General features: G+C 40.7%; 7 protein-coding genes across 17 annotated transcripts in view; 3 read left to right on the plus strand and 4 right to left on the minus strand.

The window, feature by feature from the left end:
- Nucleotides 1-670: 670 nt before the first annotated feature.
- Nucleotides 671-29,794, minus strand: anapc7 (anaphase promoting complex subunit 7). 3 transcript variants are annotated; one of them, XM_068005826.1, is made up of 12 exons: nt 29,633-29,794; nt 24,017-24,203; nt 16,620-16,652; nt 15,679-15,798; nt 14,739-14,850; nt 13,317-13,470; nt 11,579-11,721; nt 11,091-11,208; nt 8,422-8,618; nt 6,787-7,011; nt 3,903-4,053; nt 671-1,985 (listed from the first exon to the last, which is right to left on the minus strand). In XM_068005826.1, exons 1-12 carry the CDS (start codon nt 29,731-29,733, stop codon nt 1,796-1,798), a joined length of 1,731 nt encoding a protein of 576 aa, XP_067861927.1. In that variant the 5' UTR covers nt 29,734-29,794; the 3' UTR covers nt 671-1,795. The 3 variants fall into 3 exon arrangements, with proteins under 3 accessions (XP_067861927.1, XP_067861929.1, XP_067861928.1); XM_068005828.1 differs by lacking the exon at nt 29,633-29,794 and adding an exon at nt 26,341-26,435; XM_068005827.1 differs by lacking the exon at nt 16,620-16,652.
- Nucleotides 29,795-30,109: 315 nt separating this feature from the next.
- ube2g1b (ubiquitin-conjugating enzyme E2G 1b (UBC7 homolog, yeast)) lies at nt 30,110-53,475 on the plus strand. Of its 2 annotated transcripts, none has more exons than XM_068005831.1 (6): nt 30,110-30,190; nt 32,823-32,925; nt 44,299-44,396; nt 45,201-45,379; nt 49,148-49,254; nt 52,288-53,475. In XM_068005831.1, exons 1-5 carry the CDS (start codon nt 30,139-30,141, stop codon nt 49,232-49,234), a joined length of 519 nt encoding a protein of 172 aa, XP_067861932.1. In that variant the 5' UTR covers nt 30,110-30,138; the 3' UTR covers nt 49,235-49,254; nt 52,288-53,475. The 2 variants fall into 2 exon arrangements, with proteins under 2 accessions (XP_067861932.1, XP_067861933.1); XM_068005832.1 differs by having other exon boundaries at nt 30,120-30,362.
- Nucleotides 53,476-57,443: 3,968 nt separating this feature from the next.
- arpc3 (actin related protein 2/3 complex, subunit 3) lies at nt 57,444-66,224 on the minus strand. Its single transcript, XM_068005830.1, has 7 exons — nt 66,116-66,224; nt 65,580-65,679; nt 64,143-64,219; nt 63,317-63,385; nt 62,741-62,867; nt 61,806-61,900; nt 57,444-58,725 (listed from the first exon to the last, which is right to left on the minus strand). Exons 1-7 carry the CDS (start codon nt 66,119-66,121, stop codon nt 58,663-58,665), a joined length of 537 nt encoding a protein of 178 aa, XP_067861931.1. The 5' UTR covers nt 66,122-66,224; the 3' UTR covers nt 57,444-58,662.
- Nucleotides 66,225-70,649: 4,425 nt separating this feature from the next.
- Nucleotides 70,650-86,208, minus strand: gpn3 (GPN-loop GTPase 3). The gene is made up of 8 exons (XM_068005833.1): nt 86,087-86,208; nt 83,291-83,399; nt 79,503-79,670; nt 78,413-78,537; nt 77,634-77,749; nt 75,419-75,515; nt 73,428-73,556; nt 70,650-72,607 (listed from the first exon to the last, which is right to left on the minus strand). The coding sequence occupies exons 1-8, from the start codon at nt 86,132-86,134 to the stop codon at nt 72,539-72,541; spliced, it is 861 nt and encodes a 286-aa protein (XP_067861934.1). The 5' UTR covers nt 86,135-86,208; the 3' UTR covers nt 70,650-72,538.
- A 5,496-nt stretch (nt 86,209-91,704) lies between these two features.
- On the plus strand, nt 91,705-119,090 carry LOC137342140 (protein FAM216A). 7 transcript variants are annotated; one of them, XM_068005835.1, is made up of 8 exons: nt 91,705-91,911; nt 95,646-95,686; nt 97,070-97,192; nt 104,497-104,639; nt 114,307-114,433; nt 115,067-115,253; nt 116,928-117,009; nt 118,400-118,521. In XM_068005835.1, exons 1-8 carry the CDS (start codon nt 91,823-91,825, stop codon nt 118,436-118,438), a joined length of 831 nt encoding a protein of 276 aa, XP_067861936.1. In that variant the 5' UTR covers nt 91,705-91,822; the 3' UTR covers nt 118,439-118,521. The 7 variants fall into 7 exon arrangements, with proteins under 7 accessions (XP_067861936.1, XP_067861937.1, XP_067861935.1 ...); XM_068005836.1 differs by having other exon boundaries at nt 118,411-118,497; XM_068005834.1 differs by lacking the exon at nt 116,928-117,009 and having other exon boundaries at nt 118,400-119,090.
- Nucleotides 119,091-121,871: 2,781 nt separating this feature from the next.
- vps29 (VPS29 retromer complex component) lies at nt 121,872-137,583 on the minus strand. Of its 2 annotated transcripts, none has more exons than XM_068005843.1 (4): nt 137,477-137,583; nt 125,964-126,155; nt 123,901-124,136; nt 121,872-122,420 (listed from the first exon to the last, which is right to left on the minus strand). In XM_068005843.1, exons 1-4 carry the CDS (start codon nt 137,477-137,479, stop codon nt 122,303-122,305), a joined length of 549 nt encoding a protein of 182 aa, XP_067861944.1. In that variant the 5' UTR covers nt 137,480-137,583; the 3' UTR covers nt 121,872-122,302. The 2 variants fall into 2 exon arrangements, with proteins under 2 accessions (XP_067861944.1, XP_067861943.1); XM_068005842.1 differs by lacking the exon at nt 137,477-137,583 and adding an exon at nt 137,078-137,119.
- A 5,971-nt stretch (nt 137,584-143,554) lies between these two features.
- rad9b (RAD9 checkpoint clamp component B) overlaps nt 143,555-144,179 on the plus strand; it is a 7,130-nt gene continuing 6,505 nt past the window's right edge. The window contains exon 1 of the mRNA XM_068006253.1: nt 143,555-143,588. Coding sequence (XP_067862354.1) covers nt 143,555-143,588 — 34 coding nt within the window. The remainder of the gene's footprint in view (nt 143,589-144,179) is intronic.

Below are 144,179 nucleotides of genomic sequence, written 5' to 3' on the forward strand. Positions count from 1 at the left end.
CAAGGTGGTTAAGAAGACATATGGGATACTTTTCTTTATTAGCTGAGGTATAGAATATAAGAGCAGGGAGGTTATGCTAGAGCTGTATAAAACACTAGTTAGGCTACAGCTAGAGTACTGCATACAGTTCTGGTCATCACATTACAGAAAACGTGTGACTGCACTAGAGAGGGTACAGAGGAGATTTACGAGGAATGTTGTCAGAACTGGAGAATTTTAGCTATAAAAGGAAAGATTAGATAGGCTGGAATTGTTTTCATTGGAACAGAGGAGGCTGAGGGGTGATTTAATTGAGGTGTATAAAATCATGAGGGGCCTAGATAGAATGGATAGGAAGGGCACATTTCCCTTAGCAGAAGGGTCAGTGTGTGGGGGTGGGCTGCAGAAAATTGAGCAACGTGACCAGCTGGCTAGCTTTGTGAGTTGAAGTGTGATTGGTAGGAAAAATTACCAGTCTATATTTGAGAATCAGCAGTTGACAACAGATAATTATTCAAATAAGTTGTCAAACGCTTTGAAATGTGATGTACACCCAAAGCAAAACATGATTATATACTTTGGCACACAAATACCATTGAACTCTTGACAGGATTAAAGTGAAGAGTTACTTCAAACACCATGTAATTCACTTTGAACTAAAACGATGAGAAGCTACCAACAATGAAGGACATTATTTTTTATTTAAAGGAAAAAATACGTGCATTTCATATACAATGATGCTCACAACTGGTGTATACATTGTATACATTTTAATTAGTACAGCAAAATTTTATTCCACCTTCACATACTTTACAAAATACACAATACAGTTATCAAAACATTATGTTCTTGCAAGAACCAGCTGGTGAAAGTACACACGCAGAACATCACAGCTATCAAAAAGATTTAATACAGATAATAAGTTATAATGAAGTTGGATGCAGCTGTGTGCAGAATTTAATTCTTGCGTGCTGCAAAAAGAGCTAGTTAATAACAAATACTACAGAGCAAATGTTAAAGTAAATCCTGGTGTTAACGTAAAAGAAAAGTCTGACAGGTAATGGATCTGAGAGTTTAATAGTTCAAAATATATTCTGCTGGATGTGGCAAGTTGAAAAAATAATGGCGTCAATGGGAAAGTGCATTGAAAGAGGGAGAACGATTCAAGATAAAACTGAAGGTACAGTCAACATTTTAAATCTCTGAACTCAACTTTAATAAGAGATCCATCGCTTGCTATTTAAAATTTAGCTTCAGGATTCACAATGTTTTTTTTATATATCCCTGTCCTTGGCCATCCTTGGTTAGATTTTAAAGCTTTCATGAATGAAAATATTATCAAATTAGTATAATATTTCAGTATCCAGAGTTTAGTTTGGCTTGAATTTAAGTAATCCCTTCACCCAAAACATTAGGCTCATGGTGCAGCTTTCATCAATTGGAAAAATGAATACTCAAAACTGAAATATGTAAATTATAAGAAACACTTAACATTAAGAATATTTCACACAAGCCCAGTCTGATGGCACAGCATCAGTTAACTGATCTAAATAAACATTATGGGGAGAGGAACGGTACTTTTGTAAAGCAATAAACATAAATTTGTACAAAGATGTACAGTTACAGTAGAAATACAACTTGTGAAATAAAAGTTAAGATTCCTGACCATGTATTTTCCTCTGTATTATGAAGCAATGATTATAATTAGTTATAAAATCCAACCCATCTGGGTAACAGAAGGGGCATGGACTCCAAACATGTCAGTTCATTTGAAAAGGCCCACAAGTCATTATGTGTGAGGATTTCAATGCTTTTCTCACTGCATGCCAAACCACTGTTCTTGGTCTGCCCACTGCGCAGTCTCACTGTCACTCCCCTCCAGGTCTCCCTCTTCTCCACTACCTTCCATGTCATCCACGTCCTCCTCTTGCGCTGCCTCAGTCTGACTTTCTTCCTTCTCCATCTTCTGCATTCCCTCTAAAGACTTCTGATCATTGGGATCCATGCTGCAAAATGGAAAACAAGTTACTAAACAATTACTTCTGGAATTACTACTTTCTGGTATAGAGTATGCTCTAATCCTACTGGTATTGCCATAAGATGCAGATCTCAGCACAGAAGTTTGGAGGAAAAAGAGAGAAAACCAAGTTGAAGGCTTTAAATATCTGTTGTCAGAGATAGCGTCAGAAACTACAAAGCAATAAAAAGTAATAATGACCAAAAGCAACAAATTCAGTGTTATTTCGAATAATGTGGACAGTTACTCTTTTGTACAGGATTTAAGCACACATCAAAAGGGCAATGTATGGATCATGAGCCAGTTGCAAAATTTGTAGTTCGGGTGTCAGAATACAAACACCACTGATCAGAACAATGCAAATTCCTTAAATATGTGGGTTTAGTAAACCCCATTTGCATTAGCATCTAACTCCCTTCCCCTCACATTTGATTTCCCCCCCCCCACTTATCCTTCCTCTCCTCAAGATGGCAACCTTTGTTGAGGTATGGCTGCATGGGTGGCAATAACTTTCTGGTACCTTGGACCAAGCTTCACATTAGAGCCCAGGAAATGAAAGTCAGTGGGCTATTCAGCTGTGGGAGTAATTATAGCCAAGCCCAACATTGTCCTCACTTGGCATCCACACAAATTTGTTGCAGCAAGGACCACAAGACAGTGATCAAGACGACAATACGCTGGCTAATATTCCCTACCTTAGCCTGTGGGCACTAAGGCCAAATGTGGCACCTCACAGTTACCTTAGTTGATACCAAGTAATTGAGCACAAACCAGGAAATGAACCTGAATCTCCCTGGTACATATGGCTCAGCACCATACCACATGGCGTATTTAGAACATACCTAGAAAAATCTCAATTTTCTGACAACAGGAAGGAAATTACAAAATTGAAGAGATCTAGATTCCTGAAATCTTGATTACTGAATATATGTGTAAAAATAAACTCAAAATGCTGGGAAAGCTCAGCAAGCTCGTCAGAATGGTCTGACAAAAGGTCTTCGACCTGAAACGTTAACTCTGGTCCTTTCTCCGCAGATGCTGCCCACTTGCTGAGTTTTTTCAGCATTTTCTGTTTTTATTTCAGATTTCCAGCACCTGCTGTAAAAATAAACTGCTGTTATGGTACGTCCCAATGGACTGTGCCCCTCCGTTGTTAAAACATGGGTTACGCCTGTGATCATTCTCATACTGAGTTCCCCACTATCAGCGTATCACTGCAGAGAGGTATATAGCACAAGCCAGACACAATCCCACGGGAGGTGGGATAATTCCAGGCAGTTCAAAGCAGCAGAGCAGACACCTTCAAGAATGTCATGAGAATCTAGCTCTTAGCAAGAAACAAATCAATTTGAGGTTATAAGTAGTATTACTGAACAAAATGACCTGTTCCCCAAAAAAATCCTACTTTACTCAAATATGAGCATTCACTCCTCCACTTTTACAAAGTGACATTTGATTGCAATCACTTCTGTACAAAAACAGCAATTTTATTATCTTGCATAACATTAAGGGATTTTGAATCAGCTGGGAGGATGGGAAAGCGGGTCCTCAAAAGCTTGTCAAGTTTCACCTTGGAATTGACTGACAAGTGCTGTATTCCTACAGTTTTCCCAGATTCGCTCCCCCTTGCACTATATTGCTGCTTAATGACTAAGAACTGTCACACCTCTCTAACAATGGCAGATGAGCACAAATGTCAATTGAAACAGATTTAAACTAATTTGATTGTGATTTCTGTTGGATAGAACACACAAGCATCTGGTGCTTGAACTATACTAATTTCAGAACCGGGTCAGTTCATTTGTGCTCAACTGCAGTTTCTAAAAACCAATAAGACAACCATTAAAAAGAAAAGCAAGTATGGTTTAATCACAGGCAATAATATAAATATACTTGCTTTATGTACCTTAATGCAATGCTGTATTGGTCCATTGCTTCCTGGTAATCACTTACAGCTACGAGAAAATCTCCAAGCATCCGATGTAGAACACAAACACTCTGATTTGCCAGCGCATTTCTCAAAAGAGCTATACCTTCTTCATACTTCTGTTCTCGACCTAGAGTAAGTTAATGAGATTTTGGAAACCATGGCAGTCGTCTTCAAATATTAAAAGTACAGAATATAAAGTTATTTTAGTTACAGTAGGTTCTTCATACCATCACTTCAATTACCCCTGATACTGGGCGAGTCACCGGTTTTCAAACTGACCACTAGGAGGTGTAGTGTTTCATTTGCCCTAATTTTCCTCTCCCATCTATGGAGAAGCATTTTGCTTTTGCTCCAGCTCTCCCAGATGGATCAACTGAAATTAAAAATCAACCCCTTTGTAAATATTTTCTTTTTATTTGATAACCAGAGTACTAAACCTCCCACCTAACTTTAAAAATACACTAAAATTTAGTCTATGAAACACTGATAGTCTATAAACAGAATGCTAAATATTACCAGAATTGGGCAAATAAATCATGCAATATTTCTAAATATATTTATATATATTCCAGAGGTGTTTAAGCACAGAAGAAAAAAAATCAGATTCCATTCTGGTAAATATTTGTTTGTTTTATTTATTGAATACTTTTTATGTCTTCATCTACTGGTCATGTACCTTATCACAAAACTTCAGGAGTACAGGTTAAATTATGACAATTTAATTTTCTAAAAATTTGATATAAAGCAACACAAAGCTAGTTTGGAAATTTTTCCATTAGCACTCGTAAATCAACTTCTTAGAATGCCTTGTAAACACCTTTCCATTAGATGATAGTACCGAACTGTAAAGCCTGAAAGTGGTCACAAAGTAGTTTCTTTTAAAGAAAATGGAAACAAATTCTGGGCAGCTGTTTCAAGCAAAAATGGAAATTGCATGCAAGGTTTCCTTCACACTCTCCTAAAATCTTGAGACAAGATAAACAATGAAAATTTAAAAGACGGTGCAGCTTGCAGGTTTGACAAAACTTATTTTAATACAATTCTCCAAGCTCTCCCTCATTTGTCAAAATTTGTTGTTAGACAAGCTGTGGAAATTTTCGAACAGTTTTTTTTTAAAAAAAGTGTGCAGAAATGCAAGTTACATTCTAAATGGACAAAAGATAAATTATATTAGATCTCACACACATTTGCAAGCACTACCTGTCAATATTTTCCGCTATAATTCCTATTCCTACATTTATAATGGAAACTACCCATGTGAAGCTTGTCAGGCTGCAATTATAGCCCCCGCACCCGGATACAGTGCTGCAGCACAATCACCTGCAGGAGAGTGTTATTACAGCATGGCAAGCTTCACATAAGCAGTTTCCATTATAAATGTAAATATAGGAATTTATAATGGAAATAAAGAAAAAGAAATTCTGACTTTAAAATGGGAACTGAATTTCAGCTGTATGCCCTGATCCAATTACCTCTCATCCATAACTCCATTTCACCTGAGGACCACATTTGCTCGCAACTCTCCATGTGCAATATCATGAGATTGATTAGTATATATAAAACATTAGAATCTTATACATCGTACATGTATACGCACAGACAAATGCAAGTTTTTCTTCGTAACTTAAAAGACACATAGGATCATAGAATTCACAGTACAAAAAGACAATTAGTCCATAACATCAGTTAGCTCTTCAATGGGAGCCATTTACTCTAAATCTCATTTCTCTCCCCTTCTCCCATATCTTAATATATTTTTCCTGTACCAATACTTATCCAATTCATATTTAAATATTATTGCAGTAAAGCATTTCTTGTTCCAAAAACCCTCTATGTGAAAGAATTTCTTCTAACTTCTTTTGCTCTTGGGTCAGCCTTGGCTTCGTGGTAGGACTCCTGCCTCTGAGTCAGAAGCTCATGGGTTTAAGCCCCACCATAGGACTTGAGCACATGATCTAGGCCAACATTGCAGTGCAGTATGGAGAGTGCGCTGCATTGCTGGAGGTACCATCTTCTCTATAAGGTGTTAAACCGAGGGCATGTCTGCCACCTCAGGTGGATGAAAAAGATCTCTTGACACTATTCAAAGAAGAATGGTGGCGTTCTCCCAGTGTCCTGGCCAACATTTATCCCTCAATCAACACCAACAAAATCAGGTTAACTGGTCATTCATCTCACCACTAAATGTGGTGTTTGTTGTTGGTTGCCCCATTTGCCTAGAAAGCAAATCACTACACTTCAAAAGTAATTTATTAGCTGTGAAGCTTTGGTGCATTGAGGTCCTGAAAGGCACTATATAAATGCAACTTCTTTCTTTCCATTGACAATCCTGAATCTATGCCTGCTTGCTACCGATTTGCCAACTACCAGAAACAATTTTTCAAAACCTTTGACTCTCCCTTAACCTTCTATGTGTGTGATAAAAACCTCAATTTTTCAAACTTTAAAAAAAACTATAACCTTTCATTCTTGATTCTTTTGTATTGAATCTTTGTGGTACCCTTTCCATGGTTCTAATATCCTTCCTATAATGGGGTGCTCAGAAATACATGCTACATTCTGTTGTGGCCTAACTAATGTCTTGTACATAGTCCGCATCACTTCCTTATTTTCATAATAAGTTTCCTTATGAAAAAAATATTTATGTGAATGAGGGCACAAATTGATGTCCATAGATGGAGCACAAAATACATCTATTTTCTACTCTCCCCTAAATTCTATCTCAAAAGGGGATTAAAGCTATACTTGAAATTATAGTACCTTTTCAAACAAAAGTCTATAAAAATCCCAGAAAATTAAATTTTAGTGCATTATTATTGCTTATTAACAACACAATTTCATTAAGTCAAATATAACTTACTCAAAAGTTCTGCTTTTTTGACCACTGCTTTCAGGTAATCAGATTTCTGTGCCAGAGCTTTATCCAGCAGTGTTCTTGCTTTCTCTTGTGTCATTGGGTCTTCCAAGCATACAGTGGCAAAAAGGGTCAAGGTTTGGGCATTTGGACCCAGTGTTTTGAAGACATTATTCGCCATCACCATTGCTTCACGTATGCTGTTTGAAGCCAAATAACATTCAACTAGACCTGTAGATACAAAGTGCAATGATGGCGTAGCTAAGACTTTGGGGAAAAATAGTTAATAGTTAAAATGTCAAGCTACTTAAGAAAGTGTTAAAGAAAATGTTTAACTTTGTAAAACTACATGATAGAATACAAAAGAGTTATTAATGTTTTGAAGATACAATAGGTTATGTATTGAAACTGGGACAAAGGCTCCCTGATGAGACATTTGAAAAACTAGGGCTGTATTCACTAGAACAGAGAAGGTTAAAAGAAGGGAAGGATCTACCAGGCGTTCAAAATTATGAAAGGGTTCGAGAAGGTAAATACTGATCAGTGAAATCAAAAACAAGGTGCTTAAACTTTGGATTCGTACTAGAAGCATAAAGGGAAGGTTAGAACTTTTTTCCAGGCAGGTGGATATTAAGAATATGCAATGTATTATTACATATGACTATTGAAGTCAAGTGAAGAAGAATTAAATAAATATTGAAGAGGTGCAGGGAAAGAACAAGGATTTAGGATCAGAGCTGTTAGCTCTAATGTGGAGATAGCATGGGCAAAATGGGCTAAATAACCTCTCTTCTGTTCTGAAATTCCTGTTTCTTTATAATAGCAACAATCCTGCTATTGTCAATTAATCATCATGTGCTCAACAGCCTGCTATTGTCAATTAGTCATCATGTTGTATTTCCTGAAGCCTAATAAACAATTTGTCTGTTGTTTTTTCACGAGTAATTAAAAGAACTTTATTATATACTAGTCTGTGGTGTTGAACATTAGAAGCCGAGACCAAGTGGAATCGTCAGGTAAGGCAGGGTTAGAAGGTTGGGCATAACGAGACCAAGCTATCTCTGATCACTTCCTTGCATCCCTCACCACTCACATACCTTGTTGTGGGGGGGAGTAGGACGTATCAGAGCTGGGAAAAGTCCTGAAAATTTTGCTCTGTTGCCACCCAAAGGCCAGTGCTTGAAATTGCATACAGGTGTAAAGCAGCTCTTAAAATATTTCAGCATCACTGGCACACTAATTGGAAAATTTTATTTAAAAAAGCTACAAGCATCATAAGAAAAGGGTTACATGCAAATGTTAACAGGTATCTGTGGACAAATTTAAAATGGGAAATCCCCAATAAGGAGCTTTCATTAGAAGATGCAACCATATATATTATATATAGTTATATATATTTAAAGTGGCAACATTGGTTCTTAATCTGCTCAGGGCCATTGAACTTCTGATCTCACTGTGCAAGGGTGCAACATTAAATAATACTGAGCAGTTTATGGATTAAAACAGAATTCTAAGCTATTCTGCTTTGCCACTGTTTATACGTTGATTTTATATAACTCCATTACATCCTTAGTATACAACTGCTATAGAATTTAGGAAATTCATTATGCTGCCATTAGGATATGTTAATAAGTAACTTGCCTTCATAGCAATCCATTCTGCAGGGGGCAAGACGCATTGCTTCTCGGAAGTGTATGATAGCTTCCTGGATTCTGCCCAGGGCTCGCAAAGCAGCACCTTTTAATAGTAAGGCTTGCACGCTGTTACTATTTAACTGAATTGCTTTTGCTCCCAGATACAGCGCACGTGAATATCGTTTGCTGTACAAACACTGATACCTGCAGAGACAACAAGGCAAAGAAACGAATGATAGATAACACTTCTAATATACTAAAATATATCCAATTGTGAGTGGCACTAATAAATTCTTACAATTTTTTAATGCTTACTGCAGGAAGTATAGGGCGTGGGCTGCATGATACTTTGCGACAGTTATAGTCTGGTTGTTTGGTTAGGTCACATCAGCTTCACAGTACAATTACATTCAAATGTGCACTTGCTACAATGTGAGCTGGGCTGCACAGTGGCACATGGGAATTGCAGTGCCACAGTTTGGCTTAAAATTTTAGGTCTTAGCTGGGTGGACTGGGCCATGAAGTTTTAGAGATCAGGAATGCTCATGAGGTCCTGTGGATGCGTTGGTCTCTTGTGTATTGGCATGGGGAGAAGGGGAGTTATTGGAGTGATTGAAAGATTGAATGGGCATGCTTATGGGTAAGATTGCAATTTTTTTCTTAATGTTGAATCTTGTGTTTATTCTGTTATATAAATTTTCTGCCCCTGCAATATTACCTCTGGAGTCAGTCAAGGATCTATCCTTGGCACCCACCTCTTCCTCATCTACATGACATCCCTTGGTGACGTCATCTGCAGCTTTAGGATCATTGCGTCCACATGCATACTGACTGCACCCATCTTTACCTTTTCATCACCCCTTCGACCCCTCCATTGTCTGTGTTGTCAGACTGCTTGCCTGAGATCCAGTCTTGGATGAGCAGCAATTTCCTCCAGATAAACATTGGTAGAACTGAAGCCATGGTCTGCGGCCCACACGATGATTTCATTCCTCTCCATAGCCATTGTCTCAGGCTGAACCAGACTGTTCACAGGCTTGGAGTTCTATTCAACCCTGAGTTTCCAACCCCGTATCTGCTGTATTACAAAGACTGACTACTTCCAGCTCCATAATATTGCCCATCTCCGTCCCTACCATCTGTTGCTGAAACCATCATTGATGTCTTTAACACCTCCAGTGCTTTCCTAGCCGGCCTACCATCCACAAACCAGTTCATCCAAGACCATATCCTATCCCGCACCAAGTCCTGCTTACCATCACCCTTATCCTCATTGACCTACATTGGCTCATAGTGGCTCAATTCCCATCCTCATGTCTAAATCCTTTCATAGCCTCACCCCTCCCCATCTCTGTAACCTTGTTCAACCCTTCAATTCCACATCCTCCACCAACTTATCCATTCATCGGACTCTAGCCTCTTGTGCATCCCCCCTTCTCTTCGCCCCACCATTTACAGCTATGCTTTCAGCCGCCTAGGCCCCATGCTTTGGAATTCCCTCCTTAGGCTACTCGGCCTCTCCACCTCCCACTTTGCCTTTAAGAGCCTTCTTAAAACCCACCTCTTCCACCAAGCTTATGGTCACTTCTCCTAATATCACTTTTAGTCTCAGGATTCGTTTATTCCTTATGCCTCTGAAGCGCCTTAGGGCGTTCTTTCTATGTTAAAGGTGCTATATAAATGCAAATGGTGGTCGTTATTAAATCACTGCTATTTCCAGCTTCAATCACAAGGGACCATTTGTTCATTTATGATTTACCATTTGTATTTAGTCAAGCCACAATCACTATCTGCAAAACTTCCAGGTTTTGCTTATTTTTCCCACATTCATTTTATTTTTTTTAATAAATTTTAAATTTGTGATCAAGAAAAAAGGTGAACTAATTAAACTAGCCCAGTGCTCAGAATTGCAGCACTATAATTAAAGTGCTTTGTCACACCACTTATATTAGATTTTATCCCGTTGGATGGTCACACTAAGACTCGAAAAATGATGAGTCCCAACTAGGTCCCTGAATGAGGTGACCCAATTTATAATCTCTAGCCACCTCTATGAGCAGAGTGATACCACAGAATTGGCAAAGTCTGAATAATCCTTCAGCTGCCCAAAGCACAAATATCTATACAGCATTCTCATTCACTATACCTTGCTACTTGTAGCACTGTAGAACTGATGTGTGTGTAAATGTTTTACAGCACAATGTACAAAACACACACACACACACACACACACACACAGTATTTGGGAAGCCAGTCAGATTCATCTATTTAACATCTCATTTTGGGAGTGCAGCTGTGAACAAGTAGTATAGGTCTCCTGTATAAGTGATTGACATCCTCCTTTGTATACATGCATCACCCTGCTGTACAAATAGTGTACAGCTTCTGCATGATACACAGCACAGTGTGTGCTGTTCAAATCTCGATAAAAATAGAATCTTGATACAATTGCAGGGCCATAACCTTCCAGTTGGCAGTGTTTTACTGTTCAGTTATACAGAGCTGCTTTGTGAACAACACCAGTTTCTCATGGTCTTCAAATCTATATTGCTCCAGATACTTCTCATTTATGACAGTTCCTCCCTCCTCCCTTTCAGAAATCCTCACAGTTTAAAAAAAAGAATTCAGTTAATTTGGAAGATTGTTTTGTTTCTTCCTAAAAAATTCAATACCTACCCTGAGACAACCCATGGTTCTGCATGTTGATCAGAGATGTTGAATAAACGTCCACCTAAATTTTCTACATCCTCTAGTCGACCCTCACCTGCCAAAAGGTAGCCATACACATCCATTCCTAAAGAGGGGGGGGGGGGGGGGGGGGAGTTTGAAAACAGAATTTACATCTGATAGTTTATTGTAACGTCATATATGTTCCACATTTAATTCTAGATCTGCAAATTTTGTACTGAAACTTGTAAATATCAAGTAAACTATTAACACGTCAATATTTTTATTTCTGCGTAAACATTGTTTATGTTTAAGAAATGTATGCTGTTGAGCGAGTCAATTTAACTCTCATCATGGCTTCAAATACATTGAGCAGCCAAAACCTTCAGGTGTCTTTTTAAAGTATATCTATAATTATTGAGTGAACAGATAAGTTGGCGATATCTCAAACAATCGGGAATTGCAAATTTATTGGCATCTATTTGTATGATACCTACCCTTAATTATATACGGATCCAGCATCTGAGCCTGCTCAAACTTTAAGATGGCATTTTTGTTGTCACCCACTCTGAAATACAAGTCTGCCAGGCTTCCCATTAAATCCACATTATCCCGCAATAATGACTTCTTCTCCAGGGAGCTGTGAACATAAAACAGCTGTAATAATGTACTGACTATTAATTATAGTGCAGGGATTGGAAAGCTACCACTTCAAAACAAAAAAAATTCTCGCCAATTTTCTCCCCTCCAGAAGGACGTTGACTCCTTTCTGAGATGTGGTTCAATGGGTGCATTGCTCATGTGGCCATCCTTCATGTGAGTGCAAACAGGCAAACTGACTGCAGAGGGCTTCAGAGTCATGCTTAATGCTGTTCTGATCTCGATCGATCTCTCTCACACACACACAAGCAATCACTAACAGAAACAATGGTCAATTTTCTCCATCCTAACCAAGGGATACCAAGGCTAATTGTAGCATTCCTAGTGAGCTACATGCTGATCCATCAGGGGTGAAATGCTAACATTCTTAAATTATAAGGCAGGAAATAGCACTTTTCACTGAAATCTCCTTATTATACAATCGGTTTAAATTCTCCCAAAATCTTGAAAGATATATACGATTAAAAACAATAGAACACAGTCAGGCTTCATATCAGAATATGGCCTCGGTATTACAACTATACTTGTGCTTAAATGGGCCTGGAGCACAAAATTAAATGGAACAAAATGGGACTGTATTTCTCTAAAACCTTACACCTTCAAAATGAAACTTCTTTGTTGTTTTTCATCCACTCCAGGAACTGATCTTAATTACTCCCTCTCAAATTACAAATAAAAACTGAAAGACCATGAAGCTTTAACCTCAGCTGATGTGCTATATTGAGTATCTAATAATGATCACATCCATATCTGTATTCAGGAGTGAGGAGGATGCCAGTTAGCTCTCTCACGTAAGCAGATTGTCTGTTTTTCAGTTTACAAGTTGACACCAAGTCTCCAGATAGGGTTGCTAACCCTCCAGGAATTAAAGATTAATCTCCAGGACACCGCTACAAGCAATCCAGGAGAAAAATCATAGGGACATTGGGCCAGAAATTGCTCGGAGTGGCGAGGCATCAGTCACCGCCGCTCCTGATAATAAAATTAACTAAATTACTTATCGTGGGCTCCGTGGTGTCGAATTGCTTGAATGTGAACTTTTTAAAAATTGTGCGCTATCAACCCAGCCTCTGAGCAGCGTGAGTTGCCGTGGCTGGAAAAGTCTGTGAGGAGAAGACATGCCCACCAAATCTGTCAGGAAAAGAAGTCACGCCCACAGATTCAGCCTGCATTGCTCAAACAGGCCAGCAGACTTCATTCATTGAAAGTTAATTTCTGGATGTAATTGTAAATAAAAAATTTAAATTTTTTTTGGACGTGTTGTGTCGCATGACCAAAAGCGAGAGCGTGGGGGTGGGGTGGTTGGAGGCAGGATTGTGTGAGATGAAACCTCTAGGAATACGTCCAGAGTTTGGCAACCCTATCTCCAGAAGCTGTGCAGTTGGGAAGAAAAAAAAATGGACAGTACTTTTTTTTTTAAAGTGGATACTGGACATTTAAAATCATTTTCCAGTACAGCAAAGTCCCCCTTAAGTAGAAGCATACATAAAAAGTTTCTCTTCTGGTTGATGTTTCAACACACAAACACAGGAACCCTCAATCACCCCTCCCGCACAGTACATAACATCTCCTTACCAGATGGTATTGATTGCTCTGGTGTTATCACCAGTGTGAACAAAAGCATATGCTTTGATCCAAACAGATAGCCAGTCCAGATTAGGAATACTCTGAATCACATTCATAGTCAGAGATGCTACCTCTGCACCCTTAACTGAAAGAGACAGCAGACCTGGAGAAAAGAACAGGGAAGGACATGAATAGTTGACTTATGGTTTGAAAAATTACAAACCACTTGGCTAGGATATTCTTGCATAATCATTTGAAAACAGCACTCCTTGGTTTTCAACTGTTTTGCATACTTTAATATTTACATGCACGTTGGAGGATTTTTCTACACTGATCTTCTTAGAAGATCCTATATCTCTTCACTGATCGCAAGATGAAATATAGTCTTTCATTAATACTGGTGTTTGTTAAATTTAAATCTTATTTGGCTTCCTCTTTAGGAGAAAAATATTCACCTGGATCTAAATTGAGTATTTGTGCATCTTCAATGCAACAAGTCATATTTTACAGTTAAGTTACAGTCCAGGTTTTGAGTTACTTCTTTAATGTGGTTCAGTTGGGAGAGGAACTTGGACTTCAAGTTAACCTTAAAGACCTGAAGGCTCCCTAAACTAATGCTAATGGAATGACCTACTTTCCAGACCACATAGAAATCATAAGGAAGAGAATGTGGTTCTCATCAGTTAGATGTTAGCTTTTTGTCTAGGTATTTTGGGACAAACAAGTAACAGAAGTCACTGGGAAACTGGGTAGATTAATGGGTATGAGAAGAAAGCTCAACTTTACTTAAAACAACAATTCTACAAAACCTTTATCTGCCCGGTGATGGAACAGTCTAGACCAAGCTGCAGAGAAAACCCTTATTAATGGGATCCATATATTCTAAGGTCATGCAGACCAATGAAGTGGACTAGGATGCCCTACTTCATCCCAGAGTACATCCCGTAAAACAGAGTTAAGATTTGGGCCAGCTGTCAATCATCTATAAGATGAGAAACTGATCAATGCCATAAGATCTACAGTGCCCAAGACATACTTCCATGCTTATGTGAGAAACACAAGAGCTGCTACAGCTGCACATGAGCATTCAGTATTAGTGAGAATAAAAGAGAATTATCTAACTAAGTTTCCTTGCAGCAAAAAGATCAGCATTACAATCTTGGAAGAGCCAACTGAAAACTCCAATATCCAAAAAGACAGACTGCCATGGCAACAATATATGAAGCTCATGTGAACCTCATCATTATAGTGCACGTGCACTTCCCTCACTACTCCACGCATCATTCCATCTCCATCACACTGGGTTCCTTCCTAATCTACACTTCTCCCACTAGGTCTCTGCCTCCAATTCTCCCTAGCTTGTCATTTGTACCAATAAATAAACAACTACAGCTTGTTTGGTGTATGGGGTTTTTAAAAAAAAAATCCTACCTAGTATTGCATCCAAAGCCAGAGGACACTGTCGTAATACTTCCTTATAGCTGGTTACTGCTGACCTTTCCTGCCCCGCTTTCTTATACAGATTTGCCAACATCATATTAATCTATATTATAGAAAAGAAAAGCAGTCAGTAACACAAAAAAACTCAGTAATGAATTTACGGTCCTAGAATATTTCCAGCTAAAGACAACAAAGGAGGCATAGTGGCACATTGCCACAGAGTGGTGGGATAAGAGTTAAATCCTGTGGTCCACCACGCTGCTGAGCTACCATAGACTGTGCAGACAGACTGAGTGGAGGCCAGAAGCATAACCACAAGAAAAGAGGATAACTGGCAGGACAGTTGTCACAAGGTTGCTCATATGCTCCTAGAATATACCATAAATTGCTGGCAAGTCCTTTGTCTGTGCTCTCAGCCACAGTTGGTGTGTTGCTTGTGGAGATTTGAGCAAGGGGAATGGAAGAAAACAAATGAAAAAGGAAAAATGTATTTACCCTTCAGAGAAATGGAGACTCTCTTCAAACGATGGCAGAAGAACACAAATGTTGTGAGAATTCAGTACATGATAAATGAGTAACAAATTCACATTAAAATCTATATCAGGATGTCAAAACAACCCAGCTTCTGAGCTTTAAGATTTTTTTTAAAAATGAAACCAAAATAAAAATATACAAACGTTTTAAAATGTAAAATTTGTTTACATACCAACAGTGACACTTCAGAACTAATTTATTATTTAAAGCTCTTTGAAATGTTGCAACATAAGGCTATAACATAAGGTTATATAAAAAGTATATCGGACAAAAATTTAAGGTAGGTCAACAGCAAGTGGTAAAGAAGGAAGAATGTTATGTGCTTAAACAAATCCTGCTCATAACATTTTACTCAATTTGCACAAAGCACTTAAAAGAAAAAGGTGATCAACATTACCTTTGGAGTGCGCTGCCTGGTGGGTATAGTGTCCAGTATTGCAACTGCATCTCTCTCTTGACGCAGCATTGTATAGCATTCAGCCATTTTATATTTGACTTCAATCTCTGATGGCAGACACTAGAATAAACATAAGAAAGTGTTACACACAGTTCACCCTGAATTTTACAATTTACATGGTCATTTGCTATTACATAGCGCAAGTCTCACAAGAAATCACTCTGCTGCAGCTCTGAACGTACAGTGCCATAGAAAAGCCTCTTTCCTTTCATGGTGCTGCATACATTGCCTCGTCTACAATTTTCTCAATTAATAATTTGGGAGCAGTAGAAAACATTGTAGCCGCATTCAAAATAAGTTCTCAAATCGACAAATATTTTACAAATTTAGCGCAGTATACATTATTGTTAGAACATGTTTCTGCATTTATTCCTATCCTGACAACTTTGTAGCTGTATATTTATAAAAAAGATTGTGGCCATGGTTTTCTATTTCTGCACTTGCCAGCTTGCAACTTTCTGCCCATTAAAGTTAATAGATGGGAAATTGAGAGCTGATGAGCGAGGGCAAAAGTGGGAAACCCAGGCATCTGTACAATAAACACATATCAAAATATAATCTCCAGTTTACAGAGTACAGCAACAGCATGCCCTTCTGGAGACCTTAGTACTCTACCAACTCCATGATGGCAATTGTGTGAAGAAGTTTAAAGAGGACTAGCTATTCTTTGTGAGGACAGCCTATACCGGTAAATGGTTCCTTCACATCTACTAAAACTAACGTGCGCACACACGTAAAAGAAGAAATTAATAAATCAGACTGTACTAAGTTACATGCTCATAGAAAAGGTGGAAGATATAAAATGAAATGTGGAACAAGCTACTGAACTGATGTGCAAATAATAAGTCAAAGTGAAATGTTTGGAAAAAAAAACTACCAACTTCTGAAACTTTTCTGGCTCTCTGTTGACATCCCTACAAAGTAAACAGAACAGACCCATTAGGATATGTCGCAAGAAGTTTATAAAGACACACAATAATCTAAATGTGACAACTGGGCCTTTGAATCTTGCCAGCAATATCTATGAATAAATGACAATTCTACCAAAACATTCTGTACGTCATACAATTAATCATAACTACTATTTTCTTTGCCTGTCCAACTGCATCCAAGTAGTACAGTCTGATTTCACACTGCACTTCAAAAGCAGTGATCTGGATGAAACAGTTCTATTTAACAGTGATTCATCTCCTTCACTGCTTCAGTGGATAAAGGCAACACGTGGTGTATGACTAAACTATACAGACTGGAAAGTATCAGGTTGGGTTATCCAATCTTAGCTGGGCTAACAACTGAGGTGCTACAATTAGCCTCAGAACATCTGAACTAAGGAGGGAAAACTCCTGATAGCTATCCAGTGACCCCTGGTGGAAAGTTTGTGTATATCACTGTGTATGGATGTCAGGGTAGCAGATCAAAATTGGGGGAAAAACCAAAAGAATGAACAGGTTCTCTCATTACTGAATAGCAAAGGACTCTATAATAACACAAAGCAAGTGGCCATCCACTGGGCAATATATTGATGGAAACTCTCCTTTAAAATTAATGCACTATAAGTGACTCAGTATGTTACTGCACTAATGCACAGGAATGACAGTGTAGTGGTTTATGGTACTGTACTGGAAACCCACCAAATTCAATAAATCTGGCAATTTGTGAGCTGCCACCAAAAACAGAAAATGTCCATGAAAGATGTCAGATTCGTCCAAAAACCCAACTGGTTCACTTGTGTGCTTCAGGGAAAGGAGTCTGCCACTCCTATTGGTCTGGCCTGCATGGTACTAGTCCCACACTATGTGATTGACTCAATGTCATCTGAGGAGGCAGTCCATGACCACCTTGTCAGAGCAACTAGGGATGGACATAAATGCAGAATTACCCACATCTAAAAATGTTAAAACTGCACTGTACCATGGAACAGAATGTTGGGGTTTTGCACCTACAGTTCCCACACAACAATTTACAGATTTCAGTCAGCAAGGAAGAAGAGATCAAATCATCCTAGCCCACTCAAGCACTTCCTAGATTAGAGAGAATCACTTCCCAATGTCTTGGTCAGGGTGTATTGTGATGTAACCTAACAAGGAAGATTTTTTTTCTTCCAAAGCTATCAAAAAATGCACACTTCTAAAAGTTTATTTCTGGAGTTTTCCCCCCCAGATCAATATTACTTACAAATATTCATAAAAAAGATCACATGTAGTCTACCAAATAGTATCCTCTAGATCAGCATTGTGGAACATAAACCTTCAAGTGTGTGAATCAGATACATAGATTTATGTTTTCAGAATGCAGATATGAACTTTTAATTAAGAATCCCAAAAAATAAACTTAGTTCTCCAAAGCTACTGCTTCGATCAACTGAATTTAGTTTTCAGAGCAGTAATTAATGTCCAATTCTGACAAGATAATGCAAATAAAAAGATGCACTAAACTTTTAATAAGCAATACTATAAAACTGTTAACAAATAAGAAGACCTTCCAAGAATCTTTGATAAAAATCTCATAGGATTGTTTTCTCTTATGGATTAAGAGGACAGCTTGGTTGGCTTGATTGTTCAGCTGGTTAAAGCAATGAGGAGCTGAGCCAACCAGATCAACAAGGTACCAGATTCGATCCCCGGTCTAGGATGAACTAGCTTATGTCAGCTAGAGTAGTAGTAGGGACATTACAATTGGCCTCAGCACCCCTGAACTGGGCAGAGAATGGGGGGGGGGGGGGCAAGGGAGGAGTCTGGGACTGGGAGGGAAGGAAGGGTGAAAAGAGTTAGTGTCCCTGCTCCTGATCACTATCCAGCAACCTCTTCTGGAAATCTATCTGTGTGGATGTGATGTGAGAAGATAGGCCTCGATTTTGATGCAGCCTGCTGTCGAGTGGCGTGCTGACAATCACTATCTAGGCTGACATGGGAACAAAGGGTACTTGGGCTACTTCATGGAGATATCAGGAGAGTGGGAGGTTGGGAGAAAAGAGTGGAAATTCGCCTTTATGCTACACAGCCATATGGTCCATATACCTGGGATCTAAACTCAAGCAGAATATAGCAAAAATCTCCAGTCTCTGTAAATGCTCCACTATAAACTATGCTAAAGGATGATTGCAAATATGGAATAGCATATGAATGTTGGGATTCATTTACCTGTATCTACAAAATTAAGTCAGTAAATATTATGTTTACTGAATACCAAGAGACTCAAAAGAACCATGAAGATGAGCTACTGAAATTTCTGCCAGGAAGTTGATGTTATCTTACAAATGAGGCTGGGTCATCCTTAATGGTTTTAAAAATACTTTGGTCTCCTCACACCATGCGCTATCCCTGGCAATAAGTTGGTACCAGTGTTCTGAAACCAGACAATAGAAGGCACCGGAGTGGCCTATAGTGACTCCCTCCAATTTTCCCTCCTCACTCTTGGAGAAACACCAAACCTCCATCTTGCCTTCCCAACAGGAGTTTAGCTGAAAGTGGAAGCTCACATGTAGAATTATGGGCAAGCACTCATACAATATCACCTCATATGGCCTCAGCCTGCTGCACCAACATGCTACCTCCCTGGCAATGCTGTTCGTATTTCGCATTTAAACATTTTGTCCAGTATGAAGAAACCTATTTGATGCATTGGATCCATAGCAATTTTCAGCTTCAACCAAGCAAAACGTAGCTCCTTCCAGTACATATACACTATCAGACAATGGCAATGCCACCAATATAGTGTTTTTAAGCATTTAAAACAAAATAATTATTGACTGGACATCTGTGGCACAGTTTGTCTTACTCTTATGGTTGGGTTTTATTATTCTCAATAGGTTATTATGCAGCAGGTCTCACCTAACCTAATGGATATCTGATGCCAGGATATTCAGAGGTCCACCTTATGGCTGTATAACCATGCACTTTTTTTTCTCCCCATTTTGCTCCCTTGTAGTCTACTTGCCACTCACTGTATTCCTTTCTCAGCTGCAAGAGTAGAAGGATCTGATTTTTTCATGACCATCAATGCCACATTTTATCACCCAGACGGCACAGTTCAAGCAGAACCAGTTAGCATTTGACAAGGGTTTCCAACAAGTGCATGGAGCTCATGGAGTTCTTTGCCACTAAGACTGAAACCAACTCCCCAGCTGCCTCTGCTGCTTCCAAACCTTCCCTTCCCCAAGATAAACCTCCCCCAGGTCCCTGCCATAGTTGTGAAACAGTGTCTTTCTCTAGATTCTCTCCCATCTCCCCATATGCTCTCTCTGAACTCATCTTGTCCAGGAGCAGGTATCCTAACTCTTTTCACCCTTGCTTCCTTTCCAGCCCCAGTCTCCTTACCACCCTTGCTTCCCTTCCAGCCCCAGTCTCCTTACCACCCTTGCTTCCCTTCCAGTCCCAGTCTCCTTACCACCCTTGCTTCCCTTCCAGTCCCAGTCTCCTTACCACCCTTGCTTCCCTTCCAGTCCCAGTCTCCTTACCACCCTTGCTTCCCTTCCAGTCCCAGTCTCCTTACCACCACCACCCCCCCCCCCAGTTCAGGAGTGCTGAGGCCAATTGTAATGAGCTCCTGCTCCTTTGTTCCCATTCCCACTAAACTGCTAACCGCTCAACTTCCCTTCTTTGTCCCTATGCTAGCTGACATTATTGATTCCCTCTCTATGTACTCTCCCCCTCCCTTTCAAAACAGCCTTCATCACCCCTTCAACTTTTCTGTCCTTGCGACAAGCACCCCATCACAAACCTCCCTCTCCTTGCCAAAGTTCTTGAATGTGTTGTGTTGTTAGCTTCCAAATCTGTGCACATCTTTCCCACAACACCATGTTTGAATCTCTCCAATCAGGTTGCCGGCCCTGCCACAGCACTTAAACAGTCTTAACCGAAGTCACAAATGATAATGACACTGTGAATACACTGGGATGTTTTTCTACATTATAGGCGCTATATAAATGTAAGTTGTTGCTGCAAAGGTGCAGTCCCACCTTTCTGCTACTAGATGTCCTCAATGAGCTATACAATTAACAGGGCTCCTTCTGGTATTGAACAATACCATTGCAACATTTTTATTTGTTATGAACATTTCAAAAGTTATATCACCCCCCCAATAAAGTCCCAGATGTCAGATTTATGGAACGTCCCACATGGTTCATTATTATCTTTCATTATTAAATTAATTTTGTCCATTAGGACAAATAATATCGGATACTAGGATGTTCTTTTCAGTCAAAGCAGAAAGAAGCAGTACCCACATAGCCTACAATGTATACTAATGGGCAGAAGATTATATAACTAGTAAAGCAACTGTTATCACACCTCTAAACTATGCTGTTGCTTTAACCTTCAAAATCATTCAACAATGGTTAGCCAACATTAACCCCCCCGAAATCTGTAGCAACTATATCCTGTAGCAAGTTATATTGGCAAAACAATAGCCCCATAACCAGTAAACAGTGGTACATTCTTAAAATCCAGTAAGAGGCTACTCTAACGAATTAGCACAATTGATCATAAACTCTGGTAGCATTAACATTCAAACTACAACGTATTAAACTGTGCAGTAAGACTAAGTACAGAATTCATCCCACAAGTGAGCAGTTATAAATAACCCAAATGTCACAAGTGTAATCTAGTTGTGCAAATCATAGGTGTGAACATATTGTTTTTAATTTTATTTCAATAAGTACTCCACATTATAATTTACTGATCAATTTCATATGCCAGGGCTGGTATAAAATCTGCACTTTAATACTGCCCACATCTATGTAAGGTGGCTTTTCTGATGTTGAAATTCCAGAAACTGGATTCAAAGTTAGTAGTTATGGACAGGTCCAATAGAATATTTGGTCACTGAGCTCACTGACTATTCCAATTCTACATCACTGACAGTCCACGTATTACAACAGCATGAATAAACCGCTTTTTACAATGAAAGATGCAGGTTCAATTCCGCTGTGCTATTGTGGGACCAGGCACCTTCCCACCCAGAAGAGAGAAACAAAGAAAGCCTTCATGCCTCTGCTGATGGCTAGCTCAGAAGAGCATTTTAGCAGACCCAGGGAAATAGTTTCCTGCTGTGCCAAACACATAGTGTGAATCCCAAGAAAAAAATAATGGGATTCCAACCTGAAATGAGTTTGGATAGTCTAAACTGAGTTTCCTAATGGGTCCAGGTCCACAGCACAAAGCAACCCATAATTCAGTTATCCCAGTCAAAAAGATAATGGGACAGCTGTTATGAGGAATAGAAAAATCACACTGGGACAGTAGGGAGTGATCTTTTAATGTTGGCATTAATCCATATTGGTGGACTAAAGTATAGGGTGCTCTGTGTCAAGCTATGCTTGAAGTCAAAATTGGATGCAAAAAGTGGAAGTGTTCTATTCTCCACTACTGATACCCCTTAACTCACGAGAACACGCTCTCACCAAACTAAACAAATTTAGAGGAAACTAAAAAAGTGTACTTAGCACATTTTACAGACAGACACAGATGGTTTGTACCTCAATATGAAGGAAGCTTCTCGCATTGCAGCACAGTACATGAGGACTGGAACATAGACACAGACCCACTGACTTAGTCATACTACCATTACTGCAGGGCAGTTTACAACAATAGTTAACTACAATTCTGTACAAAATTGCAAATCCAGCTTTTGAAAGTGTAACTTTTAGTCTGAGTTAGTTTGTTTACAGGGATGCTTTTCATTCTTTGAGTCACAGTCCCAAACAACACATTGATTAAGCTACACTCTCAGGAATGTTTGAACGCCCTGCATCATAGAAGACTTACGCTTCCCACTGCTGTTAAACTCCAGATCTCAAATGTGCATCAAAGACAGTTGTCAAATGATTAGTGATTTGTGGGACAGCCCATTTAGTATAACTATTGAGAATTGGAAAACCACTCGACTTTGGATTTCTAGATGCGTGCAATCTTTCTCTTCTTTTCCTACTGGACCCAGGAAAGCAAGGGTTTTGCTGCTTCATTGTTCTGTAATCCTCACTTTAGGCTGCAGGGGGGAATAGACAAGTATAATCCTGGGCTCTTGTATAACTTATGGTGTATAGTAGCAATTTAATTTGGACTCCTTTACCCAACCACATATCCAGTGAAGCTTGCTGAAGCAGGCTAACTGCAAATCTAGACAAAAGTACTTTCAGACGAATAAGTATTCCTGATTGGTAAAGTGATTCCAGTATGGCATGTGGTTTCCTATCCTGGTCAATAGCCTGCTTTCTGTGTCTCAATAAACTACTTTTATTTTATCAAATATTCCCTAAAAAGGGGTGTCCCGACCATGCCCTGAGGGAGATTAGCTGCTTCAGTGAGTCTTTCCTTTGCCCTCCACCCCCACCATGGGCTACATTTCCACAAAACAACCCATAAGAGTTGTCACTAGCCATTTCTTTTAAATGGATATCGACTGTCAATTTTAACTGGCAAAACAGTGGCCACTGTATTTTCCCTGCCTGCAGGTTCATGGCCTTAGTTTTTGATGTTTCTTTATGTTGCCTGGCCTATATATGGATATCACAATAGGGGTTGTTTAAAAATTTCACACTATTGCTGATTATGTTATATCACTTGCCTTGTTTTCCATACACCCAAGTGTATAATTTATTTTTATAATTTGCAGATAGGGAGGGCCACTTGCATTAATGTTGACCTTAATACCCTAAAGTCACTAGAGGTTATTTATACGTGTTTTTTTCAATAGTTTTTGTCAAGGACCACAGTATCAAATAATATGTTGCTTGAAGGACACTCTCAAAATTGCTGCCACACACTGAACCAGAGTGACGGGGGTTTGGATCTGTGTTTGCAATTCGCACACAGTAACCAATCTCAAACTAGACAGTTGTTTGTGGGGAGGGAATTAGTTTGCTCTATCTTTTAGAGCACAGAGTTTTGTTGTTGCCAAAGCAGCCCTCACAACTCCCCAGCGTCACAGGGCACTATTAGGTTGGCTGTGACTAGGTGACTACAATTTATTGGCCTCCAACAGGTTCAACAAAGCTTCAACTGGTCACCAGCAATTCTCATGGATCATCAGCACCAATGTCTTCCAGTTTAGCCCTCTTGGGTCACACCTCCCCTTATTTGCCTTGTGAATAGTTACCCATCTAAAAGTACTATAAATAGACTTATCCTTTAGATGAGCTTTATTTATTTATATACAAAATCATGCTGTTAGAGGGTGTTTGTGGTGGGGGGGGAATAATTCAATTACCTTTCTGTCAGCAATAAGCTACATGCCACTGAACAGCCTTGAAGGGGTGAGTAAAAACCCTCATGCTCCTTACCTGTGTTTGTGGGGTTGAGGGGGTGCTCCCACCAGCTGGCCTCACTTTCGTGGTCTTACTCAGGGCCTTCTTCTGCTGTAAAGCGACTTTGTATTTAGATTCAGCATTACGATATTCTTTATCATGAAAGAGAGAATCTGCATGGTAGACAAGTAGCTGATACTTCTGCACCGGGGAGAATAATTCTCTAAAAGTAAAGAACAAACAAAGTATAATTAGTGCATCTGTGAAACTACCTGCAATCTTTACATGGTAAATTTTGAGGTTTTTTTGCATGGAGGGAAGAAGGTTGGTCACCAAGATCACAACTATGTATATCACATGAATTTTCCAAGATAATCTTACTTTATCATAATCCCAATGTCAACTTTCCTTTTCATTTCCCTTTAGAATTTAGCCAAATTTAGAATTGTACACATTCCTTCCAAATGCTGCCCCAATGGTGCACAGAGTTATAAGGCAGGTCCCCCAGAAAATGTTGAATTTTTACAATAATAGTGCATTCTGATTCATTTTAAAACACATGTTTCACAATTGATAGATTTTATAGGCTTCTGGGGCAACAGGTAGAGCAAGGCAGGGGATGCCGAACAAGTTACAAGAGTAGAAGAACTGTGTAGTGCTGTTTTCATGGGGATTTTAATTATTTGTTAGTTAAGTGGTCTGATACCAGGAGGGTAAGTTCAGGGGGAGACAAGACTAAATTATTTGTTGATACTGCCAATGTTTGCTTCCTTATTCAATATGTTAGGGAGAGTACTAGAGAGAACATTTATCAGAGTATTAGATTTATTACTTAGCAGTGATCCTGAGATGATAGCCATCTGGGCAACAGTGCCCATTCTGTTGTTAAACTGATAATTTAATGTCATACCCAAGTGCTAAATTTTCACTAATGAAGTTGCATTTATATAGTGCCTTTCACGACACCCCAAAGCACTTCACAGATAAATGAATTACCTTTGAAGTGTAGTCACTGCTATTATGTAGGCAAACCCAGCAGCCAATTTGTACACAGTAAAGTCCCACAAACAGCAGTGAGATAATGATCAGAAATTCTGTTTTAGTGATGTTGATTGGGCGATAAATATTGGCCAGGACACCAAGAGGACCCCCTGGTGTTCTAAAGTACTATGTCCACCTGAATAGGTAGCCTTGATTTAACATCCCATCCAATAGACAGCATTTCTGACAATGGTGCTCTTCCTCAGTACTACATGAAGTATCAGCATAGATTGATGTGCTCAAGTCCTAGAGTGGGGTTTGAACCCAACACCTTCAAGATTCATTGAAGTTACATTAGGGTATGCTGTCAGAATGAGAATGACAGCCCTACAGAAGACAAATTTAATTTATTTAAATATGTGCTGATAGACAAGGAGGTTTCATAGTAACTGAGAATAACTCAAGTATTTTTTTGTGTTCAACACTGTTGAAGTTGCATTTATTGCTAGTTGTCCTAAGTGCATTGTCAACCATAGAGTGTGGACTGGAGTCATGTGTAGGAATGGCAGGTTATTTTCTCTAAAGGACATTAGTGAATCGGTCAGGTTTATCTGGCAGCTTTCATGGTAATTTATCTGGTACTAGCCTACAAATTACCAGATTTACTGAATTCAATTTCCCAACTTGCCATGGTGGCACAAATTGCCTGCTGTGTTTGCCCACATAAAAAGTGAGTGCACTTCAAAAGTAATCCACTGATTGGAAAGCGCTTTGGGACATCATATGTAATACGGTTATATAAATTCAAGTACCAGTTTCCTTTCTGTTAGAAGTCAGAAAACAATTAAAGGCAGCAATGGTGCTTTGAGGGCTTATCAGGATGGGTTAGATATGAAGATAAAAATCTGCTGTGAGTTGAATAGATAGCTTGCATCAGTTTTCACTTCTCAATGCAATGCCACAGTCCCAGTAACACAAGATGGGTGTGCAGCTAAAAACTGCTTCAAGAGAAATAATTGCAGAAATGGTTTTAGCTAAGATTAATAAACTCAAAAGCAGTTAGTGCTGCTAGACTCAATTCTGTTTACCCTAAAGTGTTATAACAAGCGAATGATAGTGTATTTGAGCCACTGCCTCATATATTCAATTGGTCATTGAGGTCCAGGCTTGTTCCATGGATCAGAGGGAAGCTCAGGAGGTCTCATGACTTAAGGGGATGAAATCTGACCTTGGAAACTATAAGTCTGTGATTGCGGTGATAGCTGTAGGGAAGCTGTTGTATAGGATTATACGGAATGTTTTTATAATTATTTGGAGAGTTTGGCTGTTATTAGGGATTTCCCATCATGGCATCAGAACATAGGTCCTACTTCACTAACCTGATTTTAGGAGGTGACCAGGATGGTGGATGGTGGTAGTCTTGTGGATACTGTATATCTTGATTTCCAAAAAGTGTTCCGATAAAGTACCACACAGACAGCTATTGGAAAGAATTAAACCATATGGGATGATAGGACACATACTATGCTAGATAGGTAACTGATTGAAATCTTGTAAACAGAGGGCTATTAAGTAATAGAACCAAATGGTTTGTGATCAAGAGTGAAGTTATACAAAGCACTGTGCTGGGACCATTGCCATTTATTATTTTCAATAATGGCTTAGATGAGGTCTTTAATGGAACTACTCCAAAACTTGCAGATGACATAAAAATGTTAGTAATTTAGACCAAATCAAAAGTTGCAGGTTGCTTTGGACAAGCTAAAGTATTGGACCCATGCGTAGCAGATGTCCTTTAATGTGGACAAATGCAGTGTCATGCATTTGGGGTCGGAAAACTCAAGGCATGTTTAAACCATGCAAGCGTACCTGTTAAAGGTAACAGATCAAGAAAGGGACCTGGAGGTAATAGCTGAACACTCATTAAAGGTGCACAAAAAGTTTGAGGTGGCTATGGGGAAGGAAATAGTATTTTAAGTTATATTGGTAGAACCGTTGAGTTTAAATTAAAGAGTACTATATTTAGGTTATATAAGGCTTTGGTAAACCCATTCTTGGAGTAGTGTCCAGTTTTGATTCCTGCATATGGTGAAGGATACAGAGAATCTGGAGAAGGTGCAGGGGAGCACAACCAAAACAATATCTATCTCTAGGGCTTGTAAGTTATGAGGATAGGTTTCAAGAACTAGGGCTGTTTACTTTGGGGAAACAGAGTGGTTTATGATCGTTCATTTTAAAAAGCTCAGATTGGACTCACGATCAACGAGTTATTTGAGATAGATAGGCATAGGAGCAATACAGGCATGTATATAAAATCCATAGGCAAAGAGTAGGTTAAACGGCAGGAAATTTTTATTTCAGTCATCACCCTCGAAGGCTACTGAAACATGTGAAACATGAGTTTTACTAGAATCTTTTAAAATGGAACTTGACAAGTTCTCAAGAGAAAAGGACATTTACAATTTTGGACTTAAGTTGTTAGTTGCAATTATGGGTTCCCATGGTCTCCTGGAGCTTTACTTGATTGCCTTAGAATTAGAGAGGAACTTCCCAAACTTATTCCTGAATTTTCCACAGGATTTTTTGCAACTCCTAGCGGATTGCATGGTAGGGGGTGAGTCAATGATGTATGTGGTTGCATCTCTGTCTGGATGAGGTAAGCTTGATAGACCTGATGGTGTTTTCTCACATCTCTTTTTGTATGTTTTTTACGTAGGAAAAGTGAGTGACATTTGCGTTAACCCATATTCAGCATACTAGCCTGATCATCACTTTTCTACCTCAACAATGACTTTCTTCCCCCTCACAGGGGTACCCCCTTTCTCTAATCCTCCACCTCCCCAGTTCACAAAGGCATGTTCCCTCCCATATCTTCTCACTGCAGCTCCCATCGGATGCTGCTACTTCAGTCCAGGAGCTGATTCTGCTGCAGACAGGAATTCCCGATCTATTTCAATACCAGGAATTCCCACTTACTCCCTACAAGATGGACTCCACTGCTGAAGAAAACCAGCGTCAGGTAACAGCTGCAGGAGGCTGCGAGAACAACCTCAGAAGCAAAGCAACAATGATCCCACCCACATCCCTTGGGGCACCAAATCAACTGTGGCAGCAGAGCTTGTGCCACAACATCTGATTTCCCATCTCGGGATAAAAGGAGACACCATGCATATACCTGGGAATACTAATTTCCGGTGTGATAATAGTTAGGATAATCTTCAGAACTTAATCTGAAAAGAAAAAAATGACACTAACAATACGATCAATGTAAATGTCATTGGTAAAACTTACATTTATTTGGCACCTTATCACATCTCTCAGAACTTCTTAAAGCACTTCATATACAATGACAAAAAGAGTTGCACTTGTGCCTTTTCTTTACAGATGCTTACTGATCTTTGCAAATTTCTAGCATTTTCTGCTTGTTTCAGAATTCCAGCATTTGCAGTTTTTTTTCTTTTCACATACAATGAATTACTTTGAAGTGGTGCAACTGTACTCAAGCAAATACAGTAGCCAGTTTGCAGAAATCAAGATCCCAGAAACAATAAGATGAATGTTTAGCTTTTTGGTACTGCTGGTTGATGAAGGCATGTTGGCCAGAACACCAGAATCCTTTGTTCTTTGATAAAAATCCTATGAAAGGATATCCTAACAACCATGGCATGAAATGGCAGATGGGACCTAGGTTTAACATTTCATCTGAAGAACAATCCCTCCAATAATGCACACTCCATTAGTACTAAAGTGTCAATAAACTTGCATTTAGAAAGTGCCTTTAACATTGAAAGCATTATAAGGTGCTATAGATAGGGCAGGGAGAGAAAATAAAATAAATAGACACCAAGTCACAGTGAGAGAATTAAAAGAGGTGACTGAAAGCTTGGTCAAAAAACAGGTTTTCAGAAGGGATTCAAAAGGGAGAGGGGAAGTGAACAGGCACAGGCGTTCAGAGAGGGAATTCAAGCATGGGGTCAAGATAGCTGAAAGCTCTGCCACCAATGGCGAGGCAAAGCGAGGGTAGAATGCGCAAAAGGCCAGAATCAGAGGACCAAAGAATGCTGGAAAAAGTTGCAGAGATGGGAGGGATTTGAAGATGGCAAGCTTAAATTCAATGAGTTGGGGGCAGAGCGCCAATGTAGATCAATGAAGCAAAACCTAGATTACATGCTTATTTCTTGGAGGCCATTTCACCATCATGCCTATGTCACTGTGAGCTCCACATCAAAGCTAGCAAGTTCTGGTCTTTCTTCATAATCTTCAATATTTATAGAATCACAGAAACCTGAACCATTCTAATTCAGAGGTGACAAATACTATAACCATGGTCCTGAACACTTAAAGATAATACAATCAAAGACTTATATTGTGACATCCCCAATTCAGAGCTCAGGCAGCTACTGAGTGATGCTAACAGCTCTTGTAAATGTGAACCGCTTTCATCTTCCCACTAGGGAACTAGTTAAACTACAACTATAACAAAAGTAAATTTAACCCTGAATACCAACCTTTAATAGGGTTAGAATAGTCGGGGATGTAAGAGGAAAGGGGGGGGGGGTCACATTAAAAAGAAACACGATGCACTTTAAAACCAGACCGTGTTAGTACTGAGGAAAACTCGGATACACAAAACCAACCGGGAAACGAGGAAACTCGCCAGCGACCACTTACGGGTTGTTGTCGCTCATGGTCAGTAACAAGCTGCTGAGTAGTCTCACATTAGAGTACAAGCCAGCGGCCACCATATCCCGGACGTGGTCGATAACGTTCATCTTCCTCTGCCAGAGAAGTTCTCTGTGTAAACCCCAAACCAAACTAGCACATCAAAAATGGCGCCGCGGGCCTCCCACAACCGGAGCTGTCCAATTAATGACTGAATAGTAATAATATAATAATCCAAGCAATGACCACCCGACTTCATTTATTTATTGCAAAAATATAAAAATAGAACTTAAAAAATTAAACTGAAGGAGATGGCTTGTAACTTAGTTGAAAGACAAAATAAATCTTATCGCGATAACTATATAACATACAAAATTTTAGTGACATATTTTAAAATTAAAATGTATAGCTAAGTTTTTTTTTCAAGTTACGAGATTAGAAATGGTCGTTGAAGCAAAGCGGCACATCACGGGCAGCCCTGCTGTTGCCAGGCGGAAGGCGCATGTGCGGCTTAGATGCCGGAGCAGGAGCCGGGAACGGAGGCGCCTTACAGGCCGCAGCCTGAAGGTGGGGGTAGCGAGGGCAGCGAGGGCCCGCTGGACTTGGAGCGGGTGTTTATGACGATCTATCTCGCCCATTTACTTTACATTTATTACTTGTTTTTCATATTTTACTTGTGTTGATTTGATCTTAGTAATGACAGACCAGTCCGCTCTGCTCCTTAGGAAACAGCTGGCAGGTACGCGCCGCCCTTGGGATCTCACTAAACTTTGCTGCAGATGTGAGCGCCGGGAGGATTGTTGCTGCTGAGCCTCGACCCACGTTCGGTCCCATTCCTTCTACCTAGTTTTATTTTCCCCCCGGTGACTGTTAATGTTTATTCCAATTTTTAATTTTTAGGCGTTGTTTTTCTTATATAATCGGGCGGTTGACTTTTTTTTAAAGTCATTGTTTCGTAACTTTTTTCCGCTGAGATTTTTCTTCCCTTCCCCCCCCCCCCCCCCCAGCTCCGCATTATCATTGTGACAGACTGACCGTGGCAAGTGTCTGCCTAAAATATGTACGTTACGGGACCACAGTCGTGTTTTAAACATTGGTAGTTTCTATAACTGGCGTCAAAGTTATATAAAATACCGATGTTGTCAGTCTGACGTGATTGTAAAAGAGAAAACAAATGATTGAATGGCGCTTCATAAACGCGAACTGTCAGGTTATGATGACTGTGGATTTTTTTGTGTTTTTATTTTTGGCCAGAGGACAGATTTTTATTTGTTTCCACGGTCCACGGTACAACCGGCTGCGGTCAGTCCCCCGAATAGCTGAATTATTAAAATTTCCTTCGGTATTCTTTTCACACCCTACTGTCAGAAGTTGGCGTACAATATAGTCATCCTCTTGGAGCGAGAGTTGATGGTAAGCATTTGGTCGGCATTAAAATGCTGCAATGTACGTCAAGGCATGTTTTTTTTTACGATCCCAACTATTACCATGAACTGCAGTGGGTAACATGCTGGAATGGTAAGTAGGAGAGGAAAAGTCATGTGTTTACATTTTAATATAAGAACATGTTATGTACAATGCTTGGTTCATCAAGAAAAGCAAATGGCTTGTGAGATAGCAGATCCTTATCTGATTATTTTACATTTGTCTAATAACTAAAGCAAAGATGAGGTTGCAATCCAGTTGAATAATTGAATTATAGTTTTTAAAGTTGATCCTAGGAGAGAAGTAATTTTGCCCCAGATGATGATTGGTACTTTTCTTTTTCATCTAGCCAAGTAAGATTTTTCATTAACTTGTATTCTTCTAGCTAAACAACTATATAGGATTGACGCTGTGATAGGCACCTTAAAGTTAATGTAGTTCCATGCAGAATTTTTTTTTTACGAGACAGAGAAATTAAATAAGACCATCACTCTCAAACTTTTGCTGGCATGCCTTTAGTATAAAGGGTTGACCAGCAACCAGAGCAAGTAGTTTATTGAGCGTTTACTTCTGGAAGGCAAAACTATTAAGTTGGTATAAAAAAATTGGACAGTTTGGACTGTAATTTATGATTATTATGTAAATCAGTAGTGTGTAACTCATCCTGTTTTCCAGATGATTGAATTGCAGGCTGTTTGCATCAGAATGTTCTCCTTCCATTGTGGAGGTCCGATTACACTTGCAAAAGTCATCCTGCTCTGGGCAAGATGCTTTTTCTTGCCATCTTGCACTCCCATTGTTTGTCATTGAGAGTGCATGCCAAGATGTATGATTAACAATTTGCATTTGTTTCTTTGAATATGCCAAACAAAAATGTGTATTATTGACCAGTATTTTTTCTACTTTTTCAGTTTAACAAAGTATTTGGGCTGTGGCCTAGTAGCTCAAATGGCAGAGCACTTGATTATCTGGATATTGATTGAGATTCAAGAACCAGTGCTCCTTGTTACTTGGGGCCATTTGCATTTTGTAGGATACTTTTAGTCTGTTCTCAGCCAAATGTTAGGAAGAGCTGAATAGAAATTATTTTCTTTCCATCCCTGATAAGTGGAAAAGATTATGGTAATAAACTGGTCTCTTTGACGTACAAATAATGATTGTACCTGCTGTGAATTTGTAAAAATATTCAGTGAATCGTCACTTTTTTCTGTTCAGGGAGGAGAATATTCTTGAAGGGGAGTACTTTCAATTTAAAGTACTCCCCTTTCTCATAATCACTATTTTCAAACAATTGCTTATAACTTCTCATACCTGAGAGGAGATATTTTTGAAATATGAACAAACTCTGTTGCAGACTTGCAATGTTGTGCCAACTAACCAGAAAAAAAATCCCTTCAGGTAACAAGTTCAACAGTCTATCTTTAACCAGATCTCATCATGCCAAATAGGGATCAGTGTCCTTCCCACTCTAACCCAATTAAAAAGTTTGATCCAGTCATAGCAAATACTAAACATTTTAATTGGATTGGAACACCAAGATCAGCATCCAGAAGCAGAAAGGAGGTTAATTTCCCTTCAACATAGTAAGAGTTGCGGAAAGACTGCTTCATATGTTTTTTTTCTCAGATTCAGTGACCCAACTTACTGGACTATAGTAAGTTTGAGAAATTGTTGTAGCAACTCTTACCAACTTAATTATACAAGAATGTGGTTTCTGGATTAATGTGTAACTGTCTCTCACATTATTTCATTGTTGTGTTTGTTTTTTCTCAAGAACTAAATAAGAATCCAGTGGATGGATTTTCTGCTGGATTAATAGATGATGATGACATATACAGATGGGAAGTTGTCATCATTGGCCCGCCAGATACTCTTTTGTAAGTACATAACACTAAAACCAGTGCTAATAGAAACTGCCTGTTAACATTGGTGTTTTATTTTCAGAATAGTGACAGGAGAATAGTTGATAATGATATCTGAAATGCAAAAGTTGTCTTCTAAATATAACATTAGTGTCTTTCATATTTTTCTTGCTAGGATTTTGGAAGTAACACCTGTAAAGGTCAATATGGTCACAAACATTGCTCTGCTAAGAGAGTATCAGGAGCTAGGCACTAAATTTAAAAAGCAGGACTTCGAGGGTGGTAATCTGTGGATCACTACCCTAACCACGTGCTAATTGGCATAGGGATAAATTGATCAGTAAAGTGAAGGAGGGGTTCCATTTCATGGGATACTAACACCAGTACTGGGACAGGAAGGAACTATACTGCTGGAATGGGCTGCAACTGAAATAGGCTGTGACCAAAACCTAGCGGAAAGGATAAATAGGACTGTACCAGTAACTGACCAATAACTGGAGGGGGAGGGGCGGCAGGGTCCCAGTGGAAATAATAGTTGCCTAATGATAAGAAAAAGAGCAAAGATCAGAGAACAATAAGTTATAAGATAATATAAATACTTTGGGAACAGAAAAGGTTATAGCAAGCAATGACAAAATACCTGTTAAATATAAGCCAGACGTGAAGCAAAATAAGAACATAGTAATTAACTACATAGTAATCAATATACAGAGCAACAGCAACAAAAAGTGTGATAAGTAAAAACATGTGAGAAATAAACTATTGGGGCATGTGGGCAGGGTGCACATAGCATAAGAAATAAAACAAATGAGTTAGAAGCACAAATTCATCTTAAAGAGTGTGATGTAGTACCCTTTACAGAGACCTGGCTATAAGCTGGGCATGACTAGGAGCTAAATATTCTAGCTTATAGGATTTTTAGAAAGGACAGAGAATTTGGGAAAGAAGGAGCAGTAACAATCTTGATAAAAGACACAATTACAGCAGTAGAAATAAAGACTTTCAGTAAGGGTGATTGGGCAGTGGAAACACTGGGTAGAACAAAGGAACAGCAAATGATGTAAGACTCTGGTGGGAGTTGTCTACAGACCTCCTGACAGTAGTGATGTAGTAGGAAGATGTATAAATACAGAGATCAGGGAAGCATATAGCAGAAACAATGTGGTTATAATGGGAGATTTTAATTTCTACATAGATTGGAAGAAGCAGCTTTAGTAGTAAAGGGAACAAATTTCTAGAATGTATTCGGGACAGTTTTCTGGAACAATATGTTTTAGAACCGACAAGGGAACAGTCCTTACTAGATTTAATGATAAGTAGAAGAGTCATAGAAGTTTACAACATGGAAACAGGCCCTTCGGCCCAACATGTCCATGTCGCCCAGTTTATATCACTAAGCTAGTCCCAATTGCCTGCACTTGGCCCATATCCCTCTATACCCATCTTACCCATGTAACTGTCCAAATGCTTTTTAAAAGACAAAATTGTACCCGCCTCTACTACTGCCTCTGGCAGCTCGTTCCAGACACTCACCACCCTTTGAGTGAAAAAATTGCCCCTCTGGACCCTTTTGTATCTCTCCCCTCTCACCTTAAATCTATGTCCCCTCATTATAGACTCCCCTACCTTTGGGAAAAGATTTTGACTATCTACCTTATCTATGCCCCTCATTATTTTATAGACTTCTATAAGATCACCCCTTAACCTCCTACTCTCCAGGGAAAAAAGTCCCAGTCTATCTAACCTCTCCCTATAAGTCAAACCATCAAGTCCCGGTAGCATCCTAGTAAATCTTTTCTGCACACTTTCTAGTTTAATAATATCCTTTCTGTAATAGGGTGACCAGAACTGTACACAGTATTCCAAGTGTGGCCCTACCAATGTCCTGTACAACTTCAACAAGATATCCCAACTCCTGTATTCAATGTTCTGACCAATGAAACCAAGCATGCCGAATGCCTTCTTCACCACCCTATCCACCTGTGACTCCACTTTCAAGGAGCTATGAACCTGTACTCCTAGATCTCTTTGTTCTATAACTCTCCCCAACGCCCTACCATTAACGGAGTAGGTCCTGGCCCGATTCGATCTAGCAAAATGCATCACCTCACATTTATCTAAATTAAACTCCATCTGCCATTCATCGGCCCACTGGCCCAATTTATCAAGATCCCGTTGCAATCCTAGATAACCTTCTTCACTGTCCACAATGCCACCAATCTTGGTGTCATCTGTAAACTTACTAACCATGCCTCCTAAATTCTCATCCAAATCATTAATATAAATAACAAATAACAGAGGACCCAGCACCGATCCCTGAGGCACACCGCTGGTCACAGGCCTCCAGTTTGAAAAACAACCCTCTACAACTACCCTCTGTCTTCTGTCGTCAAGCCAATTTTGTATCCAATTGGCTACCTCACCTTGGATCCCGTGAGATTTAACCTTATGTAACAACCTACCATGCGGTACCTTGTCAAAGGCTTTGCTAAAGTCCATGTAGACCACGTCTACTGCACAGCCCTCATCTATCTTCTTGGTTACCCCTTCAAAAAACTCAATCAAATTCGTGAGACATGATTTTCCTCTCACAAAACCATGCTGACTGTTCCTAATCAGTCCCTGCCTCTCCAAATTCCTGTAGACCCTGTCTCTCAGAATACCCTCGAACAACTTACCCACTACAGATGTCAGGCTGTAGTTCCCAGGCTTTTCCCTGCCGCCCTTCTTAAACAAAGGCACAACATTTGCTACCCTCCAATCTTCAGGCACCTCACCTGTAGCTGTCGATGATTCAAAAATCTCTGCTAGGGGACCCGCAATTTCCTCCCTAACCTCCCATAACGTCCTGGGATACATTTCATCAGGTCCCGGAGATTTATCTACCTTGATGCGCGTTAAGACGTCCAGTACCTCCCTCTCTGTAATATGTACACTCCTCAAGACATCACTATTTATTTCCCCAAGTTCCCTAACATCCATGCCTTTCTCAACCGTAAATACCGATGTGAAATATTCATTCAGGATCTCACCCATCTCTTGTGGTTCCGCACATAGATGACCTTGTTGATCCTTAAGAGGCCCTACTCTTTCCCTAGTTACTCTTTTGCCCTTTATGTATTTGTAGAAGCTCTTTGGATTCTCCTTTGCCTTATCTGCCAAAGCAATCTCATGTCCCCTTTTTGCCCTCCTGATTTCTCTCTTAACTCTACTCCGGCAATCTCTATACTCTTCAAGGGATCCACTTGATCCCAGCTGTCTATGCATGTCATATGCCTCCTTTTTTGCCTAGGCCTCAATCTCCTGAGTCATCCAAGGTTTCCTACTTCTACCAGCCTTGCCCTTCACTTTATAAGGAATGTGCTTACCCTGAACCCTGGTTAACACACTTTTGAAAGCCTCCCACTTACCAGACGTCCCTTTGCCTGCCAACAGACTCTCCCAATCAACTTCTGAAAGTTCCTGTCTAATACCATCAAAATTGGCCTTTCCCCAATTTAGAATTTTAACTTTTGGGCCAGACCTATCATTCTCCATAGCTATCTTAAAACTAATGGAATTATGATCACTGGTCCCAAAGTGATCCCTCACTAACACTTCTGTCACCTGCCCTTCCTTATTTCCCAAGAGGAGGTCAAGTTTTGCCCCCTCTCTAGTCGGGCCATCCACATACTGAATGAGAAATTCCTCCTGAATACACTCAACAAATTTCTCTCCATCCAAACCCCTAATGCTATGGCTGTCCCAGTCAATGTTGGGAAAGTTAAAGTCCCCTACTATTACCACCCTATTTTTCTTGAAGCTGTCTGTAATCTCCTTACATATTTGCTCCTCAATTTCCCGTTGACTATTTGGGGGTCTGTAGTACAATCCTATCAAAGTGATCTCTCCCTTCTTATTTTTCAGTTCTACCCATATAGACTCAGTGGGCGAACCCTCGGATATATCCCCTCTCACTACTGCCGTGATGTTCTCCCTAATCAAGAACGCAACTCCCCCTCCTCTCTTACCACCTGCTCTATCTTTCCTATAGCATCTGTACCCTGGAACATTGAGCTGCTAGTCCTGCCCCTCCCTTAGCCATGTTTCAGTAATAGCTATAACATCCCAGTCCCATGTACCCATCCATGCCCTGAGTTCATCTGCCTTGCCCATCAGACTTCTTGCATTGAAATAAATGCAGTTTAATCTAGACTTCCATTGTACTTTGCCCTGCTTTCTCAGACCATCTGTCCGGTCATGTTTTGTACACTCTCCCTTACTGCCTTTTGTTTCTGTCACCACTTTACTTCCCACTGACTTCCTGCATCGGTTCCCATCCCCCTGCCACATTAGTTTAAACCCTCCCCAACAGCACTAGCAAACACTCCCTCTAGGACATTGGTTCCAGTCCTGCCCAGATGCAGATCGTCCAATTTGTACTGGTCCCACCTCCCCCAGAACCGGTTCCAATGGCCCAGGAATTTGAATCCCTCCCTCTTGCACCATTTCTCAAGCCACGTATTCATCCTAGCTATCCTGTCATTCCTACTCTGACTAGCCCGTGGCACTGGTAGCAATCCTGAGATTACTACCTTTGAGGTCCTACTTTTTAGTTTCACTTTAATTACTTTGTCATCACTTTAATTACAAAACTGAAGTCATCTATCATTTTAATCCTCTTCTAATTTCTTTTATGGATTGGGAGCAGGAACACGGTCTCTGAATTAATTCATTCGCTACTAACTCCCTCCACAACCACTGCAGAATGTTCAGACCTCTTTAAGGTCCTATCTCCTCCTTTCTCCTACCAAGAATGTGAGCAGACGAGCTGCTCACACGGGCATCTGCCCTTCCAGAACCAGCAGCTTATGGACGGAGAATGAGCTTGCTTTATCCCCCAAGGGAAGAGCTGCACTTCTATGCTGGGTCTGTCTGGGAAAATACCAGTAGAAAATTAAACAAACCAGAATTAGTCGGTAATCTGACGGTAAGGGAATATCTTGCAAATAGTGACCATAATATGATTAATTTATTAGGTTTGAGAGGGAGAATCATTAAACCAAGGTTTTAAATTTAAGTAAGGCAAAGTTTGAAGGGATGAGAAATAAATTGACCACAGTAAACTGGGCTGAACTATTAATGGGTAAACCTACAGACCAACAGTGGGAAGTATTCAAAGAAGTATTTGTTACAATACAAAACTAGTACATACCACTAAATGCAAAAACTCCACTTATGCAGTTAAGCAACCATGGTCAACAAATGAAGTAAGAGACAGTATCAAGCTAAAAGAAAATGCTTACACAAATGCAAGGAAAAATGGAAATCCAGGATACTGGGAGAGCTATAAAAAGCAACAAAGTGACACAAAAAAGTAATGAGGTACAAAATTGCAAAGGATATTAAAGCTAATAGTAAAAGTTTTTATAAATATATTAAGAGAGAGTGGTAAAGAGGAATGTTGGCCCATCAAAGACAGATACAAGTGAGACTATAATGGACAATAAGGAAATGGCAAACTTGTTAAATGAATACTTTGTATCCATTTTCACAGTAGAAAAAGAGGACAGAATAGCAGCAGTACAAGGGAACCTAAAAATAAGTCGAGAGGAACTTAACTGGATTTAATATAAGTTAAAGAATGGTAATGAAGAAAATAATGGTACTTAAGATAGACAAATCTCCAGGACCTGATGGTTTCCACCCCAGGGTATTTTTTTTTTTATTCGTTCATGGGATGCGGGCATCGCTGGTGAGGCCAGCATTTATTGCCCATCCCAAATTGCCGTTGAGAAGGTGGTGGTGAGCCGCCTTCTTGAACCGCTGCAGTCTGTGTGGTGAAAGTTCTCCCACAATGCTGTTAGGTAGGGAGTGCCAGGATTTTGATCCAGCGACGATGAAGGAACGGTGATATATTTCCAAGTCGGAATGGTGTGTAACTTGGAAGGGAACGTGCAAGTGGTGGTGTTCCCATGTGCCTACTGCCCTTGTCCTTCTGGGTGGTAGAGGCCGTGGGTTTGGGAGGTGCTGTCGAAGGAGCCTTGGCGAGTTGCTGCAGTGCATCCTGTGGATGGTACACACTGCGTCGGTGGTGAAGGGAGTGAATGTTTAGGGTGGTGGATGGGGTGCCAATCAAGCGGGCTGCTTTGTCCTGGATGGTGTCGAGCTTCTTGAGTGTTGTTGGAGCTGCACTCATCCAAGCAAGTGGAGAGTATTCCATCACACTCCTGACTTGTGCCTTGTAGATGATGGAAAAGCTTTGGGGAGTCAGGAGGTGAGTCACTCGTCGCAGAATACCCAGCCTCTGATCTTTTTTTTAATTCATTCATGGGATGTGGGTGTCACTGGCGAGGCCGGCATTTATTGCCCATCCCTAATTGCCCTTGAGAAGGTGGTGGTGAGCTGCCTTCTTGAACTGCTGCAGTCCGTGTGGTGATGGTTTTCCCACAGTGCTGTTAGGAAGGGAGTTCCAGGATTTTGACCCAGCGACGATGAAGGAACGGCGATATATTTCCAAGTCGGGATGGTGTGTGACTTGGAGGGGAACATGCAGGTGGTGGTGTTCCCATGTGCCTGCTGCTCTTGTCCTTCTAGGTGGTAGAGGTCTGCTCTTGTAGCCACAGTATTTATGTGGCTGGTCCAGTTAAGTTTCTGGTTAATGGTGACCCCCAGGATGTTGATTGTGGGCGATTCAGAGATGATAATGCCATTGATTGTCAAGGGGAGGTAGTTAGACTCTGTCTTGTTGGAGATGGTCATTGCCTGGCACTTGTCTGGCGCGAATGTTACTTGCCACTTATCAGCCCAAGCCTGGATGTTGTCCAGGTCTTGCTGCATGCGAGGGGTTGCAAATGGAATTGAACACTGTGCAATCATCAGCGAACATCCCCATTTCTGACCTTATGATGGAAGGAAGGTCATTGATGACGCAGCTGAAGATGGTTGGGCCTAGGATACTGCCCTGAGGAATTCCTGCAGCAATGTCCTGGGGCTGAGATGATTGGCGTCCAACAACTACCATCTTCCTTTGTTCTAGGTATGACTCCAGCCACTGGAGAGTTTTCTCCCTGATTCCGATTGACTTCAATTTTACTAGGGCTCCTTGGTGCCACACTCGGTCAAATGCTGCCTTGATGTCAAGGGCAGTCACTCTCACCTCGCCTCTGGAATTCAGCTCTTTTGTCCATGTTTGGACCAAGGCTGTAATGAGGTCTGGAGCCGAGTGGTCCTGGTGGAACCCAAACTGAGCATCGATGAGCAGGTTATTGGTAAGAGCCGCTTTATAGCATCGTCGATGACACTTCCCATCACTTTGCTGATGATTGAGAGTAGACAGATGGGGCGGTAATTGGCCGGATTGGATTTTTCCTGCTTTTTGTGGACAGGACATACCTGGACAATTTTCCACATTGTCGGGTAGATGCCAGTGTTGTAGCTGTACTGGAACAGTTTGGCTAGAGGCGCGGCTATTTCTGGAGCACAAGTCTTCAGCACTACAGCCGGGATGTTGTCAGGGCCCATAGGCTTTGCTGTATCCAGTGCATTCAGCCGTTTCTTGATATCACGTGGAGTGAATCGAATTGGCTGAAGACTGGCTTCTGTGATGGTGGGGATATCGGGAGGAGGCCGAGATGGATCATCCACTCGGCACTTCTGGCTGAAGATGGTTGCAAACGCTTCAGCCTTGTTTTTTGCACTCACGTGCTGGACTCCGCCATCATTGAGGATGGGGATGTTTACAGAGCCCCCTCCTCCCGTTAGTTGTTTAATTGTCCACCACCATTCACGACTGGATGTGGCAGGACTGCAGAGCTTTGATCTGATCCGTTGGTTGTGGAATCGCTTAGCTCTGTCTATATCGTGATGATTCCGCTGTTTAGCATGTATGTAGTCCTGAGTTGTAGCCTTAGCAGGTTGGCACCTCATTTTTAGGTACGCCTGGTGCTGCTCCTGGCATGCTCTTCTACACTCCTCACATTGAACCAGGGTTGATCCCCTGGCTTGTTAGTAATCGTAGAGTGAGGAATATGCCAGGCCATGAGGTTACAAATTGTGCTGGAATACAATTCTGCTTCTGCTGTTGGCCCTCAGCGCCTCATGGATGCCCAGTTTTGAGCTTCTCGATCTGTTCTGAATCTATCCCATTTAGTACAGTGATAATACGTTGGATGGTGTCCTCAGTGTGAAGATGGGACTTCGTCTCCACAAGGATTGTGTGGTGGTCACTCCTACCAATGCTGTCATGGACAGATGCATCTGCGACAGGTAGATTAGTGAGGACGAGGTCAAGTAAGTTTTTCCCTCGTGTTGGTTCGCTCACCACCTGCCACAGGCCCAGTCTGGCAGCTGTGTCCGTCAGGACTCGGCCAGCTCGGCCATTAAAAGAAACAGATGAGGAAATTGGAGATGCATTACTCATAATTTTCCAAAGCTCTAAATTCAGGAATTGTACCTTTTGGATTGGACAATTGCAAATGTCACTCCATTATTTAAGAAGGGACAGAGGGATAAACTAGGAAGCCATGGACCTGTCAGTTTAACATCAGTTGTGGGGAAGTTACTGGAATCTATCATGTGGAACAGAGTGACTGAGCAGTTGGACAAGTGTGAGCTGATCAAAGAGAGTCAGCATGGATTTGTGAAGGGTAGGTCATGTCTGACTAATCTTAGTGGCCCAATCTTAAAATTAGAGCTAGGCCGTTCAGGAGTGAAATCAGAAAGCACTTCCACAAAGGGTAGCGGAAATCTGGAATTCTCCCAAAGGCTGTGGATGTTTGATCAGTTGAAATTTTCAAGACGACAGTTGATAGATTTTTTTGTTGGGAAGGATATCAAAGTTCAAAGGCAGGTAAGTGGAGTTGAGGTACAGATCAGCCATGATGTGATTGAATGGTGGAACAGGCTCGAGGGGTTGAATGGCCTACCCCTGTTCCTATGTTCTCTGTAGTTCTTCACAGGTATGTGCAGTCTTCACTACAAACAAAAGGAAAGAGACATTGTTAGAGTAGTATATTCACAAAGTGTAGAATTGGGCAGTATGGTCAGTCCAGGCATTGAGAACAGACCAGTTCTTTACAGAAAGGGAAAGTATATGGGAAATAGATCAGTTCCATTACTTTTAAAATTATTTGAAATAATAGTGAAGTGAATTAGCCTGAGGAAAGCAGGAAGAAATGGTGGAAAAGGGGGGAAAGAAGCTCTTGTTAACAGTACAGAAGCTTTAGTTTGCCTACATAACAATAGAGACTACACTTCAAAAGTAATTAATTGGCTGTGAAGCACTTTGGGGTTTCCTAAGGACATGAAAATCGCTATATAAATGCAAGTTCTTCATCAGTAGAAATGATTATAGTCTGCTGTTAACCGTAACAGTTTTTAAGCCGTGACTTTTTAAATCAAAAACAGCCACTTTAGATCTGAGTCACAATCAGAGTCTCCGCAACATGCTTCCCACCACTTCTACTGTTGAGTAGACTTGGTTCACTGGTGAAACTTTGTACAATAACAGACGAGTGGTAAATATCTTCTTGAGTACTTCTACATACTTGTGACCAGCCAGTTATTGTCCAGAGTCCTTGGCACAGGAAATTTTTTAAGATAACTGTTAATAAACAGAACTTGTAAAATGGCAAGATTTTAGTTTTTGTATGTATACTTCCAGTATTCTCTATCTCTTCCCCTCCTCCCACAAAGAAAGCATTTAAACAGTAATGATTAAGGAAGAAATCACAAGTGAGTGACAAAGTAAGATGGCAGTTGAAGTGGTTTCAAAGTCCCTTTTTTAATGGTACAGTTTAGTACCTTCAGATATTAGATGCCGCCTTTGCTCAAACTCGGTAGGTACAGGAACAGATATTGGCACAAATAATCCCTTTGAATGTGGTCATGGATTTCCTGTGTCCCACTGTTCTCGACCTTACAAAGTGCCTGTGTACCTATAAATAATTGATAACCAGGTGTGAATTACAAGGTTGTAATACTTAATCAAGGGGTTCAAGTGATTGTGTAAACCATGAATGCAAAGATTTGGTATTTTATTAAAATAATCCAAACACAAAGATTGCAGTCTTTTGCTTAGTTCTTGGTATCTGTTGTTGTGTAATATATAGTGGTCTGGAATGTCTTCATTAAAAGGTTGTGTGAAGATGACAGTTTTTCTTGCTATTTTCAGGGACATTCTGTATTTGGTGTATTATCAATGGATATTAAAGGTCACTGTAGTCCCTTGTGATATCCTAACTGCAAGATCACTGGAAAATAAACTTGTGCTAGGTTACAAGGACATTGTTCACATACACAAACCACATTTTCCAACTCTTAGTCCAGTGAGGCAGATCACAACAACAGCAACAACAACTTGCATTTACGTAGCACCTTTAACGTAGCAAAACATCCCAAGGCGCTTCACTGGAGCGTTTTCAAACAAAATTTGACACCGAGCCACATAAGCAGATATTAGGACAGGTGAGAGGTAGGTTTCAAGGAGCATCCTAAAGGAGGAGAGAGGCGGAAAGGTTTAGGGAGGGAATTCCAGAGCTTAGGGCCTAGGCAGCTGAAGGCACAGCCGCCAATGGTGGAGCAATTAAAATCGGGGATGCGCAAGAGGCAAGAATTGGAGGAGCACAGAGATCTTGGAGGTTTGTAGGGCTGTAGGGGGTTACAGAGATAGGGAGGAGCAAGGCCATGGAGAGATTTGAAAACAAGGATGAGAATTTTAAAATTGAGGCGTTCCCGAACCGGGAGCCAATGTAGGTCAGGGAGCATAGGGGTGATGGGTGAACGGGACTTGGTGCGAGTTAGGATATGGGCAGTCGATTTTTGGATGGACTTAAGTTTATGGAGGGTGGAAGATGGGAGGCCAACCAGGAGAGCATTGGAATAGTCGAGTCTAGAGGTAACAAAGACATGGATGAGGGTTTCAGGAGCAGGAGAGCTGAGGTAGGGGCGGAGACGGGTGATGTTGCGGAGGTGGAAGTAGGCGGTCTGGGTGATAGAGTGGATATGTGGTCGGAAGCTCATCTCAGGGTCAAATAGGACGCCAAGTTTGCAAACTGTCTGGTTCAGCCTCAGACAGTGGCCAGGGAGAGGGATGGAGTCGATGGCAAGGGAACGGAGTTTGTGGCAGGGACCAAAGACAATGGCTTTGGTCTTCCCAATATTTAGTTGGAGGAAATTTTTGCTGGATGTCGGACAAGCAATGTGACAAATGAGAGATCTGGCACTAAACCTTGATAATGCCATGTTGTTAGTATCTGAAAAGCTGATCAGGAAAATGTTGTATTCTCATGTGCTCTTGGTCAATCACATTAGAGTTAAGTTTTTATAACTTTAGTCACAATATCTTGTATATTACTGGTCAGCAGGGAAACAGTTGTCATTCATCACAATTCATTTTTTTTTCCCTAGTGAGGGTGGATTCTTCAAAGCTCATCTGACTTTTCCTAATGATTACCCTTTGCGGCCTCCAAAGATGAATTTCATCACAGAAATCTGGCACCCAAACGGTAAAATGTATATAAATGGTATTGATTTATTAAATCATGATTAAATTATCAGCTTTAAAACCTTATTTGGGGGTGGAGGGGGGGTGGGGGAGAGAGATGAAATTTGTGTCTCATTTTATCGTGTAACCATTTGAATCCTCTGCGAAGTGGTGGCATAGTGTGAGCTACAGTCTCTTCTGTAGCCTCAATGGCTGCTGTAAATTTCCCCAAAGTAGATATCTATATGAGATAACATTTACCAGATGGGTTAGGTGCTCCTACAAACTTTTCTTCCAACTCCACTTGCTCCTCTGGGCCACAAAGTGGCAAAACTTTTCATCAAGGATATCTGACTTAAATTGTCAGTTAAGGTTTGGGATGTGAACTGTAGGCCTCGATATTTATTTAAGGGGAGATTTATGTACATGGCATATTTTGTTTAGCTGTCAAAAAAAATGCAGTACAGATATAAGCTCTGATTTTGGAATGTGAACCCCTGATACCTGTGAACTGATACTTTGTAGGAAAATTTCTGAGGATATATTTTACAATGCCAGTAGCTTTTTAAGTAAGCTTACACACACTACTAGAAGTAGCATAAGGCACAGGGCATATGCAGCCTTTCCTAAATGACGAGGCATTGTTGATGGTTTTATTAGAGCTGCAGTACTTCATACAAAGTTTGTGTCACTCTCTATGAAATGTAACTTGATTAACTGTTAATTTGAGTAGATTTACCTGTGACAATTTTGTGGAACTCCTACTGCCCATTTCATTAATAAACTATTTGGGAAAATGATCAAAACTGTTGCTTTTTTGATACAGTTGCCAAGAATGGTGATGTGTGCATTTCAATTCTGCATGAGCCCGGTGAGGATAAATTTGGTTACGAGAAACCTGAGGAGCGTTGGCTGCCCATTCACACTGTAGAGACCATTCTCATCAGTGTCATCTCTATGCTAGCTGATCCCAACAGTGACTCTCCTGCGAATGTTGATGCTGCAGTAAGTATTTTTTTAGAATTTGAGCTAGGGTTTATTTTTCACCGGGTAAAGTGATCAGCAGCTCCAATAAAGAAATGCTCCTGATTGGGGGAAAAAAACATACTTGTGAACCTACTTCTGGTAACTGGCGTTTCCAAAGCCCCGTTCCATTCATAAATTGTCTAATTTTTAATCCTCGATCAACTATCCCATATGTGAGATGATTACAGTCATACCAGGGTTTCTGCACTTATTTTCAGAGTATCATGATACCAAAAATGGTGTGCAGTGACAAAGTGCTGTATGCTGAGTCCACACTCCCTAACCAAGTGCTAATGCCATTCTCCTAGGACTTTGGCCCTCCCGTATTGTTGTAATTGGCATTTTAGTAATGTGACCACAAGAACTTAGTGAATGCTACATTCATCCAATTACACACAACATCCTTTAGAGGATGAAGAATTAAATTCATAGAATTTTACAGCATAGAAAGAGGCCAGTCAGTCCATTGGGGGGAATTTTAACCCCAAGAATGAGTGGATTGGGGGCAGGTGGGAAGTTAAAGTAGTAGAAATTTGAAGCGCAACCACAACCGGGCTCCAACGTGCCCACTCCGGGTTTGACGGAGGCGCATTTGGCTGCGTGCGAGTAACCTACTCGCCGGAGACGGGTCGGTAATTAATACAGGTGGGTTGGTAATTATCAGAGCAAATTAGATGATTAGCAGATGCTAATGAGGCGATTTTAAATTGAATTCAACAGGCATTAAAATTTAATGCCTCCAGCACAGGTTTCCCGAGCCGCAGGTAAAAGGGAGGTGAGGAGGGCCGGATCCATGAGGTAAGTGCCTTTATTGCACTGCTTGTGGGCCAGGAGGAGCAGGAGTGCTTCCCCTCTGCCCAACAAGTTTACCTATTAAACACACCACGATGTCCAAAGCATCCCAACCATTTTTGTCCCATTTTCCTGCCCTTTCCCCATGCCCATTTAATTTTTTCTTTTTCAAATATGTATCCACTTTTTAAAAGCATATAATGGACTCTGCTTCCACATTGTTTCTGGTAGAACATTCTATGTTCCAACAACCCTCTGACTAAAAAAAACTTCTCCCCTTTTTCTTCATTCTTTTGGGGATAATCTTAAATTTATGCCCTCTAGTTACTGACCAGCGGAAATAGTTTTTCCTCATTGATTGTAAAGCACTTTGGGACATCCTGTGGGTGTGAAAAGTGCTAAATAGGTATTTTTCATTTTGGAATGCTGCAAAAAGATGCATTACTAGTATAAAATAACAGAAAACAGTCAAGAGCTAACGGTATTTTTATAAGCATAGGAGTACATTACAGTTTTGAAGAACTGAAACAAAGAGTCCTGACATGAAACGTATCTATTCTACCATTTCTATTTATCCTCTGGATATAATCAGTTATACGAATTTTACATCATTTGAGTAATTGTTTTGTTGCTTAGTGTAATCATGTTACATAGTCATGTAGACAACAGAGCACAGCAGGTGTAGGATTACTACAAGTACAGTTGGAAGGATCACATTGTAACAGGCACTGCTATTAAAGTAGCTTACATTTTAAGGAAATGCAGTGTTGGGGAAAGTATGGGGAAGGTTTTTGTAAAAAGAAAGCAAAAAACTGCAAATGCTGGAAATCAAACAAAAATGGAAAATGCTGGTAATACACAGCAGATCATTCAGCATTTGCAAACAGAAAAGACAAGTTAATATTTTGGGTGTAAACCTTTGTCAGAACTGAAAATTAAAAGATACGCTAGCATTTTAGTAAAGTTGGGATAGTAAAGCTCAGTGAAGCAGTGGAAAAGCATTAAAAGAACAAAAGAATACACAAATAATCAAAATAGTGAAAAAATCTGGGGGAGAAAATTGCTGGAAATGTACGGTAGGCCCATCAGCCCTGTAAAGAGAACTATCAGGCAAACCCTGGGTGCAGACCGTCTGCCAAAACTCTTCTGACGAAATGTCAACACCTAAAATGTCAACCTGCTTTCCCTCCCTCCAGACATTGACAGAGCCACCCCTCAACACCAGTACTTCCAGATGTAAAGAAAATGAGGGATATAGCTAAGATTGCTGGTCCACTCACCCCACCCATCACTGCCCTCTTGGACACTGATATCAGATCTACAATCGCTGTCTCCTTCGCATTTCCCTCCAGAATGTTTGTTGGCCCCTGCATTCACAGTCTTATTGTAAATGATTGCATTGACATCCTGGCTTTGATTGAAACTTGGCTCGTGGATGGCGACGTCTTGTCCTTTACTGAAGCCTCCCCACCTGCCTATACTTGCCACCAGCTGCCCTGTCCAGCTGCTGTGGTGGTGGTGTGACCCTTTTTACCAAGTTGCTCCTTGGTTTCCCCCTACTCCTCTGGTACTTTCTCCTTTGAGTATTTCATCTTGTTTAAACCCAACTCGCCTCTGCTTTAAAATCCTCATATTCTACCTCCCCCTTTAAGCCACACCCCTGAATTCCTCGCTTACCTATCCTCTCTCCTTTGCTCCCTCAGTCTTTACACTGAGCGATGACTCATCCTCAATGATTTCAGTTTCTATCTTGGCTCCCCCAGCCCTCTTTCCTCTGAATTCACTGCCCTGCCTAAATCTCTCTCTCCATATAAACTCTTCTACCCCTCTTCACCGGCCACCCCTCAACCATGCCATCTCCAGTGGCCCTCTGCTCCCATGGTCTCAGTCACTGACAAGGCCATCTTTGATCACTTCCTTGTATCCTTACCACCCATATCCCCCTACTCCATTCCAACCCCACTTCCTTCTGCATTCGCCCCAGAAAAATACTCTGCCAAGTCAATTACAACTGCGCTTTCAAATTCCCAACTGCTTCTGACCCCACATGTTCTCCATCACCTAATTCCATTTCCCTAATATTGCCAGCCTCTGCCCAACTTCAGCCCCATGTCAACTACAGCTGCACTTTCAAACTCTCAACTGCTTCCGATCACATTCTTCTCTACCGCCTACAGCCACTTCTGTGTTATTGCCCACCTCCACCCATCAGAGCTTCTGAAAGTCACAGAGGGCATCAGAAGAGTCACAAGTGGTTAGAGAAGTGGTCAGATAGTGGAAATTAATTCGATGGGACTGGAGAAAGCTGAAACGATCAGTATACTGGGACAGTCCTGTTTGTATATCTTGGAGAGGAGGTAGAAACTGGTAGTGTTAGGAGGAACAATGAGCAGGTTGGAGGCACTGGGAATAATATCTTTGGAAGAGTTAGTATTAGCAACACTCTGGGAAATGATGGTTCGGTAGTGGGATCATGGTCCAAAGGAGGTAGGAAGATTTACCAGATAGTTGGTGTTCAGCCTCAGCCAGGTAGAGGTGCTTTCACCACTATACAACAACAACACCGCACTTTGTCAACAGGTTTGGTGATGTTTGAGTTAGAACAGTGAATGGAGAGCTGTAAGTTAAGGGGATCATAGATTAGAATATTATGGGGAGTAGGGAAACTGAGATGACCAATATCATAGCAGCAGTACTCAATGAAAAGCCAGGAGGATCCAGAAGGCTGGAATGAAAGGAAGGGATCAGATTCACAGAGGGAGGAAGGTTCTTGGCCATAAAGGTATATAGGTGGGTGGAAAAAGAGCTCAACATTGTGCTGAGCTTGGAGCTTGAGAGATGGAGAGGCAAAATTAAATACGACCTCAGTTGAAGAAAATGGTGTCTGTTGAGCCAATTTTTCACCGTAATAGTTGAGTGGACATCTTTTACCACAATTATTATCCTTTCATTTAGAAAGAATGGCGAGATGATCCTAATGGCGAATTCAAGAGGAAAGTTGCTCGGTGCGTAAGAAAAAGCCAAGAAATGGCATTTGAGTAATCTCTTCCTGAAACTTTGTGGTAAGTGTTTGTTAAAACTGCTGAGTTTTTAAATGGGCTATTTAAATTCATACTGTGGCAGAAAAGAATTGTCGTGAATTCTATTTAAATTTACGGGCTGGTAGTTCTTCAGTTTAGTTTTCATTTAACAATAGCTATTTAGTCTTAATGTGGCCCAACACACTCCTGCACTTCTTGTAGGGAAGCCACACGGACCCCACTAAGCATGTTTCCCAGAGGACGTGTCCAAGATTGGGAACCAATTGCATGTAGAATTTTTTTGCACCCATATTCTATTACTCTGTGGCATAGATGTTGAAACAGTGACTCCTCAAACTGCTTAGTTAAGAGGAATTTACCACTAACATTCAGCTAACTATAATGGTTGCAACAATTTAATTTCAGTTACTGTTTATTTAACAGAAGTGTTGACTATTACATGGGATGCAGAAAAACCTATTTAAAAACATTCATATATGATTTTCATTTCTGACCTGGCATTAATTTAACTTTTATTATGAAATTAAGATCAACTATAGTCAATTTTGTAATAACTAAGCTACCAATGCTTTATATCAAATCCAGTTATCTATCTTGTATTCCGTATAATTTCTTCCAAAATTGTAAACTTGCTGTGAGGAATCGATCATCTCTATATGTCTCTTCATTGTACATCAGAATATTGTGTATGATGTGTATGATTATAAAGAGGTCCAAACATCAAATAAGATGTTTGAACTAAGATTTTATAGTTAAAATATAGAAAATGTTTTGGTTATGTTCTGATTTAAAACATTACCCGTCATTTATAAGCAACAAATATTATAGAATTTTTATCCCTTTGGAAAACGCAATGAAAAATATCCAGAAGATGTAAAACTGTATTCAGGAGTACAGAGTATACTTTTTTTCGTATTAATTTCAATTGACTTAACTACAACAGATTTTATAAAAACTGAATGCTGCTGTAGACTAAACAAACTTTGAAGATCCAAATTGTGTGGGATGAACGATCAAATACTTCAAAGTGAATACCTGATTGAGTAGGATATTTAGGAGTGTTTTAATGCAAAGGAGCTTTGAAAGTACAAATCTATCTCCGTACTCACTGATGTGTACCTGGCTCATTCATTTTAATCCTGTAAGATGGTTATGACATAAGGTCATCATTCTTCTGGTGTCGTTAAGGCACATCAGGCAGTAAGTCTTGGGCTTTTGCCTCAAGCTCACGTAGTTGCAAGTGCGCTTCAGCTGCATCCGTTTTTGTGTTGCGTAGAGTTTCTCTTGGTCGACATCTAGCTCTTTCCCCTCATGGCTTCCATTTCCATGTTTGCTTAGGAATGCTTTTGTCAGTTATTAACAAACTGTGACCAATATAGGTCCATCTTCTCTTCCGGACTTTTATTCAGTAGTGGTATGTGTGCTCGCTGAAGTACATTTTATTTGTTATGTTGTCACAGGCATCCACCCTGGAAGCTGTTGAGCTTCTTTTAGATGAATATACATGACATAAGATAGACGATGCATATTTGACAATTGAGCTAACCTGTTTATGCAGTCTTCCTCAAACAGAAAAGTGCCCCTTTGTGGACATTTTTGAGCAATAATCTAATTTTAATGTTGCAACAGGTAAAACTAATTAGCAAACTAAGTAATTGAAATGATCCCAAACTGCTGTACAGCTTTGTTTATAAATGCATTTATCAGGCCTGTATAATCCATACTGGCCCACCCAGAAGTTTACTTTTATCTATTTAGAGATATATGTCCAGGTCATGTGAAAGTAGAATGTTCTGTAAATTTGATAACTAAAGTGATGAGGAGGTTTATTTTTGTGGGTTTTTAAAATTTGATTTCCTCTGGCTGTAAGTGTCCTGAATGATAAGATTTTGGGCATTCTCAGGTTATGAGGGTATTGGATGTAGATCCACAGCACAAATTGGAAATAAATTGTTCGGCCTGGAAATTCTACAGGGGTTCACCCAATCTCGTGCCATTGGAACCCCAAGAGAAGCGGCATCAAAGTCCGTTTTCAGCCATTTATGTAATTTCTCTGGGGGTTCCACTGATCTCCCACTGAAGTTACAGATAGAGATCGTGAGAAACCCCGCAGAATTTTAGGGCCTTAATCTCAAGACTGATCTTAAGAATGTCTGGTGCGGGAAATATAAAATTGCAGTAGGAGATGCTGTCGTGAAGTTTAGATTAAAGCATGTTATTGGGCCAGATTTGAGACTCCATATCTGGTCTGTGCTATACCTGACTTGGGAGTACTAGGTGCCAGATGTTTCATTGATGTTCCTCACCTTGGTGAGCACAGGAACATTTTTAAGATACTGGCTTGCTTAAGATCCAGTTCACACTTAAATTGAGTTCCTCACAAGTAGTATCGTTAATACAATAGTGTATTTTTTCCTACAATACATTGTTATAGATTACTTCTTCCGCTTTATTAAATGTCGTGCTTTGCAACATTTCTCAGCTAAGATGGTGAGCAGCTGGCCACTTTCCAGAATGATGCACGAGAGGAGTGTGGGTTAACTTTCCCGAGACAGGGGCTTTTAATACTTGGTTCTCCAAAGACTTGATTGAGAGTGGTGATTTATCATGTTGGAAAAGGAAGAGTCTGCATCCTGCTGTATTCAGCACATTGACTGAATGCATGTCTCAACCTCTTGTATAGTCCTTTTAAAATAACTTTTTTTTGTCAGTTTATGCATTTATTAGAACCAGTTGCACCAAATTCCACAAGCCAGCATTAGCACTGCTCAATAATGGATACACCATGAAGCAATATATGGTGTTCCTTTTACAGTTGGTCAAAGCGAAAATAATACAATCTTCAGCTATCAAATCACGATTCAAATTATGCAAGTTAAGAGGCTCCTGGTATCCATTCTTGGTACCAAAAATCCACTCCTTTAAGTTAGTGAAATAATATTCTGCTGGAGTTGTTAGAAGCCAGAAAAGGATTGGTGGACTTTTTAAAAAGTTCTTGTGAAAAGTGTGACAATTTATTTTGTTTTCTGATTTGAAATATTTCTTTATTTTTAGGGGTAACTGAAAACAGAACTTCGCCTTTACCTGTTCTTACTGGTCTATGGCCATAGCATCGTGTTACCTGCCTGCTCACTAAGAATTCCATGCTGATAAGCTTGGATACATAAGAATCCCTCTGCCAGAGAGATGCTCATTGATGTTAAGAACTGTTGAAAGAAATGTGGCCCTCCGTTTGATAGCAACAAAAAAAAAGTTTAAAATACCTTAAGTTTCATCTCAGTTATTTTCAAATTCTGCCGTGAATTATGTTTATTTATTTGAAAGCAAATCAGAGTGCTTGTGAAAGTGTTATGTTAAACAAGGCTTACCTTTTGTATCTTAAGATTGCTGCTATCTCTGCCTAAAGCAAATGTAATCCATATACTTTGGGAATGGTTTGTGACAAACCAGTTCACTGAATCATTTACAGTTATGTAGCATTTAAACCTACCTTCATTTGGAATATTATAGTTTTTCACAATTTTACAGAAAAATAATTCAGGTACAGTAATGGTGTAGAGGCAGTTCAAGGCTTGTGGTGGGGGGGTAGGGGAGTGATAGATTGAAATGCCCTCTCTGATTTCCTTTTTAAACCAGTTTTGGTGCTGTATCAGTTTGGGGAAATACAAAGACAGTTCTGGTTACTGCATTTGCCTTTGTATCTCTTAAGGTTGCTGCTGTCTCTGCCTAAAGCAAATGTAATCCATATACTTTGGGAATGGTTTATGACAGACCAGTTCACTGAATCATTTACAGTTAGGTAGCATTTAATCCTACCTTCATTTGGATTTTGTTTTAGTTTTTCCACAATTTTACAGAAAAAGAATTCAGGTACAGTAATGGTGTAGAGGCAGTTCAAGGCTTGGGGGGGAGGGGAAGGGAAGTGATAGGTTGAAATGCCCTCACTGATTTATTTCCCTCTTAAAACAGTTTTGGTGATGCACCAATTTCAGGAAATACAAAGACAACTTCTGGTTACTGTATTTGCCATCCATTTGGAAATTGTATGATTCAATGCAAAACTTATTTTTGAATAACTATACATTTAGAATATATTATAAGGAGCAGCTAAGCGGTAGGGGTGTTATAAGCTGTTTTCCTTCTTGCTGGAAAGTATGAAGATTGTAAAAGTATTCAGCTTTAACTTTATTTATAAATTATTTCTACATTTGATCTGAGCCTATTAAACATACTATAATAGAATCTGGTTGGTTGTGTAACTAATGGTTCTGTCAGTCATGTTACATCAGAGTAGTTTTATGACAGACAAAACAAATGACATATATGTAGTTATACAAACTACATAATGGAGTTCTAAATTAAGTATTTTTCTTCTAAAATTCAATCAAACTAATTTTGGTCTTAATTGAAAAACTGATATCTCTTCAAAACACTGTCTCTTATTTTCTTCCAGAAACTTGGACTAAAAATTATTTACTTATTTCTTAAAAATTGAGTGCTGCTGTAACTAGACTATCAGCTAGAGCTGCACTGATAGTTTTCTGCAGTGTGTCAGTTTGATAACACTCACCTCCAAAGCAGAAGGCTGTGGATTCAAGCCCGATGCCAGGCTATCGTTTCAGTGCACTACTGAGGATGCTATATTGCCAAAGGGACTGTCCTTTAGATGTAACGTTGAACAGCAAACCCATTTATCTATTTCACTGATTCAGCTGGACGTTTAAGACGCCACGTCATTAATGAAGAGCAGAGTGTTCGGATGGGCTGGCCAACACTCCTCTCTGAACCAACACCACTGCAGTAGATTGACCAACTATTCCATCTTGTTGCCATTTGAGACCCCGCTGTGTGCAAAATAATTGCCATATTTGCCTTCATAATAGTAACTGTATTTCAAAGCAATTTATTGTAATGTGAAGTGTTTTGGGACATGGCAAGGCACTATCAATACAAGCTTACTCTTTGCCCTCTTGGGCACTGACAATTTTGTTTCTTTCAATTCTTAAACATAGTTTTGACCTTTGCTTATCTAACCATCAGTTCCATTATTTGTCCTTTGTCTATTGATATTCTTATTCTCATATTATCTCTTCTAACTTCAGACAGAATTCTCATAGCTCCTCCATTACCAAATATTTATTTTACCCTTGACAACACTTAAGCCAAGGATTGACTACTACTTCTACCATCTCTCATGCTTCTAGCCAGGATAGCATCTAGTATTGCTCTGTTGTAGAATTTTTTTCTTTTTCTATTTTGTTGATACTATGATCAGTACAACTCCAAACTTCTCACACTTGTTCCTTTTCAGCTGCAAATATTTAAGATTCCCCTGCTTTACTAAATAGCTATGTAGAATCATTACTAATAAATCACAGCAGGAGACTTCAGAATGTGAACTAGTAGCTAGAATCTGTGGGACAAGATGAACTTGAGAAAGAACAAGCAGCTGAATTGTGACAAAAGCAAACTGAATTCTAGAAATCCAAAAGAACAGAAAATGCTAGAATTACACAGCAAGTGAAAAGATAGAAGTCAGTTTACCGTTTCCATAGAAGTTTATAGCACAGAATGAGGCCATTCAGTCCATCATGTCTGTGCTGGAGTAATCCAAAACTAATTCCAGTGTCCCACTCTATCCTTAGAGCTCTATCTTCCTGTTTCAAATGTCCTATTTTCCTTTAAAAGTTGCAATAGTCTCTGCCTCAAATACTCCGTTACAAAACATTCCATGCTCTAAACAACTCACTGCATAAAGAAATTACTCCTAATCTCTCCTCACTGATTATTTTAAATTTATGACCCCACTTGCTGACCCCCAAGCAGAGGAAATAGTTTACCTGTATTCAGAAGATCAAAATCCTTCATAATTTTAAAAACTTCTTAAATCTCTTTGCTCTAGAGGAATTAGTCTCAATATCTCAAGTCTCTACTCATAACTATACTTTCCCATCACTGCCATAATCCTGGTGAATCTACATTGTTTATGCTCTATGGCTTTAATATTTTCTATAATGGGGCACCCAAAACTGCATTCGGTACTGTAAGTGTGGCCTGACCAATGTTTTGTACAGATTAATTACTTCTTTCCTCTTGTATTCTTTGCCCCATCATAAAATCCAAAATGCTGTTGGCCTATTTTATGGCTATATCTATCTAGACTCGCATTTTCAGATTGTCTAATTGGAACCTTAGATATCTCTGCTCATCCACACCCTTTCCACTGAATGTGAACTCCCATTCTTTGTTTTATTTCCCAAAATGTATTACCTCACACTTATCCACATTAAATTGCATCTGGCACGTGTCAGCCATCCTGAAGTCTTTTATAGTCCTTTTTTCCAAACCCTCTACTTTTGTGTCAACAACAAATTGAGTGTTTTTCCTATGCCCAAGTCTAAATCATCCATATATACTATAGAGCAAATGCCTACCCAGCAATGATCCCTGGAATCCAAGCAACACTCATTTAACCTAACTGTGTTTTCTGCCCAATATCTGTTCTATGCTGCTACATTTTCTCATGCTCGATGTCTGAATTTTTCATCAAGTCTCTTGTCAGACACCTCAAACACTTTCTGAAAATCCATATACACTACATCTACTGCATTTCCTTTATCCAGTCACCTCTTCAAAAAAAAAATTGGTCAAACATGACTTACCTTTACCAAATCTATGCTGTCTGTCCTTGATTAACTCATGCATTTCTAAATGCTCCTTAATTTGATCTTGAATTATGATTTCTAAGAGTTTACCCACAACTGACATTAGACTGTCTATAGTTACTTGGTTTATCCTTCTTGAACAAACATTAGCCACTCTTCAGTCTTATGGCACTATTTGCATATTTACAGATTGAATAATTGTGGCCAGAGCTTCCCATTAGGGCCCAGTGACTTTTCCACCTGGATTTTGCTCTTTTTACAACCAATTTCTTTAGTAGTTATCTGTAACAATTGTTCCATCTCCTTCTCTAGTATACCTATATTCTCAGTTCTACCACCATTTGTAAAAACTGATGCAAAATGTTTAACATCTATCTCTACCATATCTTCATTCTACACAATTACTCACTCCTTCATCCCTGAGCCTTTTCATGTGGAGATTTTATCAAAACTGGAAACATGCATCCCCTTAAAAGAACTGACCAAACTAGAGGGGAAGGGTAACAACGGGTAAGAGTCAAGATGTATTAGAGTACTACTGTTAATTAAAATCAGCTGATTAGTGATATAAAAGATCTCAGGATATGAAAAGGTGAGTAAGACAGCTTCAAAGTAGAATAGGTAAACTACTGTAATTTTGTGTACATAAAACACACTAATACTGAGTGTATTGGTATCACCAGGCAAACTAAACCATTACAGGTCAGAAAGACTAGACATTACCTTCTTAAAAAGCACCTGCCAAATTATAGTGATGGTTTCTATCTAATCATGATTTTATTCATTTCTTGGCATCCAGCTTTTTAAAAAATGCACAAACTTACAGGAAAATGTAGGTCCCATGGGGAATTACTCCCAGATCATACTGGAAACTTGTCTGGGAGAATTGCAGGCTCAAAACCAAGTCATACCAATCTGAGGCATATTAGATTTGATCATCAACAATTTCAGTGAACTCTTGTGCATCCCTTCTCCCCCCCCCCCCCCTCCCCCCCACTGTTGGCAACAGTGCCTTTAGCTACGTAGGTCCCGCTGTCTGGAATTCCCCCCTTAAGCCCCTCCACCTCCTCCGTTAAGAGCCTCAAAGTCCACCTCTTTGACCAAGCTTTTGGTCACCTCTCCTTTGTCTTGTTTTCCTTACACCAAAGGAAGCACCTTGGCACATTTTCTACATCAAAAGTGCTACATAAATGCAAGTTGTTCGTTTTAATCCTTTACCTAGTAGAAGGAATAAGATATTTTCTGACCTCCTGGCTAGTTATGCTTACTGTGTTACTCTAATACAGAGTGTACATTTAGTTCTTAAGTCTTAAAGTAAAAATTACAAAACCAGCACCTTTTTCTATTTTTTTTTAAAAACAGAACATTTACATGCAGCAAACCTATTGACAATTATCAAGTGTAAGTGACTAAAGTGACTATTATTCTGAACACTCATGTACATGTAACCTTATGAAATTTCTCATAATGGATTTCTGGATAATGAGAAATAAAGCTTTTGTTGCAATGACTGCTGTACATGTAAACATTTACTGTGCCAGACTCTTCAGTATACACGTGTACTTTTATTATTCTGTTGGGCAGCTTCTTTCCAACTTAAAGTTTGGGACCCTATGAATGGTTTAATAGATACTAAAGATAGCTGCTATATCCTACATATGAAAATGCATGGTTCAAACGAGGCATGCACAGCATTCTAACAGCGGAAAAACCTGAGCTGAAACAAATATAGATTCAGCAAATGTAATTTCTGGGACTGAGCATTATAACATCTTCAACATATTGTATTCTCACAACTTCATTTTTCTGGTTAACTGATCAATAGAGTCTTACAAAACTTTGGCAACGTTCTATAGCATACAGCTGTTTATAATGCAATATTACTGTAGCACAGCAGTTAAGACTTATTAATATGAATGTATTCAATTCTTTATACCACTAATTAAATCAGGGATTTAGAGTTGTTAATGTTATTTACATTTTGAAGTATTAAAATGATGCTTATTTGAAAATTCTGGAAGTCTGTCAGCAACTGCCATTTCATGAATGATTTCGAATCAGGCTCATTTGATTTCCAATATTTTTATTTGTGCTTTTTCTTAAGGAAAAGAATGGAGATCAGTTTTTACCAAAATACATAATGCTGGCTAAATCCCTGTTAAAGCCTTGGTAATCAAAAATCAATTAACTATTTTGGTTCCATACAGTTTAGAAAATGTGTTATAAACAGCAGAAAAATGAATCTTGTTATATAAACTACAATTACTTACATGTGGTAGTATTCAGATACCAGTTACAGAAAAGAAATACCAACACTTTTTTTTAAAACATACTAATACGGTTGTGCAAGCAACATCAGATGATTATGTATCTTTTATTTGACCCATAACATGCAATGTGATGAGAGAGTAGTAACAGAGTCGGAGTTTAGCTTTGAAATATCATGACCAGCAGGCTTACTTTGTGTAACTTCTGTACTGAACACCATTTAGGCACCACCAAATAGTGAACATATTTATAAGCACCAGCCAATAAACAATTGCATAAGTAGAAGCTTTCAAGTAAATGATACTGTACCAAGCATTGTTAATTTTCTTCACTTTAAAAAAAAACTCTTCAGAATGGCTCTGTACTTTTATTATATCCAAACCCAGTATAAAATCATACAAACAAGGCTAAAACTTTGTACATCTTGCTGCACAACATGTCTGTATGATGTTTCTCATTTGTTGCACATATCATTTGTAATATTTCTGTGATGATATTAATGTCCTGGTGCTGACAGGCTCTTGTTCATGAACTGCTTCTTTATAAAGCATGTCCACCACTAGAAAGAAAAAACAGTATATTATGAAGAAGCTTTGAAGTGCTGCTCTGTCTAGTTTAAATCATAGCACCTGCAACCATGGACAATATATCTTGGGCCCAAGGTGGGGGGGTGCAGGGAGAGAATATTTTCTCTCCTTGCAAGACCTTTTTTTTAAAGCTAGAAATCTAGGCCACACATTCTTCCAAAGAGGATAGTTTAAGCCACAGACATCTTCATTATTGCATTAATGACCTTCTTAAAATTGGAAAGAGAGATATAACGAACGAGAAGATGGACTAGGTCAATTTTCTCACCTGAGATGAAACATCTATTATGTAACAGCCCAGCTGAGAAGAAATTATTTCTTACAGTACATTGCAATTATTTTTGATTCTTCACCTTAAATTAACACTTGTCCCTAAATTGGTCCTTCAGTTGGGAGAAGAAAACAATCCATCAGCTCCTTATCCACTAAGATCCATACTTAAATGAAGTAGGAAGAGATTCCCTGCTCTCTGGCAGGATTTATATCCCTCAGCCAACCCAGTCAAGAGCAGCAAACTTCAACCCACAGAAAAGCTGGAAGATGAATGTGGCAAAACTGATTTGAATTCCAGTCTCATTGTGAGCTCGCTATTCCACTTTTGATCAATACAAAGCTAATTTAAAAAAAATATTTGCACAAGTCTTTAAAAAGTTTCAATATTATGATTTGCAGCAAAATTCAGAAACATTTTAGGCAATCTTCATTAATAAGCATGGTTACTGCTTCAACATTTAGACTGTATAACATCAATCACCACTAGAAGGTCCCAGGTTCAATCCTTGGTGCTCTGTTTTGCTGATCTCAGTACTGTAATTAGCTTTGGTTGGGATAGAGGCAGGGAAGGAAAAAAAAGACATCTGCTTGAAGAATGTGCAGACATTAGAAAGGGTAAGAGCAAGCTTCGGATGACACCCTCAAATAACCTACTGACATTCACCGTCAAGGCTCACACCGAAGTAATGGACCCTTTGGAGAGATAGAAGTAACTACTATGTGGAACTGTACCAACAGCAAGGTATGCCTTTATAAGGTGATGGCAGAAAATTGACAAACTTGAAAACGTGGACTGGATAGTACAGTAGATATTGGAATATTGCAGACAACTAACTTTCCTTGAATAAATATATATAAAATATAAATAAAGTGACTATGTTTAAAAATGTTGCAAGACAGTAGCAACGGGACTGAGTGGCAATCAGTTAACACACTTCCCTTTAACCCAAGTGATCCTCCAGCCAAGGATTATAAAATGAAAGTATATCATTTGTAAGGGTATTACATGAAATGGAATAAGTTTGGCAAGTCTCAACCAATTTCCGACACATGCGTGTCCACAGAATGAAAAGGCCAATCTCATTTTTTTCAAAAATCCATAAGACAGCTGGAAATAGAAAAATTCAGTGATGCAGTAGGTGTTGCTCTTTTGAGGTTTAAGGTTAAGTCCCATTGATAATGGCAGAATAGAAAGCACCCTGCATCTTATTAGCCATGTTATTCCCAAAAATGGTATAACATGATCAGCACAAAATACACCAAATAAATCTTATAAATATTAGGACCACTAACAAAATATTTCTGAATGATATACTGAAGGTGTCAAACTTTCCAAACAAAATCATTTAACATTAGAGACAGAAATAGAACACTTTCAAAAATCTCAAACAGTTCATAATCATATCATAGTAGGTACAGCACAGGAGGAGGCCATTCAGCCCATCATGCCTGTGCCAGCTCTTTGCTCGAGCGATCCAATTAGTCCCAATCCCCTGCTCTTTCCCCATAGCCCTGTAAATTTTTTTCCCTTCAAATATTTATCCAATTCTCTTTTGAAAGTTACTATTGAATCTGCTTCCACCACCCTTTCAGACAGTGCATTCCAGATGTTTCCTCACGTCGCCTCTGGCTCTTTTGCCGATCACCTTAAATCTGTGTCCTCTGGTTACCGACCCTTCTGCCCCTGGAAACAGTTTCTCCTTATTTACTCTATCAAAACCTTTCATGACTTTGAACACCTCTATCAAATCTCCCCTTAACCTTCTCTGTTCTAAGGAGAACAACCTCAGCTAAGATATACTTAGTAATATCTTAAAGTAATATAAAAACAAATTATTTGCCCCAAATTTCCCAATGGTTCTTTTGAAACACTTCACTGCATGGTTAACATTTTTGACTGACACAACCACTTTCAGAAAGAACAGCCTTCAGCTTAGTTTGAGTACTGCATGTATTTAGGAAGCAGATGTCTCCTGTTAAAAATAAGTCACCAAATCACCAGAGAAATCATTTACCATAACATCACACAGTAGCTATACAAAAAAAATTCAAAGCAAATCGACAAATGCCTTTCAAATAAAAGCTGGAACAGACATAGGTTGTTCAACTTAATGAACAGCTGCTGAGAGGGCAAGTGGAGCTATATCATGTACAGAGTTTGGTAGTTATTTTTCTATGGTTATGTCTTCTATATTATTCATAGAGGCATATTTGAAAGAAGTAGGTGCTTATAAACTAGTCTGAATTTGAGAAGCACAGCAATATTATTGGATGACACATTCCTACACTATGATCCAGTCTAAAACTATCTTGCCCTGATATTAAATTGCTTTCCGCCATCGGTGGGCATCACAGGACGTGGTTTGTCTCAACAATGAGAATGAAATCACTATATAATACTCGTATGCACTTTTAGTTGATTGGACCACCTGTTTTATTTTAGTGGTGCCCTCCTCCCAGGAGAGCATGTAGAGATTTTTGTCCCGAGTCACTCCACTGGCCCAAACAAAATAGAGCTCTATTATATTAACATAGTAATGTCCAGGCAGGAAAAAACCATTAGTCCATCTAGCCTACTCTTACAAATCTCCCATCAGTTTTCTTCTGGATTCTGGAACTCAGTCCTGTATCCCTTTCCCAATAGGATTCCATCCAGTCCTTTTTTTAAAAAAAAACAGCATCTGTGGTTAAACTTTGTGTGAGCGTTAATTTACTGTTTTAATCTTTTTGTGAGAAGCAACTTTAAACGACAGTCCTATTTTAAAGTCACACTGCTTACCTTGCTGGGTTTGTCAGTCTGTTGATCAAACACCTTATCACAGAGTCTCAGTCCAGTCTCTTGCCTGATCTGCTGCAAATAACCCCTCATCATCTCTGAAAAGGTAACCAGAATTTATAGGATTATGAACAATCAATTCTTGGTACATACATTATAAATGATATCCTGCTGCCAAATCTCAATTTGCAATTTGATAATTAGACATCTCACCTTCGTTCAAGCCAAAGCAATTAAAATTCATGAGTCCTCCACAGTTAGAAGCAAAGGGTTTGTTTTATGCAAAATTCAGTTACATGCAAGGACATACATTAAATTCACAAAATATATGCTCAGAATTATATTTAGTGGAAAAAGAGTGGCATCGCATACTAGACCACCAGCGTACGCACCATGAAATGGCGAGGCATAGGTTTAATTCCCCCCACCCCACCAATAACACTGAGCTCCCAATCTCAAGTCACACAATTGCATGGTGATAGTGAGCAGAGATAAAATGTCCCCAAAGGACAGAATGAAAAATTACAGCAAGAGTTGTTACAAGCCCCACTCCGACATCCCAGCAGCCAGTTTCAGATCATCTCCGGCAGAGGCCTAAATGCAGATAGGGCACTTTTTTCTCAACCAGAGATAGTGCACGACATCAAGTGACCAACGTGAAGAGGAGAAAGAGAGAAATTAAAGAAACAATCTTACTCTCAAACAAAAATCTAATTTTGAATTTGAATGTCTTGAATATTTGGGAATCATAATGTAGAACTAAACTATAATTAGCATAAAATGTTACTTGTGACAGAGGCATAATATATTCATTCCGCAAATTCGTTTTTTTAAAAATAAAAATACCTCAAGACGTTAAAGTACTCTGACTAAACATATTATATACGTTTAAAAAATATTGCAACTTTAATCATTTTAAAAATGCTGCTTCTTCATACCATCTTCCTGCTTGTGTCCAGGCTTTGCATACATGGCATTGAGAGGAAAGCCTGGCTCTCCAGGAATTGGAAAGTTAGTTATTCCCAAGGTGTACATTTCCTTCTCACCTTGATTTTTGGAGTTGCACTATGTAAAATAAAAAAAATAAAAAATGTAAAAAAAAGATCACTTGCATCCTAAAATAATCCAGAAGCAATTAAGGGATGAAGTACATCACACAATTTTACTAAACATAGAAAACTGTCCAGTAGCTTCACAACTCACTATGTGAGAAACAGCAGTAATAACCTTATTGGCAAAGAGCTCCTGGGTTTCTTCTATTTTTCTGCTACATTTGTAATAGTTTTTTGAGCAAACACCGAATGGAACAGCAATATTCTAACCACCATTCTGCCTGACTGAAACCACTTCCTGACTCCAACTATGAGGCAGTACTCGGATCACACACACATCTGCAAAGTGGAACCATCTCAAGTGGCACGGCAGAATCCTGGAGCTAGACTGCCTGCTAACCCCTACAGCTGACAAGAGCAGGGCAAAAAAAAAAGTTAAAGTGTGTGAACATTTTTCCTTACCTTTTGTAATTTTTTAAGGCACTCAGTGATGTAGAGGGTGATATAAATCAAGGTTCTGTCAGCTTCATTCTGCAATAAAAATTGTTTAGTTGAACATACTGGTATGCAGCATTAAAATGTACAGTACTGCAGGCAAACCTTTAGAAATTCCCTTTGGAACATAAGCAGCAGCATCTAGTAGTACACGTTAAAAGGGAAGTCTCAATATCTGTACTCATTTTGAGGACAGTATTTAAGATCAAGTGTAGTAATGTCTGCTAGACAAACCCCTAGATGATTTATCAGCACTCAAAATTTGAACAAAAAAATTAAATAAGATTTTTTGTAACAGTTTTATTTTTAAAAGGGATAATTGAGGGAGAAATGTATAACAAATTACTAGCTTCACAGTATTATGGTTTTATATCTTTTTACTTAATAGACTTGTTACCTGTGTTTCTTTTTGAAAAGTGCTTTTTTTCCCTTATTCTTGATCCCCATACACTAGAGGGCAGGCAGAGAAGCTGCTCCAAGCTCTGCACCAATGTAACTCTCTGATCAACTAACAGGATGTGCACAAGAATGGCCCAGGGTGATTCTCCCTCTGATCTTCCTACTCCTTGGGACATCTGGTTGGCTCCTCCCCGGGACATCTGGTTGGCTCCTCCCCATAGTGGTATGACTGATATCAGGAACTCACCACGAATAACAGCAGGTGCAAACCCATATCCCACTATTTTGTGCCTAAGTGATCTGACTCTGTGTTATGCTTTCTGTGATATGACACATTCTCTAGTTTTTTTTAAAAAATCTTCAAAATTGACAAAATCAAAGACCAAAAACTTACCTTTATTTCATAGTTTTTGAAGAAAACATTTGCCTTAAAAAAGTAGATTGCTTCATCAATGATATCAGTGTCTTTGGCTGGAAGAGAAAATTATTGGTACTCCAATAGTCAAATTGCATACTTAAATCCTTAAAACACAGTAACTAAATAACATTCCCTATTTTGTCACCCACCCCCGCCTCCCCAATCAGGAGTTACACGATCAGACAAGGAAGACATTTCACCAGCCAATTAACTCCCTCTTCTATAGGCGACCTGGTCTAGACGGGAAAAGTTTGTCCACTTAAAGAATGCTCAATGTGAACAGATCACATGAAACTGGGATTCGTAGTCTGGTCTGAACTGCCCCTAAACAAATTGACATTTTTCTTGTGCTATTAACTGCTGAAAACTGCAATTTTAGCACATATTACATTTGATTGGGAATGTGAAACAACAGTCTCCATAGAGGCAGAGGCTGATACTGGCACTCCTTGGTTGACCACCAGGTGACTTGAGTGGTACAAAAATAGATCCCTCTCAAACTAGTTTAATCCCCCAGACATAACCACAGATAGTAAACTCATCTTCCTAGTGAAGTTAAAAAGTAAAATTCACTAGTAATTTAATTTTCCCTAACCACCATTCTCTCTGCCCAGGAGGAAGATAGGTAAGCAACCTACTTCCAGACCTCTGCTAATATCACTCTTGAAAATAGCTACTAGGTCTGAGAGTGTGAGAAAAGGCAACTTGTCTTAAAAATTACTAACTTTTGACTTCAGCATCTTTCCCAATTCACTCTGGGAGATAGCTGTGTTGTACTAGAGTTATTGAATGAAAATTAGCATTTAACAACTCTAGCGCAGTGTTGTCCAATACATTAGCCACTAGCCACACAAGTTAATTGGGAATCCAAATGCAGCTAATTGCATTTCCGGTTAGTGACTAAAAAATGAGTACTAAACACTGTCATTGGGCATGTGATGTCAATACTCATTCACACAGTAGATGCATGTGTACTTTAAACGTTTTGTGTTTGTTGGTAAAATGACAAGACGAAAAGCAGTGTGGGAGTGTTTTTTGATCGTTCTTTTACTACTTTGGTTACTGAAAGGTGGTAGATATGTTAAGTAAATATACCAATGTGAAGTACATTTACCTGTATTGTGTGCAAGGTGTTTTCTACTAAAATCAGTGCATATGGCTAAAACAGTGTTGCTGTGGCAACTCATCAATTTCTATTGGACTACACTGCTCTAGTGTAGCACATCAATGTATAAGCCAACGCACATCACTTAGCTCCCTTGCACCAAGATTTTCTTGAAAAATCATTCTGCAATCGTCAACTATGGTTTAAATTACAAAAATAACATTTATGCTACCTTCCTTATACACAGCAATATAAATGGATACAAGCTTTGTATATATTATTTATCAAAAATAAATCTCTAAACTTACTTTCTTTGGGAGCTGGTCCTTTAAATTGGGTCCTAAGTGGCAATAATGCCATGTTTCCAATCAGTTTTACATCAGTGTCCATCAGGGTTGAATGATAAGCCTAAGGAAAAGAAATAAATCACAATCAGAAATACTCTCCCTTTCTATTATTCAGCTTCAACTTGAATGCATATGTTAAAAATATTCCCAGATTAAACTTGGAGATGTTTTTCTTTGTAGATGGGTATGGTCAGCAGTTTCAGACCACAACTTCCAGTAAGATAAATGCAGGAATATCAACCATTGTAGTGCTCAAATCATTCATTTAAGGGGACTAAACGCGAGTCGATATATTTCGCTTTAAATACATTTTTTGGGCGTAAAACACGATTTTTTAACCTTGCTTAGGCCTTACTGGCCTACTTCCTTATCTCTCACATCCATTTTATCATTTCTTTTACAGTACTCTGCCACGAATTAACATCCATTCAGCGCGAGTAAAAAAAAACCGCTTCGACATTCAAAGGTGTTTTTAAATATCATTCGAAAAAACTTACCGGCATTTTAGAAACTGCAACCGAGCAAGCTCTGGGGTTAGTCTGAGTGTAGGTCTAGGTCTGCCAACTGTCAGCACTTCCGCCTGTCCCACCCTGTCAGCCGCGAGCACGGCGCGACGTCAGCGGGAGCGAGCACGGCGCGACGTCAGCGGGAGCGAGCACGGCGCGACGTCGCTCCCACGTGACACGAGCGGGGGCAGGACAAACGGTTGTGTTTTTGAAAGGTCTGTAGCTATGGTTTCAGTATAATACCTGGGGCTGCCTCTGTTACTGCATATAAAGTGCAGGAATGTAACTGGCTTGCTACAACTTGTCACAGCACCCCTAAGCTTGGGAGAGAAGAAAGTCTGCCGCCTGACCAGTGACCTGTGCTGGAACATGGAGGACAAGATTGTGTTTAGCTGGATGCCGCCATGGTTGAATAAACTGCAGCCGCTTGCTTCTGCATGCATGCATGCCAACCTTAAAAACTAGTTAAAGCTGACCAACGGCTTCATAAAAGATGGCACAGACCAGAAAAAGCTCACAACTCCTTCACAGCACTGAGTAAAAGCCCATAACATGTGAAAGCAAGTAATTGCACTGAAAATGCGTTGAGACAGACTTGTAATTTAAGGTGTGTAGATACACCACGTAAATATCACAGTACGTACATGAAACCTGAAAAGGGATACAAGTATTTAAGGCATCAGATTTGTTTTCTACAGGAGTTTGTGGGGCTTGTCTCCCAAAAAAATCTAGATTTTTGACTTTTTAGTTAATGTATTTTCCAGTATTTTGGAACATAGGAATTGCGAGCTACAAAGACCACGGTCCATCTAGTTCATCTACTAGCCGCATGATATAATAATGGAGTTTTGACTAATCGTGGTAATCTCTATCAATTAGTCTGCAACAGACCCAGACATGAGGAGAGGAAAACCCCCAGTGGTACAAAGCTTTGAGAACCATAGGTCCAAAGTCACCTGTCCCTCCCAAGCATGCTACACTTACCATATGTCATGTCTCAAATTACTCATACTGTATCACAAAATATTATTTTCTGACAGAAATCTATTTAATTTGCATTTGAATGAATCAACACAATCTGCTTCTGTTGTCTCCCCTGGGAGCCAGTTCCACAGATTGACCACTCGCTCACTGAAATATTGTTTCCGCAGATTCATTTTGAATTTATACCCCTTCAAACACAGGCTGAGTCCTCTGGTTCCACTGTTCTGGGCTAGGTGAAACAGCTTGTCATAGTCGGTTCTGATGAAGGGTCATCGACCTGAAATATTAGCTTTGTTTCTTTCTTCAGATGCTGCCTGACTTGCTGAGTATGTCCAGCATTTTCTGTTTTTATTTGTCATAGTCTACATTAGTTGTCCCTTTAGAAACCTGAAAACAGCAATCATATCACCTCGCAACCTTTTTTCCAGTGAGAACATGCCAAATTTACATAATCATTTATTATAATCCAATCCCTCCACCCCCTCAATTATTACAGTTGCCCTCTTCTGTATCCTTTCAATAGCTCCAATATCCTTTTTGTACTGCGGCAACCAGAACTGTACACAGTATTCTAAGTGTGGTAGCACCAATGATTTATAAAGTGGCAGGATGACCTCAATATTTTGGCTCAATATTGTCCTTTTAATACAGCCCAATATCTGATTTGCTTTACTCACTGCCACTGAGCATTGTTGCTATAGCTTCAATTTATTATCAATCAGGACCCCCAGATCTTTTTCATTTTTCATACACATTTTATTTCCATTTAAGTAATAGTCCTTTTGTGGATTTTGTGTCCTCACGTGAAGCACTTTGCATTTCTCTACATTGAATTTCATCTGCCCCATGTCTACCAAATTTCCAAAGTATATTTAAATCCTCCTGTAGCTTATCCTATCTATAGCTCTGCAGTCTATCACCTTAATTCACTTTGTATGATCTGAAAATTTAGCCACCATGCTTAAGATATTAAAAGAGAGGTCCCCAAACAGTCCCCTGTGGGTCCCCACTGGTAACATTCTCCCAGGCTGATGACAATCCCTATACCATCACCCTCTGGGTTCTATCAGTTAGCCAATTAGGTATCCATTATAAAATAGTTCCACTGTTTCCTGCTTTCTTTGTTTTCAGTTACAGTCTTTCCAGAGGAGCTGTATCAAAAGCCTTACTGAAATCCAAGTACACCACATCCACTGCTTTACCCCTTATCAAACTCCTTTATCACCCTCAAAGAAAAACACTAAAATGGCAATCCATATTGGCTATCTTCTGATTATTTCTATACAGATGCTCCATAATCTTATCTTTAATAAGGGTTTCTATAACTTTACCCAAAATGGACAACAAACTCACTGGTCTGTAGTTTCCAAGGTCACTTGTGCTACATTTTTAAAAATCAGAAATAACATCTGCCCTCCTCCAGTATTCAGTGATTTCTAGAAGATTTGTTCCAGAGTTCCTGCAATTTCCTCCATTAATTCCTTAAGGATCCACAGATGCATCTTATCCAGCCCCTGAAATTTATTTACCTTAAGTTTGCACAGCTGTTCAGCAACCATGCTGGTAGTAATGTGAATAGTGTCACAACTTACCTGTACAACACCCTCTAGTTCCTTTTCCAGATCAAATAAGTTACCTGTCTTTTCCTTGGTAAAAAATGAGACCATCTGCTACTTGGTAAAAATGGAGGCAAATGACTTAATTTAGCATTTTTGCAGCCTTTGTAGCATCAGTTGCCATACCATCACCTGGTCCCACTTTCAGTGGCCCCACTGCACCCTGACTAAAAAAAATTATTATCCTTCACTTCTCTTACCATATTCAATTTGAAATTTTTCCTTGCCATCCTGGTGCCTTTTTTACACTTCTGGCATGTGTTTTGGTATTGAATCTGCCTTATTTCTGTGTCATTTTCCTTCATGGCTTTAAATGGCTTTTTTCTGAGCTGTTTGGTAGTCCTGTTCAACCAGGCAGGATTGCCTTTAAGCTTAGTGCCTTTGCTTTGCATGGTCCATTACATTTAGAATCACCTCCGTGGTTCCTCCACTCCCCTAGCCATAGTCATACCTGCTAGGCTCACTCTGACGAGCTTCTCAAGCACATAAAGTTGGTCCTCTTAAAAAAATTGACAATTTTGTTTGGGGTTTTATAACCTCTCCAATCCTTGTAATGAAAAACTTCAGTTACGTGGATAGACTGGAGAAGCTGGGGTTGTTCTCCTTAGAGCAGAGAAGGTTGAGAAGAGATTTGATAGAGGTATTTAAAATCACGAAAGGTCTAGACAGAGTAGATAGAGAGAAACTGTTCACATTGGCAGAAGGGTCAAGAACCAGAGGACACAGGTTTAAGGCGATTGGGAAAAGAACCAAAGGCGACATGAGGAAAAACTTTTTTTTAAAAACAGCGAGTGGTTAAGATCTGGAATGCACTGCCTGAGGGTGCACTGGAGGCGGATTCAATTGTGGCTTTCAAATGGGAATTGGATAAGTACTTGAAGGAAAAAATTTGCAGGGCTACGGGGAAAGGGCGGGGGAGTGGGACTAGCTGGATTGCTGTTGCAGAGAGCTGCACGGACTCGACGGGCCAAATGGCCTTCCCCTCTATGATAAATGTGATCACATACTTAAAGCTTCACCCACCTTGGAAATCTGATCATCCCTGTTACATAATCAAATCAAAAATGTTTTCTCCCCTTGGCTCAATTACAAACTTAGTAATAAAACAGTCTTCCATTAACTTTGGAAATCCCTCATTGTCCCCTCAATTTTTCATAAGTTAAAATCTCCAACTAGTATAGTTGGTCCCTTAATAGTCACCTTCCTTATCTCATCCTACAGTTCCAGATCAAGACTTTTATCCTAGCGTGGGGGTCTATGGCATGCCCCCAGTAATAATACCTCTGTTACCATCTATTAATTCTACTCAGTGATTGTGTCAGCCCATTCCTTTTTTATATCCTCTCTCACTTGTGCCTCAATACTGGAGTTTATATAAACTACCACACCACCTCCTTTTCTTCCAATACAGTCTCTTCTAAATAATTTACATCCTTCCAAATATGTATCCCATTGATTGGAATCATTCCAGCATGTCTCTGTGATAATGATGCCCTATCACCCACGGCAATACTATCCAGGTCACACCACTTATTTGTCACACTTCTTGCATTAATACAAGCACAGCTCCATTGCTTTTTAATCTTTCCCACTTACTTTATTAACATTTTTACTTTGTTTTTTCCCCCACCTTTGGAATTATACTTATTAAGCTGGTACTCTTCCCTACTCAGAACTCATGCTGGCACTCTGCTTCCCCATCCCTCGCAGTTAATGCTGGCTCTCTTCTTCACACTCAAAAGCATAGCTCCCAGCTTCTGCCCCTTCATTATCATCCGACCCCCTCTTCCCTCTATTACTATCCACTTCCCTCCTCCTTCATTTCCCCTCAACCACTCCAGATATATTGCCAGTTGCAGGTCTCCACAGAGTACTTGGCAGAAGTGGTGCTCACTCACAAATCACCGAAATACATCATTTTCAAATGAGTTTTAAAGGTAGACCTCATTTATTGCAAGGTAATTACTCAGAGCAGGTAGTTTTTGTTTTGAGAGGAAGGAGGAAAAGGGGCATAACCATAAGCCTGCCATCTTGTTACATTCAATTCCAGACTCTGAATTACAGCAAATTAGTTTGTACAGATTAAACTTCCTGGTTTGCAGAAACATAGATGGAAAGTTATTGCATTTATATTATGCATATTTAAATGACAGATATACATTTTTCTTTTTAAAAAGATTGTAATACTTGAACTAATGGCATCTAAGTCCAGCACATGTAATGACCAGAAATCTATAGCACTAGATTTGAATACCAACAAGATTTGAGATATAAAGATTTTCATTTTGACAAAGGCAATTTTTTTTTGAAAAGACTCTTTTTGTACTTCCTCTCTTTACCCTATTCTCCTTCCCCATTTCTCTAATTCCCAGATTGTTTCCCACATCTATGCATGCTGGTCAAGAAAGCATTTTCAATTCATTGAACTCTCTTGTCAACCCAGGAGTCACACCTGAGCAAAGTGGAAAGAAAACTTTTCCAGGACTATTTTCCACAATTCAGCTGAGATCAAAAGAGACACCTCTGCAGGTGCCAATCTTAGTCAAGTCTGGGATTTGCAAATCTCATTATTTAGAGTAGCTACCAGTAGGTTCACTCTCTGGTATATAAACACTGCTAAACATGCCAGCTGGTACCAAAATATGAAATTCATCCCATATTTTTACAGTTGAAACAGAAACTCTCTCTCCCCCTTTGGACTACTGCTTTGGAGTCAGGTTCTGCATGGTGCTAGTACTACATTTATGACCTGTTGTATGAAACTGAAGCAGCAATTGAAGCTTTTTCTCTCCTCCTCCCCCCCCCCCCCATACAGTGCAAATGAAAAATTTATTAGAATTTTGTCATGGCTGTGAATGAAGCTATGAACATAGGAACAGGAGTTGGCCAATCAACCCCTGGAGTCTTTCTCACCATTCAATTAGATCACGGCTGATCTGTACCTCAACTCCATTTACCCACCTTTGATCCATATCACTTGATAGTGTAAGCAGGCTTTATACAGGCTAATTTTTAAGTTAGAATTTGAATCTATAAATGTTTGCAATTATTTCAACTTTCTATAAACATTTAGTTACAACCTTCATATAGTTAGATTTATTTTGACTTTTTTTTTGTTTTTGCTGTGGAAGCATGTGTGTTGCTTATGGAATACGACTCAGATCCTATTGGTCTCTGCTAATCATGTGACTAATGCCACATGGTTGCACAGACTTAAGTAGAAAGTATTTCGGAACAGACAAAACTGAGATTTATTAAAATAAAAACCATTACTGTATACTGTACAACTCCTGACAGGTCTCATTTTGCAGACGGTCAGAAATAACTTACTCCAGCATTCCTAAGGGGGAGCAATAACTCAAAAGCAGAAAGACATGCAACAAACTGAGGGGAAAAATGAAAACCATCCTACACAAGTCTCAAGCAATCTTTTACAAGGTACTGCCCTATAAAAGTGCTTACTTCAAATAAAAGAGGTTTGTCACCATTCTCTCTAAACATCAATGAAGTGTTGTCAGTACCATAAGTGGAGCAGGAATACTCAGCAGTCAGTTGTGTGTTGGTAATTTATGTGCCTATAATTACCTACCAAGCTCAATTAACAGTAATTTTCTTTAGATGTATAAAATCAATTTTCAAATGATAACTGGAGGATGTGAAATCTTCTCCAAACAACAACATGGTGTAAATAAGTTGAGTTCTCAAACAAGGTTCCTAAATTGCCTGGTATGAGGAAACTTTGGGAAGGCACAGTGCTAATGGATCCAAGTAGAATGCTTCTAATGCATCAAATGTTCAACCACATCCAGGAACTTCAGTCAGCTGCTGCATCTTGGAAAAACGGATTGCTCGTATTAGGGGAATCAATGTCTTCTTCTTGTTCCTGTAATAAAGGGTCTATTAGCAAATTTAATTATGCAAGCAAGTTCTGAAAGCCTCAGCTGTTTCAATGCACACTTTTGTAACTGAACAGTGTACAGTTTTAAAATATATTACACAGCAAAGTCACTTAATTAAATTATATATTATCACAAGGGTGACTTTTGATAAGTTCATTGCAATTTTTTTTTTAGTTCAGAAGTTATTCTAAGGGAAACAAAGGACAGTATAAGCAAAACCAGAGCAGGAATACATTAAAGAAGGGTACTCAATTTATTGGACTGTACATCTTCGCACAGGTTCACCGCACAGCATTATCCACTGGAAATTAATCTTTCCTACCCCCTTCTCTCCTGAAGAGTGACTCATCCTAGAGTGTAGCCCCACAGGGTCAGGAACCCTCTAGTATTTAATCCAAGTGCCCATTCTTTATGTGACCCTACACATTGCGAGTGTGCATGCATTTTCAACTGTAGGAGACATCACAGCAGAACCTGGTCCTATCATTACCCAACATATACTTGACTTGACAGCCACAGATCCTCAGGTCTGTCAGTCACTACAACTGATTTCAATCTGTTGAAGTAGTTTTAATTTCTTTAGTTCTTGACCAGGCTGGAGAGCAAGGCACTCCTGTTGAACAAGGAAACTAGATACAGCCGTGCTTAAATCACTTCAAGTATGTCACCTACTAACCCATCATGGAATATCTATGGCTCAGAGACAGTCCTGCCCACTAGGCTGAAGGAGATTGGATGGTGGGCGGGGGAAAACAGACAGTATCACTACAGAAATCCTACACAAACAATCTATACATCACTCACCTTTGGTTCTTTGACTTCAAAGTCCTCTCCATACTGAATGGAAAAGTCAATGTGCTGCAAGACTATGTTAACACATTCTTCATCTGAACGATCAAATGGCAAAAAACGAACCATACTGTAGTCATCAATCTAAACAGACAAATAAAAGACAAATGTTTAACATACAACAAGTCTTCCCAATGGCACCATCCTGATACAGCCTATAAAATTCCAGATCTCATAATTTTCACTATAGACAATAGCGTTTTAGCTAACATTTAAAAACAATTAAATTGTTCAAAACACACACATAAATAGAATGTCATTAGAAAAAAAACTGGTGCCTTTGAAAATGCTTTACAAATGCTCAATGTACTTCCAATTTTTGACAAAGGACCAATATAAATCAGATTTGGATTGTCATAGTATTGTTGTCTTTGGTTTCATCCAGTACAATGGCCTGGAATTTCCTGAAAATATGCAACGTATTAATGGTATATGCCATTACTATGGCTCAGATTCTCTAGGCAATGACATAGATGACTCAAGCCATTACTTGGGCCACCCAAACGTTCCTGGGACCCTCTCTGCAGTGCTTCACGGTGACCCTCGCTAAAACAGTGAAAATCCTATTATCATAACTCCGCCCCCTATAAAATCAATGGTGATGTCCAATTTGCTGCACTAACACTGCTTTGATCGCTGCTGCCATGTAGACGGAACCAGAATGGTGCGGATGACCTGGAAGCATCATGATTTGTATTGAAGGAAGATTAATGCAAAATTTCACCGGAGAACTTCAAGCTGAAAAGGCACTGGCTTAGTAAGACAATTATATTTAGTAGAATAAACACAAATTGAGATGTGTATATGGATATAGCAAAGCCAGTCGAACACACTGTTGTGGTTGAAGACGCTGGCTGACAAGAAGCAGAATTTTTAACCTGTGCAAATATCAATGCCTTTGACAATAACTTTTTAAAAGACAACTATAGCTGATTTAGTTAAATGGTTCATTTACCCTATCTGGAAAAACAGGATTGAAATGAGTTGGTAGTAGGTCTCCAGGCTGCTCTTTCTGACTCTTGCAGTTCATGGCAGATCTTCCATCATCCAGGTCTCTTTAATCACTTATGCTTTAACATTTATCCAAAGTTAACATTTAACTTTGGATTATCTCCAAATAATTAATTTAATATTTGGTATCCTATTGAGAGATTGCCACATCTTCTTAGCTTTTTAGCTGTTGGGAGTTATGGGATCAATACATTTGCCATTGACTGTGCCCCATCCGAATGGCCACTAAGGGTATTCTAATGAGTTCTCCAGCAAATTTTGGCATAAATTCGCCACTGAAGGATCGGGGTGTACAACGGTCTAACTTATGGTTTTTCTGGCCAAATGCACCATTCCAGGAAATTCGAGGTTATCGAATTGGAGTGTAGTGTACAAACACTTAACTATTGGTGAACAAGATAAAAAGTGAAATGTCATGCAAATAAAATATTCAAACAGTTATTGAAAGGTAACAACGCACTGTGACATGACGTTGAGACAGTCTGACTCAGCCTCAGTTGATCTCTATCCTCAGTTTGGCAGTGTATTACAGTCTGCACCTCCTCCCACCTCTAATTTTCCCCTTTTAGCCTTCTACTAAATTTTAAAATCCTTTTAGTCTCTAATGTCCTACATCATTGCCATGTGTTCTAGTCAGCAGAAGGCAGCAATGCCAAGGCCACTGACTTAACCATGACTGATATCAATGTTGTCTGCAATTGCCCAATGACAGGAGATGCAACATGTATATTCATTAAATAAGCATGCCTAATAACGTTTCACAAATGCCGAATAGATTCACTTGTTTGTGCAAAGGCAGATGAGTTCTATGTTGCTTACGTAATAACTAAATATAGGATTTAGTTGAGATAGGCTGATTCAAATACAGCATTTTTATGGTTTCAAATTAAGTTCATTAGAATTTGGTTTCTTTGATTTCAGCACATACTACTTACCAATCCACAAATTGCTTTGGTTAGTTTTTTGAATTTCTTGCTTTTCCAAATGTCATTCGAGTCCTGCATTAATGAATACATATCTGGGTCTAAATACCTTTAATGAAAGAAAACAGGATGGAAATATTATTGAAATAAATGCCCAAGAACTGTGTCAAAACAATTTCTAAAGATAGTATATGAAAACTTTTGATATAAAACTGTTTTGCAAGTGAATCTTGGGACCTCACTGTGCGCAAAGTGATTTTTCCTTTGTTGTTCTGAGAACTCAATATAGTAAAGTGAACAAAATTAAATAGAAAAAAATACATGAAACAATTTTAGCATTACCACCTGAAATGAGTCCCTCCTACTTTTTGTTGCCTTGTAGCATTATCCTCATTGGAAATCCCATAGGGATGGAGAGAGAGTAAATGATGTAAAGTCAGAAGGTTGTGGATTCAAATCCCACTCCAGAGACTTGAGCACAAAATCCAAGCTGACAATCCAGTGCAATACTGAAGGAATGCTGCACTGTTGGAGGTACGGTCTTTCGGATGAGACATTAAACTGAGGCCCCATCTGCCCTCTGAGATGAACATAAAAGATCCCACGGCACTATTTGGAAGAAGAGCATGGATGAGAGTTCTCTCCGGTGTCCTGGCCAATGTTTATCCCTCAACCACATTGCTGTCTGTGGGACCTCACTGTGCGCAAATTGGCTGCTGCGTTTCCTACAACAGTGACTATATTTCAAAAGTACTTAATTGGCTGTAAAGCGCTTTGGGACATCCTGAGGTTATGAAAGGCGCTATATAAATGCAAGTTCTTTCTTTCTTTAAAAAGCATTAAGTGTTTAACAAGTGAAGCAAGCAAGATTTTGAACATGCTATTTTTCTGGTCTTGGATGCGCTTGAACATGCAAACATGTACAAATACAAACCTTCGCTGTCAGACGAAGTCGTAACCCCTTCCCCCACTGGGGAAAAGTTCCACCACAAACAGGGGGAAAATCATCCACATAGCATTTGCCCATCGGAGCGAGTGGTGTTCAACCTCAACTTAAAGACACGAAAAATACCAAGCAGCTGGGCCTTCTTCCTGCAGTCTGACAGAGGAGATCCATACCGTACACTCTACTGAGGGAAGGGCATACTAGCCAAGGGGGAAGATGGGAATACATTCTCCAGGCGTCACAACAACCACCGAAAGCCACCACTCTCCTAAGAAAGCTAGGGTAGCAACAGAGCATCTCTGTCCAGCTACCACCCCTCCCTACATGACACGTGATATCAAGAAATGGCTGAGTGCACTGGATACAGCAAAGGCTTTTTGGGCCCCAATATCCCAGCTGTAGTGCTGAAGACTTGTGCTCCAGAACTAGCTGCGCCTCTAGCCAAGCTGTTCCAGTACAGCTACAACACTGGCATCTACCAGACAATGTGGAAAATTGCCCAGGTATGCCCTGTCCACAAAAAGCAGGACAAATCCAATCCGGCCAATTACCGCCCCATCAGTCTACTCAATCATTAGCAAAGTGATGGAAGGTGTCGTTGACAGTGCTATCAAGCGGCACTTACTCACCAATAACCTGCTCACTGATGCTCAGTTTGGGTTCCGCCAGGACCACTCGGCTCCAGACTCATTACAGCCTTGGTCCAAACATGGACAAAAGAGCTGAATTCCAGAGGTGAGGTGAGAATGACTGCCCTTGACATCATACCTAGCACAAAGGAAGATGGTAGTGGTTGTTGGAGGCCAATTATCTCAGCCCCAGGGCATTGCTGCAGGAGTTCTTCATTTATCCCTCAACCAACACCACCAAAACTGATTATTTGGCGGTTTATCTCATTGCTATTTGTGGGACCTTGATGTTCGCAAATTGGCTGCTGTTTCCCCCCCACATTACAACAGTGACTACACTTTAAGGCTGTGAGGAGCATATGAAGTGTGTGTGTGTGTGTGTGTGTGTGTGTGTGTGTGTGTGTGTGTGTACACATATTTTTAAAAATTAATTTGCCATGTAATACCACGACCAAAATCTACAATCGCATCAGTAAGTGAACAATTGCTAAATTCTGAAAATAATTCTCAGCTGTCACTGGTTATCCAAAAGCAATATAAAAGATGGTCAATATCCATCTCTGAAAATGTATACCAATAAAAAGTATATTACAATATGTAATATTCTATATATAAAATAGGTCCATCAGTCACAACATATAGTTTCACTTACTTTTCAATTTCTTTTTTTGCTTTCTTGTTAAGTAAATCCATTTTCGTCATAATATTGACCTGTGGAATTTCCAGACACACCATTGCACTGAGGGCTGCCATAACACCTGACACAAACTAAGAAAATTAGAATGTTACACATCAGCACATTTTAAAGTCAGATTTATGCCACGCACCTATAATTTGCAAAAGTCATTAACAGTTTATGCTTGCTGATAGAATAAGTTTGGACTAAATGTACTGCATAGAATGCTGAGCCATACAGACCAAAAAAGTCCCAGGTTCAATCCTTGGTCTTTGTTGACTTAGCTAATCCCAGTTTGAGTGATAGGGAAATGGCAACTGACCTCAGTGCCCTTAGGCTAGAAAGGGGAAACCCACACTCAGCAGAGTTCTCACTCCTGCTTGTTTATCCTCCCAAAAAGCCTAAGTGACATTAGATGGGGACAGTATCAGACTCAGGACTGTTATCATTGCAGTTAAATAGCTTGTTGATACTCGTGATCTAGGTTCACATGAAGAACGGCAAGGTTGAAGATCCTGAGGAATTGTACTCCAACACGAGTCACTGCCTTCAGAAGAAACAGGATGCGAGAAAAAGGAAGTAAAACTGAGGGGAAAAAAGTTTGGACCAAAGGTTTTACCCTTTTGCATATCACTCCATTTAATAAAAATAACATATGAAAACATCTCAGTTATGTAATAATTTGATGGTTACAAAGACTTCAAATGCAACGGTACAGGGTTACTATGGCATTCTGATCAAGTGGTGATAACTACCTTAAAAGACTCCACCATAAATTGAGAGTCAACAAGAAATACTCCACAAACACGAAACTCCCACTGCTGTAACTGATCCACCAGCTGCTTCATTATTGGAAGGTGAGTGTATAACTCAATCTGACCTGTAAAGAAGGAATTAAAGACACATTAATGTACAAATCATTTGCAGATCCAGCAATCAAATATCATAGCACGTTATTACATATCAAATAAAGGGCTGAATTACAAAAGTGCACACAGTTTAAGTTGGTTTTGGACCAGGATATGTAATACTATCACAACCACTGCAGGCTCAAAGCCCAAACCAAAATCACCTGATGGTATAGTGGTAAAAGAAACAGTATGGCATACCACCAAGCCAGACAGACCAAGCAGAGCGCATCCAAGCCTGAAACTGTGGCTAGAAAGTGCAGATGTGAATATTGATTGATGGAATAATCAGGGTTGGCTTTTCCTGCTTTCTCTTGACAGTCAGGTCACACGATTGAATTGGCCAATGATGCTCACTGTCCAAACTCTATCACGTAATGGCTTTCGGGAAATGTATCAGGGGCTGTTGACACTTGCATCTCAAGAGTCAGCACCTTCAGGAGAGGGGGGGAAATAATTGGGGAGAGCCCAAAATTGATAACCTAGTAACTCAATAATGCACTTCAGTAATCCGCTCCTTTGACCAGATTTTTTTTTTAAATTGGCAACTACCATCGTGTCAGGATTGTAATATAGTATGCATTTTGCTGCACATTATCAATATACAATGCTAAGCTGAATGTTGTTAGAACTTAATTGCATTGACAAAAATGAACACAAAGTTTAAACAAACAAAATTCTCATCAGGAGGTAAACAGCTCTTTAGGGTTGATTTTTCCCCTGCCCCTTAAAAAAATTCTCCTTTTCTTTTGGTTTCTTTTCCAAAACAGCTACTGGGTGGTGTAATCATGCATTTGTCAACATTCCCTCCATTTTTTGGTTTCCTGCTCTGGACTGATGAGCCATGACTAGAAAAATCAGCCAAAAGTCTATGTTCTGCCTCATCTTATTACTTCATTACCAGAATACTGTAGGAAACAAATCAATTTCTACCTACCTGGACAATCAAAAAGTATATAGTCATCCTCCACATGACCTAGGCAATCTGCCAGCCAATCAAAGTTGTTAGCAAAGTATTCCATACAGAAAATGAGTCCACCATTTGGGCCGAACCTCAAAGAGTCATCTTCCATTACATCGTCCACTTGGATGAGCTCCCGGATATCTGTGTCCAATAATAGTAGAAAGTGTAACTCAGTTAGGAAAATCCAGTTTTAAAACTGGACATCTTATCAAAATCATCATTTAAAAACAACTCAAGTATATCCACCATACCGAAGTATTATTCTGGAATAAAACTGTTGACAGAAAAGATAATTTGCTACAACAGTAATTTATTTATTAATACAGCTGTTCAAAATCATGAAAGGTTTTGGTAGAGTAAGTGAGGAGACATTGTTTCCAGTGGTAGGAGGGTCGGTAACCAGAGGACACAGATTTAAGGTAATTGGCAAAAGAACCAGAGGCACGATGAGGAGATTTTTTTTTTAAAACGCAGCAACTTATGATCTGGGATGCACTGTCTGAACGAGTGGTGGAAGCAGATTCAATAATAACTTTCAAAAGGGAATTGGATAAATACTTGAAGGGGAAAAATTTACAGGGCTATGGGGAAAGAGCAGGGGAGTGGGACTAATTGGATAGCTCTTTTAAATAGCTGGCACAGGCATGATGGGTCAAATGGCCGCCTTCTGTACTGTATCATTCTATGATTCTATTTATGGAATTTATTCTATGGAATATAACCTTAAGTTCTACTTAAGAGGAGTTGACATTGGCTGTACATCATTTCCAATTACCTTACAGTTATCGAGTGAGTCCTTGTGAGAGCAGGGATAACCATCTATGTATAAAGTGTTGGTTATGATTTATTGTAGTTTTCAGCTCAGTAAATGAAGAACACATAAGTAGGCAAGTAGTGCACACTGGCATAGTTTAGCCTGCAGAAGTGACTTTGACCCAAAGAACAGACTTGTGTGCAAACTATTAGGGTACAGGAGACATTTTTGTTCATCTAACTTCAATGCTTTTATTAAAACTCATAACATACCCCAAATGTAAAAAGGATTTTTATGCATTTCATATTAGCAGTCGAACAATACTCAGCAAAACAAAAAAAAACAGGCTCTCATCCATTTTAAGATTATGAAGGGGACTGACAAAACAGGCATTTAGTTTTTAAAAAAATCAGGAAATTAAAAAGTAATTAAGGAACTCAGGCAGATTTTTTTTGCATCAGACTTGTGAAATAAGTCACATGGGAAGGTAATTAAGGAAAAGCATAAATGGGTTGAAGAGGCAACTAGCTAAGTTTTGGAAAAGGAAAAAGGATCGAGGGATATGGTGGTAAAATGGGGTTACTGGTATATCAATTCTTGTTACAGGGTAATGTGAAATGGCTTTCTATTAAATATTATTCACTTATCAGCAACTCCAGTGATATTCTAAGAGAATTTTCTATTCCAGAAATTGTTTTATTACATTCCAGTAGATCTTTGTAAGAGTTTACCATCACAAAGAAATTTTGTTTGCAATGACAAAATGTCACTACATTACCAGTTTTATGCAGAATATACATACACAATGTACCATGTTCAAGGTCTGTACACTTATGCTGGAAAGTCAAATTACTAAACCACTTGTTTTGTTTATGTTTTCAAAAGAACATTTAAAATGGTGATCAAGAGAGTCCAGGAGAAATAAAAAGCAAGAACAAGCTAGCCAGTAATGATATGTCATGGATGAATAAAGAAGTAAAGACAAAATTGAAACTAAAGAAAAAGCAAACATTGAGTACATAGACAACAAAGGAGAGAATGATAAAAGTGAATACAAAAAGATTAGGAAAGAAGTTTAAAAAAAACAATTAGGAAGGCAAAGAGAAACTATGAAATTAAAATTATCAAGGAATATAAAAAGAGTGAAGTATTCTACAGGCACATAAATAACAAAAGAAAAATAAGGATAGGGATGGGACCACTAAGGGATACACACCATAAACTCACAGGTACAGCAAAATGGCAGAAATATTAAATAATTACTTTGCCTCAGTATTTAACAAGGTGGGCATGACATTAGAAGAAGCGATCAAAAAATATATAAAGACATTTAAGATAGAAAGGGGGGGGGGGGGGGGGGGGAGGTAGATAATTGATAAACTAATCAAACCTAGAGAGGATAAAAGCCCTGGTCCGGATGGACTGCATCCGCACATATTAAAATAAGTTAGGGAGGAGATAGCAGAGGCACTATTATATATATATATATATAAAAAAATTCTTTAGAAAAGGGAATAGTGCCAGAGGACTGGCGGACAGCTAATTTGATTCCTATATTTAAAAAGAGACACAGAACCAGTCCAGGGAAATTATAGACCAATTAGCTTAACGTCAGTAGTAGGAAAGATAATGGGATCTTTACTCAAAGATGTAATAGAAAAACATCTAGAAACCAAAAATATAATAAAGCACGAATTTCAAAAGGGAAAGTCATGCTTGACCAGCCTTACTGAATTCTTTGAAAAAGTAACAGAAAGGGTAGACAAGGGTAATGCAGTAGATATAATAAATCTGGATTTTCAAAAGGCCTTCCATAAGGTATCGCATAGTAGACTTATGACTAAGGTCAGAGCATGTGGAGTCAGGGGACAGGTAGCAGAATGGATAACAAGCTGGCTACAAAACAGAAAACAAAGAGTAGGGGTTAAGGGTACTCAAACTGGCAAAAGGTGGGAAGTGGTGTTCCACAAGGATCGGTGCTGGGACCACTATTGTTCACTATTTCCATAAACGATTTGGACTCGGGAATCGGAGTATAATTTCAAAATTTGCAGACGACACCAAATTGGGGGGTATAATTAATACCGAGGACGACTGTGACAAAATACAGGAAGACATTAATAAACTTACAGAATGGGCATGTAGTTGGCTAATCAATTTCAATATAGATGTGTGAGGTCTTACATTTTGGTCGGAAGAATAAGAGGGCCACATACTATTTGGATAACAAGAGTCTAAATGGGGTAAAGGAGCAGAGGGATCTGGGGGTACAGATACGCAAATCACTAAAAGTAGCGACACAAGTTAATAGGACAATAAAAAAAAGCAAACCAGCAGTGGGGTTCATTTCTAGAGGGATAGAATTGAAAAGCAGAGAAATTATGTAAACTTGCAAAGAACCTCAGTTAGATCACACTTGGAATACTGTGAACAGTTCTGGTGTCCATATTATAAAAAGAATATAGAGGCACTGGAGAAGGTGCAAAAAAGATTTAATAGGATGATACCAGAAATGAGAGAATATACTTATCAGGAAAGGCTGAACAGGCCGGGGCTCTTTTCTCTAGAAAAGAGAAGGCTGAGGGATGACCCGATAGAGGTCTTTAAGATCATGAAAGAATTTGATAGGGTAGACATAGAGAAGACGTTTCCACTTGCGGGAAAGACCAGAACTAGGGGCCATAAATATAAGATAGTCACTAATAAATCCAATAGGGAATTCAGGAGAAACTTCTTTACCCAGAGAGTGGTTAGAATGTGGAACTCGCTACCACAAGGAGTACTTGAGGCGAATAGCATAGATGCATTTAAGGGGAAGCTAGATAAACACATGAGGGGGAAAGGAATAAAAGGGTATGCTGAAAGGGTTAGATGAAGTAGGGAGGGAGGAGGTTCATGTGGAGCATAAACACCGGTATGGACCTGTTGGGCCAAATGGCCTGTTTCTGTGCTGTGCATTCTATGTAACAGGTTAAACAATGAACTGCAAAGTCATAAGTCAACCCACCTGCCAAGACAGGATAGTCAAAGTATTCTGCAGCAGGGTCAAGGTTCACCACCTGCACAGATCGATTCAACACCTCACAGTGCTGCTGCATAGTGGAACAGTAAGTGCTCTGAAATGAAAGACAGCAAATCGAGCTTCTAATTTAAACATCTCGTTCTAAATATACAGCTGAAACACACAAAAAAAATCTCCCAAACCTGTTCACTTATAGTAAAACAATTCCTAGTTTGATGACTACAGATTTGCAACATTCTGTCACTCTAGAAGTGTGCAAATGTCACTTCTGAACCTAGTGACATTCATCAATCTAATTATGTTTAGTTTAGTCAGAATAAGAGCTCATAAAAAGAGTTTTAAAGGCTCTGCAGGCATTATTTTCCCATATAATTACTGCAGTGAAGACTCTACTATCCACCATCTAATCTTTTTGGGGAAAGAGCATAATGAATATTTGACATAGCACAGTATAACAAAGTAATTTTATCAAAGGATTCAGATGATTTTGTAAACTACAAAGAATAAAATCCAAAATAAGATTACTGTAATCACTGGTGTTTTTGTAAAATAACAGGTTTGTAATGAAGTTTTAGTATCCTTTGAAGGTTACTGAAAACCATATAACCTAAAAAAAAAATTGCACAATATGGTTCACTAGATACAATTTTCTTTAAAGTTTATTACTAATGAAGTCGCATAAATAGGGACATGGAGTACAATGGAAAAGAATTAATAATTTGTACAAAACATTGGTTAGGCCACAGTTAGAATCGCAAGAGCAGTTTTAAGTACCCCATTATAGAAAAGACATAAAAGCCCTAGCGAGTGTACAGCATAGATTCATCAGAATGATGCCGGGGTGGGAAGTTACAGTTAAGGGGAGAGACTTGAGATGCTGGGACTAATTCCCCTGGAGCAGAGAAGAGATTTAACAGAGGCTTTTGAAATTATGGAGGATTTTGATAGAATAAAGATTGTGGAGTCATTGACGAAGGGTCATCAATTTAAAATTGTCAATGAGAGTGAGCAGGGAGTAAAAAGAAATTTCATAACACAGTTGTTGACATATGGAATCCTTTGCTACAGAGTGTGTTGAGGTAGGGACCATTGCATCTTTTAAGGAAAAAGTGGATAAATCTTTGAAGCAGAGAATGTTATGGGGCTATGGGGAGAGAGCAAGATAATGGGATTAGTTTTGGATTGCTCTAGTAAAAAGTCAGAACAGACAAGGCTGAATGGCCTGCTTCTGTGCTGCAAACTTTTATGGTTCTATGTTGCATCAATGCTACAGACTGTGTGAAAGCCTCTTTAGTTTAATAATAAGCAAGGAATATTTTACATCTCAACCACCTATTATGTCCATATAATGAAAAACATTTTAATTATAACAAAAAAGTTTTACCAGAGGCTGTGGGAGTTCTCCTGACAATATTGTTATAGTATTTTTTTTTATAATAAAGCCAAGGTCACAGGTTTAAGTCCCACTCCAGAAACTTGAGGACATAATGTAGGCTGACACGTCACTGCAGTACTAAGGAAGCACTGCAATGTCAGAGGTGTCATCTTTCGGATGAGACTTTAATCTGAGGTCCCGCCTGCCTTCTCAGGTGGACACAAAAGATACTATGGTATTATTGGAAAAAGAGCAGGGGAGTTCTCCCTATGTCTTGGCCAATATTTATCCTTCAACCAACATCACTAAAACAGATTATCTGATCACTATTTCATTGCTGTTTGTACGATCTTGCTGAGCGCAAATTGGCAGCCACATTTCCCTACATTACACAAGTATTTCATTAGCTGTAAAGCACTTAGGGACATCCAAGTTCTTTCCTTTCTTTAAATTTGGTAATAATGTAATGGGTAACAAAACCCAAAGATCAAAATTATACTGCAGCAGTAAAAGATGGTTTTTTGAAAAAGGGCAAAGGAGGGCTCACAACACTTGGGTTTACTATTTTTCCAGGTCAGATAGAGACTGGACAATTGATTTTACTGTCACTTATCTCATTGATGCACTCCTGAAACTAGTTCACACTGACGTGAAGATAGTTTAACTGCACCCTAAAATAAACAAACCAGAATATCAATAACTGCAGCACTGGGCACCCCAACATTTATGTGTTTGAAGAGTGCATTTTTTGGGTACAAGTTGGAATTCCGTTACCTCCAAACTCCACGTTTTCAAAGCTCATCCAGGACTCTGCTCCCCTCATCCTTCATCCTGCGCTAAGCCCTGTTCACCCACCACATCCATCTTTTCTGCCTTCTATTAGCTCCTTGTCCCTAAGAGTGAAGGGGGGGGTGGGGGAGGCTCGTGTGGAGTATAAACACTGGCAAAGACCAGTTGGGCCGAATAGTCTGTTTCTGTGCTGTAGGTTCTATGTAATTCCAGGAAAGCATAGCATTCAAAATCTTCCTGCTCATTCACAAACTTCTCCATGGTCTCATCCCACCCACCCTGACTCTACAACTTCCTCCAGCCCTACATCTCAGCCTGTGCCTTTCGGCCCTCTGACTCTAGCCGCCTGTGTATCCCCCCCCCCCCCCCCCAATCCCCTTCTGTCCAGTGGCGGAATCGCCCGCCCTCTTCCCCACTATCTTGAACTCATTCCCTTAAAGCCTCTTCTCCCCACCTTCTGACAATCTAACTTGTGACCATGCTTTGGCCCATCTCTCCCACTGCCCAACATCCTCTGTGAACCACCTTGTTTACCACCCCAACGGTACTACATAAAAGCACGATGATAATGATGTTGCTGCTGCTGCTGCTGCCGGAGTCTGTAACGTGTTAACTACCTTCCCGCTGCCGGCAGGGCCCATCACTAGCTGCGCGAATCGAGGCATCTCGCCGCCGGTAACCCGCGAGCGGCATCAACCGAATATCAGGGGGTCGGAGCGCCACATCCCAAACTACAACTTCCGCCTACGGCAGCTCCTTTGTAAGAACGTTGACCCAAACGCACATTTCGAAATGCCCGCATGAAGAGTGTCCTTCAAACAACAACTTGCGTTGACATCGCGTCTTTAACGGAGGAAAGTCCCAAACGCTGATGTTTTTAATAAGAAAATAATATAGCTCCCCTTTGCATTCTGTTATTATTGTGTTTTACTCCTGTTTAAACCAAGTATGCTTCAGTCTGCTTCTTATGTTAATGGTTAAAAACCTGAGTATTTGAATTTTATACTGGAAATCATATTTTTCCAACAGGATCCCAGATAACGAATATACAGAAAATTATATTGTAACTAAAGAGGTTAAACAGCCAAAGACTGGTTAACGCAGACAGCAAACAGGAAAAGTCGGTCCATTTCAGTTATAGAAAAATAAAATTAACTTTAAAGTAGTGCACCCAAGGGTTGTCTATATAAAATTATATTTCCCCAACTAAATTCTGAAAGGCTAGTGTCTTCATGAGATTTGACAAAACATTTTTCTTTGTTTATAAACATACAAAATATTATTTAAATCACACTGAAACACATCATAGGTGTCTTCCTCCTCCCTAGAAAGAAAAGAACTTGCATTTATATCGCGCCTTTCATGACCTCGGGTAGTCCCAATGCGCTTTACAGCCAATTGACTACGTTTTGAACTGTAGACATTGTTGAAATATAGGAAATGCAGCAGCCAATTTGTGCACAGCAAGCTCCAACAATCAGCAGTCTTATCCGCACCCAGGTGGCCCTGGAGAGAGAGCATGTGGTGTCCGCCGATACACTTGAGGCCTTGGGCACCGCAGGGACTGGACTGCATGCTTGATAATGGAAGTAATATTACAATTTAATTTGATAAGTTTCCTTTGTCTTCTATTTTTGTGATTTGGGTGTTTATTGTTTGTGCCCCTCTAAAAAGGGGGCACTTAAGTTAAGTTCACCAACAGAAAAGTGTGTTAATAACTTCTAAACTTATATTACAAGGAACAAAAATGTTCAGAGATAAACTTATAGAATCATAGAATCATAGAAGTTACAACATGGAAACAGGCCCTTCGGCCCAACATGTCCATGTCGCCCAGTTTATACCACTAAGCTAGTCCCAATTGCCTGCACTTGGCCCATATCCCTCGATACCCATCTTCCCCATGTAACTGTCCAAATGCTTTTTAAAAGACAAAATTGTACCCGCCTCTACTACTGCCTCTGGCAGCTCGTTCCAGACACTCACCACCCTTTGAGTGAAAAAATTGCCCCTCTGGATCCTTTTGTATCTCTCCCCTCTCACCTTAAATCTGTGCCCCCTCGTTATAGACTCCCCTACCTTTGGGAGAAGATTTTGACCATCGACCTAACTTCTTTAAAGGTTGATGACACTGGGGCAACCCAGTGCCTCCTAATGGGTTAAATCTAAAGAGAAACAGCAATGTAGCAATGTGATAATGACCAGATAATCTGTTTTGGTAATGTTGGTTGAGGGATAAATATTGGCCAGGACACTGGGGAGAACTCTCCTGCGAAATAGTGTCGTGGGCTCATTTACGTTCACCTGAGAGGGCAGACGGGGCTTGGTTTAACGTCTCATCCGAAAGACAGCACCTCCAACAGTGCAATACAAATCAAAATAGAAGTCCTTCAACACTTCACGAAAACAGTGAACCTTTAAAGAAGTTTATCTCTGAACATTTTTGTTCCTTGTAATATAAGTTTAGAAGTTATTAACACACTTTTCTGTTGGGGAAATTAAAATAACCATATCTCAACTACTGTGCTGGAGTTCATTCAACAATGGACCAAATTCTTCAGCAGGATTGTGTTGCAATTTTACATTAACTGGTTCGGTGTTACTGCTGGTGGAAGAAGACTGTCAAGAAGTGTGATCTTCACTGGAAACTAATCATTCAGCCCATCAACTATCATCGAGCTTTTAAACAGGTGGTGAATCATTTCAAGGGACTGTGACTACGATTACCACCTAAGGCCTAAGTTATCTCTGGAGAATATTAGGTACACGGTTATCAACAATTAGAAGTATTCACTGGCTCATATGTAAAATGTGACTAGCTGCTGTCTAGGAGAGTGCTATAAATCAAATTCAGTAATGATGTAAAGTGCTCAAATTTTGCTGTTGTGGTTTATGAATTTATTGGAACACTGTTCTGTCTTTTAATAATGTGTTTTGCAAAAGTTTCCATTAGCAATTCACTAATTTTGTCATAGAGTTAAACAATTAAAACAAAACAATTAAATAGTTGTTGGTTTCCAGAGCAACTATGATGCGTACTATTTGTTCAACAGTTGCATTTGTTTTACTGTAATTTTATAATTGGATTTTGAACAGTTAAATGAGCAAAAGTCTAGAAGCATTTGAATGGCAGTGTTACAGACATATCCTGAAAATTAGTTGGACAAGTTGAATGACAAATGAAAAGGTCTTGAACTATACAAGGAGAGAGAGCAGAGAGGAGGCTCCATATGATGCGAAAAATGACAAACTGTGAACAGATTATCTGGGAGTTGCGAGGAAAGTTGATGTGATTGTTACTGTCTGGAAAAGTTAATCATAATAGATCAAGAGACATGCAAAGAAGAATATGGCCAGTTGTTGTGATAGAATGTGAAAATAGAATATAAAAGGCTAAAATAAGCCATTTGTGCATAGGCCAGAATGTATAGAATGCACTGGTTGCAAACCTCCAGACCAGAGAAGATAGAGAGAGGAGAGATATACATGACTTTGTAAAACTATTTCATGTAATACCTTGATATTAAATGCTATTCTCATTAATATTTTGAATGTGATATTCATAAAGAGCAAAAAAAATTAAATGATAATTATCATTGTCTATTAATATTATTGCTGTGCTATTCATTGAGAAATTCAAAATGTTGTTCTTAAGTGTCATTCTGTGTTTACTAAGAGCAGTACATTTTGGTTGTCAAAGCAACAATGTATCCAACAGGTGCCTCTTGTGGTTAGGCTGAATTAATTTGTTACACTAACAGCATCTTGTGAATTAATTTAAGCAAGGCTGTCAAAAGAATAATCTTTGCAAAATCTGGCAGAGCATCTGCTAGTATCATGCTTAAATAAATCAATGGTGCTGCAGTTATAGTATGAATACAGCCAGAACCCGGAGTCAAAACCTGACATGACACCGGAGTGAAATGGAATAGAACTCACTGGAGTCTCTCTCTGCCTCCCCTTGGATTCAGTTCGGGCCTTAAAATCTGATTACAGTACATGAGTACTTTCACCACATGGACTGCAGCGGTTCAAGAAGACAGCTCACCACCACCTTCTCAAAGGCAATTAGGGAGGGGCAATAAATGCTGGCCTTGCCAACGACGCCCTCATCCCATGAATTGAACAAAAAAAACTTTAGGTTGCTCATTCAGTCTCCTGTCAATATGTTTACACATATACCTCCATGGAAGTAAAATATATGTTTGTTTCTGAACCTGTACAATAAAACTGAACATAAGTCTTGCTTATAAAAGGAACAGCATATTGTTGTTAGCAAATTTTCCAATTGAAATGAAGGAGAAACCTGTCCATGGAAATAAAGTTATCTTTTATAATCAACGTTATTGTTGGTAAGGGGATGGGCAGTTGATGCAAAGTTGAAACTGCTTCGCACCACCAGTAATCTTATAGTGTAGAATCTCCCAAAATGTGTTCTATATGAGTTTCCTGTGTTTCTGTGAATTATTTTTAATTATAAATAAATCTGGTCAGTAGGTTAGCCTGTACAAAGTGATGTGTGGTGAATATTTTCTGGCTTCCAAATTGACAGGAGACTGAATGAGCATCCTAAATACTCTCCAGGAAGCAATTTACCATAATTAGGGTTAATTATTAGACCTGGGCTTGCTAACCAACTGCAGCAAAAAGTAAGGAACACAAGTTTAGGTTCAAAAGAACTACAAACTGTCACCAAGCTGTAAGGTGTTGAGAAAAGCCCAAACAGTAACAAGATTACCCAGGTATTGAAGTGAAAATGAAGATGGCAGCTCTTCACCCATCATTCTCAGAAAGATATGTGGCATTTATAATAACTATAAATTCATTACATTACAATTTCCAATGAAGAAGAATATGAACATTTTGGAGATTTTTTTGCCCATCCCCTTACCAACAATAACGTTGATTATAAAAGATAACTTTACTTCCATGGACAGGTTTCTCCTTCATTTCAATTGGAAAATCTGCTAACAACAATATGCTGTTCCTTTTATAAGCAAGACTTACATTCAGTTTTATTGTACAGGTTCAGACATAAATATATACTTTACTTGCCATGGAGGTATATGTGTAAACTGCATCCCAGAGGTCTACTTCCCATGGGATATATGTGTGACCTACATAGCAGAGGATATATCTGATTTACTTAGATACAATATATGTGTAATCTAGATCACAATGGGGATACATGTGATTTATTTTCCCACGAGATTTATGTGTGATCTGCCTTCTAATGGGAGCATATGGGATTTACCTTGCTTAAGGATATATATGCATGATCAATGTCCTAATGAGGGTAAAGGAGATATCTACATCCCAATATTTAAATTACTTCCCATGGGGAATATGTAATCCACCATGTGTGATCCATATTGTAATGTGGATATTTGCAACCTATTTTCCATGGGCATATTTGCAATCTATTACATTCAATCAACATTTCAAAGGAGAAATGCAATCTACTTCCCATGGAGCTATATATGAATTATAATGTGCAATCAACATCTCAGTGACGGTAAATATGATCTACTTCCCATTAGGATGTATTTGAGATCGATTTTCCAATGGGTGTATATGAAATACACTTCCCATGAGGGTGTATATGCAATCTACATCCCAATGGAGGCATACGCGATCACCTATAATCAGCCAACATCTCAATGGAGGTTTACTTTCCATGGGGATATCTGTGACCTTCTTATGGGGGAGCTATACGTGCGATGTGTGGGTAAATGCATCTCATTGAAGTTAGAGCTCCTTCCTACACCTGGAAGCTTCCTGCAGAGATCCTGCGAAGCTACATAAAAGCGACTTCACTGCAAGTGTACATTGCAGTTCATGAACACCTGCTGCAACATAACAGCTGCTGACTTGCATGAAGTTCATCATTTGATATTGTAAATTCGTTAGTACATTCTCACTCACCACCGATAAAACCAAAGAAAACTATTAGCGAGCTTTTGTAATAATTACTGAAAATAACATTTAAAACGGACCCAGTCAAAAACACTTAACAATTGCTTGAGACGTAGTTATTAAACCAATTATATCACAAACGGCACTGGCAGTATTTGACAAATCGTTGTAAAGCAGAGCCTTTAAGAAATGCGTAGCTTCATTGGCATAACCTACATTTGTTTAAACCTCACTGACCTGACGCAGTTACATTCTGCATATAAACATTTACTTTAGATTCTGCTTCTAGAGGCTTGCATTGTGCGCGTGCGCACGTTGACTGCTAACTCAGCAGCCCCGGGAGCTCCCGCCGAGCCAGCAGCTGATGCTCAGTGCCTCAGGTACTCGGCTGTGGTGGGTTTGAAGTAGGGAAAAAAAAGAGGCACAGATCTTTCATCATGGAGACACGGAAACAGGTTACCTTTCTCGAACGAGATTCCATTTGCCAAGATCTGCAGCAACCATGCAGGACAAGCATAACAGTAAGGTAAGAAGAACACTTATAATTTATGATGCTTTCATTCTCCTCTCCTGGCTCTGAGCTGCGAGGAGTTCTGCCAAGATAGACAAGGGCAAGGAATCAAACGTTAGTTGTTGCCCATTTGCAGTACACATCTACGAATTAAGCTTTTGGGAGACTATTGGTGCCTTATGTACTTTTTTTTCTTTTCACAAGATTTCCTTGAATTTTAATTTTATTTCTGTGACCCAATTATTTTTGTATTCAAGAGGAATTATGCTGAAATTCCCTCCACCTCCACAATCTTGAAGTTTCTTAAAAGAAAAAACACGAAATGTTTCATGTTGACTAACTTTATGTTATTCTGGTTGCATTTTGCACCTGTTGCTTCAATTTTGCCGTACTCTTTCGTCAGTTCTCATTCCCGTAGCATCTTTTCTGTCATTATATCTGTTTGGCAATAGTTACTGGAATCCCTGTAACTATATTAATTTCTTTATATTTAGACATGGGTCCTGCATGTTATTTGCTATTGACCTCTTTTGCATGGCATAGATTTTAAAGGGATGTAAAAGGCGTTTCATTATTTTAAAAGGGAAATCAGTTTACACTTTCTTAAATGGCTGATTATATTTTAATGTGTTTGGCTTGCTTTTGCCTTCTATACTAAGTGAAAAGGATAATGTTTATCCTTGATAATGATTCTCACCCATAGGAGATGGAGCCTCCCTCTTCCCCTCGGCCACTGAGACTATTTACAATTAAAAAGAAAGGATACTGGCGGCGGCGGGGGGGAGGGACATTAAAATGGATAATGATGTTTACTGTTGCTGCAGTAATGCAAATGAAGTTATCAGCTGCTGTTGTCCACTGTCATTGTCAAGGCTTCTCTCATTTCTTCAAATGCCTCATCAACATCATTAAATTAGGATTTGAGGAGAAAATATATCTTTTTATTTGAAGACCTGTTTTGGAGTGGAGTTATTCCCAGACTAGTAAATCGGACACCACACAACTTTTTAAAAACCTTCCATCCATTTTCTGGCGTCACATTAGTTTTCACGTTCAAACATTCATTTTTAATCCAAGTATTTTGGCGGGTCATTCAGCACAATGGAGTTTGAATTCTAAAGCACCTCTTTCTAGTTTAATCGTTGGCTCATTTTTGTAAGTTTAAATCTTGCCTCAGTTTTGTATCTGGATTGTAATTTTCATGCATTCATTTGATTTTATTTCTTGTTCTGCTTTAGAACTTGTAGCAGCCTATTTCCACAAATATTCTTTCATTATCATGTCAAAGATAATAGATAACTAAAGTAAATTACATGGGTAACTAATTAATCAAGAGATAATTTCATATATAAGAATAGAAAGCTAGAGAGTGTTTGCTTATCATCAGAACCTCAAGATTTAACTTCTGTGAAAGGAAAATGTTTTCACTTTATGCACCCTGTATTAACATTAAGCACTTTCAAGTAAGGTATAGATGGATGTAAAGCCCCTTTTGCTCTGCTCCAACAATGTGCAAACAATTTTACAACACCAAGTTATAGTCCAGCAATTTTATTTTAAATTCACAAGCTTTTGGAGATTTTCTCCTTCCTCAGGCAAATGTTTCAAGATCTCCTTGAAGCCTACGCATTTATACATATTGAACAATAATACATGGTGTTTACAGACTGCCCCTGCAACTGCCCGTTGCCAAGGCAATCACCGTGTTCAGACAGAGAGGTGTTACCTGCAGAACCTCCGAATACACATTCAACAAAAAAACAAACAGGGAAAAAAAACAGAGAAAAAAAAACACAGAGAGAGGCAGAAACATCCGGAAGGCAGAGAGAGCCAGCAAATGACCCATTATATTAAAAACAATGTGCCTTAACCCTAACATCAGAAACGCACTAAACTGTCCTGTACTAGTATTTTTTTAAATTTCCCATTCCACTCATCTTTGTGTCCTCTCTGAGCAAGTATGTCAACTTATTGCCAATTTTGCGCCGAATTATGGATAGTTTTATGTTGTGGACCACTCCCCAGTAATAACTGAGTGAGACTACCTGAACTCAATTTACCAGGATCCAGGGATGAACTGGCCATATGGGAAATGAGGAGAGTTCCTGAGTGCCCCATGAATGGTTCCATAATGCAGTGTTATCGGTGCCCCTTTTTTTCTGTGAGAATCCCAAAGAATCCCATTCCCTGTAGGGGAAGTCAGTCACCCCTGCCAGGATCCCAACAAAATGAGGAGACACTCATTCTAACAGTCTGGGATGCATTCAAATATCAGTCCCATAAAAGAATGGGCAATATTCCTTATTTTTTTATAACAGTAGTCATTCATTCATGAATCGGAAAGGTAAATTTCCATAAGATAAACCATGGCAGTAGGACAAAGGGGTTCAGATTTTTTTTATTCATTCATGGGATGTGAGCGTCGCTGGTAAGGCCGGCATTTATTGCCCATTCCTAATTGCCCTTGAGAAGGTGGTGGTGAGCCACCTTCTTGAACCGCTGCAGTCCGTGTGGTGAAGGTTCTCCCACAGTGCTGTTAGGTAGGGAGTTCCAGGATTTTGACCCAGCGACGATGAAGGAATGGCGATATATTTCCAAGTCGGGATGGTGTGTGACTTGGAGGGGAATGTGCAGGTGGTGTTGTTCCCATGTACCTGCTGCCCTTGTCCTTCTAGGTGGTAGAGGTCGTGGGTTTGGGGGGTGCTGTCGAAGAAGCCTTGGCGAGTTGCTGCAGTGCATCCTGTAGATGGTACACACTGCAGCCACAGTGCGCCAATGGTGAAGGGAGTGAATGATTAGGGTGGTTGATGGGGTGCCAATCAAATGGTTGCTTTGTCCTGGATGGTGTCGAGCTCCTTGAGTGTTGTTAGAGCTGCACTCATCCAGGCGAGTGGAGAGTATTCCATCACACTCCTGCCTTGTGCCTTGTAGATGTTGGAAAGGCTTTGGGGAGTCAGGAGGTGACTCATTCACTGCAGAATACCCAGCCTCTGACCTGCTCTTGTAGCCACAGCATTTATGTGGCTGGTCCAGTGGATGTTTCAAACTGGTGAAAGGCAAATTTACAACTCATCAGGAAGTTCTTCTTTGCTTCAGAGTGACTAACACATACAATGGACTTCTGGTTAGATTAATGGAAGCAAGTACCTTGGAATCATTTAATGAACAGCTGAATGCTGTGATGGGAGACTGTAAGTTTGTTCTGGATGGAGGAGCTAGGATGGATCAAATGACCTTCCTAATCAGTATCATGTGATCTTGTGGTAATTGATGGAAGAGGAAAAAACTTTAGAAAGGATTAACATGCTCTTCAATTTCCACACTTGAGTAAGTTCACAGTGACAGAATCCTGCAAGGAGAGCAGCTGTACCCAATTAGTCAGGAAATTGTGAGGACCTAATAAAGGGGAAGAGAATTTTAAAATTGGCAGAGAAAAAAATTGACTTCCATAAAATGATCAGCTTTGTTCTGCTGAATGATACAGAATTGATTTATCAAGCATAAGGCCTCAGTTTAAACTGGTACCAGTGCCCTATTTTTATTTTCCCATTGGTGCCATTTTCTTTCAATGGGATGTACACATCGAATTTTTCAATGTAATGAATTTATAAGCAGCACATGATAAAATGAATACTGTCTTTTTAAAATGTATTATTGAAATTTCAAGAGTTTACATTCACATTTTTCATGAAACCACTGTACATTTGCTTACATGTAATAGTATCTTCTTCATGTATTATTCTTTTTAGGACATTAGGACACCATTTTCCAAAAAGACATGATTCAACTGGTAAGGAGAAGCTTCTGCTTTTCGAGTTTCTTGGATGCATCTCGGTAATTTAATAATGTATGAAGGTGATTCAATTACCTTTTTAAGAGCTGACTCACTTCGTGGGTGAGGCAAGTAAGACCTGGCAGGAATATTGATATTGTGTTTAATTTTTCTGTTTTAGCTGTTTTGTTTCATATTCATGTCAAGTTTGGAATTTATGTATACTTTGTATGTCACGTAAAAGAGCCATTAATTTGCTATTTAATCAAGCTTAAACTATTGCATGTGTACAATGCCAGTTGTACTTCAATATTGATGAATTTTAAGAATATAATAGAATTATGGTGGATACATCGCATAGGATTTTGCTAATGTTTGGAATCTCATACATTTAACAGTGTAGCTTGAATTATACATAAATATACACTAACAGTGTGTGAGGCCGTATTAAATGGTCATTTGGCTTGTCGACGATGAAGGACCAAACCGAATGTCTACTGAGAAGAGCAAAAGATTGAAAAAATAGAGCAAAGCGAATCTGATTGATAAAATGTTCAAATGGTAGAAAATGACAGTTGTGAAATATGGCCATGCGCCACAGAATTCCATTGGCTTCATCAAAAATCAGCTAAAATCAATACAATGTCTCACACAAGTTTTACGTGGAAAGGGGTAGTGCAAATGTTTTAATGAAAACACTGAAGGAAAATATTACTGCAGACTGGACAACAGGGAGGACTACAGTTAGTTGTTTACCAAGATTCCTTACCCTTGCATTAGGTGGGGAATAGATTGCAGTCTCTTTCTTCATGAGAGAACTGAAGAACTGGAGATAAGACTGGCAAGCATTGGTGAAGGGGAGGATTTGGGATAAGAGCAGAAGCCATTCTGTTACCATGTTCATATTTGTGCAATATAATTATTATGTCCTTATATTTTCTGTTATGAGGACAAACCAATTACATGGCTTATATAATACATGAAACAAAAAGGCAAACACCTCACTTATATACTTGTCAATATCCTGTAGCATCGCATACAGGGAGTCGAAACCAAGTGTAGTCTTCAGGTGAAGTGGGATCAAAGTCATTCAGTCCTTATTTTTATATTTCCATTATAAACTCATATGTCCACATTTAAATAGGAAACTGTCCATGTAAACATTTCACACTGTAATTACACCCACTTGCCAGTGGTGCTGCAGACCTACACGAACATAAGAATTTGTAATAGAAAAAGGTGACAGCAAATGTGTGCAGATGTAAGATTTTAAAAATATTATAGATATGCGGTAATTCTGCTTAGTGTGTTGTAATGTGCTAGATAAGAATCAGCTATTAATTGAGCAACATACAACAGTTCATGAAATGCCAATCATCATGATTCACAATTTTGTTGCAGATGCTCTGGAAACATTCCAAAAGATGATCAGCAGAAAAGTTATTTTACCAATTCCTTCCCCATTTGATACTGAAGGTACTGTACAGACAGCAATCCCAGAATGTTCCAACCAACAATCACAGGGTGAGAGGAGCCAAAGGAAGAACATAAACTGGTGGCAACCTCTACCTCAGACCATTGTCTGATTCAGAAAGAACCTCCAAAGCAGCAGGAGTTGGGGATTGGAGCTACCAAACAGGGAACCGAGCAAGATAATACATTGGCTGAGTGCAAAGTAGGGGTAGGAGGAAGAAAGGAATGAAAAACTCAAAGAACAGACAGATGCTGACCTTCCGGCCAATTTGGTAACGTTACAGACAGATGGATTGAACCAGATGGGGGAAATGAAAAAGAACTGCCAGTCTAGACTAGATGGGATGCAAGTCAGTTTCCAGACTGGGGTAAATCTGCTTCAAAGTGTGATCAAGTCTAGTAACAGTCAGATTGAATCAGCAGTGGGGCAGGTGAGTTCCACTGTGAGCTCAGTCGAGACTACTCCACAGAACATGGGTTCCAGCCTAGCCACAATTAACTCCAACCTGTTACAACCTCAAGAAACTGTTGAATCTGGTTTCAAAGAGCTCACCAAGGAAATTGGTTCTCTGGTTAGATGGCTGTACCAGAACCTGAGTGCTATACCTGTAGAGAATCAGCCAATCAAAGCCTTCATCAGGACTGCCTAGGTCCTATGTAGATAGTAGGACCCACTAAATGGCCTAGATTTTAACCCAGAAAAACAAGTGGGTTGGGGGTGGGGGGCCAGTAAAAATGTTAAGAATGCAAAACCCGACTCCAACCCGCCCACTTCCAGTTTTAACGGAGGCGGGACGAGTGGCGGGCGACCAATCCACTCTCAGGAGGAGGGTTGATCACTGAAAGCTTTCAAGGAGGCTGTGGGCCTCCATTTTTACAGCTGTTTTTTAGCTGAGATTCCCGGGCCTTCTACTTCACGTGAGAGGAGTCGAGACGTTCCGAAAAAGCAGGTAGGTGCCTTTATTGCACTGCTTGTGGGCCTAGAGGAGCAGGAGTGCTTCCGCCAGGCCTAACAAGCCTACCTGCAGCAACCGCCCCCTCCCCCACAACATCTCCGAAACCCCCCACCCGGGATCTCCGAACCACCCCCCGCTGCCCCCCCGACCGCGCACTCCGACCCCCCCCACCGCGCACTCCGACCCCCCCCACCGTGCACTCCGACCCCCCCCCCCCACCGTGCACTCCGACCCCCCCCCACCGCGCTCTCCGACCCCCCCCCACCGCGCTCTCCGACCCCCCCCCCACCGCGCTCTCCGACCCCCCCCCCACCGCGCTCTCCGACCCCCCCCCCACCGCGCTCTCCGACCCCCCCCCCCACCGCGCTCTCCGACCCCCCCCCCACCGCGCTCTCTGACCCCCCCCCACCGCGCTCTCTGACCCCCCCCCACCACGCTCTCCGACCCCCCCCCACCACGCTCTCCGACCCCCCCCCCCACCACGCTCTCCGACCCCCCCCCCCACCACGCTCTCCGACCCCCCCCCCCACCACGCTCTCCGACCCCCCCCCACCACGCTCTCCGACCCCCCCCCACCACGCTCTCCGACCCCCGCCCCCCCACCACGCTCTCCGACCCCCCCCCCCACCACGCTCTCCGACCCCCCCCCCCCACCACGCTCTCCGACCCCCCCCCCCACCACGCTCTCCGACCCCCCCCCCGCACCACGCTCTCCGACCCCCCCCCCACCACCACGCTCTCCGACCCCCCCCCCACCACCACGCTCTCCGACCCCCCCCCCACCACCACGCTCTCCGACCCCCCCCCCACCACCACGCTCTCCGACCCCCCCCCCCACCACCACGCTCTCCGACCCCCCCCCCCACCACCACGCTCTCCGACCCCCCCCCCCACCACCACGCTCTCCGACCCCCCCCCACCACCACGCTCTCCGACCCCCCCCCCCACCACCACGCTCTCCGACCCCCCCCCCCCACCACCACGCTCTCCGACCCCCCCCCACCACCACGCTCTCCGACCCCCCCCCCCACCACCACGCTCTCCGACCCCCCCCCCCACCACCACGCTCTCCGACCCCCCCCCCCACCACCACGCTCTCCGACCCCCCCCCCCACCACCACGCTCTCCGACCCCCCCCCACCACCACGCTCTCCGACCCCCCCCCCCACCACCACGCTCTCCGACCCCCCCCCCACCACCACGCTCTCCGACCCCCCCCCCCACCACCACGCTCTCCGACCCCCCCCCCCCACCACCACGCTCTCCGACCCCCCCCCCCACCACCACGCTCTCCGACCCCCCCCCCCACCACCACGCTCTCCGACCCCCCCCCCCACCACCACGCTCTCCGACCCCCCCCCCCACCACCACGCTCTCCGACCCCCCCCCCCACCACCACGCTCTCCGACCCCCCCCCCCACCACCACGCTCTCCGACCCCCCCCCCCACCACCACGCTCTCCGACCCCCCCCCCCACCACCACGCTCTCCGACCCCCCCCCCCACCACCACGCTCTCCGACCCCCCCCACCACCACCACGCTCTCCGACCCCCCCCCCACCACCACGCTCTCCGACCCCCCCCCCCACCACGCTCTCCGACCCCCCCCCCCCACCACCACGCTCTCCGACCCCCCCCCCCCACCACCACGCTCTCCGACCCCCCCCCCACCACCACGCTCTCCGACCCCCCCCCCCACCACCACGCTCTCCGACCCCCCCCCCCACCACCACGCTCTCCGACCCCCCCCCCCACCACCACGCTCTCCGACCCCCCCCCCCACCACCACGCTCTCCGACCCCCCCCCCCCACCACCACGCTCTCCGACCCCCCCCCCCCACCACCACGCTCTCCGACCCCCCCCCCCCACCACCACGCTCTCCGACCCCCCCCCCCCCACCACCACGCTCTCCGACCCCCCCCCCCACCACCACGCTCTCCGACCCCCCCCCCCCACCACCACGCTCTCCGACCCCCCCCCCCCACCACCACGCTCTCCGACCCCCCCCCCACCACCACGCTCTCCGACCCCCCCCCCCCACCACCACGCTCTCCGACCCCCCCCCCACCACCACGCTCTCCGACCCCCCCCCCCCACCACCACGCTCTCCGACCCCCCCCCCCCACCACCACGCTCTCCGACCCCCCCCCCCCACCACCACGCTCTCCGACCCCCCCCCCCCACCACCACGCTCTCCGACCCCCCACCCCCACCACGCTCTCCGACGACCCCCCCCCACCACGCCTTCCCAGCTCTGTGATAAAATTTAGGCCAGTGCTTATGCCCCAAGAAGAATATGACTAACAGGGACTCTACTAGTCAAGAAGCACCTTTTATCTTGGTTTAGTGGCACAAGCTCATTATGGGACCGTTAACAACAAATGACCAACAAGACAGTTCATTTAGGTGCCTGGATAATAAACCTTGCTGTTTGTTGCATGTCACAACATATGTCTCTTTTTATGGGCCAAACTCCAGGTTCTGTTCCCTAATTTAGTATGGGATGTCAGGCAACAACAGTTGTCATTTATATGTTGCTACCTCGGAAGGTGGGAACGTTAGTATATTCTTGCTTGGCCTGGAAGTTCAATCTTTTACAAGTTGCTCAGATGTTCTGAGGTGGAAAAATTAAGTGGGTGGGAAATTTAAAAAAAATTTAAAATGGGAATTTTGTGCTCATCAAACTAAAGGATGGTTAGTGTTGGGAAATTGAATACTTTTCATTTAGCATTTTCAGATTAGATATTTCACAGTTAAATGCAGATCAAAGATCACTCCACTCCGGGCCAACCTCAAAAGAGAGCTCTTTAATGAACCAGTGTGACAGTTTTCCATTTTCACACCAGCAATTCTGTCATTTATTTGAGTAAGATTACTAATTTAGTTTCAAATTATAGACAATTTTGTGCTGTGGACCAGTGCCCACTTGGAACTGGATTAAGACCCTTACAACCAGCATACAAGGGAAATTTTCATCTTATTACCCTAAGCTAGATTTGAACTCAGGTCCTAGAGATAAAAGGCCATTGGATAAGCCCACTGCACCATCTAGTACCACAAGTAAGAGGGTTGCTACATTTCAAAGACATTGAATGTATGTGAAGCAATTTGCGCTATATCTGAGAGATGTGATCTATAAATGCAGGCTGATCATGTAATCTCCTGCCACTTGCTAATTTCTTTGAGGGAGGAATGGGCAAAAGTAGAATCTTGTACTAATATTTTTGCTTTCATGTAGCAGTTGCAATTTTGTAGAGCGATGCCCTTGCTTGCTGTAAGCGACCTAATTCGGTGAAGATACATACTTGTCACCATATGCACAGTCAATAGCCCCAGAATCCTGGAAAATCCAACAAATGTCACAGAAGTGTTGTTTTTCCTGTTACTGGTTTCTAGGGAAGCAGATATGTCTATCTGCTCTCTTTACCAGTGCAGCTGTAACTTGCTATATACATCTTTTCACAAAGTGGGTGTCAGGAAAAACCGCTGGAAAGATTCAGAAGTGGCAGTTGCGTAGAGGGTGTTTGCTGCGGTTAGTTTTTGCAGGAAAGCCTGCAAAAGCTTCTGAAACAGCTTCTAGATGCTTCTGTATGTTGTGGCAGATGGGGTACTGGCATTTCTGCTAATTCCAAACCTTCTGACGCACTGTTGATCAGAGTGTTAGCTAGTTACTGCAAGGAGAGTAGATCTGCTCAGGAGGGTATAGCCTCCTCCTCCTGTATCCACTGTAAAACCTGGTGTATTATATCCTTCTGCATGTCCTTCAAATATAAGAATGTAATTTATACAGACATGGATTGTATAAGGCTTTATCAGAACAGCAACTATACCGCGATTTACAGTAAATTCTCAAGCGACAATGAGTGTAACAGACTTCATTCCACTACAGACTCCACATCCAGTGATTTACATTGGTATAGCATAACTTCCTTGCTTTTGTACTCTATGCCTCAATTTCTTAAGCCAAGCATCCCATATACTTTTTTAACATCCTTATCAACTTGTCCTGCCACCTTCAAAGATTTGTGTATGGGAACAAATATATATATATATATATATATATATATATATATATATATATGTGTACTCAAAGTAGAAAAGTCACCCGATCCAGATGGATGCATACTAGGTTACTGAGGGAAGTAAAGATGGAAATTGTGGAGGCTCTGGCCATAATCTTCCAATTGTCCTTAGATATGGGGGTGGTGCCGGAGGACTGGATGATTGCAAATGTTACACCCTGTTCATTAAAGGGGAGAGAGATAAACCCGGCAATTACAGGTCAGTTAGCCTAATGTTGGTGGTGGGGGAACTTTTAGACAATAATCCGGGACAAAATTAATTGGCACTTGGAAAAGTATGGGCTAATAAATGAAAGTCAACATGGATTTATTAAATGAAAACCTAACTTGATTGAGTTATTTGATGAAGTAACAGGGAGGGTTGATGAGGGTAGTGCGGTTGATGATATGTATATGGACTTTCAAAAGGCATTTGATAAAGTACCACATAATAGACTTGTAAGCAAAATTAAAGCCTTGGGATGAAAGAAACAGTGGTAGCATGGATACAAAATTGGCTCGGACCAAAAGCAGAGACTAGTGGTGTTCCCCAGGGGATATTAGGACCTTTGCTCTTTTTGATATATATTAATAACCTGGACATGAGTACAGAGGGTATAATTTCAAAGAGCACAGATAACATAAAACTTGGAGATGTAGTAAACAATGTGGAGGATAGTAACAGACTTCAGGAGGACAGACTGGTGAAATGGGCAGACACATGGCAGATGAAATTTAATGGAGAGAAGTGTGAAGTGATACATTTTGGTAGGAAGAATGAGGAGAGGCAATATAAACTAAATGGTACAATTTTAAAGGGAGTACAGGAACAGAGAGACCTGGGGATGTATGTACACAAATCTTTGAAGGTGGCAGGACAAGTTGAGAAGGCTGCTTGAAAAGCATATGGGATCCTGGGCTTTATTAATAGACGCATAGAGTACAAAAGAAAGGAAGTTTTGCTAAACCTTTGTAAAACACTGGTTAGGCCTTAGCTGGAGTATTTTGTTCAATTCTGGGCACCATACTTTAGAAAGGATGTCAAGGCCCTATAGAGAGAGTGCAGAAGAGAGTTACTAGAATGGTACCAAGGATAAGGGACTTTAGTAATGCGGAGAGACTGGTGAAGCTGGGGTTGTTTTCCTTAGAGCAGTGTAGGTTAAGAGGAGATTTGATAGAGGTGTTCAAAATCATGAATGGTCTTGTTAGAGTAAATAAAGAGAAACTGTTTCTAGTGGCAGAAGGGTCGGTAACCAGAGGACACAGATTTAAAGTGATCGACAAAAGAACTAGAGACGAAATGAGGAAACATTTTTTTATGGAGTGAGTTATGATGATCGGGAATGCATTGCCTGAAAGGGTGGAGGAAGCAGATTCAATAGTAACTTTCAAAAGCAAATTGGCTAAATACTTGAAGGGAAAAAATTTACAGGATTATGGGAAAAGAGCAGGGGAGTGGGACTAATTGGATAGCTCTTTCAAAGAGCCAGCACAGGCACGATGGGCCGAATGGTTTCCTCCTGCGCTGTACCATACTGCAATACTATGATATATATGTATATCCAAGTTTGTAGATTACACTAAATTAGGAGACATAGTAAGTTGTGTAGATGGGAGCAGGCTGTTACAAAGAGACACAGACAGATAAAGTGAATGGGCAAAATTATGGCAGATGGAGTTCAAAATGAGGTCTTCCACTTTGGATCTGAGAAAGAAAAATTGGAATATTTTCTTTAATTGTGAGAAACTAGGAGCTGTGGAGGAGCATAGGGATTTGGGGGTCCATGTACACAAATCACTAAAAGCTAGTGCAGAGGTATAAAAAGCAATCAAAAAGGCTAATGGAATGTTGGCCTTCATCGCAAGGGCGGGAATACAAAATGAGGAAGTAATGCTCCAGTTATACAGAGCCTTGGTCAGATCCCATTTGGAGTACTGCATTCAGTTTTAGGAACTGCTCCTCAGGAAAGATATATTGGTCTTGGAGGGAGTACAACGCAGATTCACCAGAATGATACTGGGGCTTATAGGGTTAAATTATTCAGACAGGTTACATTAACTTGGTTTGTATTCCCTTGACTTTAGAAGGTTGAGGGATGTGAAAAAGGCATGCCACTATCTTCTTGGAGAACTAGGGCAGGGCACTAAATGTGGGCTCACCAGTGTCATTCGCATCCTGAGAACAAGTAGCATAAGATAGCATAGCAATTAAGCCTCATGCTTTATAATGACAGAAGCAGCATTGTAAAGTTTAGAACATATATGAAACACTTTCTTATTGAGTTAGAATCAAGTATGTTTTTCTGTCTAATGTTTCTGCTTCTGTTCTGTCCTCTAGCCTGTTCACTGATGGAGAAAATAGCTGAAATGAAGGAACAGAAAGCCAGGGAGTATCGAGTCATGCTGCAGCAACTGTCACTTAGTCCACAGCTGAAAACCATACACATCCCCAGATCAGTGGAGAGCTCACCATTTCTGCAGGTGTCTGCACCACATTCCTACAATATCCTCTTAAAACTAACTGATTTAACATTTTTTCAATCCCATTATCCCAGGCATATACTTGAAAGTAGCAGATATTTGGCATTCTGTTCTATAGGATCTAAAATTAGTTTAGAAAAATGCTGTTTTCCAATTATACAAGAATGAGTAGTATAGGATGTATGATTGTACAAATATCTCCATCAGATCAGATTACTCATTTAGAAATTCAGGAGAAATAAATGAAAGTCATGTTAATGAAAGATCTGAGTTTTGCTAACACAATAAGAGCTAGGTATTAAGATTGTGGGGAACGGCCTAGCTTTCGTCCTGCTGGGTCCTCATGCTGCTGATGGAAGCATTGGTGTTTTTTGCTTGGTACAATGCAGGCAGAAGAGGTGTTATTTTCTTCCCTTTTTAGATCCACCTGCCCCATGTAAAAGGATAAACAGGCAACCTAATGCCACACCTCTTCACATTTATAGAAAGAAAGACTTGCAGTTATATAACACCTTTCAAAACCTCGAGACGTCCTAAAGCGCTTTACAACCAATGAAGTACGTATGAAGTGTAGTCACTGTTGTAATGTAGGAAACGCAGAACCCAATTTGCGCACGGCAAGCTCCCACAAACAGCAATGAAATAAATGACCATATCATCTATTTTAGGTGTTAGTTAACGGATAAATGTTGGCCAGAACACCGGGAGAACTCCCCTGACGTGGGATCTTTTACATCCACCTGAGAGAGTAGATGGGGCCTTGGTTTAACATCTCACCTGAAAGACATTATACTTTATAACGATTACTAGAAAGTGTGTGAAAGAACTTAGGATGACCACACACTAAATTTACCTGCCCGCGGAAAGTCCCCTCAACTCCACTTGGTGTCTTTTCCAGCGTCTCAGTCATACTTGGGAATTCATTGTGTAGGGCATTAACTCACATGTTACTATTGGTATATCAACCAGCTCTATCACTGAGTGTCAGTGATTTCATATAGGACAAGTTAACAGTTTTGATTGGGCAGTCTGTGGGCAAAACTAGGGAAAATTAAAGCACATTCCAGCAAATATTTCCTGGGAAGCACTGGCAGAGCATTGGGTATGGCATTTCCTCACCTTTTCCAGCTGGACAATGGTGTATGCTGCAGGGAATGGGTTGGGAAAAAATATATAATAAATTGTTGTGGAAAATTTGGGATTTTACAAAAGCAGTATATGTTTAAAACAATAAACTACTTTTATTTTCTATATGAGTAGGTTGTGGTGGAAAAGGTGATGTTTCTACTTTATGGCATCATTGCTTCATTTTCCCTACTGTGTACATTGTGGGTTTTTTACTGACCAATGTTCTCTCTTTTTCTGAAAGTATTGGCTCCTTGTTAGGGCACAGTTGCTTGGTCACTGGTCACCTTCAGCCAAGTGACGATATTAATTTTTGGACAGTGACTGTCAGCAGGCTGTTTGATCATGGGAAGCATCTCAGTCAACCTTAATCCTGTCCTTGCCCAACATCTACTCACATGCTCACTTCTAGCACGGGTCACTAGATAACAGTGGCAGAACTGTGGCTGATTTTCCCCCCTCTCTCTCCCAACCCTGGGTCACTGAGGTCAATTGTACCACCCCTACCATTGTCCTGGCTGAGATCAGCTAACCCAACACATCAGGAATCAAAACTAGAATCTTGTTGATCTGAATGGTTCAGCCACTCACTGGATAAACTCAGTGAGCCATTAGTAGGATCCTTAATTTACACGGTTAGCAATGCTATTAGTCCTATGGGAAATACAGACTTCAGTGCTTACAAAACAAATGCATTTAAACTCAGTTCATTTAACTTTTTTTTATTCGTTCATGGGATGTGGGCGTCGCTGGCGAGGCTGGCATTTATTGCCCATCCCTAATTGCCCTTGAGAAGGTGGTGGTGAGCCGCCTTCTTGAACCGCTGCAGTCCGTGTGGTGACGGTTCTCCCACAGTGCTGTTAGGAAGGGAGTTCCAGGATTTTGAACCAGCGACGATGAAGGAACGGCGATATATTTCCAAGTTGGGATGGTGTGTGACTTGGAGGGGAACGTGCAGGTGTTGTTCCCATGTGCCTGCTGCCCTTGTCCTTCTAGGTGGTAGAGGTTGCGGGTTTGGGAGGTGCTGTCGAAGAAGCTTTGGCGAGTTGCTGCAGTGCATCCTGTGGATGGTACACACTGCAGCCACTGTGCGCCAGTGGTGAAGGGAGTGAATGTTTAGGGTGGTGGATGGGGTGCCAATCAAGTGGGCTGCTTTGTCCTGGATGGTGTTGAGCTTCTTGAGTGTTGTTGGAGCTGCACTCATCCAAGCAAGTGGAGAGTATTCCATCACACTCCTGACTTGTGCCTTGTAGATGGTGGAAAGGCTTTGGGGAGTCAGGAGGTGAGTCATTCACTGCAGAATACCCAGCCTCTGACCTGCTCTCGTAGCCACAGTATTTATATGGCTGGTGCAGTTAAGTTTCTGGTCAATGGTGACCCCCAGGATGTTGATGGTGGGGGATTCGGTGATGGTAATGCCATTGAATGTCTAGGGGAGGTGGTTAGACTCTCTCTCGTTGGAGATGGTCATTGCCTGGCACTTATCTGGCGCGAATGTTACTTGCCACTTATCAGCCCAAGCCTGGATGTTTTGCTGCATGCGGGCTCGGACTGCTTCATTATTTGAAGGGTTGCGAATGGAACCGAACACTGTGCAATCATCAGCGAACATGCCCGTTTATGACCTTATGATGGAGGGAAGGTCATTGATGACGATGGTTGGGCCTAGGACACTGCCCTGAGGAACTCCTGCAGCAATGTCCTGGGGCTGAGATGATTGGCCTCCAACAACCACTACCATCTTCCTTTGTGCTAGGTATGACTCCAGCCACTGGAGAGTTTTCCCCCTGATTCCCATTGACTTCAATTTTACTAGGGCTCCTTGGTGCCACACTCGGTCAATTGCTGCCTTGATGTCAAAGGCAGTCACTCTCACCTCACCTCTGGAATTCAGCTCTTTTGTTCATGTTTGGACCAAGGCTGTAATGAGGTCTGGAGCTGAGTGGTCCTGGCGGAACCCAAACTGAGCATCGGTGAGCAGGTTATTGGTGAGTAAGTGCCGCTTGTTAGCACTGTCGACGACACCTTCTATCACTTTGCTGATGATTGAGAGTAGACTGTTGGGGCGGTAATTGGCCGGATTGGATTTGTCCTGCTTTTTGTGGACAGGACATACCTGGGCAATTTTCCACATTGTCGGGTAGATGCCAGTGTTGTCGCTGTACTGGAACAGCTTGGCTAGAGGCGCAGCTAGTTCTGGAGCACAAGTCTTCAGCATTACAGCTGGGGTGTTGTCGGGGCCCATAGCCTTTGCTGTATCCAGTGCACTCAGCGGTTTCTTGATATCACGTGGAGTGAATCGAATTGGCTGAAGACTGGCTTCTTTGATGGTGGGGATATCGGGAGGAGGCCGAGATGGATCATCCACTCGGCACTTCTGGCTGAAGATGGTTGCAAACGCTTCAGACTTGTCTTTTGCACTCACGTGCTGGACTCCGCCATCATTGAGGATGGGGATGTTGGCAGAGTCTCCTCCTCCCGTTAGTTGTTTAATTGTCCACCACCATTCACGACTGGATGTGGCAGGACTGCAGAGCTTTGATCTGATCCGTTGGTTGTGGAATCGCTTAGCTCTGTCTATAGCATGTTGCTTCCGCTGTTTAGCATGCATGTAGTCCTGAGTTGTAGTTGGCACCTCATTTTTGGGTATGCCTGGTGCTGCTCCTGGCATGCTCTTCTACACTCCTCATTGAACCAAGGTTGATCCCCTGGCTTGTTGGTAGAGTGAGGAATATGCCGGGCCATGAGGTTACAGATTGTGCTGGAATACAATTCTGCTGCTGCTGGCCCACAGTTCCTCATGGATGCCCAGTTTTGAGCTGCTAGATCTGTTCTGAATCTATCCCATTTAGCACGGTGGTAGTGCCACACAACACGTTGGATGGTGTCCTCAGTGCGAGGACGGGACTTCATCTCCACGAGGACTGTGCGATGGTCACTCCTACCAATACTGTCATGGACAGATGCATTTGCGACAGGTAGATTGGTGAGGACGAGGTCAAATAAGTTTTTCCCCCGTGTTGGTTTGCTCACCACCTGCCGCAGGCCCAGTCTAGCAGCTAATGTCCTTCAGGACTCGACCAGATCGGTCAGTAGTTTAGTGGTGCTACCGAGCCACTCTTGGTGATGGACATTGAAGTCCCCCACCCAGAGTACATTCTGTGCCCTTGCTACCCTCAGTGCTTCCTCCAAGTGGTGCTCAACATGGAGGAGGACTGATACATCAGCTGAGGAACAGTAGGTGGTAATCAGCAGGAAGTTTCCTTGCCCATGTTTGACCTGATGCCATGAGATTTCATGGGGTCCAGAGTCAATGTTGAGGACTCCCAGGGCCACTCCCTCCTGACTGTATATCACTGTACCGCCACCTCTGGTGGGTCTGTCCTGCCGGTGGGACAGGACATACCCAGGGATGGTGATGGAAGAGTCTGGGACGTTGGCTGAAAGGTATGATTCTGTGAGTATGGCTATGTCAGGCTGTTGCTTGACGAGTCTGTGGGACAGCTCTCCCAATTTCGGCACAGGTCCCCAGATGTTAGTGAGGAGGACTTTGCAGGGTCGACTGGGCTTGGTTTGCCGTTGTCGTGTCCGGTACCTAGTGGTCCGTCCAGTTTTATTCTTATTATGACTTTTCGTAGCAAGATTTTACAACTGAGTGGCTTGTTAGGCCATTTCAGAGGGCAATTAAGAATCAACCACATTGCTGTGGGTCTGGAGTCACATATAGGCCAGACCGGGTAAGGACGGCAGGTTTCTTTTCCTAAAGGGCATTAGTGAACCAGATGGGTTTTTACAACAACCCGGTAGTTTCATGGCCATCATTACTGATACTAGTATTTTAATTCCAGATTTTTATTTAATTAATTGAATTTAAATTCACCAGCTGCCATAGCAGGATTTGAACTCATGACCCCGGATTTTTAGTCCAGGCCTCTGGATTACTAGTCCGGTTACATAACCACTATGCTACTGTACCCAGGTTTCTGATTTGAAGCACAGTATTTCAGTTTCAACCAAGCTAGTCTAAAATAATAAAATTATTTTTAAAAGGTTACAAAGATCCAAAAAAAGTAGAATTGGCAGATGTGAAACATAAAACTCCAAACCTTCTTACTTTTGTGCAACAATAGTTTCTCTCCTTTATCAACAGCTGCCTCTTTTTCTGTTCTATTAGTCCATTAAAAAAACAAAGACTGTCAGTTTCTGCAGTGGCTGACTGCTTATAACTTGTGAAGACCATGTACTGCAATGCAGTGGATACCTAATTAGAAAACAGAAACGTATTCCTAGAAAAGACAGAGGAAAATCTGAAGGACCTGGGAGTAGAGGAAGCTGGAGTATAAGAAACACTGCTTTTCAGTTTTTTGGCATTATTAACTTTCTAAGCTTGCAGAATGACTTCATCCATTCTAATGAGCTTACTTTTAACACGAGTAACTCCACTAGCCTAGCAACCCATTCAATGCTATGTCTGTGAAAGTGCCAATCTTCAGCATTCTTGGTAAACAAAATAGATTGCATGGCCTGTGCCAAGTAGCCTTGATGTATTCAGATTGATTTGGGCAACATTTTCTAAATCCAGTGACTATTGATGGTCTTTTGTGTAAATTCCATATGTTCTCATATTATGTGCGTTCTTTTAAAATATACTGCAAGTTATAAAAGAAACAGTTAATGTCCTACAATTTTATCGGCTAACGGATATGTGTTGTTCAATACTTTTAAAATTATTTGTGGGTGCTTTCAGAACAGCACAACAGCTCCGGTGAAGTCAAATGGTTGCACTATTTTCACAAATTCATATTTATGTTGAAAGTGTCAGTCTTGGCTCAGTGGTAACACTTGCGTCTCAGAGTCAGAAGTGTAGGGTAACTTTAGTTTTATTAAGTTTCACACAAGGTTCAGCAATACGTGCGCTTAAGCAGTAGTCAACAGTGCAGAACAACAGCTATATCACCCGTCCTGCATCAGGTAGAGGTCGTGCCTACTTTGTACAGGAGTCTTGATAGTCACCCTGCCTGGGGTCTCTTCCATTGATACCGTTGTAGGCTCTTGGCCTTGCCCCACCCGGGGTTTCCTCTTATCCCGCCTGAGGTTTCCCCTCTTCCTGTCCCTTAATCGTGACAAGGTTCCCTTTGTACTTCTCCGACTCGTAGGCCGCTGACCTTTATGGATCCGGATCCTCTTCACCTCAGGGATGCCTGGTTTCACTCCAGGGTTAACCTATACTCCCGTCTATGTTCTCTGCAACCTGACCCTTGTACAGGGTGTCTTGTTTATGCCACTGTTGAGGGTGGTTACATGGGCTATTATAGACACAGGTGTTTGACCCTATGGGGGTCTTTCCAAAAGGCATGGTGGCCAATTGGGTATCGAGTATCTTCCAGACAAAGGAAGAGGAGTCGGCTTACTCCTGATCTCTTTCTTTGATGGACGGGAGGTAATGGAGTAGCCCCACCCCCCAATGCCATAACCCTCTGTTTGTCCAATCACCAGTTGCTACCATTCCCACAGGACTGGCCCTCATCTTATCCTGTTGTGTTTCTCTCAAGGCTACTTTTAGCAACTTCTAGGTCTATTATCTTATACTCCTGTCTGGATCCCAGGCTGGTAACTCCACGACTCCATTGTCTCAGTTGGACAGATGGGTTCTTATCTCGTGGGCATGACTGAGTAACTTGTTAATGTAGCTATGGTTACAGCTTGTTTGCTATGCTGGCAATTTCATATTTTCATTAGTTTTATTAAGGGATTTTTAAGGGTTTTTGTAAAGCTTGATAGATTCTAACATGGTTGATTACTATATACTTGCTTAATTTGTACCAAAGAGAGAAATGTTCTCCTATAAGGATAGCAAAAGGTACATATCGCAAATACATGTGGTACAATGAGTCAAGGTACATGTGTGATTACAGCAATACATTGGTTTCAATCATCAGATATATGTTTGATTAATACAAAAGGTGAATTACACAAACTACATATTCGATACAGATTCAACAGGTGATGGTATAATCTTACAGAAGGATGTGGATTCATAATCCCATTCCAGAATGTGAACATATAATCTAGGCTGAGTCTTCAGAGTAGTGCAGAGGGAGTGCTACATTGTTGGAGGTGCATCTTTCAGATGCGATATTAAACCGAGGCCCTGCTTGCTTGTTCAGGTGGATATAAAAGATCCCATTGCATTATTCAAACAATAGTGAGTTATCTTGTCAAAAATTATCCCTCAACCAGTACCGCAAAAATAGATTAACTGATTCTTTATATCATTGCTGTTTATGTGACCTTGCTGTTCATTCATTGGCTGCTGTTTTTGTCTACGTAACAGTCACAACACTTCAAAAGTAATTAATTGGCTATGAAGCATTTTAGGATGATTGTAAACAATTTTACAACACCAAGTTATAGTCCAACAATTTTATTTGAAATTCACAAGCTTTCGGAGGCTTCCTCTCATTCACCTGAGGAAGGAGGAAGCCTCCAAAAGCTTGTGAATTTCAAATAAAATTGTTGGACTATAACTTGGTGTTGTAAAATTGTTTACAATTGTCAACCCCAGTCCATCCTAAAATGTGGAGATGCCAGAGAACGTGAAAAGTGCTATATAAATGCAAGCTTTCTTTATATATTTTAATTTTGCCCAATTTTTATATATAAATTATTAGTTTGGAGTTTGTGAAAAAGCTGTAAAACAGCTGTAGTACAAGTAGTAACACTTGTGGAGTAGATTTCCATACCAAGCATCCAGTTATTGCTGAGGTGTGGTGTATAGTTGTAATGTTTAGTTACTGACCCAGCCTATCCCTTTCAAGACCATTGTTCAAGTACTCTTGTGGCGAAGTTGTCTAAATAGGTCCTGAGGTCAATTGGAAACTATTGTTTCTGTTGAAAGTTTGTTTGGATTGGCAGCTGCTTAGTTCCTCTCCTTGTTATCTCAACAACCTCTGCACACTATTGTATCTCAAAGTCAGAAAAAAACAGGAGATAACTGATTTTTTAAAAATAAGAATTGTTCAGTTGATGATTTGTTGTTGTCTGATGCTATGCAATATCCAGAGTGTAACGGGTGCTCGCAAAACATTCGTGTAAACTAGTGAATTTCCTGTGGCAGTTCTCAGCTAGTGGAAGAAACGGTACATCTTTTAGCTGTATTTTTTGTAGCAAGTTGTGAGGTGATAATGCCACCTCTGGATCAGGTAAGCATAACAGACATTACCCATTGGTGGAGGCTGACAAGAGTTAACACCTCAAGGATTTAAAGTCTATAATAGTCTTCCACTTTTACTGTTCATTTCATATTTTCTACCACCAATGTTTTATATCATTTTTGGTTTGGTTCACCTCAAGATGGACCAACACCACAGGACAGAAGACAAGTCAATTTTATTTTGTAGGTTGGTGACACTAAGCTACAGACAACAGCTTCCTTCTCATCCTTTATCCACCATTGTAAACAATTTTACAACACCAAGTTATAGTCCAGCAATTTTATTTTAAATTCACAAGCTTTCGGAGGCTACCTCCTTCCTCAGGTGAACGATGTGGAAATTATCCACCATGACAGAGAAACTGCTGGTGGTATGAACTTTCAGTCTAAGCTGACACTCCATTGTAGCACTGAGGCAGTGAAGCACTATTGAAAGTGTGGTCCTTCAGATGAGGTGATTAAATACACCTGCCTGCTCTAGTGACTCAGGTTCATGATTAAAAATCCCCATCTTTCAGCTGAGACGTTAAACCAAGGCCCTGTCTGCCTGCTCAGGTGGACTAAAAGAGCCCATGGCACTATTTCAAAGATGAGCTGTGGAGTTATCCCCGGTGTCCTGGAGACTATTTATCCCTCAACCAACATCACTAGAACAGATTATCTGGTCATTATCAAATTGCTGTTTGTGAGACCTTGCCGTGTGCAAATTGTCTGCCGCCTTTCCTACAATACAACAGAGACTACACTTCAAAAATACTTCATTGGCTGTAAAGAGGTAGTGAAAAGTGCTGTATAAATGTAAGTCTCTCTTTCATGGCACTATGCATAGAACAGAAGGCAGTTCTTCCAGTGTCTAGGTCAATGTTCTTCCTTCAGCTAATACCACTAAAAACAGATTAATTGGTCATGCATTCTTACTGCTGTTTGTGGCAGCTTGCTGTGCAGAAAATGGCTTCCACATTTGCTTATATAATAATCACTGCACTTCAGAAGTAATTCATTGGATGTGAAACACTTTTAGATATCACAGAGGGGTAAGGTGCTAGTGTGTGAGGTAAGTGAGTGAGAGAATGCACTCACAGGAGGAAATGTTCCTTCTGCATGTTCACCACTATTTTACTTATTGTTAATGGACAAAGCAATCTGAACTGATCCAAATTGAACAGCATTTGCACATTTGTTGTGTATTAATTCAACATGGGCTAATTTGGGTACTACTGGTTTATTATGTACTCATTTCAATAACAATTTACAGACACACTAAAAGGGGTTACAGGGCCCTTTGATACTTAGAAGGTAAAACCATTAACATATATATCTGTATTCCAGCATCCAGGCTTGAAAACAGGGCAGAAGCGATATCTATACAGTATTGCTAACATCTACAGCACAAATCACATGCACAGGCTGATGCAGAGACAGTACTTAAGCATGTTGCAACATCGTACCCAGCTTGGTAAGTAGCAAACATTTCATAATTAGCAAACACTTCCTGATATAAAAACTTAAAAAGATAATAAATGTCAAAGTTTGAACAAAATGATTTGAGGTAGCTTACATATTGGCCTTTACTGTCTCTAATGCATAGTGTACTGTTATCTGACATTTGTGCAAGCAAACACAATTTGAGTTTGAAGAGAGTGCGAGAAACAAAAAACTAAAAGTTAGAGGAGGGAGTGGAAAGCAAGGAAGATTCCAATTTTAGTAAGAAGGGATGAAGACTGAGTAATATTTGAACATAATTTAAGAAAATCTTAGTTATGGAAGGATTGAGTTTGGTAGATGGAAAGTGAATTGTCTGTGATAAATGTTCACCATTAAACTGCTACACAATGGGTGAATTGCACAACTATGCTCATAGTTTGAGCATGTCACTGAAGTGGAGCACTCCAACTTGGCTAAGGATAGGAAGACTGGAAGAATTATCATCTATAGTGAAGTAGCTAGGATAAGCCCTGAGTTTTGATCTTTCAATTGATGTAGAATAACATTGTAGCATGGAAGTGGAGCTAGGAGTACAACTTAATGTAATTTTAATAACTTGAATACCAAATTAGTTTGACCTTGTATTCTCATTTATCTATATCAGGATATATGACCCCATGTGAATGTCAGAAGTACACCGATTATCTCTTAAAACAGTCTCAAATAAAAACCAAAACATGGGTGCAAAGCAGTAGCAGGTCATCAACATCTCAAAGCTCTGTAAAGCAGTCTCCAACATTACAGCCTGGAGGAACAATTTCCCTCCCCATGATAGGGGACCGCAGCCAGAGGTTTGTGTATTTTACAATTCATTTCCCTTCTCTATTGTCATTCCTCTTCTGTTGTGTAACATTCCTTGGATTTGGAACAACTAAGAACTAGTGGTTGAAATGTTTAGAGTAATTATTTTACATAGCATTGGCCTGTTAGCCTAGAATATGATTTCTGAGCGTCCACTAGGTCGAAAGCGAGATCATTTCAGGTTTCAGCTTGCCTTTGATATTCTCTCTTCTCTGTCTTATACTCAGAAGTGTACCCGTACTGCCCAATATCCAGTTATATAATAGAGCCCAGACTTGTAAACTTAGGACCCTTATGTTCTGAACTAGAGACAGTATCTTTCATACATGTCCTTGTATAGGTCTGTCAACCAAGCTATCTCCTCTCCCAAGAGCATATTCTCAGCAGACACCTCCTGCTGGGCTCATGTGAATAGAAATATCCCCACCATAATTTGTGGTGCTTTGTTAAATCATCTGAGAAACGATAAATTGCTTAAAGTCCAAAGCCTATATGGACAACATTAAGGATAGTTGGCTCATTACATCAGTCCCCACGCCCATCCCCCATCTCAATGATTTTTTAAAACATTGTTTTAAAACACAACACAAACATAATTCATTCCCAAATCCTCTTCGTGCAGGAAAAAGTGATCAAATATCCCAATAAGAGTTTGTGAGAAATCAGTCAATGGTCCATATCCATCCCCTTTTAAACAAACAGTCTTACAAACTACTTAAACATAATGCGATGCTCAGTATAGCAATGGAAATACATTTTTTGTAAATATCATAACATTTTCTTATCACCTGAAGCTGTGGTGAACCGAATACAAGCAATGAGTTAAACGCAAAGGTTCGTGTGCATTTGATTCTCAAACCTGTGGAGGCTTGAAATACATAGGTCCACATTTGCACTCAGGTCTGTCACTCCCCCTCCACCAGTATTACGAGTTGCCTCATTAAATCATTTAATTTTAACGTTTACAGGGAGCTGTGAAGATCCACAAGCAGTCCAAGATGCAAGAACTCTTTTTATAGTTGAGCAAATATATCGCACAAGATGCAGGTGTTTAAAACTAGTCAATTCAATACTTGTTGGATTATTAACTTTACCACCAATAGAAGCAATGTACTTGTTAGGAATTCACAGCAACAGTAGTGAATTTTTGTTACACTTTAAATTTTGAAACAGCTTAATCATATTACCTTTCACTTACTGTAGCTTTTTGGATTGTAGAAATAGGAGTTATGCAACAAATGACAGAGTATATAATCTGAGCCATAAACTTGGCAAAATGTGAGATCTAGGTAAATAACCACTTAACAGACATTAGAATCAGTCAACATCCAACTAGTAAAATCTTATAGAACCCAGAAGTACCGAAATAGTAGGGACCAAAATATTTAATCAGTGGGATTGGTTTTGGATTGCTGTAGCAAAAAGCCAGCACAGACACTATGGATTGAATGGCCTCCTCCTATGCTGTAAATTTCTATGGCTCTATGATGCTGTCTTCACAGTTCCTATTTTTAAAAGCAAGAATTGACTACATAATAGCCACTGTACATCAAAGTAATTCATTGTAATGGAAGCATAGACTTTTCAGGAAGATGTGATGAGGCGCTGTATAAATGCAAGTCTTTCTTTCAAAAGTAAGAAATTACATTTTTGTAATGCTACAGGTTGCATTCTGGAGCCCCAAACAAAATAAACTTTAAGAGCCCATGTCAATTCAGTTCAAACAAAGTGAACAAATCCAAAAAGGTAAGTAGTCATTTAAAAGAAAATGCTGTTTAAGCAAGAAAATGTATAAAATTGTCCAAAATGTCAACACTATCTATCTTACTAGCACAAATCGATGCACTACACACTAGGTAAAAGGTGAGAATTCGCTCAAATCTGGTACCATCTGTCTTATATAAATCTCAAAATCATTGCTTGTGTATAACGCAAACTCCACAAGATCCATATGTACATGGCAGAGATGATACTTGAATGCAGGATAAACTCTGTTCATTTGCTTTATGTTATAATTGCCATATAAAATGGCAGATCTCTTGTCTAAGTGGCTAACAGTACCAGTGTTAGTGCTTCTTGCACAGACCATGGGGTTGGCAAAATGCCCAGTCATCTTCCCTTAAAGCTATATTTGGGTATACAATTTTTCTTGTATAACACAATGAACCTCCTATATCAAAAAGTAGGTCTGAAAATATTTTAGCAAAGATTTAAAATGTTGCTTTTATGTAATATTTCACTAAATAGTGAACATAATAAAGTTAGTCTGACTTGAATCCTCCCCTCCCAAGAACATTAAATTTAATTTGCAGAAATTCTATTCTTGTTAACATGTAGACCTGCCTTAACTGTTGGCTTCCCTTCCAGAATAAAATAGAAATAAAGCTGCCTACTGGCACTGCAAGTGGTGTACCAATGCAATGGACCTCAAGTCCCAACATTGCAAGTTCTGTATCTCAGCAAGGAGTTTGGGATGGGGGAAAAGGGGAAAAAACAGGAATGCTGAGCAGAAGCAGGAGCAATTTTCTTGCATGAAGTAAGAGAAAATAAGTGCACCTGCCATCCCACACTACTCTAACCTAGCAAAATCTTCAGCTGGTAATGACATGTGGCTTGCAGGAGAACCACACTGTTACATTGAAGCAAGAGTCAGCATCTGGTAACTGGACTGGCTTATAGCAGGCATTTTCTTTAAGGTACTTACCTTCACATGTTTTGCCAAATTACTGCTTAGGACAGTTTTAATGTTAAGTTGGTTTCTTTGAGTTTGGGAGTTTAAGTGGGGAAGACTACACATTCCAATGTGAACTTTTTCCTGTTTCTTCTATTTGGACCTGTTTAGACTTTAAGGTCAGTAATCAAATTAATAGTTCTTTTACATCTAGCAAAGGTCAGTAAAATCTCAGCAAAAAGGTGGTGCAGTAATTTGAAGTCTATGCTATTTAACAGATTCAGCCTTCATGTTGCATATAGTCATGGCTTATATGCTAAGCACACCGTTTTGCTAAGTTCACTGATCAAAAGGTTAGTTCTTACAATAAATTGTACATACATTTAGTTTTAATGTTACAACTTTAGTATACACAGCTTGAACACATAGTTTTGTTTTGCAAGAATTTCAAAATTTAAATTATAGTGTGTCCTTAGAAATGATTACTATGGAGTCTATTCATGATGCAACAGAAGAGGATGAAGAACAACTGGTGGATTCTACAAGTTCCATATCAGAAGACAAAATCAGAACATGCTGGCCAGGAATCAAATGAGGGAAAAAACCAACAGAGTACAAAGAAGAAAGAAAATTGAATAATCAAGTTCCCAAAATATTACCTCAGAGCTCTGGAGCCTTATTTTAATGGAAATAGCTGTTATTTTACACATTAAATGTCAGAACAAAAAAGTTTGTAAAGTGGTTCATTGGGAATATTTTCACAAGAAATCAGACCATATAAGCTTGACTGAACATAGGAGTAAAATATTGATCATGTTTCCAGTCACATTTTCTAAATATATGCTAATCTAAATATATTGGTCAGAAAGAAGTGCTGCATGTAGACTTGGAACTACTTAAATACAATATACTAAAAATATAAGCTTTATAGAAATTCAGCAACATCCACTAAGTTTTAGAGCAGGTTGTCTAAGTTTGCAGAATTCAGTAGTTACTTTGTACAATTGACTTGCTGAGTCCAAACATTATTAAAATATTTTTAAGCCACAGGGTTTCTATGCAACTGGCATTCTGATTCTATATTTGAAATGTACTACCACTTGTATAATTTAAGGTATTCTTTTTCACATTAAAAGTTAATTGATATCACAGCACAGATAATCAATAAAAAGCAAGTTCAAATCCCAGTCTCTATTGGTATTTGCACTTTGTAATTCTCCCAGATGGAGAGTTCTTGATCTTAGGCAATTGTCTGGTGCAGCATTAAATACATTCAGAAACACATTCCTCACAGGAAGGGAAAGAAAATGAGCATTAGCAATCCTGGGTCACCATCTGGCTTCTCCTAGCAACATCAATAGGCCCAATTGGTGTGGTAGAAGCCGCAATAACAACCTGCAGTTATACAGCGCGTTTAACATAGTAAAACGACCCAAGATGCTTCACAGGAGCGATTTTCAAACAAAATTTGACACCGAGCGACATAAGGAGATATTAGGACAGGTGACCAAAGCTTGGTCAAAGAGGTAGGTTTTAAGGAATGTCTTAAAAAGGAGAGAGAGGCAGAGAGGTTTAGGGAAGTAATTTTAGAGCTTGGGGCCTAGGCAGCTGAAGGCACAGCCGCCAACGGTGGAGTGATTAAAATCGGGGATGTGCAAGAGGCAAAAATCGAAGGAGCGCAGAGATCTTGGGAGGGTTGTAGGGCTGGAGGAGGTTAGAAAGGGAGGGAGAAGGCCATGGAGGAATTTGAAAACAAGGATGAGAATTTTAAAATCAAGGTGTTCCCGGACCAGGAGCCAATGTAAGTCAGCAAGCACAGGGGTGATGGGTGACCGGCACTTGTGCGAGTTAGGATATGGGCAGCAGAGTTTTGGATGAGCTCAAGTTTATGGAGGGTGGAAGCTGGGAGGCCAGCCAGGAGAGTATTGGAATAGTCAAGTCTAGAGGTAACAAAGGCATGGATGAGGGCTTCAGCAGCAGAGGAACTGAGGCAGGGACAGAGATGCGCAATGTTAAGGAGGTGGAAGTAGGCAGTCTTGGCGATAGAGCGGATATATGGTCGGAAGCTCATCTCAGGGTCAAATAGGGCACCAAGGTTGCGAACGGTCTGGTTCAGCCTTAGACAGCGGCCAGGGAGAGAGATGGAGTCGGTGGCTAGGGAACGGAGTTTGCGGCTGGGACTAAAGACAATGATCTTCCCAATATTTAGTTAGAGGATATTTTTGCTCATCCAGTACTGGATGTCGGAAAAGCAGCGTGACAAATGAGAGTAAGCGGAGCAGTCGAGAGAAGTGGTGGTGAGGTAGAGCTGGGAGTAGTCAGTGTACATGTGGAATCTGATGTGTTTTTGGGTGATGTCGCCAAGGGGCAGCATGTAGATGAGAGTGTGTTGGAGCAACAGAATCGGTATGTAGACTACCTTGGTAATTGGATTATTACAGGTGAAATATTTTCTTTAGGGTACCTTTCTCAACTTTTTTTTGGCGAAATTACCACTTAAACTGATCTTTTCAGTTGGTTTCTTTAAATTTGGAAGTAAGCAAAATAACCAATCTCTTGGAAAAAATGTTCCTATTTGGACCTGTTAATGAGTTAGGGTCATGGTCATCAAACTGATGCATCATTACATTAGTTTCAAGCAATTGTTCCAGAAGCACCATCAATGCTGCCATGGAAATGGTCATAGAACAAAAATAAATCAAGGGTGAGTAAAGGGCATTTGGCCCAGACAGCCTCTCTTTCTAGCGCCCCAACTGAAGCCTAGCATCTAACTACATTTTTAATACTCTACTTAATCACCTTACTAGGTAGATTATTTCAAATAATTTTTTTTTACTCAAAGGATGATAATCAAGATCAATTTTAAATTTACTTTTCAATCAAAACCTCCTCTCGTCCTAACCCTGAACCCACTCCGCTCACTGTTTTCTCTACCATTTCGTTTCATGCTGTCTCCGTGCTCATCTCATCCACAAGACCCACCTCCTGCTCCCTTAACCCCGTTCCCACTGAACTGACCAATCAACTTCCATTCATAGCCCCAACGCTAGCTGACCAATTTTCAGACCCTTCTAGTCAAACTGATGGAACAGTAAACATTAAATTTCAATGTCAATATTTTTCCACAAATTTCAAGATTGTTAGTTGGGGGAAAAAGTAAAAGATTTTTTCAAAAGCTGAAAGTGAATGAAGATGTATGATCCTCCAATGGTTCAGTGATTTTAACTAGTGAGCTGAGCTGTACAAATCAGGAAGGACCCAGGTGTGATCCCTGGTCTCTGCTGAGGTGGGGCGGGCCTAAAAAAGTTAGCCATGGTTCCTGCTTTTGATCATTATCGAGCAGTACAAGAGAGCAGGACTTGGCTCAGCCGTAATGCCTCCCGACACTCGCTGTAAAGGCTCACACATGAATAATGGCCATCAGGGCAAGGTACCAGAGGATGACCAGTGGCCATGGTACCACATCCTTGCAGAGTCAACACCTACAAGGGAGGGAAAACTGTCAAGAAAATAGAAGTGAAAACATGCACTTCAAATCCTTCATTCTAAGTCCTACTTGTCAATGCAGTAAAACCATTACTTTAAATCAAAGTCAACAATGGACGGGGAGACCAATATTGTCTATTATAATAGACAAGTTCCAGAGTGTTAAACCCTAAAAGTAACTTTCAACCTTGAACCTCTACCAAGGACCAGAGCAATTTAATTTAGATCAACAGGTTTAGTTAATTACACAGAACTATAAATTAATCCATACTTGGATACAGATAATTAGAATCCAAGATATAGATTAGCCAAAAATAGTTAACAGGAAAATACAAACAGAACATAAACCAATTCATGAAGTACCTGTCACAAAAAGATTGAGACATGCACAAGTATCCAATTACATTTCAATTCATTCATTCTCTTCAGTAAAATAGAAAACACAATTACATAATGTTAAGCACTTGAAATAACATTTATTATTGAGTTTATGGGGAGGTAGACAAACATTTTACATGGAACAGTGGGGCTTCAAAGGCAGAAACAAAAACCTATGGCTGAGAATTTCATGCATATTAATTACATGATACACTACTGCATTACTGTAAGCAGTGAAAGGAAATATTTACAGGACTGAAAACTCTCAGTAATTCAAGAATGTGGCACTTTTTTCAGCAAGGATCTAAACTAACTTTACATCAGTGTGTGCAATAAAGTTCCTCTCATATTGCTGGAATAGTTAATGACTAGTACTAGTGGAAATAAAACTTACAATTCACGTATATAATACATTTAAAGACGTGTTAACTTGATCAAGGTTCAAAAGGAAAAGGACTCAAAAGGAAAAAGGAATGAAACTGTAAAAAAGCAGCCATGACAAATTTAGGATTTTTTGTATTCAATTCGTTCTACTTTTACATCATCACAAATCAACTGATAAACATAAGTGACTACTGTGGATGCCTGAATGTCCATCAATACGAATGAAGGGATGATATTACTGGAAAGAGAGAGAGAACAAGCTGGTTAGTTTCTACATAAAGGAATTATAGCTTTAGTTTCTTGTGCTTACACGTGCGGCCACTATACAACAAAATTGCTCTTTTTTACACAAGTTCTTAGTACCATAGTAGCGTCCGTGGCCAATTAAATCAAACCTCACTTTAAACACCCCTAGCTGCAAACTAAAAATAAAGTTTCCTGTTAAATTCTACACAAGGCCATTCTTTATAAACAGAAATACTGAATAAAAATATTCATGAATAATTAACTTTACACCTCATTACACTAACTGAATGTGAACATTTAGCATATATTTAAATTTAGTTTTTGGGTTAGAATTTAATGAACAGACTAAAATGCTCATTCATGACTACATTTATCCAATCAGTACGAACTTCTGTAGCTTGAATGAATGCACTAATCTATCTGCACCTTCTAGGAGCAGAAAGGGGTAAGAGGAGAATTTTTCAAGATTTCATTGTTGGCTTTTGCTATAATGTGAAAGCAGTCAAGTATTCAAATGGCAATTTTTTTTGTTTTAGCTAAACATATTTACTTCATCCGACCAGGGAACGGGACGTATTTATATTGTGCCTTATTGCATCGTTGAACATTCAAAAGCCCTTCACATACACTGAACTGCTTTGAAGTGCAGTGAAAAGTAGGCAAATGTGGTAGTCATTTTAATATAGCAATGTGCCATAAACAACTGAGATGAATGACCAGTTAATTCTGTTTTGGTGGCATTGGTTGAGGGAAGAATGTTGGCCAGGACACCAGAACTCCCTGCCCTTCAAAAAAGTCATGGAATCTTTAATATCCACTTGAAAAGACAGCATCTGACAATACAGTAGCCCTCAGTACTGCATTGGAGTTTTGTATATTTAAGTCTTAGTATAGGACTTGAACTCTCACAGCCTTCTGACTTAGGAGGTGAGTGCGCTACTAACTGACCATAACCTAAACTTTGGTATCACAACTTGAGTTGTTTGAAAAATGTTTTCAGTCAACTGTGAGATCCAGTAATCTGGACTTCAGAAAGTTGAATGGCACAGAGGAAACCACATTTGGATGAATGGTATCCATGTTTAGCTAAATAGTATCCTGCAATATTATGTTCAATAAGTTTGATCGTGAGCTAATTTTTTTTTTGGGCGGGGGGTGGGGGTTTAAAGCTAGAATCATTATTTTCCTTCAACTGCAGCCAAGGGAACAAGTTTTCAAACCCTCTCCCAATGCAGAAGTGATTTTCCCTGCCAGAAAGAAAATTCCTAGCATCCACTGAACACTTCCACACTGCAGTGAATAGAGAGGATTTTGGTTGTGAACTCATGCTGCCCCATTCTGTGGTGAGATGGTACTCCAATGAGCTTCACTTTTCAAAATAATTTTCATGCTGTTAGGATTTCTTTCCACTCACTAAATGTTGAGTTGTCACCAATGTGTCTAGAGTTTAATAGATATTCCAAAGTACTTACCCTTCCAATGCATTGCATGCACCGGTGGCTGAGCCAGGGTTGATATAGAATTTGCTCTCCTGCTCAAAGGCCTCAAACTTGTGTGTGTGCCCAGAGATAAGGATATCTACATCCAGTTGTCGTTGCAGTAGTGCCAAGCTGGTCATATCACCCCAGGGAATTACCTGGTGACCATGGATCAAACCAATTTTGAATTGCCCCACCGTTACCACTTTCTGCTCTGGGTAATTCAGGTTCTGAAATGAAGAGAAGGCTGGTTATATATTCAAGGAACAAATTTAATCGGTCGATCAACCTTCAATAAAATGTGAAAAGATGAATGCTGTAATGATCACCAACTGTGATCCTCATCTCATTCCTGCTGTACAGTCAATTGGATACTAAGTGCTTCCCATTACTGCCGGGGGGTGGGGGGGGGGGGGGGCGGGGGCGAAGAGAAAGAGAATTGAAAGCAGCAAAATATAAGATCAGATTAGTTTGGTGATAGAGAGTTGGCTTTGCAACACATTGTGCCAGATCAACGCATACAGATTTCGAGTTTGCAATTTGCCTCATTGCGAGTTCTTAATCACGGCCAGAAGAATTTAATGGCTACCATTAAAACAATTAGCAAGGAGCATAAGGGAAGCCAAAGAAATTGCTCAAAATTATTTTGGCCACCATCTTGTTTCCTTAGCCAGCTGACTATATATAGCTAAAATAAAATTTATAACATGTAAAAGCAAATAATTTGAAAGTATTTTCAGCTTGCCCATAAAATTGCCTCTTATTGGAAATGGATACAATGGCCCAGATTTTCCTGCAACGGCAAGATTGGTAACGTATACGGTAAATTGTCTAGCTCACAGTCAGTAACATCCTCCATATTTTCCTGAATTTATAATTAGAATACGGTGCAGCGAACACGGCAGCAAATCAGCAGTGGCATGGCCACATTTTCCAGAGATCAGATGTATACATTAAATAGGGTGGCAATGTAAAGACTTAAAAATGGCTTTTATGTGAAGCCGAAGTATGGGACTCATCCAAAGCACTAATCGCAGCAGGAATCGGTCGGTCTGCTTCCGTTTAGACCACATTGTTAAAATGTTATGAGTTTGAGTACAGAGATTCCACGGGTTCGCTGAGCCTGTTTTCTATCCGCAGACCAGCCATGTGTAAGCTAATGCAATGGTTTGCTATAATCGTGCGAGCCTTAGCGGTATCCATAAGAGAAAGCGCAATAATAAGTGTTGCGAAGGGAAGCAAGTGCAGCTAGAGGCGAGATTTGCCTGTTACACATTTTCTTCTATCCTGCTAAGGAATGTGATAAGTGTTTTTTAAAAAAAAGGCTCCTAGATGTAGTATCAGTATTCTAATCTTGGACTTTCTAGAGATGCAGGAGCTGTTAAGGGGAAAAGTAGGGTTTGGTACAGAGGAAATTGGGATTTAATAATGGAGCTGTACCCGGTGTTCTGTTTAGCATAGGTGAAACTGCTCTATAACTTGAGAACATTTCAACCGCCCCTCTGATAACAAAACAAATTTATCCAATAAGTAGTTGAGCCATGTAGATCAAGAACGTTCAAAACTCAATCACTGGCCTGTGCTGAGTTAGCTGATCTCAGCCATGGCATTTATATATCGCCTTTCACAACCTCAGGATGACCCAAAGCGCTTTACAGCCAATCAAGTACTATTTTAAAGTGTAGTCACTGTTAGAGAGACTAAAGCTACTAAGATTCCTGCTCCTGGTTGCTATACAGTAATCCCTGTTGGAGGTCTATGGATACGAGGCGAGGACAGGATCGCGATAAACCCCCCGTGGTCAAATAGCCAACACTCACTACCAAGGTTCACACATGAATGCTCTTTTGACAAGATGATGGTGGGAAACGTGTTCCTGTGATACACTATTCTAGCAAGGAGTCAATTCCTTCATGGGAGGTTTGAAAAAAAAACTTTAACATACATGAGAGCACTGGTAATCAGCATTTTTTTTCTTTTTCAGATTTCATTATTAGCTAATCAAAATATTGATTTCTACTAAAAGTACAACATTTTTAAAACAAAGTATCCCTTACCTCATCAAAGTCTCCTCTGACAATGTGGACATCTCCAGCCAGTGTTTTAAGGTAATCATAGCTCTCTTTGGTGCAAAGATTGCCTGTACATAAGATGTGCTGGATCTTACCAGGTACCAACAGCTTCTTGAACTTGGCTGGCAATGTATTACAGCGGTGAGGAATGTGAAGGTCTCCCAATACCAGCACCAACTTTAGGAACAGAAGGAAATAAAATAAGTTTACATGGATTGTACTCCACACTTAAATCCCCAGGGAAATATGCTGTATCTCAAGGACTTTTATCACCCATCAAATTATTATATCAGTAGGGCTTAAGTTTTATTTACTAATAGTGCAACACCTATAATCAACTAAATACACTGGCTCAAAGATAATTCAGAACTAGAATCCTGTAACATCCTGCCATTATGAGGATTGAAATAGTGTGAAATACACAAGAGGCCACTATTGGTAGTCAACGCAGCCAAGCTCAAAGCCAAGACTCATTGTTCGTCCTTTGATAACGAAGACAACAGCCAGAACATCAGCTCATTTTCTGTAGTGAGTTCTTTTGTAGCGACTGATGAGAGCTATTTTTGCTTGGAATGAGTGTCCGCAGATTGAACAGTGGATCTCGGATATACCAGGTTGGGAATCTTGATTTTTCAAGTCAGACTTCCTCAGCTGGCGTTTACATTCAGCATCAGCAATGCAACGGGCCTCATAGTGGGAGATGCCTTCATGAATGGATTTTTCGCCATGCTTTTTCATCTTGAAGAAGTTGTTCCCACTTATGGACGTCTATTTGGCACTGTTTCAGATTAGCTTTTAAACAGTCTTTATATCTTTTTGGCTGACCACCATGAAATTGCTTTAAAATATCTTCGGGAATCATTCATCAGACAGACACACCACTTGACCTGGCCATCATAACCGTGCCTTCATGATCACAGCATTTATGCTTGGCATGTCAGCTTCTTTTTTTAAAAAAAGAACTTCAGTGTCAGGGATCATGTCTTGCCATCTAACCTTCATTTGTCGTTTCAGGCAGCTTAGGTGAAAGTGATTCAATTTCTTAATGTGGTGTGAATGTTGGCCAAGTTTCACAGCCATAAAGCAGCCCTGTATACTTTGAGCTTGGTCTGCAGGCTGATGACTCTTGTCCCAGAGGTGCTCATGGAGTTTGCCAAAAGCTAAGCTGGCTTTGGCGATCTGCAGGATGCCTTTGCATCAATACGGACTTCTTTATATAGGGTGCTACACAGCTAGGTGAATCTATCCACAGCCTAAAGCACGTTATGATAGGCAGAGTGTAATCCTTGCCTGGGGCTGGTTGGAAGAGTACCACCATCTTTTTAAGGCTAATAGTCATGCCAAATTACAGGCAAGCTGTTGCAAGGTGGTTCATGATTATTTGCATATCATCCTGGGAGTGGGCCATGAGAGCACAGTCATCAGCAAATAGGAGTTTACAAACAAGTTCTTCCAGCAACTTTGTTTTAGCTTATAGTCTAAGGTTGAAGAACTGTTCTGAATCTGATCTTGACTCCTATTTTGAGATTACTGAAAGCCACGAGAAGCATAGCAACAAACAACACTGAAGAGTGATGGTACAAGGACACATCCCTGCTTGACATCGTTTGTAACGGGGAAGGAGAGGGACTTGTCCCCATCTTCATCACTCTGGCCATCATGGAATTGTTTGACCATTTCAATAAATTTATCTGGACACCCAAACTCGAGTGTGGATTTTCCAGAGACCTTCTCTATTGACAGTATCAAATGCCTGTCAGGTCAACAAAAACAGAGAGATCTACATTTTGCTCTCTGCGTCTTTCTTGGAGCTGTCTAGCTGTGAAGATCATATCAGTTGTGCCTCTTCCCTTTTTGAACCCATATTAATTGTCTGGTAGCATCACTCTTGCAAGGATCTTTCCAACAGTGATGAGTAAAGAAATTCCCCGGTGATTATCACAGATTAAAAACGATTTCCCTTTCCCTTGTAGGGGTGGACAATTGAAGCATCTTTGAACTTCTGGGGGATCTTGTCTGAATGTCATGTAGATTGAAAGTTTGTTGAGGCGTTTGATTAAGTAGTCACCACCGGCTTTGTATGTCTCATCTGGGACAGTATCAGAACCAGGTGTCTTCTCATTTGAGAGAGCCGGATGGCTGTTGCAGTCTCCAAAATAGTAGGTTCTTTTGCAAGGAAAAGCATTTATGCCACACTGAGGCAGCTGATCAATGGCCTCATCATTGCTAGCTGATTTCTTATTTAGAAACAAGAGACAACACCAGTTCAACATAAATTAAAACCTACTTACATACACTTGTGTGTTTGGAGGTGGCTCCAGAATGCCATTTTGTGTGAAGTATAGTGAAAGTGGCTTTGGAGTGTATTCTGTGGTCCTAATGAACCAGTCACATTCCCAATCTGTGATTCAATGCACTAGTTTTTGGTCTAGCAGATCAGAATTCAACATAAGCTCTGTACTGCATATGAAAAAAAAAATCCCCAACCCAAGTGGTAATTTGGAGAAAGAATGCTAAATTGAGGTTTTTGGCATTTATCAATTTAAACCAACAAAAAAGTAGTTGAAAAACCTAACCCTAGCGAGGTAAATAAAGTTATCTCATGCACTGTTTTTTTTGTGAAGCTTACATATTTAAGTTGGTAAAAGAGACAAACAGCTCTGAAATATACTTCCATTTTAGGGTGCAGCTTCATTTTTTTCCCTGAAATATTCATTTATTCCTGGACTAAGCTTATACACAACCCATAAAAATACTGCACTTTTGCAGTAATATTTCCACCATCCAGGAAGGAAATTATGTATCACTCAAAATTTGAAATACTATTTTTTGTTAATGACTTAACTTTTGACAATATTGAAATGTAATCACAAAAGTCAAGCTATTAGACTTCTAGTGGCTCAGGAAGTTGATCCAATGAGTAGCTAGGCCACAGAGGTCAGGAAAGTTTTAAGTGGTTTGCATGGAGATGGCTCTCAGCTGGGTGCCAGTAAGAGAGGGGTGAGGCATACAATTTGCCTTATCAGCCCTGGGTTAGGAAGGGGAAGATTGGCCAGGATTCCTACTTCTAATCAATATCCAGCAACTCTTGCTGGGTGTGCATGTATTTGGACTTCAAACAAAGGCAGGATCAGGCTCTAGTGATGGTAAAATATCCTGCTGACACTTACTATCAAGGCTCACATATGAATAATTACAACTTGGGAAAAGTACTGTATGGGAACTGGCTGTGTAGAACCTTAACCCAGCAAGTACAGGAGGGAAAAGATGGGCCAAGCTAAAATTTTCATTGCGATTGTTAGTTTAAGCAAACCAAACACATGCACAAAGTTAGGTGGAATAATTGCAAGTTGGTGGAGAGAATTTGATTGCAAAATCCCCAGTACCACAGTACAACTGAAAGTACAACAGCTCTTGGCATATTGCAACTCTCACATTTAACTACTGGTTGAAAGCTCAAAATTAACTTTTCAGGCAATAATTCAAACAGAACTCATGAAAGAGTCAAAAACTAAATTTTAAAAACTGAACAAGCTGACTGACTCTGCTAGATATTATCCAGTTAGTATGACAAACTATTTCTGGTTGGGGGCAGGAAGAAGGGGAGGGCAAGAATAAAAGATGATGCGAAGATGTCTGCCATAATAGTAACTAAACTATCTGTTGATTAATAAATCCAAACTCAAAGATGAAGTTTTAATTGTCAATGTAATGGAATCCAAAAACTGCAATTTTATAGAGCAAGTGCCTTTACTTCTACAACAACTTCAGACTCCCCACTTTTGAGCTGCTTAACCTTTATCAAAACCACTCAGTCCTATGACAGAATAGATTAGAGAACAAATGTATTACTTCGCCATCCTGACAGCCACAGAAAGCAATCCTGCAAATTGTCAGTTTATTTTCCAAAACAACTGTAATGCTACAATAGCTGCAACATCTCACACACATACTTTTATTAATGTAACCTCAGACATTTCTCTAGGACAAAAATGTAAACAGTTGGTATTTGCCTTCATAAACTAAGAATTTGTTTTACTGCTATCCTTCCCAGGCCAGCTCAACTGTGGATATTTCTATTGTCACTGCCAATGTAGCTCTTCATTGACCAGCAAGAGGTACATGTCAATGTAAAGGTTAACCCTTTTGAGTTATTACCACTCCTGCGAGGAAGTACTTATTACTACAAGAACGCTTAATCTATTGGCTGGGTGAGAATGTTGAAGCTTGTTCCAAGGGTAGCTGCACATGAATGGGGGTAATGGAGTTTTGAATACAGGCCCGTTGGATGGAAGATGAATGCTTTTCCACTTCAACTGGTAATCTTATTAAATTAGTAAATTTCTCAATCTGATCATGGAAATAAAACTGTCTTAAACCTGTATGGTTACTGATAAACATTGATCAAAATACTGCAGAGGTTCCCAAACTGGATGGGGGAGGGTGAAGTTATCAGGGGGTGCGAGGAGGACAGGCTACCCAAGAACGAGAGCCAGTGATGCAACCTCCCATAACCAGAGGGCATTATGGGGCAATCTCATCACAGCATGGGATGTTTGAATCCCCGCTGATTTCTAGAAGTCAGTGGACAGTGGGCCGAGTAGAGCAGTTTCTGGTGCATAGTAACGGATTAATATTAAACCAGAAGCAGCTCTGATAGGGCCAACGTCCACCTCTAGAAATGAGTGTGATTCAAACATTCCATGCAATGCTGAGATCGCCCCATAATGCAACTATTGGCTGCATCACTTAAAAGCGAATGACATTTCTGTGGCATCTCCTGATTGCTGCGTGAAAGTAGAGATCCTTGAAGCAGTTGGCTATTTGAGGCACACAATCCCTACATGACTGAAGGCAGGGTGAGCATTTTGAACTCTCAATTTTGTTCCCAGTTTTTGAAACCAATCGAATTGTACTCTGGGGGCTACAAAATATTGTTTCTTAGAAAAAGGAGGCGTGAATAGGACATTAATCTCCGAAAGGGGGCCAAGCAAAAAAGATTAGGGAACCCCTGTAATACTGCAATAGACTGCTGCAAAATCATTGTAACAACAGCATAAAAGAAAATATCAGTCCACAAACTGCTTGAATTAGGCCTGCAAGTTAAATACCATATACTGCAACAGACTGTTAGTGCACACTACCAACATTATTGGCACAAACAATTTTCACCACCACCACTGAAAGTGTAACTTACTCTGTGACAGGCCTTAACGAAATGAAGGTCAATTGTAGGCATGAGATGGAAGTTGGGGATACGATCAAAGTTAAAATAAACAAAATGAAACAAGTCATCAGAGGAAAAAAAAATCAAAAGTCACCAGGAAAAACAACTTTATGATTGCTTAAACATTATGATCTTCTAAACACTTTCTAAAATTGTTGCAAACATGGTACTTTTTGCTCCAGTTATTTTTCAAAATTCCCTTGTAATCTGTGCTTGTATATTTGAATCTGTAAATATGTTTATATTTTTACACCACAGATACCCATGAACCAACCTTGAAGACCATTATTTGTTCCTTCACCAACAGATTCCACACCTATATGGTGAAGTTAAGTGATGAAGTGACATTTTTCTTGATTGGTGGAGGGGATAACAAAGAAAGAACAGGTATATTTATGCATTATAAAATCAATGATTTCCAGAGATGTATACATAGCCTGTTATTGGTTTTGGGCATACACGAGTCTCAGGTTCTTGCTTCTGCACAGAAAAAGCTCAAACTAATTAGCGATCACATGCATGAATTCAATTCATCCCCGTTTCTAATTTGTAACAGTTTTCTCGGAGAGGAGGGGCTCTTCTGCTCCTCGGTGATGCAAAAATTGATTTTTTTAAAAGAATTTTTTTCATCGTGTCAGCATCAAGCAACCAGGTAGGATATGCCGACTACTAGATGCTGATAAAGCTTCATCTACTCTGTCTCAAAAATGTACCTTGACCCCAAACTCAAATGCACCCCGGCGTATTAATATGCAACTTCCATTTCTCACATTGGGCATTATTGTTCAATGGAGTGGATGTAAAGAAACTGTTTCAACTTGTAGGCGAGTCCAGGACAAGGGGGCATAAATAGCAGATAGCCACTAACAGATCAAATAAATTACAAGGAATTTCTTTACACAAAAGTAGTGAGTGTGTGGAACTCACTGCCACATGGAGTGGTTGAAGCAGATAGCATTGATACATTTAAGGGGAAGCTTGATGCATACATCAGGGAGATGGGAATAGAGAGATATGGAGGCAGGGTGGGAAGTAGTAAATAGAGTGAGAGGAGGCTAATGTGGAGTATAAACACTGGCATAGACCAGTTGGGCTGAATGTGCTGTATATTCTATGTAATTCTTCTGTAGATGGAGAATATAACAGTTTCCATGTAAATAGGCCCCATAAATAAGCTTCCTAAACGGGGAGCCTATTAATCGGCATATATAGTACCATGTTTACGTACAATTAACTGAATGGTCTTTACTACACTAGCCAATACTGTTGATCTTCTAAATGAAACCAGATTCTGCCACAGCTACTAAAACTATTAAATTAAGTTACTCAGTTACATTACTGTAAAATCCTTAATTTCATGGATTATTTAACTAATCTCTCCCTGGCCACTGTCTGAGGCTGAACCAGACCGTTCACAACCTTGGCGTCCTATTTGACCGAAATGAGCTTCCGACCACATATCCACTCCATCACCGAGACCGCCTACTTCCACCTCCGTAACGTCGCCCGTCTCTGCTCCTGCCTCAGCTCATCTGCTGCTGAAACCCTCATCCATGCTTTTGTTACCTCTAGACGTGACTATTCCAATGCTCTCCTGGCTGGCCTCCCATCTTTCACCCTCCATAAACTTGAGCTCATCCAAAACTCTGCTGTCCACATCCTAACTTGCACTACCACCCATATCCTAACTCGCATCAAGTCCCGTTCACCCGACACCCGTGCTCGCTGTCCCTACATTGGCTCCCGTCTGGGAATGATTCGATTTTAAAATTCTCATTCTTGTTTTCAAATCCCTCCATGGCCTTGCCCTTCCCTATCTCTGTAATCCCCTCCAGCCCTACAACCCTCCAAGATCTCTGTACTCCTCCAATTCTTGCATCCCCGATTTTAATCGCTCCACCATTGGCGGCCGTGCCTTCAGCTGCCTAGGCCCTAAACTGTGGAATTCCCTCCCTAATCCTCTCCACCTCTCTCTCCTCCTTTAAGATGCTCCTTAAAACCTACCTCTTTGACCCTCTGTCCTAACAGATCCTTATGTGGCTCAGCATCAAATTTTGTTTGATAATGCTCCTGTGAACATCTTGGGACATTTTACTACGTTAAAGGAATGTTTGCTAGTGCTGTTGGGGAGGGTTTAAACTAAAGTGGCAGGGGGTTGGGAACCTGAGCAGGGAGAGAGAGGAAAGCGTAACAGGAAGGGACAGAAGGTATGGAGTAATAGGTAAAGTGTTAAAAAAGGAAAAAGCAGGAACTAAGCGTCACAAAACAGATTTGAAAGTTCTTTATCTGAATGCACGTAGCATTCGTAATAAAATGGACGAGTTAACGGCACAAATAACTACGTATGGGTATGATCTTGTGGCCATTACAGAAACATGGCTGCAGGGTGACAACGACTGGGAATTAAATATGCCAGGGTATTTAACAATCAGGAAGGACAGGCAGGAAGGAAGGGGAGGTGGGGTGGCTATGTTAATAAAGGAAGGAATCACTGTAATACAGAGAAATGATATTGGGACAAAGCATCAAGATAATGAAACAGTTTGGGTGGAGATAAGGAATAATAAGGGAAAAAAAACATTAGTGGGCGTAGTATATAGGCCTCCTAATAGTTGCAACTCTGCTGGAAGAAGTATTAATCAGGAGATAGTCGGGGCATGTAATAAGGGAACAGCCATAATTATGGGGGATTTTAATTATCATATTAACTGGACAAATCAAATTGGGCAGAGCAGCCTTGAGGACGAGTTCATTGAGAGCATCAGGGATGGATTTCTTGAGCAGTATGTAACTGATCCTACAAGGGGGCAGGCAACCTTGGACCTGGTCCTGTGTAATGAGTCAGGATTAATTAATAATGTCCTAGTTAAGGATCCCCTTGGAACGAGCGACCACAACATGGTTGAATTCCATATCCAATTAGAGGGTGAGAAGGTTGATTCTCAAACAAGCGTACTGAGCTTGAATAAAGGAGACTATGATGGTATGAGAGCGGAATTGATTAAAGTGGACTGGGAAAATAGATTAAAGGGTAAGACGGTACATGAGCAGTGGTGTTCATTTAGGGAGTTATTTTACAACTTTCAAAATAAATATATTCCACTGAGGAAAAAAGGGTGTAAAAGAAATGACAGCCATCCGTGGCTAAGTAAAGAAATCAAGGATAGTATCCGACTAAAAACAAGGACATATAAGGTAGCCAAACTTAGTGGGAGGATAGAGGATTGGGAATTCTTCAAAAGACAGCAAAAAGTAACTAAAGGATTGATTAAGAAAGGGAAGTTAGATTATGAAAAGAAATTAGCAAAAAATATAAAAACAGATAGCAAGAGTTTCTATAGTTATATAAAAAGAAAAAGGGTGGCTAAGGCAAACATAGGTCCCTTAGAGGATGAGACGGGGAAATTAATGGTGGGAAACATGGAGATGGCAAAAATGCTGAACAAATATTTTGTTTCAGTCTTTACAGTAGAGGACACTAAGAATATCCCAACACTGGACAAACAGGGGACTCTCGGGGGGGGAGGAGCTAAATACGATTAAAATCACTCAGGAGATGGTACTCAGTAAAATAATGGGACTCAAGGCGGATAAATCCCCTGGACCTGATGGCTTCCATCCTAGGGTCTTGAGGGAAGTGGCAGTAGGGATTGTGGATGCTTTGGTGATAGTTTTCCAAAATTCCCTGGACTCAGGAGAGGTCCCGGCAGATTGGAAAACTGCTAATGTAACACCGTTATTTAAAAAGGGTAGTAGGCAGAAGGCTGGAAATTATAGGCCAGTTAGCTTAACATCTGTGGTGGGTAAAATTTTGGAGTCTATTATTAAGGAGACAGTAACGGAACATTTAGATAAGCATAATTTAATAGGACAAAGTCAGCATGGCTTTATGAAGGGGAAGTCATGTCTGACAAATTTGCTTGAGTTCTTCGAGGATATAACGTATAGGGTGGATAAAGGGGAACCAGTGGACATAGTGTATTTAGACTTCCAGAAGGCATTCGACAAGGTGCCACATAAAAGATTATTACTTAAGATAAAAAATCACGGGATTGGGGGTAATATTCTGGCATGGGTGGAGGATTGGTTATCGAACAGGAAGCAGAGAGTTGGGATAAATGGTTCATTTTCGGACTGGCAACCAGTAACCAGTGGTATTCCACAGGGGTCGGTGCTGGGTCCCCAACTCTTTACAATCTATATTAACGATTTGGAGGAGGGGACCGAGTGCAACATATCAAAATTTGCAGATGATACAAAGATGGGAGGGAAAGTACAGAGTGAGGAGGACATAAAAAACCTGCAAGGGGATATAGACAGGCTGGGTGAGTGGGCGGAGATTTGGCAGATGCAATATAATATTGGAAAATGTGAGGTTATGCACTTTGGCAGGAAAAATCAGAGAGCAAGTTATTTTCTTAATGGCGAGAGACTGGAAAGTACTGCAGTACAAAGGGATCTGGGGGTCCTAGTGTAAGAAAATCAAAAAGTTGGTATGCAGGTGCAGCAGGTGATCAAGAAAGCCAACGGAATGTTGGCTTTTATTGCTAGGGGGATAGAATATAAAAACAAGGAGGTATTGCTGCAGTTGTATAAGGTATTGGTGAGACCGCACCTGGAATACTGCATACAGTTTTGGTCTCCATACTTAAGAAAAGACATACTTGCTCTCGAGGCAGTACAAAGAAGGTTCACTCGGTTAATCCCGGGGATGAGGGGGCGGACATATGAGGAGAGGTTGAGTAGATTGGGACTCTACTCATTGGAGTTCAGAAGAATGAGAGGCGATCTTATTGAAACATATAAGATTGTGAAGGGTCTTGATCGGGTGGATGCAGTAAGGATGTTCCCAAAGATGGGTGAAACTAGAACTAGGGGGCATAATCTTAGAATAAGGGGCTGCTCTTTCAAAACTGAGATGAGGAGAAACTTCTTCACTCAGAGGGTGGTAGGTCTGTGGAATTTGCTGCCCCAGGAAGCTGTGGAAGCTACATCATTAGATAAATTTAAAACAGAAATAGACAGTTTCCTAGAAGTAAAGGGAATTAGGGGTTATGGGGAGCGGGCAGGAAATTGGACATGAAGCTGAGTTCGGATCGGTCAATGCCCTGTGGGTGGCGGAGAGGGCCCAGGGGCTATGTGGCCGGGTCCTGCTCCGACTTCTTGTGTTCTTTAGATTTGTGGTTGGGATCAGATCAGCCATGATCTTATTGAATGGCGGAGCAGGCTCGAGGGGCCGATTGGCCTACTCCTGCTCCAATTTCTTATGTTCTTATGTTCTTATATGTTGTTTAAACGTCAAACAGTAATTAACAAAAATGTAAATGAACCAATCTAAGAATTTTAAAGCACATTTAAATCCCAATAGGTTTAAAAGATTACACAGCAAAAACACTTTTTTGTTTGCACATTAAGACTGCAGTTACAGTGACCACTGACTCAGAACAGCAGCTATAGTATCCATTTGCAACCAGCACCACCTCATTTATGTTGCCTGTCTCCAAATTCAATTCTCCAAGCAAGGAGACTGCTTTGCCTATGCATGCATCCATCCATTCCTTGCCTGTAAATTTTAAATGTATATTGAAAGCAAACAGGAAAGCTCACTTTCTCAAAACATTTAAATAAACCCTGCTTCAATTTAAAAAGTGCCTAGGAGATTTAAAATTAGGCTAAACACCACTTCCTGTAGTTTAAGATGGCCTACTGTGGGAGGTTTTGTACCACTGCTCCGTGGTCAGAAGAAAACGCGAGTAATAATTTCAGAGAAGTGGCAAACGACTGCAAAAATTCAAACGTATAGAACTGATTAGATTTTATGGAAGCTCTGGATTACTAAAAAGTACGATAGAGGTCACGTCAGTACAATCACCTTTCCAGAAGGCAAATGGTCTTTCATTGAAAGCAGATATATCGGGACATTTTGGTGGCTGAATGCTGAAATTGGAATATACGCACTGCATACGGCAACTAAGTCAGGAACGTTGATGATATTTTCTTAATTTCGGTTATCAACATGATCGAAAAACGTTTCCCCCTTCCAGCACCCTGCACGGCTTCTATTCAGGATCAGCCAGCTGACGGACGTCATGTGATAGTTTCCCAATCCCACCGCAGGCCCCAGATACCAACCGCAGGCCCGGGTTCTCGAACCCACTGCTAAGACATCAGCCACGGTGAATTAAAACTGACGTACACTTGCAGTAAGGGCAAGGTGGCCTAAAGCAGGCGACAGCAACATGATCGCGGGAGCCCGAGTCTATAAACTCACCATTTTCCAATCGGCGAAACGGAAAACAGCTCCTCAGTGAAGAGACTCAGCACCCAGCAAAAACGCAGCCAATCCGTTTTCAGTTTAGAAACAGGTCCCTACGGCGCAGTCAATTGGCCAATCTTAGAACAACGAGAATTGGAAAATTCTTTGCTTCGAATTTTAAATGCCCCGTGCTCATGTCAGCTGTTAATATCAAGCAACTGCTAAGAGTCACATTTCTAATGGGCGAGAATAACACGATTGAAAACTCATTTAAAGATAAGGACCTGTGTTTTTTTTAATAACATATATAGAAAATAGGTAATTTAAAACCAAAATGAGCGATTTTAACTTCCAATGAGTGGCACTTGGGCTGGTTATAATTGTGTTTTCTAAACTTTCTGCCGTCTCTTAAGCAGTAATGTTTACAACTTGTAGCTCCCGTTGACTTTTTGTTTTGAGTACAAGGATAATCCATTATATTCAAGAAAAAAAACAAAAAAATAACTTGTCCATATAGAAGAAAGAACGTGTATTTACATAGCGCCTTTCAAGTCCATGGGACGTTCCAAAGTGCTTCACAGCGAATTAATTATTTTTGAAGTGTAGTTACTGTTATATAGGCAAATGTGGCAGCTAGTTTGCTAACAGCAAGGCCCCATAATCAGCAATGAGCCAGTTAATCTGTTTTTGGTAGTATTGGTTGAGGGATAAATTTTTTAAAAATTCGTTCATGGGATGTTGGCGTCGCTGGCGAGGCCAGCATTTATTGCCCATCCCTAATTGCCCTTGAGAAGGTGGTGGTGAGCCGCCTTCTTGAACCGCTGCAGTCCGTGTGGTGAAGGTTCTCCCACAGTGCTGTTAGGAAGGGAGTTCCAGGATTTTGACCCAGCGACGATGAAGGAACGGCGATATATTTCCAAGTCGGGATGGTGTGTGACTTGGAGGGGAACGTGCAGGTGATGTTGTTCCCATGTGCCTGCTGCTCTTGTCCTGCTAGGTGGTAGAGGTCGTGGGTTTGGGAGGAGCTGTCGAAGAAGCCTAGGCGAGTTGCTGCAGTACATCCTGTGGATGGTACACACTGCAGCCACTGTGCGCCGGTGGTGAAGGGAGTGAATGTTTAGGGTGGTGGATAGGGTGCCAATCAAGTGGGCTGCTTTGTCCTGGATGGTGTCGAGCTTCTTGAGTGTTGTTGGAGCTGCACTCATCCAAGCAAGTGGAGAGTATTCCATCACACTCCTGACTTGTGCCTTGTAGATGGTGGAAAGGCTTTGGGAAGTCAGGAGGTGAGTCACTCGCTGCAGAATACCCAGCCTCTGATCTGCTCTCGTAGCCACAGTATTTATATGGCTGGTCCAGTTAAATTTCTGGTCAATGGTGACCCCCAGGATGTTGATGGTGGGGGTTTCGGTGATGGTAATGCCGTTGAATGTCAAGGGGAGGTGGTTAGACTCTCTCTTGTTGGAGATGGTCATTGCTTGGCACTTATCTGGCGCGAATGTTACTTGCCACTTATCAGCCCAAGCCTGGATGTTGTCCAGGTCTTGCTGCATGTGGGCTCGGACTGCTTCATTATTTGAGGGGTTGCGAATGGAACTGAACACTGTGCAATCAGCAGCGAACATGCCCATTTCTGACCTTATGATGGAGGGAAGGTCATTGATGAAGCAGCTGAAGATGGTTGGGCCTAGGACACTACCCTGAGGAACTCCTGCAGCAATATCCTGGGGCTGAGATGATTGGCCTCCAACAACCACTACCATCTTCCTTTACGCTAGGTATGACTCCAGCCGCTAGAGAGTTTTCCCCCTGATTCCGATTGACTTCAATTTTACTAGGGCTCCTTGGTGCCACACTCGGTCAAATGCTGCCTTGATGTCAAGGGCAGTCACTCTCACCTCACCTCTGGAATTCAGCTCTTTTGTCCATGTTTGGACCAAGGCTGTAATGAGGTCTGGAGCCGAGTGGTCCTGGCGGAACCCAAACTGAGCATCGGTGAGCAGGTGCCGCTTGATAGCACTGTCGACGACACCTTCCATCACTTTGCTGATGATTGAGAGTAGACTGATGGGGCGGTAATTGGCTGGATTGGATTTGTCCTGCTTTTTGTGGACAGGACCACCTGGGCAATTATCCACATTGTCGGGTAGATGCCAGTGATGTAGCTGTAGTGGAACAGCTTGGACTAGAGGCGCAGCTAGTTCTGGAGCACAAGACTTCAGCACTACAGCTGGGATGTTGTCGGGGCCCATGGCCTTTGCTGTGTCCAGTGCACTCAGCCGTTTCTTGATACCACGTGGAGTGAATCGAATTGGCTGAAGACTGGCTTCTGTGATGGTGGGGATATCGGGAGGAGGCCGAGATGGATCATCCACTCGGCACTTCTGGCTGAAGATGGTTGCAAACGCTTCAGCCTTGTCTTTTGCACTCACGTGCTGGACTCTGCCATCATTGAGGATGAGGGATGTTTGCAGAGACTCCTCCTCCCGTTAGTTGTTTAATTGTCCACCACCATTCACGACTGGATGTGGCAGGACTGCAGAGCTTTGATCTGATCCGTTGTTTGTGGAATCGCTTAGCTCTGACTATAGCATGTTGCTTCCGCTGTTTAGCATTTATGTAGTCCTGAGTTGTAGCTTCACCAGGTTGGCACCTCATTTTTAAGTACACCTGGTGCTGCTCCTGGCATGCTCTTCTACACTCCTCATTGAACCAGGGTTGATCCCCTGGTTTGTTGGTAATGGTAGAGTGAGGAATATGCCGGATCATGAGGTTGCAGATTGTGCTGGAATACAATTCTGCTGATGGCCCACAGTGCCTCATGGAATGCCCAGTTTTGAACTGCTAGATCTGTTCTGAATCTATCCCATTTAGCACGGTGGTAGTGCCACGCAACACGTTGGATGGGACTTCATTTCCACGAGGACTGTGCGGTGGTCACTCCTACCAATACTGTCATGGACAGATGAATCTGCGACAGGTGGATTGGTGAGGACGAGGTCAAGCAAGTTTTTCCCTCACCACCTACCACAGGCCCAGTCTGGCAGCTATGTCCTTCAGGACTTGGCCAGCTCGGTCAGTAGTGGTGCTACCGAGCCACTTCTTGGTGATGGACATTGAAGTCCCCCACCCAGAGTACATTTTGTGCCCTTGCTACCCTCAGTGCTTCCTCCAAGTGGTGCTCAACATGGAGGAGGACAGTCAGTGGTAATCAGCAGGAGGTTTCCTTGCCCATGTTTGACCTGATGCTATGAGATTTCATGGGGTCCGGAGTCAATGTTGAGGACTCCCAGGGCCACTTCCTCCTAACTGTATATCACTGTACCACCACCTCTGGTGGATGGTGATGGAAGAGTCTGAGACATTGGCTGAAAGGTATGATTCTGTGAGTATGGCTATGTTAGGCTGTTGCTTGACTAGTCTGTGGGACAGCTCTCACAATTTTGGCACAAGTCCCCAGATGTTAGTGAGGAGGACTTTGCAGGGTTGACTGGGCTTGGTTTTCTGTTGTCGTGTCTGGTTTTATTCTTATTATGACTTTTTGTAGTGAGATTTTACAACTGAGTGGCTTGCTGGGCCATTTCAGAGGGCAGTTAAGAATCAACCACATTGCTATGGGTCTGGAGTCACATATAGGCCAGACCGGGTAAGGACGGCAGGTTTCCTTTCCTAAAGGGCAGTAGTGAACCAAATGGATTTTTACGACAATCCGTTAGTTTCATAGCCACCATTACTCTTACTAGTATTTTAAGTCTAGATTTTTTATTTAATTAATTGAATTTAAATTCCCCAGCTGCCGTGGCGGGATTTGAACTTGTGACTCTGGATTATTAGTCCGGGCCTCTGGATTACTAGTCCAGTAACATAACCACTATGCTACCATACCCGTATATTGGCAATGAGACTCCCCTACTCTATTGCAAATAATGTCATGTGATTTTTTTTTACATCCATCTAATTAGGCAGATAGGTCCTTAGTATAACATCTGATCATGGCAGGGGCTTCCCATTGTTTGGCTGAAGGAAATTGCGGCTCATCCAGGACTGGATTTTGGACAAGCAGTCTGATAACACAGAGACACTGGAGGGATCAAGAGAGGTGGTGGAGAAGCAGAGCTGGGTGACATCAGGTGTGTGGAACTTGACCCTATGTTTTTCTTTGGATGATGTCGTCAAGGGGCAGCACACAGATGAGGAAGAAGTGGGGACCAAGGATAGATCCTTGGGGGACTCCAGAGGTAATGGTGTGGGAGTGGGAAGAGAAACCACTGGTAAAGATGCTCTGGCTACAATTGGATAGGTAAGATTGAAACCAACATGGAGTTGCAGGAAAGATGGGAATGGTTTTGGGAGGTGACAACATGTTCAAGGACTTTGGAGAGAAAAGGGAGGTTGGAGATGGTGCAGTAGTTTGCAAGGACAGAGGGGTGATGAAAGTGGTTTTGAAAGGGAATAGAACAGTACCTGAGGAGAGGGAACCATTTATAATGTTATCTAGCATGGGGGTCAGGAAAGGAAGTTGGGTGGTCAGCAGTTTTTTGGGAATTGGGTCAAGGGAGCAGGAGGTGGTTACTTTTAACAAGATAAGCTCAGAGAGGCCATGGGGGAGATAAAAGAGAAACTAGAGAAATATGCGGATTGAGGACTAGTGCAGAGGGCAGCCTTGGGTAGGTTTAGCTACATGGGGAAGGGAAAGGCAGGGATGTGGCAGAGGCAGCTGAATGGATGGTCTCAATCCTAGTGACGCAGCTCCTTGCCATTGGCCCAATTTTAGAACCTCCGATGTAATGGTGCTGTGCACAATAGCACTGCCTACATTGGAGAACAAGCTTAGAGGACTTAATCAAAGGTAAAATGAATAGGTAAGTTTAATTGTGATCGACAGATATGACAGAAATAATGTGATAGGAAAGTGTTAAAGGAAATAACTGTCACACTTACAGGAAGTGTGTGCTAAATGATGAATTTTTAATGTATTAATAGATATGTTAAAATCAATCAAGTCACTACAAAATCTGGAAATCTCTGAAAAAATTACTAGCTGCAGTGTGCCTTCCCAATTAATGCTAATTCCTAGAGATAAAAAGAAAAAAGTCCAAATCTGAAATAAAAAAAATACTGGCAATACACATCAGGTCCATCAGCATCTGAAAAGAGAAAACATGGGTTAATGTTTTGGGTGTGGACTCTTCGTCTTTTCAGATGCTGTTTCCTGCATATTTTGTTTCTACCACTAACGCCTGTCAGATTTTTTTTCATTTTATTTTATTGCAATTATTTCTGTGGTTACAATACATACATTACATTCGTAGTATTTGGTGTACATGCTATATTGGTCATGAGGTAGTAAGTGAGCTTTATTGAGTGGCTTGAGTTGTGGATGATCCCAAAGACTGATTCTGGGGCAAGGGTTACTAGATGGTACTGCCCTGCTTGCCCGATGTCTTCTGTCCAGGCCAATGGGGAGGCATTGGGCAAGTCCAATGCCACCATGACATCTACCTCCTAGAATGAGGATACTGCTAATAAAAGAGACAGCCTGTCCAAACTAAGAAAAAAAAGTTGATAGGCTGTGGTGCCCACCAGTCAGGAAAAAAGCGTGAAGAAGTGGGGCACGGCGAGTTCACATTCTGTGGTCACTCAGGCGTATGCCAGAGATTGAAATGTGGCCATGCAGGAGTTGGGGGGAGACCCTCAGGGGTGATCATAATAATGTGGACCCGCCATGTCAGTGACCTGGCGAGCTCTGGCTGCCCGGCTACACCCGTGGGATTATTACTGTCAGAATGTTAACGATATTTAAACCCGGGCTCGCGGAGACACGTCCTGTGCAACCGTCACCGCTCGCGCCAACGTCCTGGGAGAAGCCACGGCCGAGGACCAAGTGGCGCCGAAAGTGGAGAGGGCTCGACAACCTGCGGAGTCCAGATTATATTGAAAAGTGCTTCATAGAAAAAATACTTTATTCCGCTTTTTTGAAACTTAATTTTGAAGTAACTTTACTGTTAAAAGTAAATTTAATGTTTGTGTTGGTAGCAAGTGAAACGAGAGCCGGGCAATTGGCCTGTTGTCGGTGTGAAAAGTACTTGAGGCACAATGAAGTGCATCATACCTGCAAACAACGTGAGAGGTAGTTTCCAAAACGCTGATGGTTACTTAACAGTCATGTGCAATTCATGAAAAGATTTACAAATTATCACAAACAATTACATATTTCTTTGCGTTTGAGATGATTATCGAGGATAACAAATTTCAGGGCAGGTTTACACAGTCCACACATATTCAAATAGCAGTTTGGATTTGACAGTGATTTAATTTTGTTTTAAGATGATCTTTGCTTTCCTTTCTCTGATATTTTGCATTAATCAAGCTGATATTTTAAACAAGGTGCCTATCAAGTTTGCCCCTCTAGATTTTGACATCTCAGGATTCATGAATATGATCTTTTGTTAAAGTAGGATTTCCATCATTTTTAATCCCCTTGCAGCTTCATCACTAGCTATGTCTTCAGCTTTTTTTCTTCTTTTCCTCTTACCCTTCCATACTTTTATTGTTTGAAATCCGACTTGACGTAGAATTAATGTCCTGTCCAAAGTAACTTTCGATGACTCAATACTTTAAAAAAAAAATTCTCCATTCTATACAATATTCTTAACCAAGAGGCGAGCAGACAATCTGCTTTACGATCAGCTGGTAGTTGTGACAATTGATTTTCCCCATT

Source organism: Heptranchias perlo, chromosome 25 (assembly GCF_035084215.1).
Source record: "Heptranchias perlo isolate sHepPer1 chromosome 25, sHepPer1.hap1, whole genome shotgun sequence".
NCBI classification, from domain to species: domain Eukaryota; kingdom Metazoa; phylum Chordata; class Chondrichthyes; order Hexanchiformes; family Hexanchidae; genus Heptranchias; species Heptranchias perlo.

Coding starts and splice junctions, on each gene's coding strand:
- anapc7 (XM_068005826.1), bottom strand. CDS start 29,733: ATGAACGTTATCGACCACGTCCGGGATATGGTGGCCGCTGGCTTGTAC. Junction 14,851..15,678: donor CCAGGCAGCGCACTCCAAAG/GTAATGTTGATC, acceptor TCTATAATATAG/ATTAATATGATGTTGGCAAA. Junction 1,986..3,902: donor CAATACAGCATTGCATTAAG/GTACATAAAGCA, acceptor TCCATTTTGCAG/CATGGATCCCAATGATCAGA.
- LOC137342140 (XM_068005834.1), top strand. CDS start 91,823: ATGGAGACACGGAAACAGGTTACCTTTCTCGAACGAGATTCCATTTGC. Junction 114,434..115,066: donor GCAACATCGTACCCAGCTTG/GTAAGTAGCAAA, acceptor TATCTATATCAG/GATATATGACCCCATGTGAA. Junction 115,254..118,399: donor ATAGGGGACCGCAGCCAGAG/GTTTGTGTATTT, acceptor TTTAAATTATAG/TGTGTCCTTAGAAATGATTA.
- gpn3 (XM_068005833.1), bottom strand. CDS start 86,134: ATGCCTCGATTCGCGCAGCTAGTGATGGGCCCTGCCGGCAGCGGGAAG. Junction 79,671..83,290: donor TGACTATCCTGTCTTGGCAG/GTGGGTTGACTT, acceptor TATTGGACACAG/ATATCCGGGAGCTCATCCAA. Junction 75,516..77,633: donor GCAAAAAAAGAAATTGAAAA/GTAAGTGAAACT, acceptor CTTTCATTAAAG/GTATTTAGACCCAGATATGT.
- vps29 (XM_068005842.1), bottom strand. CDS start 137,104: ATGAAAGACCATTTGCCTTCTGGAAAG. Junction 126,156..137,077: donor ACCATTTGCCTTCTGGAAAG/GTGATTGTACTG, acceptor CTGTTCCTAAAG/TTGGTGCTGGTATTGGGAGA. Junction 124,137..125,963: donor TCAGAGGAGACTTTGATGAG/GTAAGGGATACT, acceptor TCTTCATTTCAG/AACCTGAATTACCCAGAGCA.
- ube2g1b (XM_068005831.1), top strand. CDS start 30,139: ATGCCGGAGCAGGAGCCGGGAACGGAGGCGCCTTACAGGCCGCAGCCT. Junction 32,926..44,298: donor GGCCCGCCAGATACTCTTTT/GTAAGTACATAA, acceptor TTTTTTCCCTAG/TGAGGGTGGATTCTTCAAAG. Junction 45,380..49,147: donor CTGCGAATGTTGATGCTGCA/GTAAGTATTTTT, acceptor CCTTTCATTTAG/AAAGAATGGCGAGATGATCC.
- arpc3 (XM_068005830.1), bottom strand. Junction 63,386..64,142: donor TCAAAAACTATGAAATAAAG/GTAAGTTTTTGG, acceptor TTTTTATTGCAG/AATGAAGCTGACAGAACCTT. Junction 61,901..62,740: donor TGGACACAAGCAGGAAGATG/GTATGAAGAAGC, acceptor TTACCTTTTCAG/AGATGATGAGGGGTTATTTG.